This window comes from Rhea pennata, chromosome 3 (genome assembly GCF_028389875.1).
Source record: "Rhea pennata isolate bPtePen1 chromosome 3, bPtePen1.pri, whole genome shotgun sequence".
Lineage (NCBI taxonomy): Eukaryota > Metazoa > Chordata > Aves > Rheiformes > Rheidae > Rhea > Rhea pennata.
The window spans coordinates 39,841,955-39,986,133 of NC_084665.1; the positions used below are offsets into that span (position 1 = coordinate 39,841,955).

Here is a 144,179-nt window from a genome sequence, read left to right on the forward strand (position 1 = left end):
CTAAATGTATGGTTGAAAGAATATGTGACTCATGATTTTCCACTATGAGGAGATTCTGTTGGATCTGATTTTTTGTTTAGCTGCTGTCAACAGCTGCAGTCACTGTAAGCTACCGGATTTAGCCCTGCAATACCACCATCCCAAAGTAGTTCACAGGGCAGCTTTTTATCCTGAATGTGCTGAAGTGCTCTTGTGGAAAGTGCAAATTCTCCCTTTCTCCAGTGAATTCACCTCAATATCATGTTTAACTTTCTTCCCTGTTGCCCAGTTTTCTCATTTTTAACAGAACAGAATCTACAACACAGAAAGCTACAAATACATTAACCACCTCTCACACTTGCCAGTCTTGCACTTGGTGTTCTTTAATCCTCATCCTTAGCTTATAATTAATGAGCATGTGAATATGTAATGAATAGAGTGTACACACAAGACTGAAAGGATTCAAGAATGTCACCTCTAAATTAGTCCCTCAGTTATCTGAACAACCCTACCTAAATAGCCTTGAAGGCCAAAGGAGTAGATGTGTAAATATTTAAGAAGTCCACTTAGTATCTTGTGATAGTATCTTTTCTTGAACTATCCTGGAATTCTTCATTATAAACTTAAATTGAGAAAGAAGGTAGTTTAAGTGGATAGGCTGGCTGTTACAGATCTATCAATAATTCAGACAACTTACTTTACAGGCATTAGTGGTCCTGTTTCACCATTATCCTCAAACAGAGGCTTCTGAACTTCCTTTTATTAATTGTTTACCAATGACACTGGCCTACTGCTGTAGTAGGGCCTATTACATCTAAGGCAAATATCCAAGGAATAGAGCTGCTTTCTCCAGTGACTACACAGAGCTCATAGAGAACCCAAGTCTGAGATAGGTTCATCAACCTGAAATTTCGATTTGTTTGATACTAACCCACTTCATTCTGATTTAGTTTGTTTTTGTGTATTTTATTTTGAGCTGCTACTTAGCTGGTACCCTGCTTACAGGCTTACTCATCTAAAATAATTATCCCAGCTGTTAATTTTTGAAAACAATTTCACTTCTGCACTAATCTCACTAATTTTTGCTCTCAGAGTTGTATGCAGCTTTCATTGCTACAGCAAACATGTCTGAAACAGGAGGAAAAAATTATGTGGAAATTATGTGGAAAAAATTAAGTGGAATATGCTAGAAAGGAGACAAAATAAGATTTTATTGAGACTTGATCACAAAAAGACAAGACTTTCCTAACTATGCATTGAAGTTTACCTGTCTTAATCATTTCTGTCACTGGCAAACTGTTAGAAAGGGAGTCTCATTAGCTCTGAATGACTGGCAGATTGTTGTGATTTATTATGAGTTAAGAAAGTCCGCAGCAGAATATCTCACAGAGTCCATCTGTGTTAATATCTCAGGTGCTGATACCTTATCAAGGCTGAGAACTCAAGTATGTGCTTTACTAAACTTTGCTGTAACAAACATTCCTTTGGCCAAGTCATTTACCATGATTAAGACAGTTATTTCTCAGATGGAAGCTGCTAAACTATAAAGAAGAAGGGAACGAAGGAGGAAAAAGGAGCATGGGGTAAAGTCTGCCTCCAGAGCCTCCTCAGGTTTCTCCATCCTGCAGCAAGACCCTTTGCCTCTTGCTGTTGTGCACGTTGACTGTTCTCAGGTATTCTCTAGCAGATCAGACAGCTGTCTGCCAGCAGCCACTCCTCCAAACACACTGCCATGTGCTCAGAAAGGACTGCAGGATCCTTTTCTACAGGACTACAAGACAATGATATGTCAGTCACTCCAACTGAAAGCCCGTACTGAACTATCAAGTTGGGTTCTTCATGTTTCTCCTCCTTATTTTTCTCTTCTCCCACCACACTCCCTCCCCATTTTCCATCCTATCCTTCTCTACTAGTATCCTCAGTAATGCCACACAAACTTGCATTTTTTACTTCAGGTTTCAAAAGAAGTGACCACTGCAGAAGCATGTGACCAGTGAAGCCTTTTCTCATATATTCTTTTCTTCAAAATATCACCTACTTTTTGGCTGGCTGAAGAAAGAGAAAACCCTTACAGGCTTTCACCCCACTTATAAAGGTATGCTTTATGAGTGCCACTGAATGACCAGGAGGGCACTTCCACTATTTACTCCATTCATTTTTCTAAAACTCAAGATGATGCCAGTAAGACTTGTAACCTCCTCTATTGGCTAAATTAGCACTTACATGGGTATTACCCACGTATTCCTTCCCCAGGTACTTTTGTCTTCTTTTTGGAGATAAAGGAATGCCTCTGGTGACAAAGTAACAAACTGTCAAAGACTGATGTCCAAAAAACCACCCAAAGGAAAACTATAGGCTAAAAAGTAGCCCTTTATCAGGTCATTTGATTGTCTTGTGCACACCAGCCTTCCGGCAGCATCAGATTCTGCTCTGGACAGTAGTACTGCAAAGCCCACAGACAGACATCAGAAGAAAAACACATCTTGCTCTGAGATCATATATGCATGAAGTAATTCAGGCATACCCTGACAGCTGCTCCATTTCTAAAGTTATGCAAGCAGTATTCTTCCTTATCTCATGTCTAAAAAGTCCCTTCTTCCAAACAAGTGAACCAGATGGCTATCAAGCCACTTGTTTTGATACCACAAAGAAGTGACTTTCAACCATTCTTACCCAGCTGGGAACTCTTCCGCTTTCTCAACATCCAAAGCAGAGTGGATGCTCAGGAGTCCTCCTCACAATAAGACAGAAGAAACCCTGTCTCCTCAACATGCCTGTAAAATTTCTCCCATTTCTTCCTCAGTCATTGCTGAGGTTAAGCCACAAAAAAAACCTCACAGCCAAGAAGGGGACTCCAATCTCTATGAGAAAGTTCTGCTGCAACAGTTCCTTCCACGCTCAGGATGTGATCTCAAATTATCAAAGGAAAGAAAAATAATATCAGTGAAAAGGGAGACAATTTCTACCACTCAGTTCCCTTACATTTCCCTGCCATTTATCAACACAGACAAAGTGATGAAACATAATTACAATAAAACTTTTTGAAATTTAATTTTACTCTGGAATACTAAGAAGTTACAAATTAAAAACCAAAATGATACTTAATGATTGTTTAAAAAAACCTCTTGGAAAATTATTTCAACATACTGAATACATTTTCAGTGATTTCAGCAGGTTCAACTAATGCATACACATTCCAAACAAGATTGTACCAAGTAACATGGAATCATGGCTAAAAATCAATTTTAAAAAGCAAGATGAGGCGAAAGAATCACAACTCATTTAAGAGGATCCACTGAAGTCAACAGTCTAACTGACCGAACAAGAATCACTCGTGTTAAGTTAAGACCGCATGAACAGGCCTGCAAACTACAAGATTTTTCAAATATTTCAAATTGGATATTTGTCCTAATTCCTTTTTGATTTCATAAAAGTGAATGAAAAGCAGGCCAGACATGAGATTTTTTTGTGCAACTCTAGTTCAGACCTTGCAGTATACATCATATTTTAACATTGCTCCCAGCTTAGTTCCTCCTAAGCACACTTTGAATTTGGCATCCATTTCCTGGTTCTGAGTTTCAGTGAAAAGATTTTTCCAGTCCCCAACAACACCTGGAATATATAGAAAAGTAAAATATATCCCTTGACTATAAGGACTAAAGAGAATGATTTAAAACAAACAAACAAAAAAATCCTTTGTCCCCCTTATTACTGTATTTCAGGATAATCCACATTTTTTGACAGAAAAGAATCTCTGACCCAAGAATACACTCTGCTGTTTTATGTTTGGTGTCTTCAATAGAACGTGAGCATAGAGAACATATGAAGTTGTTGGTTTGCCTTGACTTTGGCAGATGCCTGCACACATGCAGAAAACTGTAAAAACTGACTGGCCATAATGAAACCTACCTATAAAGTTCAAAGGCATGGCTTTCAACTGCAAGAGCTTAGTGCACTGCAACTAGACACTGTCCTGAGCTGTAGTCTAGCCTTGATCCACATTTTGAAGAGCCCGCAATCTGAGGTTGTCTGGGTCTAGAGCTCCAGTTTGATCCATGGCTAAAAGAGTCTGGATTCAAAGTTTTAACTGAGGTTCACATGCAATCACAAGGCTAGTAGTCACAGAAACCAAAAGAAAACTTTTCCTCACTTTAATTGCTGCTACTGCATACCATGACTGAAGGACATGCTTATTGTATATATATTATGCACATTATACAGGGCTCTACTGAATGTTATTGACCCTTGTGATGAAACCAAGTGATAGTGCCCCGAATCACCATCAGTGTTTCTTAAACAACTTACAATCTTGAAAACTGTACAGGAAGACTAATCATTTACTGATCCAAATTCTAATCTGCTCAAAATACATTTGTTTGTTTGCTGTAAACAAATTTACCTTTTCGGAAGAGAATTGAGCCAACAGCACCATGCGTCTCCTGAGCCTTATCCTTCACCGCCTGGAAAGTGGCCCTGTCCGCAACAGACTGAATCTGCTCAGCTGTTGAGAAGAGTCCAAAGAATTCAGCTATCTGCTTTACACTGGAAGTCAGATTCTGAAAGCAGAACAGTGAAAGAGAGTAACATAATATGCTTCCCTTTAAAAAAGGGGTTACCCGCTTAGGATATGCATAGTCACTATCTATTAACACACATTCACAGTACATTTTCTGTATTACACTGGTGCTTTGTACAGCCAGACTCGTTGCTAAAGAGCCTTGATTTTACACTCTCTGAATTACCTATACCTTTTCACATTAATTTCAGCATTTTTCAGGAAACAGACTCAGATGTATTTTGCCTGTCAGCACATATCACACGTTTTACCTCTTTCAGGTCTTCATATATTACAACCATAATATTTTCATCCTCAATATGTTTATTCCAGGTGACTGCATGGTCAAAATAGGATCCCCAGCCGACTGTAAAGAAAAGAAAATGCATCAGTCAGATATTCTTTTATTATTGGGCATTAATTTCTCTCCATTTGCGGAATTCCATCTGTTGCCTATCAGTTATATCTCTGCAACCAGACCAGCTCCGCCTTTCAGTGGTACCGTTCTGTACAACAGAATGATGGAGACATCTCTTGGACTTCTGTAGAAAAGTTTCCACACAGAAATAAGAAATTCACTATATGCTTCCCCTCCATTGCTACAGTTACTAAAGAGAGCTCTTAAAAGCCAAAGCCAGACATCAGTCTAAACTTAAAATCTGTGTTGCTTATGAGGTGTTTGGCATTATATGTGGAAACAGTAATGGCAACAAAATGTTATTGCATTACCACTTCAGTTGTGTAGCATTTCCTCCATCGCTAAGTGACAGAATTTTGGTCTAAAGCCATTATCAAGCTGCTGTGCAAGCCCCCATATCCTTGTTTGGAATAACAAAATGCCCAGAACCAGAACATCTTTTGGACTTTCTCCCTATTCTGGCATTCAGCTGCCTCCCCTGTCATGAGGTGTGGCCATCAGTAAACTAATTATGACACAGCTGTTTTCCCATTGGCCTCATTTAGTTGTTTTTAAACTAAGCTGCTTTTTTCAGCTACATTCAGTAACTGTAACAATACCTTTCCCATTCATGAACTCGGAGAAGAACTCATCCCAGGAGCTGTAACTGGGGACGCTTGGTGCATTGTTGTGGAAATGGAAAAATGAAACAGCTGTATCTTTAGGGTTTCGAAACAACACTAGTATCTGGAGTGGGAGAAAGAGGTCAACAATTTTAGATCACTTATTTCCCCTGGCAACCAACACGAGAGCTTAACCAAACATTCTGCAATCAATAACTTACTGGAGTCTTTAAAATACTTTCTTTATTAGGTAAGGCATGCAGAACTTAAAACGTGGCAATTATAAAGGCCTTGTTACCACTTGCTTGTGTCATGAAGAAAAAAAAGAGCACCAGGAAAAGCTGTAATACTTGTCATTGAATCCTATCCCACAGCTGCCTAAGATCTGGAAAATTGCAAGGAATCATTTGCCAACCCCCTGCTAGGAAAAGTTCTGTTTGATTCTCACAGCTGTTTTAATCATCTCCCATTTTTCAATGCATGGCAACAATGTTCTTGAAAACCTGAGAGACTGCAATCCTCAGACAACTGTAAACACTTCTGAAAACATTACACACAATGCAGCAGAAAATACTTACAAAACACAGATAAAATCTCCACTCTTTAAACCAATCTCTGCTTGTCTGTTGCATTATCTCCTAAATACTAGGTATTTGTCACTGTTCAGTGACACAGTGTCAGAGCGCACAAAGTACTACAATTTTAGCAGTCTGACTCTGCATGGAGATAGTCAATGCCCCAGAGATATCACTGCCACATTCAATCCTGATGTGGTTACATAAAAAAAAGTGGCATAAAAGAGAAAAGCACAGCACTCCACTCATTTTTGACCACTGCAACAGCCTCCAGATCTGTTCTTGTTTGTCAACTACAGCACTCCCAGTGCTGCTATAAATGCTAGCAGGTACTAAGCCAGCCCAAGGATCATGAGACTCCCATTGTCTCCAAATTGCTTTCCCTCCATACCACCTGCATGGGTACAAGGAAAGGACGTGGCTTCAAAATTACTCTTGCATGCTGGTAATGTCAGAAAGATGAGGTGCCCACCTTGGCTTTGTTCTTGAAAATAGACTTGGGGAGGCAATCATAATTCAGATGTGTTGCCAAAATCCTTGGAGATGGAATCTGCTTTATCCTCTTTGGAAACAAACAGAACAATGAGTGAGAACAGTTTTATTACATAGGTACAGCAAGATCTGAGAGAGTCGCCTGTGTGAAACAACCTCTAATCAAAAGGCATTAGTCATCCAAGATTATCTTTTTTTCCCCTCTCTCAGGAGAAATAGCTCTCCTTGCTGCATGACTTCATCTTAATCACTGGTGTGTGGGGATGCAGGAGAGAAAACAACAGACTGTAAACAATTCAATAGTTTCTTTTCACTAACCTGGTATTTATCTGGATCTCCACATTCAATAAATGGCAGTTCTGCGCTTACATGTTTACTCTGGGTCGTTGTAAATATCAGATCATTTAAAATCTGGATAAGCCAGTTCACACCTGGACCAGGAAACCCAGAGAACAAAATAAAATGTATCAAAGGTTCATACAAGATCTCAGAGCCTTCTCTTAACACAGCTTAATTCACCATAATAGACATTTGTCAAATTACAAATACTATGAAAGCTCTCAAATGATTATAAACATAATAATGTTTTTAGTCAACAACATTTTCAACAGCTTAACTATGACCTTCTTGGCTTACTTATAATTGGTATGAGGAAAGCCCAGGGGGGTAAAACTGACTCAATGTTGTACTTAACATTCTTCTAATATATTCATAAAACAAGAGTGACAGATAAAGGCAGCAGTGAAAGACAATAAAGTCACTGGAAGGGAAGGTCTGGATAGGAGAGGGAAGAAATGATCAAGGAACACAACTCATTCTGTTGAGAAGTGTCTGCCTCCCTCTCACTGCATTACAACAAGGGTGAAATGGAGTCACCTATTCAGTGTCACTGCCAGTGCCTGACCCCTGCTGGGCTCATGACTATCTCCATGAAGTGCATGCCAAAAAAAATGCTACAGGAGATGTTACCTACCAAACAACTGTACCCTTCCCAGCACCTCAGAAGAGCTCTTGCAGGAAATTCCCTCCAGTCCCACCCCACCATGCTTCTGGGTGCATGCCAGGCCTGCTTGAGTGGCACAACTCCGTAACTAGCTCCATGACCTCCTGACGTTGCTTTGCGGTGCCTTCTTTTCTGAGCTTTCTGGGAATTACACTTGCTCCACTAACGTCCTGCCGATTGCTCCAGGACAGAGCTAAAGAACAGTGTATGATCACTTAGGCCCACAGCACTCTCCCCGCGTTCTTGTAGAGAGACGCTTGAAAGCGTTCCCATCAGGCCCAAGGAAATGGAGCGGTGAAGCTGCCTCAGCATCCTGCACACTGCGAACCCCCTGTGAATGCAGCTGCCAGAAGTGCTAACATGGAATGCACAACACAAATAGCTTCAACATCATGCTTTCAGTGGAAAATTATTCTCAAAAAAAATGTTTCCACTCTTGGCTATATAAAGTACTTTGGGACATTTGGATGGAAGCAGCTGAGATGTGTAATATTTATATAATACTGTGTATACAATATGCACACATCATAAAATGTTGTATAATACTTATAAATATATTTCTAAAATTTTCTCTTTACAGAGACTAGAGCCAAAATCATTATTTACTGTAAATCCATGTCCTCATTTGCCCAGTATTAACTGCCTGTGAAAAAACACAAATACAATTTTAACAAAAAGCTCTGATAAGTCTAAAAATCCTAATCTCTATATTCCCTGTTGACTTCTCAATCACATGATTTATCACTGATAAATACTGCATCATGAAACTGCACTGTCCTTCACCCACACCTGACAGTTTTCTGTGTCAGGTAAGAGTTTTCTTCTCCAATGTGCAACTTGTGTTGGGAGAAAAAATTTATAGCGTGAGACTCTACTATAACTTAAGCTTAATCCTTAATAAATAATAGAAGCTAGAAAAATATTAAAGCTGTGCAAGACAAAGCTTTTGAAGAGCCTCAATGTGAGTCCTTTGTTGGACATGGTCATGAATGTTTAAAACTGACAAGTGCCTGAGGAGCTTGAGGCCTGCATGAGAAATACCTGAGAAGCCAGCAGAGGAAACCAGGTATCAAGCCTCATTGGTTCATGAAGGAAAGGGGCCCACAAAGAGATTTGAGTCCTGCCTAGTGACAGTAAGGCTTACGGGGTCTGAGTGCTGCACCAAGGAGTAACAGGTAGCCCAGAAATCTCTTTTAAAATGCAGTATCTAATCTTCCCTTTTCCATCTTCATCCTCCCCATTTGCCTCTTTTTCTCCACTTTGCACACTATAGGATATAAGGACAATAAATCTATTTAGCATTGAGTAAGGGAATAAAATGTTCAAACAGGATAAAATTCCAAAAAAGCAAGATTTATCTACAAATGGTAACTACATTATCCTGCATAGATGTAGCATTTTCTCTCCCTCCTGCTTCTTCACCTCTTCTGTACAACCTCCTGTGCATGTTTTTCTACTGGTGCCCTCTGGGTAACACTTCCTCGTGACCACAGGGAGCTAAACAACTGGCAATGAACTTTTTACCCTTGTTAAAACTACTGAATTACCATGAAGTGCCTGGTGTTAAAAGTGGGAGATTTCTTTCTTAAGCTACTAATACCTCTCCATGAGCATGAAAAGTTTATTGAATTATTAAACCTCAGAGCAGTCAGGACTATGACACCACTTCTGAATTCTTCCAAACTCCATGAGAAATTAAAGCCAGAACCAAGATCTATCAGTGCCCATCCTCACCGGGTCCAGCAAAAACCTTGAATCCAAGACCATTGGAATTATGGGCTTCTTAAAATAAAGAAACACATTGTGCTTCAGCTCTCACCTTTTATATTTGTCCTCTCTGTCCACTGGGTCAGTGTTTTGTCTCACAGCTGCTTTATATTCACCCAGCACTACACGCATACTTTTTAAGAAACTACACTAAGCCTGAATTACACTATATATTCTTTGTGGATCACAGCCCAGCAGTCAGTAGGATTTCTATGTGCTCTGTACCTTGCTAAATTACACCCTGACTAAAGACTCTCTGATTAGACCCTAACAGGACTGCACTAGTTAGCACATTAGTGCAGGTGTTCTGTAGGCAAGAAAACCTCCCTTTCACCCACTTTCTCTCTGGCAACCCTAAGCTGGTACTGCTTAGTTCTCAAAGTAGGAATATATATTTGGAACAGATCCATTACTTAACTGAAAGCAATCACATCAAACAAAACTTCTATTAAACTGATTAAAATAAACTAGCTGGTTGTTTGGATATTTTTACCCCCCCCCCTGCTCCTATGGCACCTCTTTCTGCAGAACTCCAACTAAAAGATTTAAAGTATGTTACATTCAAAATCATTTTGCAGTTACTGTATAAGCTACATTAGGCAAAACAGAAAACAACCTTGATACTGAATAATGCCAATAAACAGCTTATAATTTTGCAAATAAAGATGCTGTGTCCTGTCACTTTCCATTCATTAAGAGCCTACTGCATAACCTTATTGCTCTTGCACAATGATTACTAAGATGCTTTCCAGAATGCAGTTTATCACACTGGCAGAGTTGTCTTGGCCCATTGATATATAAAAACTATGTATTTTATTCTCATGTATCTTCTTCAGACAAAAATAGTTCTGTATGCTAAAACATTTTCTCCTTTCAAAAAACACAGACCATACTAAAACAAAATGCAACAGACTACATAATTAAGATAAAGCAAGACAAACCCCTACTGCCCCTGGTTGTATTAGATATGCCTAATATCCTCATACAATGTAGAAACACAATTAGTTGGTTATTTTTCCTCTTATTGTGTCAGCTAATTAGTTACAGTATTTTAGAGCAGAGCAAGTAATTCGCAATGTATTCACCGCATTTGGGGTAAGACACCAACACCAGATCATCTCTTCTGGCTTCTAAATTCTCCAGGGCTTGGAACGTTTCTGCACTGCATGCTGTGACGGGATAAGGAGTCCCCTGGTAGGAGAACAGCAGGTCCTTCAGGGTAAACCCTTCAGACTTTGCCAACACTTTATTTATTTCATCAACAAAGTCCTTTTTCTCAGCCATGTTTACCAGCTTTGGCATGTGAAAATGCTGGTCTAATACAAAAAGTGCCTATAAACAGGCATTTTAAAGGGGTGGAGTATAAATCCTTGGCATTACTCCTGCCTTTTCCCCCTCCACATAAAACCCTTATAACCTGATACATTTTTTTCTCTCCTCCCTCTCCACCTTCTGGAAATGAAAAATGGGTTGATCCTGTCTGTTCTTAATCTAGAGAGGAGGGACTGCTTTAGTAAGAAATCCCATGGAGAGCAAGAAATAATAGCAAGTTCAAACAGCAGGAAAAACAAGTTGAATATGAATCCCCATGTGATAAAGAACAGCAAAATATTAAATCTAATCTTACATAACATTAATAGGAAACAGAATCCTCTCATGAAGAGAGAAAAGTCCCTAAGAAAAAAAATAAATAAATAAGCCCCAGTGGTTTTATTTTGGTAATAAACTCAGACCCATAATATGGGTTAAAAGAAACAGTGAATAACAGAGAGCAACAAAATCAAAACCATAAAACAGAAAGACCAAAACTCAGAGGGGAAGTGATGCTACCATCTTAGCCTCTAAATACCTACTGTGGGAGCTAGTGTGCATTAATGTCCTTTTTCATGTTAAAAAAAATAATTAAAAAGCTGAGATATTGCACTGCACAGCTTTTTTAATGCCCTCAGGACAGGACTTAAACCCCATTTCAGAGGACTGGGGTTTTTTTGCATCAAATTGTGTTTTGCTCTAGCAGGAACCACAACATGGGCAGTTGCCTCCTGAGAGCAGAGGAGCTCTTAGGTTACTCTGAGCAGCAGCAGAGCTGCACCTAAGCACAGGCCTGCTCGCACGCCCAATGCCAGGCACCTGCTGAAGAACTTGCCAAGGTGGAGGCAGCCCTAGCGTGGCCTCACCGGCAGCGCACATGGTGCCAAACTGCACTGAAACAGCAGTGGTGGATTCACTCTGAGCAAGAGAAAGCAGGAGACAGCAGGCAGCCTGCCACGCTCCCCCCAGGGATGCGGTTTATTCTTTTCTGCCACCCGGCTGCCACCAAAGGACGCTGAGCTGTGAGAGGGAGAAGGCAAAGGTGAGACATGAACTGAGAAACATCACTTGTAAGCAATGCCATCCCGCTGCAGTATTATACCGCGGTTTGCAGTTATTGCTGCCGCCGGCAAGAACAGTTATGCTTGGGGATGCCCGTCGCGCACGGAGCCTCGGGGAGAAGAGCTCTCGCCGAGACGCGCACCAGCGCCCAGGGCTGCGCAGACGGCGGCCGCGCCGGGGCCAGCGGGGCGGGGAAGCGGCTCCTCTCAGCGACCTTCCACAGCCCCGAGCCAGAGGCTACAGGGCCCGCGCCGAGCCGAGCCCAGCCGAGCCCAGCCGAGCCCAGCCCAGCCCAGCCGGGGAGGCGGACGAGGTGCTCCGTGACGGGGCTGTAGCTGCAGCGGTAGAACACGGCCACCACCGAGCGGGCCGTTGCGCAGCCGCGGGGAAGGGAGCGAAGCAGCGGGATGCGCATGCGCGTGCCCCCTGCGCGGCAGAGGCGCGCGCCCGGGAGCGGCCGTTAGCGGCGGTAACGGCCGAGCAGGGGCGGCGCGCGGCGATGGCGCGGCGCGCCGCGGCGGCGCTGCTGCTGCTGGAGGCGGCGGGGCTGGTGGGCGCCATGCTGCTCTACCGCCGCATGGACCGCAGTCAAGGTGCGGCGGGGCGGGCGCTTGTCGCCGGGGGCAGGGGGGAGAGCTGGCCGAGCGCGGCGGAGCTGCACAAACGGCTCTGGGCCGTGCTCGCCGCTTTGCGGAACCACCGGCGCTTTACCTGCCGGCTTGGAGTCGGCTCTCTGCCTTACGATGGTAGTTGCTTGTTACATGGAAACTCTAGGACAGCCGTTGAAGAACCAGCTGCTATTTCAGTTTTATAACGACAAGACTGGGGGGAAATTTTTGAAAGGTGGCACATGGCCACCAGGGACAAAGCTGAACCTTGTGCATTTTAATACTAACAGCATTGGCTCAAGTACAGGCGTAGAGAGGAGAGGCAGTCATCAGTTTAAGTAGGGACTGATTCATCCTGTTTCAGACTTGCGGTGTTCAGCCTTGATGGGGTCCCTGGCTCAGTTCCTGGTTTTGCAGGCTTTATGATTTGACATTTTCCAGAAGAGTAGACTCGGCTGGCAAGTACACATGGCAGCCAGGGGCCCATCTTCCAGATGACTTTGCTACATTCCCTTAAGTGTCCCAGAGCTTAGGTAACACACAGATAGGCTAGGCACCACGTTAGTTATTGCAGCTAGGTTTGATCAGCACAGCAGCAGCCTTTTTTTGCATTCAGAGCTGTACAGATGCAGTGCTAAGAGCCTGGCAGTCCTGCCACCCCTACAATCTGTGCTAGTCAATAGGCAGCCACTGCTGTGGCCAGGTAGGGCAGCAGAATAGCTTCATTTGCACGTGTCAGTAACTTGCTGCTGCATTTGCATGGTTTATCATCCTTATTTTCAGTTCTAGTCCATAGTTCTTTGCAGTTTATCCCTTTGCAGGGGCTTTCTTAAACCGTGGTTCTGTGAGGTGTGGTAAGGTCATCTGACAACTCACTGTGCTCAGAATGAAGCTCCTACACAGTCTGCAATCCCCATTTCCACCATTCACAGTGTGCTGGTACTAGCATTTACCAAATTCTTTTGTAACTTGTTAAAATGGCATAAAGCTATTGCTACATTTTTTTTCTTTTGAGTTGGTGAAGTTGCACACAGAAGGATTCAGTGAACACCTAAACCCACACAAGGAAAACAAGTCATTTTCCTTTGGGTTACACTACCATGAGATTTGCTCAGCTTTTAATGAATCTGTTATTTGTGTTTGGTTATCACTACAAGGAAGCTCAAGAAACATTGTAATGATAGTGTTGCCACCTGAATAGAGTTAGTGACACAATGCAATAAAGTCAATTCAGATCACGTTATTTAATGGTATCTGTAATTCAAAAAGCTAGAACAAACTTAGGAAAAAGTCATTTAATTAGAAAAATAATGCATTTAATAACTTGTTTTAAAATATGCTGGGTAAAGTAACTTTGATTTATCTTTCTTATCAGACTTCAGATACACAATGCAGAAGAGATTTCCCTCAATTCTGGAAGGTAGGTTACTAGTTGTTGATTTCAGAAAGACAGCTAAAGTGTCTGCATCTTATGTTCAGAATGGATTTTATTATTGTAGTCTTTCCTGTGGTAAGTTTTAAGCAGAAATGTGTATTGTTATGTATAGGTGCAGCTAGAGTGTCAGACAGTTGGACAGGTCCTCAGAACTAGAGGACTGCACATCCAACAAAACAAGCCTTGAAGTGGCTCACCTTCAGATGTAAGCTCAAGTTACAACTAACATGGATTTTCCTATTTTTCAGTTTATTACAAAAGCAATGAGTGGTCTGGAATTCATGGCATAAGGGAGAATGACCAAATGACATGGCTAAGCAGCAAGAATTAAAGTAAGAAAGACTGAGCACAATTATTGCCAAAACGTCCACGTTAAAATGACATTTTATCTTTTTGATTTCTTGCCTTTGTACTTCTTTTTCAGCCCTTTGTGCCTAAACTGTTTCTTCTTTTTTATAATACTTTTCACATCCCTATTGTGAAGCCACTTGTCACGCTCTACTTCCCACTGGAGCTGTTTGGCACCTGTAAGAGGAAAGAGGGAAGATGAGAAATAAGAAGCTGATGGATACTTCTGATTGCTCTGAAGTGTCTATCCTCCAACAATTATAATAGAATGTGGATAAATCATGTAAAAGTTAAAACTACTGTATTTATAAATGCCAATAAAGTGAAAACTGCTTTGTTTTGACACTAGAGGAAGCTTTTTCCATTTCATGAAACATACTCAGCCATCACAGAATATCACGGTTAAAGACTGCTCTTGAAATTGTTTGTATTTTCCTAATGGTATACATGCTCATATAGAAGTATTCAGTGTTTTGAGTGTTGCTGTTAACATTTTTCTGTTGATATCAGCAAGACCAATAGGGGGGTCTACAAATCACTTGATGAATTAATTAAATGTGAACTTTTTTTGACTGGTTTTATTTCTGGGAAACTGCTTTTGCTTCGCCAATACAGCAATGAAAAATTCCGATAGCTAAATATAAACAGCCGTACCTTATGCCTCACCTCACAAGGATCCAATGCTACTATACTCTTCAATAGAGCAAAATTCACATAAAGAAGCCTTGAAGAATAGCTTATTACCCATTTTTAATTTGCAGTCAAAAGAGGCATGTTACAGTCTCCTCTTCTTGAGGCCTTATTTATTCCAATAGTCACAGCTAAAATTAGCACTGAGCATCTCTTAATTGAAGAAAACTTAAGTCATGACTTACACACAAGGTCAAAGAGAACATAGTAGAGGCAGTAGCTCAGTGTCAGTATTTCAACTAAATAAGATACATGTCTGAGTACAGAATCTGAAGAGAAAGGAGCTTGTCAACAGCATAAATACATGCCCTTTGCATCATGTACTTACTTGCATTGTCTCTGTTAGCCATGGCATTCATTCCAATGTTGTCAAACTGGGACCCAGCATTTTCATCCAGCAGATAGCCAAACTTTAAAAAGAAGTTACAGTATTTTATTACTAATAAACAGGCAAAACGTATATGTATTTTTTTTAACTGGTCAAACTAACCTCCTCTGCAGCTGCGAGCATATTGGCATCTTTGAGCTTTCTCTTTTTTCTTGGGTTGGATCCTTCAAAAAAAAAGTATTAAGGACAGTGTTTCAAGTTCACAATGGCACTAAAACAAGAGTTTTAACATGTTCTAAAGGGTTATTTTTTATTTACTATCTAAAATAGCCATGTTAAAAAGCTGCTGTAGTCCCCTGTTCCCCTAAAAGGGGAAAAAAAAAAAAAAACAAAACATTTTCAACTCGGGACTAAATAGCAAAAATCTCTATTAGTAACAGATGTGCACATGACTGCTTTAGCTGCCAGTACAACTCCGTCCTTCTTTCAGACACACCTCCTTCAATCTCGAGTCATTTGAGAGCAGAAAGTCACCCTGAACTAGGCCATGCTGGTGATCAAGGGTAACACCAACTCCTTTTCATTTACAGTTTATCCAAATCTGAACCCAAATCCAAGACTGTAGATAATCCACTGTACTAAACCTCTCTGATTCCAAAGTTTTTCAGACTGTATTAGTAGTAAGCCTTCTCAAATTGAAATCATGACTGTTTTCTTACCTTCAAGTGATCCTACAAAATCAGTATCATTCTTTCTCTTGCCCTTTTTACTGACAGACTTGAATTCATTATCATTGCTCAGGTCTGCAAAAAAAAAAAAAAAAAAAAAAAAAAAAGTAATTCATACACCAGACATTTGTCATAATGTTCCAAGCTTTTACTTTAAAAGAAGTTTAAATGATAGTGGACACACTCTAATTTTGATTTATTAAACTCAAACAACTTAAAAAATGTTCAGTAGTTTGCCCTTCGTGATGCCTTTTTTTGCACAGTACAAGAAAGAAGTGAAATAGAAAACTAAGATAAATATGAAGACTAATAGAACAAAACCCTATGTTACATACACTTTGCAGGTCTGCTTGGTAAGATTGATGCAGTAATAATCTTATAAAGGATTAATATATTAACAGCTAAACAAATAGTTCACTTTTTTTACCCTCAGTTATCTATCTTCCTGTGACCTTAAGTTATTAGTAGAAATGCTCCATTAATTTGTGCTTCCGCAGCAACAAAGTGTTAATTAAGCAGGCTGTGCCTTTCAGTTGAACAGATAATAAAAACAATGAAGGTGCAGCAACTAGTTCTTAGGAAGGAGTGAATAAAAATTTGGGTGTGTAACTTTATTACGAGAACAAACTGTTATGTCTGAGCTACAATTTAAAAAGGTACTGCCTCTAAAAATCAACATTAACTAGGCCTAAAGAAAAAAAATGACCAAGTTCCAGAAATGATTTTTTTTCCTCATTAAAGTCTCTTAGGGTTTTAACATTGTATAAGTATTTGCCTTGTATAGCCAGTATTTATTTATAAACCTGCTTTTACTACTGATGTTTTCAGAACGAATAAGGCATGTCTTGTTTGCAAATTTTTAAATCGACATGCCTAATTCCTGCTCTCACCTAGGAGGCTGAATCAAGAACTGTTACTGATCTTAAGACTTTGTTGTCCAGAGAAGGACTTCAGTTAGCCACTTTTTAAAAGCCAAATCTGCCACCCAGGTAATTAAATATTAATTCAAATCTAAATTGTATTTTTAAATTTGTGTAACACATTTGTAAAAGCTGATGTTGCTTTCTTTTCATGTTTGGATAATAAATACTACTTTACCTAGGTCATTATCATCATCAGACACATCCATAAATACACCTCCTTCTTCATCAATGTCCTCTCCAAAGTCTTCCTCCATACTTCCTAAGGAGACTTCTTCATCATCCAGTTCACTGAATCCATCTTCATCATCAGAATCCTCCCAGTCAGCATTGGAGTCCTTGTTTCTTTGACTCTTCTTACTGCCTATGGTTTTCTTTTTTATGTTACTGAAAATATATAACAAGCTTAGCACTTTATCTGGCAAAATATTCTTTCCAGATAACATTTTTGTATGTACAAACACTCTGTTAGAACAGTTGAACATCATTTCAAAATATTGTAAATGGAGGCTGACACCTAATCATCTATTTGTAGAAAATGCACTCAGGTATGTTTTCAATATCAACATACAGATTGCATTAAAAATCCAGAACATTTAAAGTTCTTGAGAGAATTGTATTCTGAAATTAATGTCAGCTTCTGTGTTTATCTCGCAAGTGCTTTTGTGCCTTTTCTGTAAAACACTCACAAACTGATGGCATATCCCTAGTAACTTTACTAAATGAGTTTTATACACACACACACACACACACACACACACACACACATATAAAGAAGGGAAACGTAGTTCTTGATTTGTCTTCTCTTTGTTATTTTTTACTCACTCCAACCAATCTGGCTCACAAAACCTTCAGGCTTCACTGAAAGTTTAATTTTCCCTTCCCATCTAAAAGAAGTTTCTGTGTTGATTTTAAAGCTGTACTCCAGATACTCTAAACAAAAAGGAAGGTACTTAATCATTAATGGAACTGCTGACTTCCTGAGAATTGTGCTCTGTAACTCAGGATTCCACAAAGTATTCACTTAGTTATGTCCAGCTACAACCTACGAACTGTTTAAAGAAGCAGTGCCATTATGCCTCATCCTGTCTACTTCTGTGCTTGGTAACTCCCAGACAGAAACTCGAGACAGTAAAAAACAGGTAAGGTAAGGACTTTGCTTACTACATCATTGCATTGTACAAATAAAATACTACAGGTCTCACAATTCAAGACAGCAGATTGTAAACACCATGGGATGAGAATGTTCCCTTATGGGGGAGGTAGAAAAGAAGCACTACCCAGCATTAACTACTACTGCCCTTTTTGCAAAGTGGCATTCTTGGTATTTTTGAAAAAGGTCTATCCAATTTGGAGAGCAAAATTCTATAAGGGTATCAAAACAGGAGAATGAAAGAATAGATTCAAAGTCTTACCTGGCAAAATCAAGATCGTCCTGGCCAACATCAATGGCACTATCAGCAGCTTCAAATGTATCTAAAAAAAGAAAAAAGATTTTGTTTCTCAATTACTGTAAGTCAAAAAAAGAACTATGAAGCCATTGCAAATTTTATTATTTTTTAGATGTCAATTTCCTGAACAGTTTACGTGACCTGCCTGAGTAACAAAGGACCCTGGTACATACGTTCATAACTATGAACCGCGGTACAAAGGCTCATACCTGGCCAGAACAAAATGATGTGGGCAGCAGTTGGGGAAAAACACACAGACAGCGATGCCAACCTGCCTGGGATGTGTGATATCACAAGTCTACAGCGCTCGCTCCAAGTCAGATACAAAGGCTCAATTAAGACACTCCATGCAAGAGCCGTATCAGCTAATCTCTATGTCAATTCTTCACTATAGTCCCTGACAGAAGAGCAAGGAGATGTGAGGGTGAGAGCTCCTATGTTCTCTGATTCATTTAGCAATACATTTTATATAGAAAGAGCAGACAAAATAAAATTTGAAAAACTACAACTGTTCTGTTTCAAAGAGTTAAGCTAATATTAAAGAGTGTTTAATTTAGGCTTCTAAATTTATGCAGCGAATTCACAGAGATTGTAAATTTATTAGAAATACTAACAATAGACAAATGTGATGTAAAACAGTTGCAGATTCTTGTCATAACCAAGACTATATTAACTGTATCATTAATGAACAATGCTCCAACAGGAGTTAAAACTAACCTAAAACATTCTACAAAACAGTATTGAGATCCAACTGGATTTTTTTGGACAAATACTGCATAAGTAATATAGGAAATCATAAAATCATGCAAGTTTTAGGGTACAAAAATTCAGATTCTGGAAAAGATCATGCACTAATTCAAAAGCAAATAAAGTAAATGTCACAGGAAGAGCTAAGACTACTGCAGAAGTTTGCCAAGGATGTAACTAAATAAATAACATATTTCTTGAGGTTAGGAATGATGACAAAGATTATAAGGAAGATTTAAAAAGACAAAGTAGTAAATAAAGAATAAGCGTTACATACTGCTAGAAGTTATTTAACTCACAGATTACATTAGGGAAAGAACAATGAGGCATGAACCGTCACTCATGAATTTATGTTCAAAATTACACAATTTCTACCCATTAGAAAAGTTCTCAACTAACGTAGAAAGAGAGAAGTCTGGTTTCAAGGTGGTCTTCCAGTTAGCCTATGTGAGGGAAGAGCATGTTGGCTACAGTAACACAGGATGGGAATTAAAGAGCCAGTTCTCTGCATTTTCATGCTTCTGTATTTGGTTCTTTTATATTATTCATTTTATTAAAAAAGCTGTATTAATAATCTGCAAAAGCAGAAAATACTGAAATTGTTATTACAAGAAAAAACATGGCCTTACCCAGTGCTCTTTCAAATTCATCATCATCCACATCTTCCACACTTTCTTCATCTTCCTGACGCTTTTGCTTCTCTCTCCCTTTATCAAATTTCGTATAAAATCTGAAATAAGTAACATATGGCTCTCACACACAAGATTACATCTGATGTTTCTTACGACAAATTAAAAAAAAAAAAACAAAAATCTGTTTCACACATAATTTTGCCAGTTGAAAAGTGTAAGTTAATGGTTTCAGGTATATCCCAAATCAGAGATTATTTTCTTCATTTTACAAAGTGCAAGCTACCAATGTAAGATTTAAACCAAAGAAATTCCACAAAGGTGTTAAATATCATTTTCAACATAGTGAATTCATAAAACAAGACCAGCGAGATATGAAAATCTACCTTATACCAATTAAAAAAAGTCAAGTCCAGCCTGAATCTAATTAAAAGGGGAAAAAAAAAAAGAAAGTTCACCATTTTAAGTTTTTAAGTTAAACTCTCCCCCACAGCTCCACTCCTATGTATGTCTGGTTTAATCTATTAAGCCATTTTAAACTATTTTTCTCTCTTTTATTTCATGTTAAGGAATCACAAAGCACAGGAGGCAAATTTGATCAGAAATAGAGGCAGAAGAGTACTGTACTTTTTTAAGTAAGTCTTTAAAAGTGTAATCTCAGTTACCATCATTGTCAATGTAACATACTGTTAACCTTTCAAACTGAGGCATGTTTTAAACTATTTCTTCTTTTAGAGTTCTGCCCACAGATAATTTAAAATGTTAGCAGAAACTGCATACCTTTGCTCCAATATAGTTTTGAAAACCTATTTAATCAACAGGAAAGAGAGTATACTTCACAGTTTGGTTAATACAAATATCATCCTCTCATTAAGCTGTTACTTCAGATTTTTAAAAAGCTCCAACATTAATCCATATCTTGAAAAAACTAAGTGAATTTCAACACTGGTGTCTATAGGAGACACTCACAAAGAAACAATTCTTAATTTAATGCGAGCAAACTCTTGCAAACTGTGCCGATTCAAGTACCGCAACTGCATTTTTAAACCATAATCCAAAAAAGAAAACTAAATGAAGAGAACTATGAAAAATAAAAGATTTTTAAAATGACGTTCCATTTAATAAACTTTGATACTAGCCAGGTATATGCCAGTTGATTGAAATACACTTCTGATGCAAAAGAATTACAACGCACAAGACATTCACTATCATTCAGTGTTTAAGGTCCCTCTATTAAAATGTCACCTTATACAATGTATAGACCACAAACACTGATTGTCTTTCTTTGTAAGCACCATTCTTTCCTACAAATTTTGAAGCTATGTTCTGTGGAAAGTGCTATAATTACAAGTCACTCAAATTAATCAAAATTTTCAGAAATGTGGAACACCAGACAGTATCTATAAAATGTATTTTTTGATGGCATTGCATTCAAAAACAACACCCTACAATGAATGTTCACAAATATTTCATTACCTGTGGAAAAACACTTCATCCACTGGGATTGTGCTTTCATCTCTGGCACGGAATTCCTTACTGTTGACTGCAAAAAAACAAGCAGAATTGATTTTACCTCAAGTTGAACATCCGTATATTATTCTTTATCATTGTGCTACACATACAGAAGTACACTGATACCCAGTGTCACAATTTAAGTGAGCTCATCACTCAATGTATATACTGATAATAAGGTGTGACAGTAACTCAAGACAGCCCTAATCAGGTTCTAATATATGCCAGCAAGGGAAGTTTTGCAACCACTTTCACCAGGGATACAAGTTCTAAGAAGTTAGGGAATAAGGTAAGCTAGCTCTCATCCACTGAAATCCTGGAACCTCTTCTGCCTGTCACTCCTGGCAATAGGACACTTCCTAGCAGAAATGCTCTTCAGCAGCTGCAAGGCACAGCCATAGCGCCAGAGGCCAGTTAAGCATGCCAGAAAAGGAAATCAAGCCTCACAGTGCCTGCATTTCCAGGGAACTGAGACAAATTGGCACTCCACAGCAGCTGATTGAGCTGGTTACTGATCAACTCTTATTCTGATCAATACTGATCACACTCCCTGGGGAGAAACTTTTCACTCTGACACCTTCCCCTTCCTTCATCCACCTCAAAAGTGAATCAAATGAGAAAGAGAAAGATCTCAGGGGTGCAAATTATAGCAATTTGTAACTGATAAGCATCCAAGTTTCTCAAAACAGAGCAAAACACAGTGACAGAAGAGGACTGTTCGAAGGTATCCCAGGATTTGTAATTTCAGTTCTTGATCTCAGTGATAAACCTCAGCAAAGTCCAGCTATATGCAACAAGTACAGATTTTTTTAATCCATATTAAATATATCCAGAGAGGGGGCATTGATGTTTTACTTGTAATACACTTAACTTCATTAATTCTAGCTTTAAATGATCAGTGTGTTGCTTCAACTCAAAATAACCCAAGGAATTCAATAAAACTGTTCCTTCAAACGTATTCTGAGCAAAAATTCCTACTTTAAGCTCCGATAGCCATAAAACCATGTGTCATTAAAAGTGCATCAGCTATTTTGAAATTACTATCACATCAGTGTAACAGATCAGACCTAAAGTTACAGGATGCACCTCCCTGGGAATGTTAGAGATATTCCACCAAGGAAGACGAAAACTCTCCTGTCCTCACATGGCACAATCATAGATTTATTCTGAATGGAAAGGAGGATTTGAACTGTAATTGCCATGTATCAATTTCCATTAGCACATATTAATTTAAGCTAAAGAGATAAAGATTATTAAGTTTGATCTCTTACCCTGATTTTTTTAACTGTGGGTTTTTAACACCAAATCCTGCCCTTAATCTCTGGAGGGAGCTAGACTAGACACCTTATACTAATCCTAGCAATACTGCAGATGTGGAAGTGATCTATATCACTTAACGAAAGAGCTTAATGTGGTTTAAATCATTATATAAATCTATTTTTTGAGATTTTAAGTCACTTTTCAGTCACATTAACCAGAATAAATGTGGTTATATGATAGCTTGGGAACAGGAATAAGAACATTAACTGGAGATCGGCATACATGTTAAAGATTTCCATGTAATTTTAGATAATAAGAACTTTAAAAAGCAGTATTTGTAATATTAGGATGTTAAACATAAGAACGACATGTTTGTGAGTAGAAAATCTAGCTAGTATTTTGTAAATTAACCTCCCTCTAACACTGATACTCTACAAATTACTCTTCTACCTAGAAATAACACTAGCTGGAAGAAATTCTACAGGCTTTTTTGCCATTAAGTGGTGTTACTTTGCCAGCTACAAGCATATTTTCAACAAGATTCTAAACCTTTTATATAAGATTGCAAATATATTCTGATCAGGGAGTGTATTTCACTTTAGGGGAGATGCACAGAAAGATAACTGAACTTGGGAGAAGGTATAGGAGATATACATAGGTACAATAAGGCATGCTATTTTCAACAGCTCTGTCCTTTGCTGCTATACATTTCCTAATAGGATTCCTTAAACAGAAGAACAGACCTTGACAATGCACTGCCTAAAAAAAGGAATTATTATGGTAGAAAGAAACTGACAATTAGAGAAGAAGGGAGGAGGGAGAGAAAGGTGTTAAAATGATTTGTTGCACAAAGCCAAGTGCAAGAGTAGACACTGAAGTGCTTTCCTACTCAAGAATGTAGAAAATAATGATTGAGGTAACCGACTTTCTCTATATCCCTTGTTCTTACAGGGTTTAATGGACCCAAAGTTTCAGCTGTGGTGATTCTGTGGACCTTTTACACAAGAATTTTAGACCTGCTCCTGAATGTAAGACAAAACCAGTGCCCTTGGGATGAGCAGGACTTTCTATTTGTTCTTTTTTTATTGCTAACAGAAATAGCATACACAATGTAGAGGACGGATAACTACAACAAACAGCTACTATTCCTCAGACATCATAACTGCAACCAAAAAGGGCCTGACTTACCTGCAAGATTCTGCACATCTTTCATAAATTGTTTCTTCTTCGGCTGCATTACAACACTGCTGGTGTTCTCTGTAGCAGAACATAAATTAGAAATAAACTGTATTATTAGTCTTTACAATAAATTCTTCTATCGCTTTGCTTACACCTGGTAGGTTAGGAGTTTATGTACTGCGAGAGTGAGAGGCCCAGTAAGTGGATTATCAGGCAGTCCTAAGTTGCAGACATCTTTTCTGCAGCCCTGCAAACGGATTCCTCTCCTCCTCTGTTACACCACATCCACCCCCCAACACATGACAGGCACAAACAGTTACTTGGCAGCCTGAGAGGAGTGTGGTCACCACAATATCAATAATCAAGACTGAATGCTTATAAGCACAGAGAAGTTCACACCTTTGCCTTTGTGGAGTTTGGGATTTCTGTACACAAAGCGATCCAAAAATCTCATTAATGTGAAATCCTGTAAAGGGTCACCTGAGTACTGAATATGATTTCCCTGAAAGAATAAAAAAGCGAAAAATTTAAGGTCTTCATTTTCAATTAGATAGCAACTAAACAAAGAGTTAGGATGCCCAAACTTACACAGTACACGAATGATATTAAACTATGCTTAGAAGAGAGAGAGTTGGGATATTTCATCATAAGCCTCACAGGTTAATACACTCTTGTGTATTACAATATATTTTAAAAAATAACAAAATACAACTAATATAAAAATCAAAGCTCCAAACTACAGATTGGTAAGAGCACTTACTTCTAGAATTGTTTTTGCAAAGAGGGCCACAGATGGATGAAAATGTTCAGAAAGCTGGAAAACATACATCATTTTTTTACTCCTACTTAAAAACACAGGCAATCACGATTCATGTTGTCTTATCAGACTCCTGGCAGCAACACTATGCTTTCACTCTACGACTCACTACACAAAGTAAAGACACATGAAGTAACGCAAAGCTGATCTGCTCTTCCCTGAAACAACTGAAGAGCTTCAATAGTTCTAGTCTTTCATTTGTGTTAACTAAATACATCCTCACTTACAATTTTAACGCTAAAAAGATTTCTTGATAAAAAGCTAAGATCTAAAAGCCAAAAAAGATTATTATTGTTCAAATCGCCACTTAAAAATTTCTGTTCTTCTCCCTGAATATCACTGACATATGAATCCTTTATAAGCTGAACAACGTGTTCGCTGACCTTTCTGTTATTTCACCCAGGTAGCTACCTCAAGAATAATCAAGCTCTTTCAATCCAAGCAGTACACTAAGAAATACAGGAAGCAGCAATGTAAGAATACTTCACCTTCTTCAGCTCCCAAAGACTTGTATTTTCAGCACCACAATACAAAGGACTTCGATGCAAAGGATCATAAGAAACTCCAGTCTTTCTGCCTGGGTTGAGAAGGAGATGAAAAAAAATCTTTTACATTTTCCCAAGCTACTCTATGGGATTATTATTTTCATTTCATCATGACAGTAACCCTGTCCACCATTTTCAGCTGGACAGGCCAGAGATCCATACAGTAGCAAGTAAGGTTTATATCTGATAGCCCTTCTCTTGGGCATGATCAGGCACACGGGGGAATTCCTACATGTTTTGAAAGAAGCCCTTGAAAAGACGTGCTATCTTCTAAAAGGTCCTCACGAGAGAGAGAAGCTAGAAGTAGGCTCAAAGCTAGAAGAGTTGTTCTAGTAAGCTTCACAAGCAAATGAGTAATTAGACATCCTAGCCTTGGCTACATCACTCTGAAGATGTCTGAATTTGATAGAAAAAATTCCAAATCAGTTTATATAGCAGCTGGTATAGCTTAAAGGGTTTGTGATTACATAGTAAAGTAAGTTAACTAGAAGATTAATATAGCCTGTTCATCAATGCTCAGCTAACATATAGAGAATTGAAATTTGATGAATCTTAAAATACATTAAAATAATGTTTTAATCCTTTAATTTTTCAGCAAGTCTTGATCAGAACATTACTGTTACTGAATGCTGGCACTAGAATGCATTAGATTTTCCTGCTAATTTACCTCCCATATTCAGATGATGTACCCATGACGGTGCCGAATTTGGGTTATTTGTTTTGGTTGATTTTTTTGGTGTGCTGCTTCCTTCCTCTTCTTCTTCATCTGCATCCACAAACTTTTCCTCATTGTCTTCAGCTTCTTCTTGATCATTAAAGCACTCTTCTTCATCAGATTCCTAAATAACAAAATGTTAGTGAACCGCTTTTCTAATTTTATAATTTGTTAGAAGAAAGTATGTATTTCTGAAGAAACAGCATCCTAGAATATAAACAATGGCCAGTGTTTAAACCATACAGGTTTTTAGTCTTGATACAGGACTAAAAATTAAACTTTATGATTTATCTCACACGAGAGTAACAGTCCCTCCACACTTGAAAAGAGAAAAAAACAATCCAATATTACTTAATTATACTTCAAATTGCAGACAGAAGAAACAAGCAAGTTTTAATAAAGCTTCTGGGACAATAAGAATGTTTATCTGCTTATTTAAACAACATTTTACAAAATAATCCCCTCGCCAGGAATGGAGCCCACAGGACCCGCTAAGAATGCTTACCACCACCTCTTCTACACAGACTTTCAGTACAGTTTAAATTGCTCAAGTGCTCTTTCTCATAATGTACCCAGGTATTTGTAAACTCTCATAAAAATTCACTTTAAAAGCTGTCCTTTCTAGGCATAAGAATTGCTTGCAATGGGAAACAGGTCTGGACAGGTTTTTAGGAAATCAGAAGATATTAGTGAAAGCTCAATAAAATAAAGAAATAACGTTGTACCACATGATCCTGTAACTGGACCCTCAACCCCGGTTTTACTTTCAGAAGCTCAGACAGAAGGTACAGGGTTCCACAAATGAAGGGTGGCATTTGTCCACAAGTGATTTGAAGTAACCTCTTCACAAATGCCTTCACTCTCCGTAATACTACATCAGCCTTCAGAGACTTATAGACAAGGTTAAGAAACATGGATGGTTTTGCACAAGTTGTTAAACCAGGATCTAGCAGCTTCCTGTAGAAAACACAGGAGAAAATACTTTGATTTTCATATGGCACAAAGGAGAATAATTGCTATTAACAACAGTCACCTAAATATTTCAAAGTGGTATCTACAAGACTAGTTATAGCTTGTTCTTCAATAAACCCAAAATGTTATGATCAACCCCGAAATGTTAACAGCAGTATAGTATTGATACAAGTTAGATACAGAAAAGGAAAAAATACATTATATATATATATATATGACACACACATACACACATAAGCAGATAGAAAAATTGTAGGAAAATATAAAGAAACTCAGTTCAATTGAAAAAAGTTTCAAAACTGAAGACATTGAAAGTGAGAAACCAATTTGATCTATTCAGACTTCCTATATAAATAAAATCAATCAGCTGGGGCAAAAAGGAGACTCTTTTTGCAACACAAGGCTTTCTGACCTTACAAATTAAATTATTTAAACATTCTGCGGACGTTATTTTTTCCCCTTCATGAAAAAGTGTGTAGAAGGCTATTATATGTCTAAAATAAGCTGTAAAAGCAACTTCAGAAGTAGTAGTTATCAATTGATTTCAAAATACTTCTAAAATTAAAACATGCCACCAGAAAATAATGAAAAGAACAAGATCTAATCGTTGTGTTCTCAGGACCTATCAATACCATTTGTTTTATCCCTATGTTAAGTACAAGAAAACACATTTTCTTTAAATTCATACAAATCATCAGAAACTCTTATGCAAGGAAGACATGAAACTCCAAGACGTTAAAAGCAAAATAAGTGTTTCTACAACAATACTTTAAAAAATGACTACTTCATAAAACAAAATTTTTATCACAGTTCCAAACCTGTCACTTACTTGTAGAGTGCTGCGTAATACCTATCCGATACAGTCTGCTGAGAGTCCATTACTTGAAAAAGTAACATTAGGGCCTGAACACTGGTACTGAAGTTCACAAGATGTAGAACTTTAAATAAAGTGTTCATTTGTTCTTTCACTTTCTCATCACCAGTTTCTGCATATGGGTAAGCTCTGTTTACTCCACTTAGAAGAGCACTGAGCATTTTGGATTCAACATCTTTTTTTTTAATGCAGTTCCGAAAAAAGCAGAAATACAAAGTTATCAGTTTGTTAGCCAATGCACTTTCTTCATGACTGAGGACTATTTGATTTAAAAAACAGATGGCATAATATTGAGTTTTCACACTAATGTTTGATCGGTACAAAAGCCTCTCCACTTCATTGCATACTACTCCTTTCATGTTTGGATGTTTGTGAAGTAATGTCTCCAGAAGATAAGAGGCTTTGGTGGCTATTTTATTCTGAGGGTCTCCCAGTTTATTTACCAGCTGAACAAGAAGAACTTTCTCCTGCTCAGGCTTATTACAGAGAAGCTCATGAGCAACAGCCAGTGCTCGTGCTTTTGTTGCTGTCAGAGAATCATGGCTCAACGTTTCTAGCGCTTGCACAAACTCTGCCACCTGTAGTTTCAGCTGATGCTCAAAGTACCACAGTATTAGTCGTCTGTCTCTCGAATCCTTGTTGCCACTTGACATCTTTTCTATGTTGTTAAAAGGATGCTGTGAAAAAGACCATAGTTTACGATTGTCTGGTAACAAATCTGATACAAGAAGCTCCTTGAATGTATCCAAAGCCATAAGGCTCTGATGCCTGCTGCCTTTCTTCTTTATGAGGCTTACTAAGTTCTCAATAAACTGAAGACTGTGGACAGCACTGTCCTGAATCAGAAGGGTCATGGCTGCCATCCTGTCAGCTAAAGTACCTGATGACACAACAGTTTTCATCCACGCAGAAGAGGCCCCCTTCTGGTAACTTGTCTTATTTTTATACAAATCTGCCTCATGTTGGTACAGCTTTTGGGCCAAGGCCTTATACTTGGACAGAAGTGCCTGATTTTGTTGTTCAGAAGAGAATTCGCTGGTGTATTCTAGATCATACCATTTGCTCCCTGGTTTGATCAGTAACACTTGCCTAGCATGAAATTCAAAATCTTCTTCCTGATGCTCTTTCTTTACTGAAAGGTGTTGGTCCTGATCACAAACAGCTTGTTTTTTCTTGCTGTCTTTCCCACTGCTTGTTTGTTCTTTAACTTTATTCCCTTTTTTTCTTTCTAATGATGGAGCACTGATTTCTTTCTTGCTTTTCTCTTTTTTGGGGCGCTTCTCTTTCTCTTTGCTGCCACTGCCGTCGTCGTCATCCTCCACCACGAGGCAACTTTCCGCGTACTTGCCCAGCCCCAGAGAGCTCACGAAAGCCTCCAGCTCCCCGGCCTTCAGGTCGTCGATCGCACCTCTCTTCCCGCCATCCACCATCTCCTCCGCCTCGTCCACGGCGCACAGCATGAGGTAGTCTTGCTGCGGGCAACAACGCGCGGCCGTTACGCGCAGGCCCGGCGCGAGGCCGGCCGCTGCCAACGGCCGCTGCCAACGGCCGCTGCCGCGCGCCCCCTCCGAGGGGTCCTGGGCACCATGTGCTCCCGCTCCGCCCGTCCCCGCACCCCGCTTACCTTGGTGCCGCCGAGGCGCAGCACCTCGTCCAGCGTGAAGCCGTCGGCGTCGCCATCTCCATCCTCCTCCTCCTCCTCGTCGTCGCCGTCATCCTCGCTGTCGCCGCCACCCGCCTCCCGCGGGTCGCTCTCGCCGAAGTCCCAGAGCGCCGCCATCGCCGCCCGGCCGGATGCTGCTCCGCGCCTGCGCCGCGCTCGCTTCCGGCCCCGCAGGACGGCGAGGCCGCAGGTCCTGCAAGGGGCGCAGAGAGCGGGCGCGGGCGACGCCGGAGGGAAGCACGGCGAGAGGGCGGGGAGCTCCCTGAAGCAAGCGCCGGAAGCGCAGCTTGTTTCTGCGCTCCGGCGCTCCCGCCGCAGCTTCGCCTCGGCCCGCCCTCAGGCCGGCGGGGCAGCGCGGCGCGGCCAGGACCCGCGCCGGAGGCCGGCGCTCCCTGCGGCGCTGCCATGGCGCCGCCGCCTGCGCGCCGCGCGCTCCTGGCCGCGGCCTTGGCCGCCGCGCGCCGCGCGCTCCCGCGGCCCCCCGGTAACGGCCGCGCCCCGGGGGCCCCGCCCCTCCCCGCGGCGGCGGCGGCGGCGGCGGCGGCGCGGCTGCGCTCGGGCGCGGGGGGCGAGGCGGCGGCGGCGAGCGAGCGCGGCAGCGCCCTGCTGCGGCACCTGCTCTTCAAGCTGCGGGCGACCGGGCCGGTCACGGTGGCCGAGTACATGCGGGAGGCGCTCACCAACCCCGGCCAGGTGCGGGGCGGCGGCCGGGCGGCGCCGGGGCGGGCGGGCGGCGGCGGCTCGGGCCTGACTCTCCCCGTGCCTCCCGCAGGGCTACTACTCCCGCGGCGGCGGCATCGGCGAGAGCGGGGACTTCGTCACGGCGCCCGAGATCAGCCAGGTGTTGGGAGAGGTAACGCGCGGCCGCCGGGCCGCTCGGGGGCCGGCAAGAAACCTTCGGGCGGAGAGGAGACAGCGGGCGTTCTGGGCGGTGGGAAGGCTGCGAAGGGGGAGGCTTGTTCTGCGGCTGGGGACATCGTCTGTGCTGATGAGCGTTACTCACTTTCGTACAGAACACGTTTATAAGCAAAAAAAAAAAAAAAAAAAAAAAAAAAAAAAAAAAAAAAAAAGTATATTCCCCTCCTTGTTTTTCTATTCAAACTGTTTAACTTCTCTATCTAAAATCAAAAAATCAACGCGGTTTGTTCTGGGCTGTACATCACTTCCAGCAGTGAAGTTGGGCCTGGTTCTGCTCATGGTGACACGCTGGTAAATGTGTTGCCGTCAGGAACAGTTGTTACATAGGTAATTGTTAGTGACTTTTTCATTGTAGTCTTAGCTAAATTCCTTTTGATGCACTAGACAGATTCTGCTGGGTTGACCGCAAACAATCACAGGTTTTAATACTTAAACAGAATAGATATAATGTTATCTATTGTAATAATTTTTCATCATAGAATCTTGCATTAAAATTTTGAGAGAGACCATTGCATAATATCTTAGTATCAGGTGAAAAGCAGGTGTCACTTTCTGCAAATTGTAAAGTTTTATTTCTTATTTGCATTATTTTTCTTTGTCAGTTAATAGGAATATGGTACATTAGTGAATGGATAGCTACTGGCAAACCTAAGGCATTTCAGCTGGTGGAACTGGGCCCAGGAAGGGGCACCCTTACTGATGATATATTACGGGTAGGTTAAAAAAAATAATAATATTCTTTCTATTTCTGCTTTATTTCCCAGAAACATCAAAAGCTGAAATAAAGAATGCAATTGTGCTATATAATTTAAATCTTCCTAGTAACCAAATCATTTCACTTTACAGTAAACTTGCAGCTTAGATGCTAATTAAAATATATGCTTGCTTCTTCTACCATAATGAAGAGAGTGGATCTCTGAATTGAAAGTAGGACGCAGGCCAGTGTTTGCCTGCTTTATGCATGCACACAGCGCTCCAAATAAAACTTGACAGAAAGGGCGGGAATATTTCATTCCAAATTATTTATTTATAGGAAAGCCAATTTGTCTAGAAGAAGCTTAACAGCTTTTATTAAAATTGAGTTAGGAATTCCTGCTTTCTTCTGGAGGAGCATTGAGAGGATTTTCCTACGTGAAAGCCAATTAAATCTCTAATCTTGAATCTAAATAAGGAGACAACTTCCCTATTTTTCATTCTTAATTCTTTATTGTATACAACATGTGGCTGTGCCTAATGGAATTCATCTGTGTTTGTAGGTCTTCAACCAGCTTGCCTCTTTACTTAGTAAATGTGATGTTTCTATTCATCTGGTAGAAGTGAGTCCCAAACTCAGCGAGATCCAGGCACTGATGCTGACAGAAGAGAAGCTGCAGTCAAACCCTGAGGACAAATCTGCTTACATGAAAGGCATTAGTAAGACTGGAATTCCAATTTTCTGGTACAGAGACATTCAAGATGTACCACAAGGTAAGGAACTTGTAGTTGTTATTGCAGCAATCGTAATCTCTTCCTTTTGCAGTTTTTGACAATTGAGGACAGCTTTGCAAGCCCTCATAATAGCTAGAAATCAATTAACGTGCATATTAGCTCCTACTTCTTGTGTGAACCTGAGACAGGATTTTGACTTATAATGGCTACCAGTTCTGGTTGCCTTCATTTTGGAATAGTAACCCAGTTTCGTATACTTTTGACCATTCTTTGCATGGGTAACCATTTACTGGCTTTGATGCCTTAACATTGGTAAAGGAATTCAAAAATCCTAAAAAAACATGCATTGGCAGCTAGCTGTGGAAATGCTGTCTTTGAGGTTTTTGAGCTGGGAATAATGGTAATTATTTCATAGTGACATTAACTAGCTTAATTAAAATTAATTTTAAAAAATGCTTTTTTCAACTGGAAGCTGTTATGAAGCACTATGTTGAAACAAATACTTTATTTTTTTTTTCCCTTTCTACAGGTTACAGCTTTTATTTAGCGCATGAGTTTTTTGATGCCCTGCCCATACATAAGTTTCAGGTATAACAAGAAGATAATTGTGAATGTGATCACATAGTTAAAGGCCTTGCCTCTTTAAGGAAGAGGATTATGCTGACAAATCAGACCTGTCCATTGACTATGGCAGTAGAATGTTTCTAACCAAACCTGGACAAAGTAAGGTTTACTTCAGCTGATAATTGTAAAATTAGTAAGTGTTCATGAATGGCAAAGCTTGTAGTAAAGATTCTATTTTGCTTAGATAGGTCTCTTTAAGTTTTTTTCTTTTCTTTTTACTATTTATGCTACATTAATAAGCATTTAATTTCAGTGTTATTTTATGTATCACTAGTAACAGACGATCTGAGCTCTAAAAGTCTTTCATTTATATGGTGTAGCAAAACAATGGAAATAGCAAAATAAAGCCAGTTAGGTTTTAGAAGAAACACTTTCAACTTCAATTTTATAACAAAAGAAGTTATTCGTGGTTCTACCAATGACTTTGATAACTAGTTAAGTTAAACATTGCACTAGGCTGAGCTACTGTCAATAGATGAGGCAGCATTTCCTGTGTATCCTATCGTAGTATCACTTGTTCCTTTCAAGTATAATTAAATCTGTATTTGTTGACTCTACAGGCCAGGCTCTAGCACAAGCTTTTACCAAAAGACAGTTACTGGAATTAAATAGGAAAGGGTAATTGTTGTTAATAGCGTATTATGTTCTTAGAATTTCTGTGGAAAATATACTAATCTGTTTGACATATCAGTTGAATTGAATAAACAAGATACTGTGTCCTCATTAGAACAGAAAATCAGTACTCTGGGTTCATTAAACAGAGAACAGAAAAAGGCTGGCGTGAAGTGTTGGTTGATATAGATCCAGAAGTTCCTGACCAGCTTCGTTTTGTCCTGGCACCATCTAGCACCCCTGCAACGGAAAATTTTATTCAGGTAAGGTCATAACTACCAAAGCTAATACCTGAAAGGGTCAGTAATGTTCTAAGTATGTTTATTGCCTCTCAGTTACTTCAGCAGGAAGGGAAGGATTCTCAAAAGTTTTTAGTGAGCAAATACAGCTTAGGGTTTCTGTTGTATAGCAACTTTCATCAGCACTTAATCTTGTGAACATAACACAAAAATAAGTGGGTACATCAAAACTTACAAAATCAGGACTAAAACATACAAAATAGACAATAAACTGAGGCAGCAAGTGACAATGACTTATAGAAAGTGACAGGGACAGTTCAATATCTCATTGTCATGAGATCACCATCTCAACAGTGGTCCACAACCTTCCATGAATTTCTTCTGCTATATTCATCTTTGAAAAAAAATGTATATTAGATACTTGCCATTAGAGTTCACTTGATTTTTTTTTTTTTTTTAATTACAAAATGAAACAATTGGGATTAAAACCAGCTTTAGAGTTTCACACAGAAAGGCCTTCTGGGCAGGTAGAATGGGAACTTTTGAAGCACTTCTGAAGCACTATTTTCATTCTTGGTTTTAATACTGTAGTAAGTTAGTTCCTGGCTGAGGCAGGTATGCTCGCTGCTTAAAAAGAAACTCTCTTAGTTTCAGTCAACTCTCGATTGTACAAGAGATGAAGGGAATCAAGACTATTTGAAAACTTTAACTGAAAATGACCATTAGCAGAAGCTATCTCCATCTGTAGGTAGCTTAGAAGGCACTTGTGGGCCTCTGTGTCCAAATAAAGTGACAGTATGCCCAAGAAATAAAGTATAAAGAACTCCTGCCCAAACTTGTTTGCTCATACTTTTGAGCAAATGTTTTGATTTGTGGATTGTTACTGATCTTTGCATTGTGCACTAGCCTGAAGAAACAAGAGATCATGTGGAAGTATGTCCTGAGGCTGGTGTCCTCATTCAGACACTTGCCAGCCGTCTAGAAAAACATGGTGGGGCTGCTCTGATTGCTGATTATGGTCATGATGGAACCAAAACTGACACTTTCAGGGTAAGGTGTACACTTAAAGCATTCTTACCTTCTAATTTTTACTGTCACTATTAATAATTTAAAAAACCTTCCTGTAAGAGAAAGGTGTTAGGTAGATATAATAGTAAAAACTATTATGCTGCAACCAGAAGACTGAATAATTGAGTTCTCATTTAATCTTCCTGTCTGACAGAAACCCCTATTGTACTGCTTAATCTGAGCCCCTTCTGTATTTAGCAAATTACACTTTGAAGGTTTGAGATATTACACATGACTTTAGCCCTCCCCCCAACTTAGTCTTTGCTAGACCCAGCTGTGGTAGCCAGGAATACAGCAGAGTGCCATCTTCCAATGTAATTTTTCAGGGTTTCCAGAATCATAAACTTCATGATGTGCTGAAAGCTCCAGGTACAGCAGACCTGACTGCAGATGTTGACTTCAGCTATCTTCGGAAGATGACACAGGGAAGAACAGCCACATTAGGCCCCATAAAACAACGGGAATTTTTAAAAAACATGGGCATTGACCTCCGGTTGCAGGTAATGATCATGCTTGCAGGTACAAGAACACTTCTAATCTATGAGTGATACTCAGAAGCAGCAAGAGAGCTTTGTTTAAAAATCTAACTGTATACAAACTTGTTCAAAACAGCACATCAGTCTGAGATGGCCTGAAAGTATTTTGCTTCTCTCAGATGTTAGTTACTCTGGCTCTCTCAAAGTAAACACTATTACATTCAAGAGCATTCCATGCAAGTTTGCAACACACACTCATGTATGAGGTCCAGCAAGGAACTCACTAATTCTACTACTGGACATCATTCCCCTGAAACTGGGGTAAATAAAAAGAAGTGGTAAGAGACCGCAGGTGTGAGGGAGCTTGTCAAAGCAGGGAAGGCTACAACATGCATTATGTTTTCTTTTTAGGTGCTCCTGCAGAATTCACAGGACGCAGCAACACGGGAGCAGTTACTTCACAGCTATGATATGCTGATGAACCCCCAAAAAATGGGAGATTGTTTTAATTTTTTTGCCCTGCTGCCTCATCACAGACTTACGCATCCTGACAAGAAACATAATCCCCAGTCAAGAGCTCCCCTAGTCCCTGTTGCTGGATTTGGTGAACTTTTACTGAAGTAAGTTCAAATACTATACCAAAATGCCTTGTAGCAGAAGCTTTCAGTTATTAAAATAATCAAAAGAAACTGATTTGAATCCTGTGCATTTCATGGTTTCACACACCACATTTTGCAGTAATGTACTCAGAAAATAACTAGATACGCAGAAAGAATTAAATAATTTATGAACTGTCTTTGAACTGAAAGCACATGAAATGTCACACTTTATTTCTCCAGGCAATTTTCTCAAGACAGTCCATACTTTAGGGCTTAGGGACTCTTTTGGGGGAGCTAAACCAGAGTAAAGCTAGTGCAATACACCAGATCTATTCATGGACCTACTAAAACCAGTGTGTAGAAACCAAGAACTGCATCTACAGAAACAGAGGAGTGTAGAACAGAGAATGAAAACCAGTTTCAGAGGTTCTGCTATAGACCTAAGAAATATTCACCAGTAGAACACAGTTAAAACAGTTCTTCCTGCATCAAAGCCAAACACATGCTCTGATGCTTTAAATATACTCAGCCACAATACTTGTGCAAAACACTATAGTCATTGACACCCTTGAAGATATTTTTATGAAGAGGATAGTGGTAAATATGTGAAGAGTTACTAGTTACAGTGCAGCTACTAGTATGCCCACAGTTGAGTTCTTACTAATGACACACACAGAGGAAGTGCCAAGAAACAATTTTTAGGAACATCTGAAGTAGGAGAGAATCCATGCAGATAAAAAAGGACAAGTCTGATAGGGAAATAAATTTTATTTTCAAGCTTATCAGAGGATATTTACAAACACAGGGATGTATAAAAATATAAAAGTACTTGACAGTGTTCTTTCAAGCCTATAAATTTTACATGAGCTTTTTTTCTAGCATCATTGTAGCACTATTTCTTGAATGAATGCAACTTAATTCATCTAGGGGTAAGGATATTAAACAATGAATCTTACTGCTGTCAAAGTTTGCAGTAAAGGTAGAAAAAAAGGGAATAAAGTCAGCTATTTTTACTACTCAATGGAAGTAAGTTTATTTCTAATATATGTCTGATTTTTTGGCTCCTCAGCTACTAGCTAGTGGCTTCTATCATCTGGCCCTATAAGTCTGCATGTATTGTCAGGCAATCTACTACTCCAAAAAGCCTTTTTTTTTTTAAATACAACTTGAATAATAAATAGCTCATTGTTTAATTTTCTGGAGCAGAGCAGACTTCAGAGGGACAGACTCCAGACAGGCTTTTTACTTCACTGTTGTCCCATCTTTCCCCTCCCCTATCCCTGTTGTGCTTTTCAAACTGAGCTGTTTTTTTCCCTTAAAGAAAAGGGGGAAAACCCAAAATGACAGCTCCAGTAAAAAATCTGAAGTTTAAAAGCAGAATATATCTACATTATTACAGTTGGGATGGAAGATAGCAATGGCTTCACTGAAGTCTGGTCATTTGATTGGTGGAAGTTAGGAAAAAAAAAAAAAAAAAAGTGCTGCTTCCCTTACCAGACCTGGGCAAATACTAACTAGCCCACCAATTTCAGAGGTGATCATTCTGGTTCCAGAGTTACAAAAATAGTGCCTCTCTCAGAGAAGAATCAATCTTGAAACCTTGCCTTAACAGGATGGCAAGGTTAAGGGACAAATTTGGCCCCTTTTAAATTCCTTTATGCTGTTTTAACAGCATAAAAAGGAGAGAATGACCCTCAGTGCAGGAGTGGCATGGACTGCTGTCAGGCAAGTCCCCTGCACAAACCTGAGAAAAACAAGTGTGCTAGGAGAGAGGATGAAAGAGGATAGGAAGGGCTGAAATACTCTGCCCATTGGTGGCTGTAGAGAACTGTCACACAGATTGCACTGAATGTTTTGTGCAGATTCCAGCCCTGCATGTTCAACTTTTAACAACTTAGATACTTACGAAATGCAGCAGTTACATTAAAGGCAACAGGAAAGGAAAAGGTAGGTTAAAGGCCCAGACTTGGCCTTAGGGACATATCTCTGCAGTTCCCACTGACTATACTGCCAGTTTACTGTGCATCCGAAAGCAGTGCCAGCATTGAAACAACCTTGTAAGATTTTATGAACATGTAACAGCTTAGAAACAGTCTGCTCAATGACTTCCTTACCTCAAACAACAGTAAAAAAAATAGAAAAGAACACAACCAACTTGCAGGAGAGAGAAGCTACTCCCCAAAGTCTCCCACTGCCTTTGCAGCTCAAGCCTGTATCAGTACTGAAAAAGTTACTTTGAGCCAAGCTCCAGTTAAGCAGCCTGACACCATATCAGGGATATGTACAGCCATCCAGCAGCATGAAGCTGTTACCCACAAGAAAAAGAGACTTTTTTTTTTTTAAATAGGAAAAAAAAATACCTTCCTTTTACTTCTATCTGCATTTAGCATAGAAGGCCTCAAACTTCCTTGAAATATCACATACTTTTAACTGATAGGCTATCCTCTGAGAATCATTTCCAAAGGAAATTGCTGCTTCTACTCTATTGTGCCACAAGTCCAGTAAGCAGTTGGGAATATATCAACTGAGATGTCTGAAAAAAAAAAAAAAAAAAAAAAAGAGAAGAACTTGGAGGCTTTGGATGAATTTAAGAGTTGGACTCTTCATTCAGCTCATAAACAGCATTTCTAAGCACAGAAAAGAGGGCAGGAGGGGCTGCAGGTTAAAGTTGAAAGGCAAAGGCCTTTTCTCCTACAGTCCAGCTGCCCTGGTATAACTGGTGTTTTAATAGCCACTGTAACTGCTTAAAACTTAGGAGTGAAGATAGAAGCTAGCAGGATACAAACTGCTCCTGACAAATCTAGGGAAACTTTAAAAAATTTTTTTAAAGTTAATTAATCAAAACAACAAGAGAAAGAAGCATGTATTTTCCGCTATTTTTTTCCACATCCTTCTGCTAGAAATGGTTACTTCAGATTGGAAGGATATGCAACGTCAAGTCTTGTGTGCTCCACGTACATTACTCAGGCAAATGAGTAATGCAAATTAAGGCAAAATGCCTTTGGTGTATACATGTCCCAGCCTTGCACAGCAATACATTGTATCATGGGTTATTACTCTATTTTAAGAGATAAAATAAAGGACTTAGCACAGCCTTGATTATCATCTCTATCATCTTTTTATCATCAATCTTTAGATTGTCAGCCAGCATTTTAAGAGGAATGTAAGAAATTGTGGGGTCTTCTTTCTTCAGGAAACTGGAAAAAAGTTAAGCTAGGGCAAAGACAGACCTTTAACTGTCTCATCAACAGCAAATTATTCCTTCATCTGTGAAGCTGTATGCAATCCTAAACCACCGTGCTTTGCTATTAAGTCAAAGATATTCTGCATTGATTTCCTTTTACAATCTCTCCACAATGCACAGTCTAGTAAATGGGAAATGTATCTAAAAAAACAGAAAATAGTTCTCTATGGCCTAGTAAATAGGGATTAGGAAACCATTACAAAATTCTTATTGCGTAGACTTAAAAAAAAAAAACTTGAAAAATTCATACAAAGCATTCAGTCTGTACACATTACACCTCAGCGATGGCTTTGTAGCCATACAGCTCAGTGAAATGTTATCCAATAGGGTTTATCCCACTGTTCAATAACTTCATAGTTTAAGTCAGAGATGGAGAAGAGCTTGCCAGATGACAGTCTATGCCCACGCCAGTGCAGTATCCTCTGTAGTTCTGCATACTGAATTATACGAACAGCACTCAAAAAGAGTAACAGTTGTTCCAAAACTTATCTTCAGTTTGCAGTGCCCTTCTCTGCTGCAATTTAGCATAACAAATAAATCAAGGGTCTTCTTCCATGTCATCTGGATTAGGAGCCATAATAAAATGCTGGGGGTACTCAAGGTTGTGTTCATAAGCATGTTCTTTCCAGCGTGCATCATCACTCTCATGGGTAATATAACGCTCTCCAATGCGTGTTTCAAATTCTCTGAGGTCAAGCCAAGTCTGATAATCCTAAGGAGTAAACAAGATTCAAGATAGCTCAAGAAACAGTAGCACAACATTCTCAAAAAGAAATTCGGCAAAGTCTCTCTATTTTTAATATAAGTAACCAGAAAATACAATCAACAGGACATATTACAAAATCAGAGTATGTCCATGCAAAACAGTCCAAAATGAAACAGGCTAGGGTCTAAGCCAGGGATACTATAATTTATGAAAACTTTTCTGTAACTCAAGATAGATATCTAAGCTATACCACAAATTTAAAGTTATGTAAACATACACGGAATACTACTCTAATGTCTGTACTCAAATTGGATTTTTCCCTCAATTTCTTCTAATTTATTTGTGTGCATGAATATATATACACACATGTAGTATTATGAAACTACTGTGAAAAGAACGAGTCGAACAATCAGATAAATTCTATTTCAAACCACAATCTTCTAAAATGACTACAAGCTGTGGCACGCATTTATGGCCGTCCACTTGAGCACTGAAGAATATTCGTCTCTATACTGCATTTCAGTGGAGCTCCATGCACCATTGCCAGCATTCAGGAAAGGCAGGTGCCAGCAAGGAAAAACTTTATGATAGTGTCAGGCAAAAAGCAAGAAAAGTTATAGTAAGGGAGGGCCAAAATTTCACCCAAGAAAAGAAACAAGCCATTAACAGATGGGCAGAATCCCAGAATGCATAAAATATTAAGTTGAAAGTGTTAAACAAAAATAGTCAACCCCCCACAGATATTTGTTAACAAACAGTAAGTTTTTGTAAGCCTCTGAAGGATTTCATCCAAGAATCTTTATTCACCCAATACAGAACACAAAATTTATAAGCACAATAAAAAAGGCAGATGGTTTTACCTGTAACCATGGGTGACTAAGAGACTTGTCAACACTGAAACGTTTTCTCATCTTCACTTGAAGCAAATTATTTATTAAATCAATGGCTGACAAAGAAACAGGAAAATAAATTACTTCATTTAAATACCAATCTGTAGCTTCATTCACAAACAGCAGTGAAAGGCAGGAGCGGTTATCCTACTGAACTCTACTAAGTAGTAAGTTACTAAACTAAATCAAGCTCTAATTTTATATTTAGCTTTACTCTTGTTAAATAAGGCTAGGAAACAAGAATGAGGTACTTTTTTTTTTTTTTTCTTAAATGGAAACAGTGAGAGCTTTACCATGTTACTTGTTAACTTCTTTCCTACTGATTTCAATTATTTTCAAAAGTGCCTAAACAACCTGAGCATAATTCTGTGTTCCAAAGTGAGGCAGGTGCTTTCACTATATACTTTGCATATGTTCTTCCACATATATCTGTGTGTTAATCGGATATATATTACTAATAAAGAAGTTGGTATTAAAGAATTCTAAAGAATAACCTTGTAAACTTGTAGGACATTCAGATCTGACATCCAGGTTTAGCCTCACCTAAAGGTACAAAATAAAATTCTGGATCCAATTTTGAATCCACTTCTGTAATTATATCTCAGCTTAAGCCAAACACATTTTGAGATCAGTATTCAGGAAATATTCATGCAAGATTTAACTTTCCATTGGGATTTTTGGAGGAGCGAACTAAGCCAACTTTTTATCACAGCAGAAAAATAATTGCATGTGTAAGGGCTGGAGTAAATATTTATTACACCAGCTTTTCTTACTAAATCTCTTGACTCCTCCTCCCCTGAAAATGATCCAAAATACTAGAACTGCCACTTTATGTTTCACAAATACATAAATACATACCAGCTCATATTTATCCATGTTGGCAAAGTCTACTGTAATCAAATTATCAGTAATTTTCACATTCCTGTCTGAGTCAAACTTGTAGTTTAAGCATTTGAATGAGTTACTATGCAGATAAAGACATTGTAATACAGAATATTTGTTTCTTTACCTTCACTAGAAATTTCCTTCCAGGGATTTGGTGGGTACATAAATGCTGCATTTTGAATCTGATCATTTATATCCTCATCTTCATTAAATGGGAATGTACCACTAAGGCTCACATAGACAATAACTCCTACTGACCACATATCTAGAGAGCGGTTGTAACCTTTACTTCTGAGCACTTCAGGGGCAAGATAAGCAGGTGTCCCCACCACAGAGCGCCTGAAAGATTTTTCACCAATGATGCGTGCAAAGCCAAAATCACAGAGCTTCACCTGCAACAGAAGCATATTTAAAACTGAGAAATCTCTGGTTCATCTCCGAAGTACACTACTGCCCAAGACCAGGTGGTACTAGATACTGTTTCCACCATTAGTTAAATCTGGCGTGCACTAAATAAACAGGGACAAAATGTGACAAACTGCAACTTAAAACCCTAACCGACTGGCTTATGCAGACTGTGGATCAAACATGCTTCAGAAGGTGATCTGAACTGGCGTTGTGCAGACTCAGGTCTGAGGCAATTTGTACACACAGCCACAAGTGAGCAAATAAAGACTGCAAACTCTGCTGTAGATCCAGCTCATTTTCAGAGGCAGATTAGCACCTTCACACAGTGCAGAACCCAAGCGGAAAAGGTGCATGAATTCCAGCCAGCTCACATGCCTCTTAACCATATTTCTGAAACTAGAGGTACGAGGGAAACCTATGCAGAAATCACAGGCTGAATTTTTGCTAGAGCTCAGATTTAGCTAGCTCTGGGCAGAACAATCCTAGAATCATCCAGGCAGAATCATGAAGATTTTAGCATCAGTGCAGGCATAGCATCAGTGCAGGCATAGCATTAACAACTAAGATCTTCATGGTTCTGGGAAAGCTTCTATCTTGAACACAGTAGACACTTATGTGGATCACAAGGTCTACACCAAGTACAACACTAAGCCCAAGTTAACAAGCCCAGGATGTAAGAGAAAGCAGTGTGCTAAAGGCATCCTGGTGGTTCTCCTGAATCCGCTCCACATAACATTAATCTCATGTGACCTGAACTAATTCCCTGAAGTAGCATAGTAGCTGTTCATTTCTGCACATCCTCCCCAGTATCCATAGTATTTGAGGTATCTATGGTAGAGTTGACTGGGGTAAGTGTGGGCACCATGTAAATATTAATATTGCTAAATAGCATTGGTCGTAGAGAAATTAGCTATTTAGTTTATATTACAATGCAATATCACACATTGATAATGAAGAACCCCAAGACAGACAAATGAACCAGCCCTTTTCACAACAGCTTATAAGCAAGCTCTCGTGACAGACAACAGTCAGAAGGAAGCAGAGGTGCACAACAGGGAAGAAGTTATTTCCTAAGATCAGACAGCACTGGAACAGAAATGAGGATTTATTTTGAAGCTTCTAGTCCAGTGCCTTTTCCTCTGGGCTATGCTGTCTCTATTAGTGACCTATTTTTGGAGTTAACACAGAAGACCACTCAAGAAAATTACATTTGATGGCCTCACTAATACAGAACATCAATTTCCATGCACTATTCACGAGCAGGAAAAAAAAAAAAAAAAAAAAAAACAGGCAGTCTCTGCGCCTTGCTGAATGCTGGCAGAAGTTGTACTTCTCATTCTCCTTGGAAGAAAGACATGCTGTATAGCATTGTTGTGAGACATGATCCATGTCTGAAGGGAAAAACCTGACAGACTGTTGAAGATAAATCTAGTAGGCTAAGAGGTGGAATTAAAAGACAATTCAATACACATACTGGTACTAGTAATTCTAGACTAAATCAGTTGAACTATTCCACGATTTACCCCATTTTAAGCTGAAGTGCCTATATTTCCTTAACAAAGAACAACAAAAAGTGATGAAAGAAGTTTTTTTTCTTTTTTTTTTTTTTTTTTTTTTTAATCTTTACTCACTTGAGGGAATGGCTCTGCTGATGCTAGTAGTACATTTTCTGGTTTTAAATCACAGTGCACAATATTTTTGAAATGTAAATTTCTCAAAGCAACAAGTATCTACAAAAAAGAAGGAACATTTTCAAAACCAGTCATCTGACTGAAAACGTCTTAAGCATCAAAAGCCACACACACTAAGCAGTACAAAACTTGTATCTGCACAGTCTTCAAGAGTTAATCTATTTATATAGTACAAGTATTATTTTTGCCATTGTATCAAGACTTTGAACTGACAATTTTTATTTTTCTTTTTAACCTGAAGACCACACATTAGGTTCTTCTGAATGCTAAGCTTTCTGACAAGCATCTTTGGATGTCTGTAATTTTGTATCTTAGGAAAGAAGGGCAAAAAATTAATATACACAATTCTTTCCAGATTTATTCAACTTCCGTTACCTATGCAGCAGCTGTGCTGTCTCTCTAAAACAACAACACAGAAAACCCCTTCTCTGAACTCCATTCCCATGTAATTATGGAAGACAAATCTAACCTATCCTCTGAAAAAAAAAAGAGAGACTTGAATGTCAACCTGCGTGACCATGAACTTGGTTATACGTTCTGGCAGCCGACTTTTCTCACTGGAAAGAATCATCTCTAGCATATCGCCATGTAGCTTCTCCATTACAACAAAGACTCGTTCTGGGGTTTCAAACATACATTCCAGGTTTACAATCCCAGGGTGGTGCAAATTCTAAATAAAGTAGTATAGGTACAACAGTAAACAGCATGAAATATTCTGAATTATGCAGATATATTGAACTACAAATCAAAAAGCAATTAAGTGGAGAATTAGAGACAAAAAATAAAATGTCTGAGGCAAAAAGTTAGCTTGAAACATACATGCCTGAACTTGTGAAACATGCCAGCTATCATCATTAAGATGAGTTTGACACTAATTATGCAAACTGATTTTACAGTTAATACACTCAGTAGCTTGAGTACGGAATGCACAACAATAACATCCATAGATCGATGGACCAGTAGTGATAAGAGAGCCAAAAATCACACACATTTTTCTGCTATCAGAGGGAGACACCATGTAACCAAAGTACACGTGGAGCCCCTACAGGTAGTAGATACTACTGCCAGGTTATCTACTCTACCAAATATTCTAATCCCCACACTTGGTGGAGTCTGTAAGATTGTCTCTTACAGAAAGATTCAGAAGTCACACACACAGATTTAGAAATCAATTCAGAGCACTAACACACATCACAAATAAGATTATAAACAGCTTATTTCAGAAACTGCAATGTGATCTAAAATACATTTATACCTGGAGAATAGCCACTTCATTACGAAGCTGACTTTCCTGTTTAGTTGGAAACCTCATCTTGTCGATGACTTTGATAGCCACATCCCTTCCAGTCTTCCTATGTTTTCCTAAGAAGAAAATCGACATCAGACATCAAGATGCAGATACAACTCATAGCTATAAAACATTACAGCAGAAATTCCTTTTGAGAGAAACAAGTGTATTTTGTAGAGGCGTAGAATACATCAGCATTTATACTTAAATTTACAACTGTTATCTAAGTAACAAGAACTGATTAACCCAAACAGGAAGGCTGTAGATAAACATAAGTTATTAATACTCTGCTGTCAGGCAGCACATCAACCTTAAATTAAGTTCTCCCTTGCACTAGGGACTTGCAAATTAGCAAGTGCTACTGAAGCCTACAGAATCCTGTCTCTAATGTAAAAAAAAAAAAAAAAGTTCAGGACAAACATGAAGAAAAACCTACAAAGTCCTCTCCAGTTGTTTCAGCAAATGCTTTCAAGGGCTCCACGAATGTGGGTTAATTACATGCCACAAAGAATTTGAAAAGGTTAACTCCCAGAAGGCAGACTACTGTTATCAGGAAGCTCTAAAAGACTGTGGTAAGGTAAAAGTGCCGATAATACCAAATACTTCTTGCTGCAACCTGCAACAGCTGATTGAGAAACATTCTGCAATACATAGATATTTCAAGGACTAAGTGACTAGCTTTAACTACTTACCCACATTCCCCACAACTGCTCAACTGTTTTTTTTTCACATTCAGATCAGCAAGATTAACAGGATCTCATACTGAAAGGTCTTGACAAGCTAAGAAATTTAGTATTAATCTAATCTAAAACAAGTAAGCCTGTAGCAAAGAACAAAAAATAGTTATCTGTTCAATGACAGGCCCGGAAGCTATTTTAGGGAAAGGGATCACACACGCAGCTACAACGCAAGCGGCACAGGCAAGTCTACCGTCACAGCTAGGCAGAGCTATGGGGAGCCCAGCTACGCTTGCTACCGACCCAGCTAGGCCTCACCTGCTGCTCTGCGGTCAGCACTGGCGGCCGGGGGCTTAGGCAGGGCATGGGGATTGCTCCTGAAGGCTGCTCCACGGAGCAACTAACGTACCTGCCTTAAAGATCATCATGAATAAAGGGTCAAAAACAGGTTTATTTCCACTGGACAAAATATGGTAGATTTAGAGATATGATTCAAGTTCCAAAAGCGTATAACAAGGCTGCCAAATAGACTTGAAGAACAAAAAAAATAGTAAAAGAAAATTACATTAGTCCTAAAGAAGTCATTACACTACACAATGGACTGTTATATGAAACAGCATAAAGCCAGAAGTCTGGAAAGATAGTCTTATCTGAGGAGTTCTGTCATTTTGCCTCTGTAACAAATCAGCAATTTCTAGAAAATGTATTGGAAATCATAGCACCCAGCTATAGCCTATTTAAGCATGATTTTAAAAACCTAAAATGAAGGGAAAGCAATTCTAGCTCCACAAGACATCAAACTATGAAGTGCAGTAGAAAAATCATCAGTTATGAACAAGATGCAAAACCTAGAAGACAAATACTAGGTTTCAAAAACTGTAAAAGAAAAACAGAAAATAAACAGAATATTTACCTACAGAAGCTAGACTAGAGCTAAAATTCAACATGAAGTAAGATGACAGAAAGGCAGGTTGAAAAGTCCTTTTCCTATGAAAAATACTAGCATGGTTCGGGGCAAGTTTACTTCACTAAGAAATTTCCAAGAATTTCTTTTTATCCCTCCACATTTTTCAGACCCTTGAAAACTAATCAAAATAGAAAAAAAAATAGAGGAAAAACACTCTCATTGGAAGAAACAGAAGCTGGAAATCATTATCTTCTAATTACTGATTTTCAATTTGTAAAAGTTGAACTTTTGTCCAGAATATAGAATAAAAAGGGGGCTCAAATCTTGTAATAACTAAAATGCTTTCTGCAAAGTATGGGGACACAGCAGTGGAAGCTACTTAACCTATTTTATTTCTCCAAATAAAAGGATTTGTTATTATTATTTCAGTAAGCCTAAAGAGATGAGGAGAAGAGAATATTGTAAATTACCCAATCCAGTCTCCCAAACAACGGCAACAGTTAAGCAATGTGCAGAGCCAGCAAAAGAATTAAAATTCTCTTTTCTTGCTCTTTCAGCTTGTGATTTTATTCTAAGAAATTTGGTACATTTTATGTATTTTAACACATAATTAACATGAAAAGATTTAATATATAAAAAAGCTTCACAAGTATTTAATATGCAACCATGAAAAATACCAAAATGAAATTTATGTAAAAGGTAATTTAGGAGAGTATATAGAGAAGTAAAGACCAAAACATTAAATACTAAAATATTGTCTGAATTTACAAAACTGCCATTCATGAGAGGGGTATCATACTTGAATCTTTACTTTAATAAATCAGGGGGTGGGGGGCAGGAAGACCTCTCAAGAGCAATGTAAACCAGACCATCAAAAACTTCTGAAGTAATAAGCTATTTAACTGCACAACCAACACACAGAAGAATCAAAGCCACAATGTTTTCTGACTAGAAAAACAACATGACAGAAGTAGAAAGGTTCCCACTTTTAAATCATTAATTATCACTTTTTCTTCCTTTCCAACTTCTTTACACTTTGCATAAAACATGTGGAATAAAAAGGAGACCAGAGTTCAGATATTATGTTTCTAGAATTTCTTTTGTTCATGATTTACAAAGAACTTTTATATAAAGCTTATATTAAAACAAGTGATAAAGCTACATCTGAAACCCGAAATTGATATCTCTTCACAAATAATTTTCTCCTGCTTTATCTTGCTGCAAGAAATTTGTAGTGAAACCTCATTTCCATATAGCAAACTCTTGTTTGTGTCAAAGAACAAACTAGAAAAAAATGTATTCTCCTAATTGTTTTCAGACACATTATTTCAGATATCAGTTTAAATATATATATATATATATATATATATATATATATATATAATCAATAGTCTCTTTAAATAAATGACTTCTTATAGTGTATGATATAGACAACAGAATTAGAATTTGTAATATGAAAGCCCAAACCACTAACCAAGGCCTGATTTCAAATTAGAGATTGCTTTATATTCAACTATGGTCCAAATATGAGGTACACTCTAAACTGTTTCTGAGGCAATGCACAACACTGAACATACAAAATGAATTGTAAGAAATACTGTAAATAAAACTGCAAAGAGACTAAATCAAAGTAATTCTAACAAAATTGTTTACAAGTTAAAGTTTACCTACACACTCCAGATTCAGCTGAACAAATACGAAAAGGGTAATTGTATCAAGGAAACAGACCCTCCACTTTAACTAAATGTGTAATGGAATCTACTATAAATTTACCTCCATATACAATGCCAAACTGACCAGAACCCAGAACTTCATCAGCAAATATCTGGTACACAGAGCTGATATCCTAATGTATGTAAAACAAAAAACAAAACAAAACAAATTAAAAAACAAAAAAAAAAAATCACAAATTTCAGGAGTAGTCAAAATGCTCATGAGCTTACTGGTTAGTACAAGCTAAGCTGTATTTAAATTACTTGTTAATCAAACTAGGTGAAGGATGTCATCATTAATCCATATAGAGCTGGGGGGGAGGGGGAAGAACTTTTCTTGAAGAGGTTCCTCTTAGCTGCACTGTATGCAACATGCACTCATATTAACCAACAACTTGCTGAGTGACCAGATGACTTTCAGTTAATGACATTGCAAAGAATTCTTTAGCTACAGCATACCCTAGTGTTGCCTTCTCCTTGAGACTCTAAAAATTACTTTTGAGTACGCAGATAAATAAATAATATTGCTATTTGATGTATATGACTCACCACATTCTCCTGGACTTGGCAATTTGAAACAGAGATGCTTAGAGATAATTCCTCTGCAATAAAAAAGAAAGTTGAACAGAGTAAGAGAACAGGATATGAAGCCTTTGATTGTAAGACCAAAAAAAAAAAAAAAAAAAAAAAAAAAAAAAAAAAAGACAAGATCTTTACTGGCTTCTAACTTGGTCATGGTGAAAGGATTTTCATTGATATTCTGCAGAAATATCACACTCTTGAACTCAAAATTCATAGATTAGATAAATCTGTGTTTCACTAATTACAAAAAATAGTAAAGCGGCACAAGTGAGTACAGGGTAAAGGGCTGGAGACCAAAAGCAGTAATAATATGGTAGTTGTACCGCAGTTCCTTAAACTACCAAGAATTTCAGGTAGTAACAGAAAAATACAGGTAGGAGGATTAGGTAGATCATTTATATTCAAACAAGCATGGCTACTAATTTTCTGAGGCATCAAGATATACAGAAACAATGCATAAGTGTAAGCAAAGAGAAGGAAATAAGTAAGCAGCAGAAGACTCGAAAATCTTACAGAAGGATAGCAATCTCCAGAATTTAAAAAGGTATTTAAGAGGTGTAATCTATGGTACTCCACAAGTAGAAATATCAGACAAAGAGCTTCTTTTCAGCAGGCAGCAGATGTAGGCATGAAGTTTTCATCACAGGAGTAAGAGAGATACATCAGGGCAAAAACATCCCTTTTCTTTCCACTTCAAGACAGAGGTAAAGCTTCTCAGACAAATGGACACCTAACATTTGCTATGTTACCTCTCAGAAAACAGACAACAAATTCACATACAACGTAAATATAGAACATACTACAAATTTATTAGCACTCTGGAAAGAGCCTTTATTACCCTAAGATCAGACTTGTTACTCTAGAAACAGTGTTACAGAATGAAGAAAACGCCTGCATCTGATTTTTGCCACCTGTGCTTTAAGTCAAAGAAAGAATCTGCTTAAACACTGCACCTGATATATGAACTGGAATTACAGCTATGCATATGTTCACTGATTATTGTTCTCTCCTTCAGACTAGTCAAGTCTGCACCAGAGTAAGAGTACACACAGGACACAGATATATGAGAAAACAAGTGAAAAAGCACACAAAAATTACTAAGGACAACACATACATGACAAACTGCAGCAAGACTGAAACAAATTAAATAGGAAACGAAGACCTCATGGTTTTGAAACTGATTAAGAGAACACGTTGAAAACTTGTCCACAAATGTCTGGAGAGTAGAAAATACCTGTTATCTTGTTTTAGGTAGAAGTTGAATTACTCCCTCCAAATAAGCTGATTTTTTCTTAGTGTCTGAAATACGTAAGAATAATGACTGAAAAATTGTCATGTACTTGAAAAAATCAGCATATTTAATGCTAAAATTCATCTAAATTCAATGTCATCTATATCAGATAACAACTTACTGAATTGTTCCTCTGCCTTTAATCTTTCCCTTTGTCCTTTCAGATCAGAAATATGCTACCAAGAGTTCTGCTACCCCATATGCCAAGTACAGGGGCCAGGAAAGATTTTTTTCATCAGACTGGAAGAGCACCTTAACTTTTTGTTACTTCCTTGCTAGAACATGGCATTAACTAGCTAGCCTGCACGTTTTGGACATTTTCACATGACAAATTCACTACTGCTGCAAGTATTTCCAGTACTAGTAACGTCCTCCTCCTCTCCTGCTCTTTTTATTCTAGAAATAACATATTTGAGGCTTTGGATTGTTTCAAGTAAAAGTCTAAGTTTCTTAAAGACTATGGGAACACATTTTATAGCTCACAGAGTGCAAGAAGGAGGGGAAGAACAGACATTTAACGTTTCAGAGTTTAAAAAACAACTTGCCGACTTGTCTAAGAATATGAAAACACCATTCAATGATTCATAACAGTTTTTTATACTCCTACAATCCTGAACATGCTAAAATACTTGCCTGTATCTATCCCTGTACCTCTATTTCCTATCACTTTCAACTTTTATTATAAAAACGTGATTCCTTATACCTGCACAAACATCTTTTTTTGAAAAAGTAAACAAACTTTGCAAGTATCAGCAACAGTAAATCTTACATGTTAAAAAGCAAAAAGAGCTTTAGCATATTTATTTGGAACTAATATGGAAAGTGAAGTTCTACATATGTAAAATGCCAGTTATGATATATAGTCTCACTAAGTTACAGTTTATTCACTGTAATTAAATACAAACACTAGTACTGACACTTGTTTGTTTACTGTTTTCACACCCTGGTTGTATCTGCAGCAAGTGCTTATGATTAGCATTTACATGTTGTTAACTATTGCTGATGTTACCATTCCTCCAGAGTAACCTGGTAACAGAGATGGAGAAACTAATCCTCCAAGCAAGTATACAGGTAAAAGAGGATAAAGCAGTAGTTGGAAGACAAAAGGAAACTAAAGAATGGAAGCATAAGCCTCAGCCCAGGATGTGAATGAATGTTATTGCAAGAAATTCAAGAGCTGCCTGAGGAGAAAGATCACAGTACATAGCTCAGCAAAGCCTCGATAGTGAATTTGATCCTATGCTAAAGAAAAAAAGGGAAGCCACAAAAGGAAGAGTGTATTTCTTAGCACCTGCAGCTCAGCAGTTCTTTCTACCACTGGTAGCATTTGCATTTCATCACCAAATCCTTTCCTTCTCTAGCTACAAAGACATCTCACAGATTTGAAAGAATAATGGGAGGTAATACCAGAAAGCATCCAAATCTGAAAGATATAATCTGAAAGGACCTTAAGTATGTTAGAAATACCAAAACCATGGTCCCTTTTTACATCAAGTTCACTATGTATGCATTCTTACACTTTTACGATAAAGCTTTGTAATATGTATTCATATTGAAAATTTGATTCTTAACTACTACTTGATGGTACAACAGATGAAAAGGTTTCCCCAGATACCCTCCACAAAGGTGAGCGCCAGTTTCTAGAAACTTGTGGAAAATTACAGATCCAATTCAGCAGCAAGTTGATATAGCTACTTCATTCTACATAACCATTTTGCTGAAATGGAATCTGTATTATTAACATCTTCAGAATATGAATAATAGTGCCTTGTCTGCCTGCTTACTGTGATCTTTTCCTTGTCCTGCAGCAGTACAAACGCTAGCTTGAGGAGTGACTGGCATCAAAGCCTGACGAATGGCTTTCTCCCAGCCCTGAGCTACGTCAAGTCCAACTCCGGTGGCAGCAAGAACAGGACTGTGATGGCTGCTGCCATTGTTTTCTCCAACAAAATACACCATCGTGTCAGTGATGATCTCAAAACAGTATGGGTTGCTGCCCTGCACCATGTTTGAAAAATCTCGAGGCTGAGTCACCTGGAGAATTTCTGAAAGCGGAATCTCCTGAAGAAAAATATTAAAGATTAAAAAATGAAAACACAGATAATACTTTAATACACTGATGTTCAGAACTTAAAATGTTTGTAAAGAAATCAAAAGCAAATATATTAAAATATTAAAAATTAAATATCAAATTTCATAACTAATGTCAAACTGTACACAACCACTAATCCCCCTAACATTCTGAAATCCTCTAACATTTCTAGAAAGAATTCCAACCCCACTGCAGCTCTCTGTACATTTATTATTTTTTATTCATACTCTGTTTATACACAGTATGAAACCCTCACTATATACAAATGATGCACAAGTACAGAATGACCCTGTAGTTTATACAGCTTAACTAAAGATGACCATGACTGGGGGAAGAGGGGGTGTGGAGAAGAGGAAGGGCAGGGAGTGAAAGGACATTACAAAGAGGATGTGATTAGGTAAGCTAGTCAACAAGCACCACTTTATAAAACTACATCATTCTTGGTAAAGATTCTCTTTCATATAGATATTAACAATTCCTATCAACCCCTCTACCTTGTCACTGCAAGATCATGGTATAAGCAGCAATAGAGAACAGATCTGAAGGAAGAAATGGTTTTAAGTTTACACTAGCTGGAGAAGGACATTTCACACACATGTGGATGTGTACAAGTGCACATCACTTAAGAGCTGTGAACAAGCAGGTCAAAATCAGGCTGGTATTGGGGACTGGCGGGGGGCAAATAAGAGACAGTAGCTTAAGAAAGAGCAAATAAATGTAGATATAATCACTGAACAATTCTAACAGCAAAGACAAATAACCTGAGATTTAAGCAGGAGTGGGCAAGCTGGAAGAATAAAAGCAGTGGCAGGATAGAGTAACAAGCAAGGAAGGTATTTTATCAGTTGTATTTTGAATGCACAGGGCAATACAAATACCAGGGAGGTCTGAGAAGAAAAGACTGCATTAGTCAAGATAGGGATGAAAAGGATCTGGACAAGAGTTTAGCTGGGTGTACAGAGAAAAGGCTTGATCTTAGAGATGTTATAGAGGAAGAAGCTGCAAGATTTGGATCCCCACCTGAAGGTGCAAGACAAGAAAAGGAGAAATCCTGTTTATACATTTGAAGACATTTCCTGAATATTCCACCACTAAACACATCACTATATTAACACATGCTAAATTTACTGCTAAGCTTCACTTCCACAAATGCCAAGCTACATACTAAATTTTCTCTAGACCTTGCTTAAAACTTTCAGTTGTACAGTTGGGAATAATTTTGTTATGGGAACTTCAAAGTAAAATACATAAGCATGCAAACTTTTAGTCACAACTTACAGAAGGCGAAAATCCTAACTGTTAACTAGGCTAGTTACCAAGTAAACTAACTAGTAATTGTGAAGAAACCTTAATACACTAAGCAATTCAGAAGACCAGTACATATAGAACACAAGGAGACATATAAGCAAGGTGATTAACAGGGGAGCTGCATGCAACTTCTGAGATTGGTCCTTCTAATTACTGGTCAAAGCTTATATAAAAATTTCTTTCAATTTTGATTACAGTATGATAAGCATTATTTCCATTCCCTTTCTACTTACAGGCACGTTTCAGGTCTTTAAAGCATTTTGAGTAAATCAAGCGCAACATAATTATTACTTATTAATTACCTTGTAATATTTTGTTCCAGATTCATTTTGAAATAGTGTGAGGCATTTGCTGTCCAGTCTCCAGTAATGTCTTTTTCTCTACAAAATGCATAGTACAATAACATAAAGAATAAATCACTGCTAGAACTTTTTTTTGTTTATTTAAATGAGAAATGCTTTAAACTACCAAGACCATCAAATAATGTTAATCTACATTGCATCTTAGACTAGATAGATAAAAAGATACTTTGAAATTATAGTTTTTTTTTCCCCAACCTCAAGACGAGATTTAAGATTATTTTCATAAACCTGAAAAAAGTATCACTTACCTTACAGTAATTATGGTGACAACAGTTGTTAACTCCTAGAGGAAATAGTCTACACAGGTTTTACAGCAAGTGCACGTGCTCACAAAAATCATATCATTTTCACTTAACTGTGGGCCCCATGCTCGCTTCCTCTGTGCTAATGTCAAACCAGTGTCACAAGGGTTTAAAGACTAAGCAAGCCTAGCGAGTCCTTAATTCTTTTGTCAACACAGAGTTCTAGAAGGTCAAAAGCTCATAGTGGCAGGAAAGAAAGATGGGTTATAAGATTCAAATGGACAAAACATCGGGGGGGGGAGGGGGAATCACAACAGACAGCAAATAGCCATTTTATGGAAGCCTCCACCAATAAGTAATACCTTCTCAATCAAAAAAGATACATTTAGAAGTTGTTGCACATAACTATCTTATATTTTAAGCACAAAATCATTCCTGAAAATATTAAGGTTTTTAAAAGCTAATATGGTTGTATAGATCTAACTTACTTTGCTTGCCCTGTGCCCTTATAGTTTGACACTCATTTTAATTTTTCCATGAGAAAAAAAGAAAATGAAAAAACCCCCAAAAACTATTATGTCTGGCCTAGGATGACAAAGTTTAGAAATACCCTTATTATACTCAATGCAGAGCTTAATTCACTTCAGTCATGGAAATGCAAAGATTATCTGCATGAGTTAGTCAAAGAAAGCTAGCACATGAATAAATTTGACTAGACTGAATTCTAAACCAGGGCTAAATGGAAACTGGGTGAAGGCATATGGGTGAACCTGTCCTTTTGACATGTAAGCTGTTTATTAAATCATCAATCAGGGAAGACTGTTTTTGAGGGGATGGTTAAGGAACAGATTGGTAAGTACTCAGAGATTCAAACTGCTAATACACTAATAGAAGAAAGGAAAGTCTTGGAGTGTAGAAAAACAAGAACACAGACAGTAACAAAAAAAAATCTTTATAAAGAGTGAAATATCCTGTTATTCAGGGTCAGCAGAAAGTATACAGACATTGCTGTTAAAATGAATCTCTATGGAAGTGATGGAAAGCCTAAGTTGTTACAGGAATAGGAAATAGTACCATATTGCTGATAGTAGAATGGTCAAGGAAAATCACTGATATTATAACTAAGTAAGAGAAGTAAAATACATCTGTTTAGATAAATGATTTAAGGTAAAATATGAAGAAATCAAAGTCACTCACCAGATTGTCTCTGCTAGTATAGTGGACCATCCATCCTTCCTTAACCATTGTACTGCTCTTCCTCTTTGTATGCTTGATGGACTGCACAACCCGCATGAGTGGAATATTATTGCTTGTTGAAGGACTTAAAAAAACAAACACGTTAACATTTAACAAGTTAAAATACAACAGTATTGTATAGTTGTACTGTTGTACAATACATTTAGCCTGTAATTTTCAGAAACAGGGATCTTTCTTCCCATAAAAGTTATTACTTTGACAAACAAGGCCAATTTCTACACGAATGGGTCATCATCAGCATTTGCAATGAGATTCTAAAAAGCTACATGATATCTAGGGTCCCACTAACTCTCCTAATGCAAGCACTGCAGTACTTACGCTATAGAACACGAGGAAAAAAACACTAGAAAGACAACATCAACAGGAGTCATCCTCTCACAAAACAGCTAACTGTGTGCTTGCATCTTAATCCAGCATAAAACTATGATTAATATCTGTATTGTTATTACTTTCTTTTCTGTATGTTAGTCAATTATGCTATTTCATAATACTGTTGTTACACTAATAAAGCTACCTAACTGTACTTTCAATTTATGAAAATCTAGAAAGACATTTACGTGTTAATTCAACTCACATCTGCACTAGATAATTTATCAATGTTCAGTGATATTAACGGTCACACAGACAAGGCTTGACAATCTTTAATATTCTAATACACTCAGATATACACCTGAACTCCTACACATGTTGCTAGCACACAGGTTTGTAACCACATGAAATCACAAGGCAGAATCAAAGATCAGAATGTAAAGATACTTTAACATAAATTGCAGTTATACCATTGAATTTGCTGCCACAGGATCCTGTGCACATGAAGAACTATAATAGGTTCCAACACAATTAGATACAATGGAAAAATACTATCTAGAGATTGAACACAAAAACCCTCAGAAAGTCCTTAAGCTGTAAATCAAAGAAAGCTGGAAAAGTACTGCTATATGCTCTTTCTTTCTTACATATCACTTTACACATTTACTATTAGCCACTGGGCTAAAACGACTTTGGTTTGACCTAGTAGAGCTGTTCTTGTGATATTAAGATTAACTTAAGAGAATCAGAATGATACTATTCATAATAATACAGAAAGCAAAGAGACTAAACTTAATTAAAGAAACTACATAACAGTTATCTGATGCAAAACTTAAGAAAAGCACATTCAAGTTAAACAAACTGCTGCCCAAGGGGTATGGTATATAAGTTACCATGTTAATATCAGAGCATTTAAATTTCCAGTAATTCATTTTAAATCACATGTACAACAGGAAGCGAACGAGGCGTAAGTTACAAAGATCTTAGTCACAGCATTAAGCTAAGCCATTAATTTTACCATGTTTTGGTAACAGTTTTATTTCTTTGATAACAGTCATAGCACAGCAGTTTTTCCCATGAGAAGAGACTATATTTTTAATTTATTTACATTTCAGATTTGCTTGGGACAGAATACATTTACAAAGCATTTAAGTTTAAAAAAAAAAAATCAAAAAACATTTTAAGCAGAAAGACCGAGTAGAACATTCCTGGATAGCACAAAGTTTGATTTCTTAAGACTGAAAAAAGTATGTCCAGAGCACAGAAGTCCACACTGTGACTTACCTAATAGTTTTGACAGCTTCTTCATCTTTGTCTGCATCAAGGTCAGATGGGTCCATAAAAAACATTTTGTCTTCTGGAGGAGAGGGCTCTTCAACATCATCCAGACCCCGACTACCATCACTGTTCATTTCACTGCTATCAACTTCCATTGGCATATCCAAATCTTGGCCTGGGCTAGCAGGTTCTAGAAACAACATGGGAGTTGGACATTGTTTCAAGTGCACACACTCACACACCCCAATATAAAATTTCTTCTTTGATTCATACTTATGCAAGTAAACATAAAAGTAAAACAAGAATACACAAAATCTTCAACTTTTTGATTAACGATGCAGAGTACACTAATGAACATTATCCATTCAGATTTGCTAAATGCCAAGGCAAGGGAGACCTGACCAAAACAAGAATCATATTGAAAGAATCATAGTGAAACACTTAAGGTCTAAATCCACATCTCACAAAGAAATTCTATTCCTCAACTGAGTAATACAGAGTGACCTCTTTATGGCTAGAGACAATCCAAACCCAGAGGAAAATTACTCCTGTGTAAGTAGAACTCTCCATCAACAGAAACCTAACTCTGCTCTCTCTGCCCTTGTAACCCATAATAATAACAGAAGGTTTAAAAAAAAAAAAAAAAAAAAAAGCAGGAGGCTGGAGATATAGCAGGAGAAGAAAAGAGCAGAATAGATCTCACCTGATCTACATCTAAACTCTACTGCTACAAACTGAAAGTTGCCACAAGCTATACAACTTGCACTGTAGAAAATAAAGAATCAAAAGATACAAACAGTTCTCACTTGCTCCCCCCCCGCCTTTTTTTTTTTTTTTTTGATCTGAAAAGAGTTCAAGTTAAGCATTGGGTTATTTTTTGTTCTTCCTCTCATCCTCATGTCCACCAAAGGAAGAATAATTTAAACAGCAGTTTCCAAATTATATGCCTTAGCACTCTATCACCACAAGAAGTACAGTGGAAAAGCATGCTACAGCAGCAACAACTACCAGCACCAACCATTTTTTTGTGGCTACCAACCTCAAGATCCAGGAAAGAGTCTTGCAACTGGAGAAGGAAGGCATGAAAGGATAGGATATGCTGTGCATTAGATTTAGAGGCTAAAAGGGCTGCCGCCCTGGCCTCTGGTCCAAGCTGCTCAGTTTGGTGTGATCTGCTGGATGCCATCAAATTTACTCCCCAAAAAGCATACATGCCAAGGATCAAAATTTTGGGCAACACTGGTCTAAAATTTAGAAGAATGAGACCCAAAACTGTCTTTCACGCACTGTTCCCCACTTTCTTCTTTCATTCCTCACAGTCTATTCAGAAAACAGCCCTACTAATTTAAAGTTTCCAAAAAAAAAAAAAGAAAAAAGAAAAAAAAAAAAACTTTACAGACACTCTTTACAGACAGCTGTGCTCTCTGGCCACTAAAAATCACGAATATGAGAATGGAACAGTGCTTGACTTCAGACACTAAGATTTAAAAATATATATATTTCATATATTTCACGGTGAATAATGAGAAGATTGAGCACAACACACATCCATTTTTGTACATTAAAGTCTTCTCAACTTCTGTTTTCCCATGAGCAATCTCAAGCAAAGCATACTGTTCTTGCCAAGACTGATTAAATAAATTTCAAGTCAGAGTATGTAAGTTTTAGTCAATCTCAGTTATCTCAGAGGAAAAAAGGAAAAAGTAAAATAAAAGCTTTAAAGTACTCAAAGATGAAGGAATCAACAGTTGATGAATCTTGTTAACCTCCAAAGATTTGTCAGTAATTGAAAGCATGTTTCCCATCTTACCTCCATTGAAAATCACCTCTCCAAGACAGTCTTTAGGCACTTTAGATGCACAACGTTTGTGACAATTGAATCTGCAATCTAAAATAGAAGAGCATGATAACACAATTTGATTCCTACTAAAGTAGACATTAATATTATCATTCAGTACTTCCATCACATGCTCTTGCCCAGATTTATGAATTGATGTGTAACAGCATCAACAAGGTGACCTCCAGCAGGAAATCTACAATCTTGTCTGGATGTCACATGCCAATTTGCCCCACCACTATTTATTATGTCAGCACTTCCCTTTCCAGTACAAAACATTTTCTATTTTTCTAGCTTTGTCTATAAAGACTTTTTTCCATTATGTTGTCATTTTTTCCCATCCTCTGTCTGTTCCACACCCTTTTTTCTATCATTATATAATCTAAATTTCTCATTTCTATCATTTTTCACCACCTGTTGCCTTAGACTTGCAGCCATCAGAACCACAAGTGGAGCAATTATGTTCTGCAGTTAATCCCAAAGTTCAGCTCTCTGATCCTTCAGATTAGAGATCTGACTATCCGTTTCTGCCTGGCTAAATTTCCTTGGACACAAAGTGGACAGAATAACACATGACCAGATCTGGCTTGACATGATGATGGAATAAACTTGGATGTGCATGCACCATTTCTACATTCAAGGTATCAGATGAAGCCTATTAAGTCTAGCACACAACACTAGCATTATAGGTTTGCTTTTAATAGCACCACTACTGTATTCTTCAGCTCTATATAAACACCAGGAATTCAAAACTCCCTACTGTCTCCACAACTGTTTTGATAATTAGCCCCTTTCTGCTTTTTACCCTTCAAATAAAGTTCATTGCGCTTTTCAGTCCAATTAAAAGAAAAGTCACTATCTTCCCCATTTTCAGTAGTGGAGTAAGTAGCCAAGTCTTGGAGCCAGCTACAGTCCTGTTTAGCTTCTTAGTGCCAAAGAGCAAGCATCCAAGAAGATTGATAATCTGCCTTTTCTAGTGTTGTTTTCCATCCAAATTATGGAATATGGTTATTTCACTGCTGTTAAGGGGTGTGGAAGAAACAGAGGTAACAATTTTCATATTCAACCAGGCAGCTGGTAAGATTTAGAGTGAGTCAACACTAATAAATTAAACTGTATACAGAAGCATTTCTGGGCACCACAGTGCAATGTTACTCCAGCAAACTGTTAAAACCACCCCTGGCATGCTCTTGGCCCACAGTGGCATTAGCACAATCCAAAACTGTTCCCAGGCCTGGTTGATGAATTGGAGCATTCCATGGAAAAGTTCCAAACAGGTAGTTTACCTACAGCCACACAGGTTAGGAGGCTAAGAAAGTCTGTGCATAAGCACAGGCAATTTTATCTCAGTTGGCCTCAGTGTCCAGGAATGTTCCTGGGAACATTTAACTATGTTAATATATTAATATAAATGTATATGTTAATATAAATATAAATATAGCCTAAGCATCCCAAAGATCAACTCAGAATCCAAATGGAAGCTTGGCTGAATTCAAGAAATCCAAGGTTCTTACAGGAGCTCAGGAACATAGGACAGCTGAAAGACCCCAAGGTTTGGGAATACATACAAGAAAGCTGGAGGGAAGCATGAAGAACGTTCTCATACTAACACCTTCTACACATTTTGATTGTACCAGTTCCTGGAATACTAAAAAATACACAGGATCATACTGCATAAACAAAGACCTGTTAATATACTTATGTCTGTTCTTCTGTGTCTACAATTAACACTTCTCTAGACTCCTCTTCTATACAGGCACACCATTTTCACGCAGTGCCATTCACTTTCAGGGAAGTGAAGTGGGGAAATTCCATTTATCAGGTGGATATACAATCCAAATAACTGTAAGCAGGTAGTAGCATTTGTAAGTTAAAATTGCCAAATATCTCTTTTAGGCTTCATTATTTGATTATGTATCACATGTATCCAACCAATGGACTGACTGAAAAATCTAGAAGAGTTTAGGATGCAGACTTCAAGCAGACTACAAAAACTGCAAACTAATACAAACAAAATGAAAGGCAAAACTATTAGTTATCTTTCTTACACAAAACATAAATACTTCCTAGTCAATAAAAAGTTGATCTCTTTTATTGAAGAAAACTGTAAAAGTATTAGGCAACCTCTTTCAATACCTTTGGCAGTTTAGCTCACATTTGACTTCTCATATAGGAGAGAAATGAAAAGTCCTTTCCACATTAATATTTAGACTATTAATATTAAAAAATATTTTCTGCAGCAAGGCAGACAGATCTGTACTGTCACAGAATCACAGAATGGTTGAGGTCTCGGCAAATCATCTAGTCTAATCCCCCTGCTCAAGTAGGGTCATCTAGAGCATGTTTCCAAGTATTGTGTCCAGACAACTTTTGAATATCTCCAAGAAAAGAGACTCCACAACCTGTTTGGCCAGCCTGTGCCAGTGATCAGACACCCTCACCACAAAAAGAGTTTTTCTTAGCTTCCAACAGAATTGCCTGTGTTTCAGTTTGTGCCCTGTTGCCTTTTGTCTTGTCACTGGGCACCACTGAAAAGAGTCTGGCCCCATCTTCTTGACATCCTCCCTTCAGAGCGCTTGCTTCCACCTCAGGCTTCTCTTCCCCAGGATGAACAGCCCCAGCTCTCAGCCTTTCCTCACAGAAGACATACTGCAGAGCCTTCAGCATCTTCGTAGCCCTTTCCTGGACACGCTCCAGGAGCTCCACAGCTCTCTTGTGCAGGGGAGCCCAGCGCTGGATGCAACTCTCCCCAGGGCTGAGAAGGATATCCTCCCTCCACCTACTGGCAATGCTCCTGCCAAGACAGCCCAGGCTACTGCTGGCCTTGGCCACAAGGGTGCAGTGCAGGCTCCTGGTCAACTTGTTGCCCAGCAGGAGCCCCAGGGCTTTCCTGCAGAGCTGCTTTGCAGCACCTTGGCCCCCAGCCTGTACTGCTGCATGGCGTTACTGCTCCGTAGGGGTGTAGAACTTGGCCTTTCTCCTTGTTGAACTTCAGGAGGTTCCTCCCAGCCCATCTTTCCAACCCACCAAGGTCCCTCTCAGTGGCAGCACAGCCCTCTGGTGTGTCAGCCACTCCTCCCAGTTTTGTACGCTATCAGCCAATTTGCTGAAGCAGCACTCATTCATCAGTGAATTGGAGGCAGGGACAGAGTTGAACAAGACTGGACCCTGTCCTGTCCCCTGGGGGATAGTGCTAGCTACAGGCCTCCATCACTGATCACAACCCTCTGAGCTCTTCTGCCATTCAGCCAGTTCTCAGGCCACCTCACTGTCCACTCATCTCACCCATGCTTTCTCATCTTGCCTAGGAGGACGTTGCAGGAGACAGTGTCAAAGGCCTTGCTGAAGTCAAGGGAGGCATCATCCACACTGCTCTACCCAGCCAGTCATTTCATCAGAGAAGGCTGTGACATTGGTGAAGCATGATTTCCCCTTGGGGAATCCATGCTGGCTACTCCTGATCACCTTCTGTTCCTCTGCATGCTTAGAGATGCCACCTAGGATGAGCTGTTCCATTATCTTTCCAAGGATGGAGGCGAGACTGACTGGATGGTAGTTTCCTGAGTCCTCCTTCTCACCCTTTTTGAAGAGTGGAGTGACACTGGCTTTCTTCCAGTCCTCAGACACCTCTCCTGCTCTCCATGACCTTTCAAAGAAGGTGCAGAGTGGCCTAGCAAGAATATCACTAGCTCTCTCAGTATCCCATAAGGACCCACGGATTTGTGGCTGTCGAGTTTGCCTACATGATCTCCAGTCTAACCCTCCTCCACCAAGGCAAAGTCCTCCTTTCTCTAGACCTTCTCTCTTGTCTCCAGGGCTTGGGATATCTGAGGGCTGGCCTCAGCAGTACAGACTGAAGCAAAGAAGGCATTCAATACCACTGCCTTCTATGTATCCTTCATCATCAGAGCCCCCGCCCCTTTCAGTAGTGGGTCCATATTTTTCCTAGTCTTCCCTTTGATACTAATACTTCTTGCTGTATAAGGTCCACCAGCACACCTCTCCTCTTTAGCTGGCTTCTCTAACACCTGTGTCAAAAAGTCATCATCAATGCTCTGTAGGAACCTCCTGAACTACTTGTGCCCTGCTCTCTTGTTTCTCCAACAGACATATGGATGGTTAAAGTCTCCCATAAGAACCAGCACCTGTGATCATGAGGCTACTTCCAGCTGTCAGTAGAATACCTTGACTTCCTCTTCCTGAGCAGGTGGCCTGTAGCAAACACCCCAACTCCGTCATCCATGTTAGCCTGCCATTTAATCCTCACCCATAAGCTTTGGGCTCACTCTTCATCCACCCCTAGGAAGAGCTTGATACATTCCAGTTGCTCTTTCATGCAGAGGCAACTCCTCTACCTCGCCTTCCTGGCCTGTCCTTCCTGAAGAGTTTGTAGCCATCCATGGCAGTATTCCAGTCATGCAAGCTATCCCAGCATGTCTCTAACTGCAATGAGATCATGGCCCTGTGACTTCACACAGAGCTCTAATTCTTCCTGTTTATTCCCCACACCACATGCATTTGTGTACAGGCATTTCAGAGAGTTATTCAAACATGCTCATTTCTCACAAGGAGTACAAGAGGATTCCCCATAGTCTTGTCTTGTAAGTACTTCCTTAGCTGCATGCAGCTGCTTGACGTATCCCCACTTGAGCCCTGTTTTGCTTCCTGCATGGTTTCTATAACTTTCTCCTTCCCCTGTCTTTCCCATTTTAGGGTCCTTCTTACCAGGTTGGCTAACCTGTTGGTAGAAACACCAACAGACGTGTTTAGTGAAGTGGATCTCATCTCTCCCAATCAGTTGTCAATTTTCAAATATGGTCATAGAAACCAAAACTCTGGTGTTGCCAACACCAGCAGTGTAGCCAGATACCTGCAATATCCGTCTACTCTTCCATCCTTCCCCCTCACTGGCAGGATCAAGGAGAAAATAGTCTGGGCCCCCAGACCTCTGACCCTCCATCCCTAGAGCGCTGAAATCCTGTGTGGTACTTTCCAAGTTGTCTTGGTATCACTGGTACTCACATGGGAGAGCAGCAGGGGGGAACAGCTGGATGGATGGATAAGCCTCAGTCTTTTCATGACATATCAGATTCACCCCTGGCAGGCAACAAACCTCTCTTGACAAGAGGTCAGGTCAGTAGGTGGGTGCCTCTGTCCCCTGCAGCAAGGAGTCATCCACAACAATCACGTTCTACTTCTGAGTGTTCCTGTGTGGCACAGGATGTGTCAGCTCAGTTACTTCACTTGAAGCCATGCCCAGTTCCTCCTCAGTCTAGAGGGCACTGAACCTGTTCATCAACTGCAAGGTTTCAGGGGGAGCACTCTTCATATGAGAAATGACCAGTTTCCAGCCTTTATCTTCTATAGTTATGACTTACTGTTCCATACAGCACAGAGCCTACCTGCATCTCCACGGCATGGGGGCAGGACGAGAGAGACTCTTGAAGGTGTACAATCTCTGAGAACATCCTATCTCTCTCTCTCTGTCATCTTCTCAGCTGCTACACAGCCTGCTTACCTCCTCTCGTTACTCCTTTACCTGGTGACACAACTCATCAACAGCACCACACTTTCTGCAGAAAAGATGACTCAGCCCCAGCCTCACAGAGGGACCTCAGGCACTCCCTGCAGCCTGAGATCTGCAGAGCTACATCAAAAGGTCTGTCTGAGTGGAAGCCTCCAACATAGCTGAAGCAGCAACTCTAATAGCTACTGGGGAACATGCTCTGTGGCAGGTCGTAACTGTATCTGAGGAAGCGTATGCTACTATGACCAGAGACAAAGACCCCTTCTTTGTGCCTTTCTGTGTGAACTGCTGCATTTGTTCACTGCCTCTGTCAGCTGTGCTCTAGGCCTGGCTCTTATGTAGGCCTCTCCCTAGCACTGACTCACAGGGTGGCCCAACCAACCCGAATCAGGGATCAGCTGGAACAAAGGCCCCAACTCCCTCTGACCAGGCACAACAGAGCTCCTTAACAGCAACTACACCTAGCTAGAGCTTCCCAGAAGAAACTAAGGCATCCTGTAGCTGTCCTTACCTAGCGTTCCTTTCTTGTCCACAGCATGCACCCTCTAGTTCTTCAGAGTGCCCTCGCAACATCCAACAAGGTTCTCAGAAGTTCTAAGCAGAGTCCAGACACTGCTGTGCGAACTGCTACACCTACTCACTGCCTCTGTCAGTTGTGCTCTCAGCTACTTTGCCCAGTAATAGACAGCCAAAAGAAGATCACAATGTGATAATTACGTCCTGATGACTATGGAATAGCTCCAAGAACTGAAATCACTCATCTTAACATAACCTAGATATAAAACATGCACCTGATGGCATCCAAGCAAGTTCAGGAAAGGCACCAATATTTAAATTCTTTTAAAAGTAATAATTAGTATTTCTATAATAGCATAATATAACAAAACCTTATAAATTTGTTGGTAATGCAGTCTACAAGATCTATTTGCCATAGTAATAATTGTTAAATTCCTGCTGCCATTACAGTGTTCCCAAATCTGTGTGTAATTAGGTCTCATTCTGCATAAACAAAAATGCACAGTCTACAAAAATGAAAAAGATGAGCATTGTAATTATCTTAAAAATATGCAATTCTTTTTAAAATTACACTGCTCTATTTTGCAGTGCATTAGTCTTTAGGAATCAAAATGCAACTTTAAATCAGCTTTAAATATCAGACCGTTACAGAAATTCATCACTGTGGCAGAAAACTAAACGTGTACCTTTACACTGCATTCCTTGGCGGAAAAGGCCCTTGAGCAGCCTTTTACAATACTGGCATATAGTAGGACGAGTATAAGAATGAACAGCAAAGGTGTGTGGAACCTTCACTCTGCAAAGCACCATCTTCTCCATCCAGATGGGGCGGCCACTCCAGGAGGGAATTCGTTTACTAGGTTCTGGGCAGCAGCGCTGGAATAAAAAAAGGCATAAAGGACTTGCACCAAAACAGTTTCAATTTAGAAAAAAAAAATGTGTGTGGTGGTTTTTGGGGGGTGTTGGCTGAGAAAATGACCGGATATGGAAGGAACCTGGCCAAGAAGCTTTAAGAGAACATTCTGATAACATACAAAAAGACCCACTCTAAAATCAACAACAAAAAAAAGGCAGAAGAGCCTTGTGAAGTGCAGGAAAGTAGGTATGATTCTTTATTTCCATATGAACTAAAAATGCCAAAAAAACAAGGCTAAAATTCACTCTTATCTTTAGAAGCCTGGTGAAACATGCAGACAGCAAATATGGACCCATGTACAGGGGCAGAAACGGAAAACACTGTAGTAGGCAAAAAAAAACCAAACAATCATTACATCATGCTAGCAATTTTTAATGAACAGAGTGCTTTGGATAATTTACTAATCTAGGCAAAAAATTTCAGAAAACCAAAGACAAATTTTGGAAATTAAAAAAAATGTTTTAACTTAATCTGAAACAAAAATTTTGGAAATTAAGACCAAAACTAACACTGCATGTCTTACTGTACATTCAGCAGAATAAATTTACAGTTACTTAGATTATAGAAAATGGTAAAGAATTGCACATTGATCTAAAGCATTGCAAGACTACCGAAAGAAAGAGGAATTGCAAATCTGGTAAGGTATTATTGAAAATTTATGTCAAGTATTGCAAACAAGATAGCAAACAAAAGGCAAACAGGTATTAAATAGGCATGTAAAAATAAATAGGCAATTGTATGGAAGAAGTAGTATTTACTGTTCTACCCTTACTGAAGAAATCTTAGCAATAGTTACAAAGCATCAGAATGACTATTTTTCATGACTCAAGACAAGGCTTCTTAGACTTTGGCTAAAAAATATGATGTTCTTGAATTACATGATCTACGTAATTTATGATTTAAATTATGGTGAGTAGGAATAAAAGAATTTACTGGACTATAAAATAGAAATTTAAATAAGCAGGAAAGACCATCAGTAACATTGCTTTTACCCCATGGTAAAAGTGGCTATGAAACAAACTGATCTAATAACTATTTGTCCTTTGTTACGCTCTATATAGTTGTGGTATATCCGATAACCTCTCAGCAATCATAACAATCATTATAACAAAAAACTAACATGGATGATATTTCTACTGCAAACCCTTTGTCCCCTATACCCTCTTCAATACGGCTTTTAACTTTTCAAAAAGCTTAACGTACCATGAACTTCCTCTCCTCCCAGCATAAAAGCATACAACTTGTACCGTTTCAGCCAAGTATATATTGACACTGTATTCTATTTTGCTATTCTATATTGATACTGTAAATACAGAATAAATCTGTATCACAAAGTAGGCAAGATACTTTATCATTGCCTAAACCAATGTTCTCAGAGTTCACATTATCATGAGTGATAGATTAATGACAAAATTATACACAGAAGTCATAATTTACTTCCAGTTTTGTTTCTTATAGTAATAATGGTAATCAGGAAATATCACAGTCTAAGACCCACTGGAGTTTCAAAAATGAACAAAACCCAATCATAATGGTTAAGCTCAGCTCTTCATGCTCATTTTAAACCACTTAACAACACTAGCTAGTTCCCCAGACGTTAAAGGATTTAAACCCAGAAATACTTTTTCCCTCTTTCCTACTACATACCTCTTCAGAGGCAGAGGCTGTATATTCAGCTTGCACTGGTCTTGGAACTGAAAGCCCTGCTCCTGGTAAAGACACGTTAGACAAACGCCTCTTTCTCACTCCACTGCAGTTATTAGGGATTTTGAAGGCACATCTCTTATGGTAGTTTAATCCGCAACCTGAAAGAGAAGAATTTCACATATTTAAGGGGGGGGGAATCCAAGCACATTTAAAGCAACAAACATAGTATTTAAGTAGTACTTGTATTTTGATAAATAGTTAAAAATTTAACCCAGGAAAATAGTAAAGACAGAAAAAGTATTCTGTTTGAATTCTCCAAGTGTTCTTAATGTGATTCACAGCAAAAATTTTGTTTACATTGCTTGCCTAAATACTGGCTTTCAGTAAGTCCAGCTCCAGAAACAAGGTCTAAGACAGAAGCTGCTGATTTTTGTCCTCACTTCTCTTCCCGCTAGGAGGTTTTCATCACTGCCTCACTTTGGAGCATAAATGCCAAGAGGAAGCCAGTGAGCAGACAGTGTTAGTACCTGACCGTAGGATGCAATATGTTGCACAGTCCAGCTGGATGGAGGCCATAAGGAAAGGGATTCCCCTCTGGGATTCCCTCCAAAATATTGTTCTTTGTGCAAACAGCACACATTCATAGGGTAACTATTTTTTAGAAGTGGGAAACACGAGCACGTCTTAAATCATTTGCCCAACATCACACAGTTTGCATTAAGGCCAGGATAAGAACTCCGGTTTCCTGAAACACAGACCTTTCTCATACTACCAATGCTGTATTTATTACATGCTAACATATCAAATGAAATACAATTTCTTCTTCCACATCTGATATAAATACACACACACACAGAAAAATACACTAGAAATCATAAACAGACTTACCTTCACATTTTAATCCTTGTCGTACCAAACCCCAAAGCATCTCTCCACAGTAGTCACAAAAAGTAGGAGCCTTGTAGGAATGCACATAAAGTGCATGAGGACGAATCTGGAAATCCTCAACTGTAGCCAAAGCTTTTAAAAAATTACATAAGTTACATTGCTTGCCATAAGATCAACAAGGACTTATGGAAAGAATATGCTATTTTTAAAAAAGCAGATTCAAAGAACATTACTTGAGCTGTTTAAACATTAGTGTTACATTGTACACCATTTAAATACATACTTAGAAGATCGCACAATTTTTAGTAAGCTTTTTTTATTGAGGAACAAATAATTGGACTCTGTAGGCTAACAGCCACAACAACCAGTAAACAGTGCAACTCACAACAAAATAGCCAGCCCTAAGGGTTTTTTTCTTTCATGTTGAGAACCTCACCAAGCCACGAAAGAAAATCAGAAAGCTTTTGTTAAGATCAGCTTATAGGTAAACATTTGACGAAACAATCTAATTTTTAAGTTGTTTGTAGGCTGCAAAATTTTTAAACAAAAGACAGTGTGGCAAATTAGATTTTTATCTTTTAAAGGACTTCTTCAGTATGCTCACTAGATTGAATTTGACATATACTAACATAAACAAACCATATACTAACATTTCATTTTCAGGTTCCTATGTCTCATTTTAAAATTCCAGTGAAAGAGATTTATGAGTTATCAAATGCCTTTGTTTCTGGTGGTCTGCCTTTGTTGATAAGGAAAGTGTCAGACTGACAACAAGGGGTACCTGCCTTGGGGTTGATTCCAGTAGAAGCATTATACTAAAGAACTTACAGCTGTTCTAAAATGCTGAAAAGACAAAGTTGCCTCTTTTGAAATTGTTTTCAAACCTAAATGCACATGCACATATCAGATTTTCCAAATGTGCCATTAGCTGGAAGCAATAAAAAGCTCAAACCAAGACAATCTATTACTGAATACCCTAAACATCCTTAGGACAGTAGGTCATGCAATGCATTCCAGAACTTGGCCTATGACTCTGAAAATCATAATTTATTGATCCAAATTACAAATTTAATCCCATGACAGCCAAGAGATCTGTCTTTCTAGAAGCCAGGATCTATTTGGTAATTAGCTTCCAAAGACCTGCTCAGCATTAGTGCAGCTTTTATTTCTAGTTTCGCTAACTAGTTATCTACTGCTGGCTTTTGGTTGACGTCAACAAGGATTAGTGAAATCTATAGAATCCAAGACTATAATCAAGTTAGGGTGGCTTTTTTCTTCTCTTTTACTGAAGACATGTTGTTAAATCACCACCACTGCTAAGGACTTGATCACTTGAAAGAAACTGCTTACAAACACTGCAGTAATTTTTAAGATTGTCCTTACAGCAACGATTCAGCAAATACATTTATGTAAAGCTTTTTAATAGTATAAATCATAAACAGCAGAAGTTGCAGAACAAGAGAGACAGATTTAGTGGGAAAAAAAAGAGGTGGGCTTGGAAGAGCTAGTCCTAAATCCTATCTACAATCAGCTTCAATAATTAATAAATCTAAAGATTAAAATACAATAATGAAACAATACAAATCTCTTTACTGAAGCATCAGTGCCACTTGGATTTTCTTGCAAATCTCTCTCCTCACAAAACAGTGACCAGATACGACTGTTCAGTCAACGAGCTCAAAGCCTCATAACTTCTAAACAAATACCTACTTTTTTTTTAATTACTGAATACAGCATTATTACAACAATACTTACCAGAGAGAACAACTTCAACAAGATCTCCCTCATGTATTTCTTCTGCTGACGTGATCCGTTGCAAAATATTATCTGAGTTCAGGTCATGACGGAAGAGGAGAATTTTGTCGTACATGCCAAAAAAACCACACTCTGGAAACTGCAATAGAACATAAACTCTAAATTAATAGTTTGGTTTATAGGATTAGCAAAGACCATATTTCTCGATAACAAATATAAAATTGAGTGTTATAAGTGTGCCATGAAAACAAAACTGATCTGGCTAAGTTATTTTTCAAGAACTGAAGCATTTTCTGATTTGAAAAGCAGTGCAAGATATAAAGTTAAAAATTCAAACAAAACCCACCACTATCAGTTTCTTCCCTGCCTCCCTTCCTAAATGGTCATAGTTTTACACAAACTTGAAATGGAAGAATGCTTTGGTTTTTATTTTGTTGAATTTCTAAACTATCAGATATGTATAATCAGTCTGCCATCTGAAAGCCAACCCAGCTCTTTCCAATTCAGAAACCACTAACTGTAACTGTTTTACAGGCACTCTGATCAGCAGGTATTCTGATCTAGGCACTCCAATAGTGCTTGAAGCATTTTTATTGATGAGCAAGCCAAAAGAGGATCCACGTCACATTTTACAATTATTTAGACTAGCAAACGCAAGAAGAGTAAAATTCAATTCTTGGCAAGAATAGAAGATAAGCTTCCAAATCCATATAGGGAGAGATACGCTAAGTAACAGGCCATTTTTCCACGACACTTCACTGAAAATAGCTTTCTCATTCTGTATTTTCCTCACTCTTCAATATATGGTCAAATGTGAGCAAAACCTCTTAAAATGAAGAGTTTAACATACACAGATAATTCACAGAGGAAAAAGAGTAGGAAGAGATCCTGGATGGTAATGAGTACCACTCAACCAGTTTCTCTGACCTTTGTGTTTAAACAAGAATTCCCTCTCAGGGTGTGAATAAACATACAAAAGTGCCTCACAGAAGAAGGGAGGAAGAATGTGGGAAAAGATATGGAATAATGTACAACAAAATTTTAGTTGTCAGGTAAAGAATTTTAGTTATCAGAAATTTAGATTTTGCATAGTCAATAAGTAAAAGGGTGCAAACAGCAGAAAGCTTATAGTCTACTAATTTCCCCTAACTAAGGTAGCCAAAGACTTGTTTCTACCAAACTTAAGATATACAATGAAGGCACTCATCACGCCCACTGCTCTCACTCCCTACTCAGAGCAGAAACAATTTCCTCTTTCTGGTAGCAATTTCATCAAAATATTCTGTTGGCCTTCTCTGTTTTGCCGTGCACACCCTGCGTGCTTACATCATTACACATAATACTGAAGAATTGCCATGTTTAACAAAGCGTTATCTACTTGGACAGTCAAAAAGACAGACAAAATTTGTGCCGCTTAACACACATGAAGAAAAAGATGCACCTGACAACAGGATGTGGACATCAAGAGATAGTTAACCTGCAAAAGGTCCTCCAGTAACAAGAGCTGATTCACTGGGCAAATGCCAAACCAGCAGACTGCTTTCTCTGTCTCTTGACCCATGCCCTCAGGCTCCCAACATAAATTTGGTATTCTTTGTACTCTGTACAGCAGTCAAAACAGTGCAGATATGAAAGTAGCACTGTATTCCCCTAAAACATTTTTAAAGCTTTAGACAATAAAATGCTATTGTTTAGAGTATCTTCTGCCATCTGTAAACATCTAAATGAATTCCTCTCTTATCATACTGTCTCACTATATTCATCCACAGATTCATCTTGGTAAATGACAAACATCCACGAATATTCTGAAAATCACATTTTTCCACTCTCCCAAAGAGCATTTGTATTAGGAAAGCAAATAAAAAGCTGGGAATTGGTTGCACTGCCCAAATTTGTGTCTCAGTGTCTCTGCAAGTACGCACATGCACAAATACAGCATATTAGTAGTCCTTCTACAGGAAATGGCATTTCTTCATACCTCAAACAGTGCATTAAGCTGATTTAAGGTCCAATTGAAAATACCAGTAGAATTTAACCAGTGACATTTTCAACTGGGTTCCTAAATCCCTTGTTGCTGTGCATTTTTAGGGTTAGTTTGATTGGGGGGGGGCTTTTTTTGGGGGGGGGGGGGTCTAACAATGCAGTTTCTTGCAAGGTAATCTCATCTAAACTATCCTCAGCTTCAGAATGTAAGCATATTTTGGCTTTTTATATTACTTGGTGCATCTCCTGTTTACTTCATTGGATTACAAGGGAGGAAAAGGCTGGAGGGGGAAGGAAGGAGTTAGAGTAGATGAACCTTGTGATGAATCAGGAATGTTGAATTCAAAAGAACACAAAAATGCTTCAAATATAGTTTTATACAAAACCACTGATGATTTTAGAACATCTATCTCAAAATCCTCACTTCTTCAATGTGGCCATCTCAGGATATTCCCTTTCAGTCCTTCATCAAATCACATTAATAACAAGTTATTTTCTTCAAATGAAGCCACATAAATCCTGAATTATGGGGAGCTTTTTGTCTTTGTAGATGTGGTCTTACAATTAGTGCTATTCTCTTCATAAGCAAATACCTTCTTGAAGAGACATGTCTTCTGCTATTGTGCTCAGCAGAAAGATATGAAAAATAGTCTTAAGACTGTATCTACTCTAAGAAACAACCATCTAAGAAACAAAATGGAATATAATAGTAGGAGCACCGCATGTATGTATATACATGTATTATCTATCTTTGGTTAACCTACGCACTCACATTCTGAGCATCCTCAAAATCACCTCTAAAAAAAACAGTGCAAACATGACAAAATTAAGATTAAGAAAGTCTTTTTCTCTAAAACATAATTGTCTCAATACCTGAGAAGTTCAAAACTCAGTCATGAGCTGTTACTCATTTCAAGTCTGGTATATTGCAGGCCAGTAGGAACCAAACAACAGATTTACACTCTTTATTCCGAAGTATAAAATGTTCATAATTAGTAAGCTTTGCACAGAGTTATTCTAATAATAGCAGAGTTATCAAAAGGAAGATACTACAGTTCATCCTCATAGTGCCTAAAATGTATCTCCACTGTCTCTGATACATCTAGATTTTTCCACAATCCTCTCTCCCAATTAAATATAATTTACTTCTGGCAAACATTCTTTCAAAAATGTGCATTTACTGATGAAGAGTATGAGTTGTCCTCTATACTACAACTCTGAAATAACCGAACTGCCTCACTAAACAACTCTTTTGTGTAAAAATAAAGATCTTACATTTATAATTCATCATGCTTTGATTATACTTCATCCCATTTTATTTTAAATCACATATGTATGCATACACATGGACACTGCAAAACCTCTGATACAGATTTTATTCCTCCAAGAAATTCCTCTGCTTCTGGTTTGCTCAAAATTAGTGAACTTTCTCCAAATAGTCAGGTGTAGACAGTATATTTATTAAAAATACAACATTAATTATAGAAACTTGTTAAAATTGTATGCTGATCTAAAATATCACCCTCTCTATGCAAAAAAGGAGTTCATACAAGTTGAATATGAAATTACATACAATTATGAATCAAAATGAAAAGCTAAAGAATTCCAGCACCAAGTAAGATCAAAACTGGAAAGTAAGAGCTGGAGAGAGGAGGAAAGAAGAAAAAAGCCACACACTCAAAGTGTGTGGAAAAAGCCATTAAGAAGTATATTCACTCCATTGACACAAAACAAACTCTCATGATAACATTTCAGGAGATTTGGCAGCCAAAAGGACCTATTTCTCCATTTGTTGTGAGAAGGTGAACAGTCCAGCTACTGCATGTGCTCTAAAGACTCTTCATACTAATCACAATAAATTTTTCCTCACCTCCATTAGCAAAAAAAATGTGCATCTGTAAATCTGGATCTTCAGGAAAAAAAAAGTCGTAAAACCTTTGTGGCTTAAATAACAAGAAAATAACTTACATTCACATTTTTATAATATGTGCTGTGAAGTTAGTTTTATTTGTTCACTCTATATATACTGTTTAGTGAAGCATCACACTTAAAAGTGATATCAATAATAGAAAGAAACATTAATACTATAATCAACTTTATGACAACTTTTAATTATATCAATTACATCATGTTACTGAAAAAAAATCTAACAAAAGAGAGAGAGAGAATTAACAAGAAATTGGTATGCATCTGACTGCAGATAAACATCACTTTTTATTAATGCTGACAGTGAATTTCAGCTGCCAGAAGGGACAATTGGTGGTTCAGAGAATTAGTATCAACTATCACCTCTTTGTACTCATTTCACAGTCACCTGCAAACATGGATTTTAAAGGATCCTCTAACAACATATTTTACAGGCTTAAGTTCCCTTCTTGTAATACAAATCCATCTTTTTCTTTTTTTCAGCCTTTGAGTCCATAAACTTATCATGTAGTTGTCAGAACATCCCTAATCATAATCTTCTACCTAACTAGATACCATATAATCACAGATCGATACATTTTTAATGCTATAATCATATTTATTCAGTACTTGACAAAATTTATCCATTCTCATGTATAAATCTTATTTCTTAAAATGTCTTAAATACTTTCTAGTAACTAAAATGAATTGGTGTATGAGTTGATACAATAACCAAACATTACAGATAAATATGCAAATCCTTTTTGTAACAGCAAGTATAATCATTAAATATATCAAATTTTAATGTTACACTCCTTAGAAAGCAACTTCAACATCAATTCAGAAGTTTGTAACTATAACTCTACTGCCTATAATTAATATCTTGCTTTTCAGATAAATTCCACACTTAACAGCTAAATTAGTTTAGAAGTATTATAGGAAAAAGAAGCAAAGTCATCTATTGCAGACTGTTAGAACTACTGGCATCACGACCTCATGCAGTTCTCCACTAATAAAACTGACGTTCTAAGCTGTAACTATAGTAACTATCTTAAGCTCCCATGGTATAGATGTTTTACTGCTGCCCCCTCTCAAAAACGTAATTACATACACACACACAGATTAAATGTCCGTAAACCCAAAAGCTTACAACTGCGATATTTACCCTCATATAATACCTCTATACACATGCTTCAGCTTCCTCAGTAGCATCTAGATTAAGATGCAGAGTTGCAAGCCCAAGCTCAACATGACTAACAGTAATCTATGTTATTTATCATGGGAAGTCCATCACAAAACACAGTCACTGTACACCTAACCTCCATTTCCAAAATCATAATTCCAAAAACTAAAACAAAACCTTTGAATATAATCTGTTCGTCCATGCTAAATAGCTTGCATTACAAGGTTTCCTGCTAAATCCACAACAGACACACATGTAGCTGGAGTACCTTATCACAGCTCTGCTAAATATCACACCTTTTGAGTTTGATCAATGAATCCTACCCTTCCTTCGTGCTGCCCTCTCTCCACACACCCGATTCCCTTGTTATAAATGAACGCAGACCCTAACCCACAGATACCTCTGATCAGTCCTTTCCACACACTTCACCTCAGACTGCACCCCTGTGCCCCCACTTTGTTCCAGGGCACCCAAGCAAGGGAAGCTCTGGCTGGCTGCCATCTCGATGGCTGGCCCTGATGAGCTGCAGGCGGCCCGTCGGAGCCTGTGTCTCAGGCACTTCGCTGCGTTTCAGCGGGGAGAGCTGTACAAGCAGCTTTGTTCCCCACAGCCCCCTGCTTTCTCCCCTGCTCCCAAGTACATTTGGGACTTCAGCATTTCTTGCTAGCACCTCAGACAGAAGGCCATGTGCAGACCACTGGCCAAAAATAACCTCATCTATGTACAAGGTTTTTATTTCAAGTATCTTTTAGCAGAAATTCTATGCAAAGCTTAAACTATGTTCAAGTCGTACACTACTAGATTCTTCTCTCTGTACTGCAATAAAGTACAGCTTTTATAGCTTTCCTTATACTCAAGTACATGACACTGCTAGGAAGGAATACTACCCACTTCTTTTGAAGCGTTAAAAGCTCATATGTGAACTTGAAAATGAAACTCAAAACAGATTTTTTTTAAAGCCTATTTTATCTCACAGGATTATACAGCTATTACTTCCCTGCAGTAAAAGCCCAAAAAATCTGCACAGTGACTCCAACATAAAAATTGCTAATCCCAGTGTTACTAAGTTTCCTAAAAGCAAAATGGAGACTGTTCCCAGTGTAGCAGTTCCAAAAGAGCATCTAACTACAGGAAATCACTTGCACGAAGTCTGTTTACGCAGCAAACAGTGCCAAGTTCATCTGTGGTATAAGTACATCAATATCATTAACTTACACAAAGAATGTATGGGAGATTCGTTGCACACGCAGAGTTCTAGCACCAGTAACTACTACTGCATTACCAGATTTAAACTGAGAAAAAACAGTCAATGTATCTACAATTAGACATACTGTAATACTTACAGTATAACCGTTTTACTTGCATTACACCCTTCTTTTTCCCCAGAAGAACCTCAAAATACAGGAGGCCAGTGCTTCTGGAGCAAAACACACAACTGGGGTTTCTTTCTATCTTGGCAGTAACTGAAAAATCACTCTAGTTCAAGTTCCAGGACTTACTTTACAAAGTTCTGGACTAGTCGCCAAAAATTCACACTAGGGAAAAGTGTAGGCGGATATTGTTTCAAGGTCCAATATCTCATGACCCATCATAACTCAAAACAAATGCTTCATAACACTGAAAGTTAATCCCACTGTCTAATACCACAAAACACCCATTACCTTAGAAAGTCCTTTGCTCACTGAAATCACTCCAATTTATTATCCTGTATCCCTATCCAGCTATTCACTCCCACTCTTTAAAACCATGTCCCAAATCACTTTATCACGTGGAGAACTAGGCTTCAAACATCATCTTGTACAAGATCTTTCCCTCACCAGATGCCTCAGCACAGACATACTTAGACTACTGCTTGGCTACATTTTCCAGCATACAAACCTATTTGTAATGCTTGTAAATGCTCATCTCCCCCATGTATATCAGCTCCATGCCCCCAGAACCCATCTTCCCAAAGGCCTGTTTCTTCTCATGACAGAACTATTACTCTGCTGCCCTAATTACCTCATAGGGGAAAAAAAAAAAAAAAAAAAAAAAAAAAAAAAAAAAAAAGGAAGCAGCAGGTAATAAATTAAACCAATGGAGGAAAAAAATGCAAGAATAGCTGATGAATTCAAAATGTGATTTGGATTAATTTAAGTGCCATTCAAGAATAAGCATTATTCTTGCAACCTGCAATGCAACCTGAAGTAGAAAAGAGATAGCTAAGTACTGCTACCCATTTACAAATCTCTGGTAGTAATATGGATCAATCATAACACAGTTCTTTTTTTATTTCACACTATTTTAACAGTGAAACATTTGTTCCTAGTTAAGAAATCACACTAAGCTACAAGTCAACTCCTCTGCCACAAACAGGACAGAGAACTCCCTACTGCCATGACAATGTCCAAAACTTCAGAGGACAACTTACATTCATTCCACATTTTGGTTTTTTTGACATGATCATTTAAATTATTTTAAAACAAACACTTTTTTCTCTTCTGCAGCCATCACAGAATAATCAGTTGTTCAAGTTACTGTAATTCAGCCCCTTTAAAATCGGAGTTTGTGTGTGTATGAAATAATATGAATATACAGTTGTCATTTAAATAGAAAATTCTGCAAATAGCTGTATGTTTCTCAAGTCTTTCTTCCCCTATTTATATCAAAACATTTTGCTTTGGTATCTCCTCAAATTTCACCCGCAAAAGTCTACTTTTGCTGGTTAACTTTCCAGTATTCCAAGGACTTCAGTCACGTCCAGCTATCAAAAATGAAATCCCACCTGGTCTCATTAATACGATAGCCAAGGCTATCAAAACAAATACAAATGCACTGATGGGATCACATTCAGCTCAGATCACTATCATTACTGACCAGGGAATATAATGCACCAGGACTACAAAGCATAAAACTACAGAAACTGTAGAAACACTCACAAGCATGTGTGGTACATAAAGTTTAATTCATCTTGAAGAGGACTAAATTTCCAGCGATTGTGTTCTCAACAAATACGTAAGTATATGTTAAGTATTTGTTAAAGTGGTTATTAACAGATTAAGGCCTGAAGGCAAGTCAAAATAGCATAACATTTCAGGAAACTATGGAGGAAATTAATTAATAAGAAAACATAAAGGATTGCTGGGAGAGGAGATTTAAGGTAAGCAAACGAGGACAGGAAGGCTTTGCCTATAAAAAGAAAAACGATCAAAAAGACCCAGCATGGAAAGTATAGCCAAATACAAGAAAGAAAGAACTGAGAAGCAGAGAGAGATAATAATTTAAATAGACTTGAGGTTGTATATAATCACAGATTTCCAGTTGAGAGACAGAATTACCAGTGCAATTAAAAGAGCAGTGACCACTCTGAAATTGAGAAAAATGACAAAAATGTCTCTGCTTTTGCTAGCATCAAACACACAAAAGTTACAAGAATAAAGATGAAAAATAACAGGTATTAAGTTTCAACACTACATATAAGCGAGCAAGCAATTTTTGAGAATACAACAAAGAAAAAAGTGAAAAACCAATATCCTAGACATGGGAGAGTAAGATCAGAGATATCAGAATTACAAACCTTTTGGTGGAAACTGTTTGTGAACAGACCTGAAACAGGTAGTCAAAGGAAAAAAATAAATTATTTTTGGAACCTAAGGAAGGTGAGATCTAAAACAAAAAGATACAAGGCTGGATCAACTTAGATAAGAAAACAATAAATAGACAAGAAACAAGTGCAGCAGACACGACTGAAACCCTAGGAATAAATGAAGGCAGAGAAAGAAGAGGAAGATGTTTTTCTTTCTTTTTATTCTTTAAAGATTTGTTTAAGACTTATGAGAGTATAGTATTAGGAAAGTATAGAGGAACATTCTGAGAAGTGTATTAATCAATATGACTTAAGAAATGCCTCTTTGACTTTGCTAAACTGTGACTATTAGGATGGTTTCAGCAAAATGGAGAAAGAAAAAACAGTCTGGGAAAATAGTAAACAGGCTGTATAGGTAAGCAATATCTCAGCAGTTAAGTCAAATGGAAGGCAACACTTAGAAAGGACAATAAAAGTTTCACATGAAGATCCAAAGATGGACAAATGACCTGCTTCAGAGCAAAACTTAAAGCCATTTAAAGAAAAGCACATAAAGAATGATGAAGCTAAATGCAACTGAAAATGAAAAGGGATGAAGGACAGGTTTGCAGACAAAAAGTAGATAATGGACACTTCAGCATCATGAAAGTAAAGATGCAGCAAAAGTTTAAGTAAAAGGTCACTATGAATAATCTTCCAGATGCTAATGCTATAAAAGTAATAGCTTAAAACAATCAATAAATCTTTTTTTATTTATAGATAATACTTTAACTAGAATTTTAAAAAATAATCTAGACTAAATCAAGCATTTATAACATGCTATCCTGCATTACTCCCAGTTTACAAGCACTGGAACTATTATACTTAAGCTTATAGCTTTAAACTATTAAGCCCTGCATTCTACTTCATTCCTGACATAAGAGCACATGAAGCAGAGAGTTTTTGAATATGAAACACAATTAAGACTTTGCCTCTGTAAGAGCTGAAGGACACACATTGCCCACCTGCCACTTATGCTGCAAATACATTTGTTTGTTTCCAAACACATCCACTCTCTCTATTCTAGAAATCTTAATCTGCTCATGCTTTAGTTCCTCTTCAGACTGTGAGAATTTTATGTCTAGTACTTTAATACACAGTAGTCTAGATAAGCAATAAAAAAGACAAGATATATTTGAGATTAGAATTAAGACTCTTTTTAAGTATTACTATCAAGTTTAATTTCTGAGAACTTTCATTAACCATTTCAATACAAAATACCTCTAAAACACCATTCCCTGAATTTAACTTTAAACTTAAAAAACCACAATTTTGTTCCTTTCCTGATGTTTAAGGCTGTTTTGAGCAGAGCTGATAGACATGTCAAATATTTGTATTACTCATCTCCCTCTTCTTGCAGAGGCATGTCTACTACCTCTTAGTTTCAGTTCTGCTGATGCTACTTTTACATACCCTTCTGCAAAAACCTGACCAAATGAGGCAGAGAAGCATCTGAAACAGGAAGCACAGCTGACCATCAACAATACAAGTGTGACCATATAAGAAGTGCTATGAAAATGCATTAGGTAAAGACATTATTCCTAACTGAAACACCCTCAAGTACAGACTTTTAGGGAGCTTCTTCCCACAGTAAACTAATTTTCCCTGGAAAAAAGGGAAAATAAGGGAAAGGTATATAACTCATTTTTCTAAAGCTTCTAAGGATGCTACAGTTATTAAAAAATAAGGTTAAAATCCATCCTTCTCAGATCTACTGGAAATCATAATCAATACTTTTTTGATACCATAATTGTAGTCTTAAGTAGTTAGGCAGGCAATTCAAGCTCCCACATAACTGAGGATGGACAGATCTCTCTGAACATTTTCTGGTCCAGCTGTGCAGAGAAATACAATGAGATTGAAACGTGATTTAAAAGCACTATTAATTAATTAAATTTCCATTCAATTTTAGTAGAGTTAAGATACCATTAAAATAAGAACAAAAGTTATGAATAACCCCATGTAAAATAATACATGATTTCTCCTTTTTCATTAAGGAAAAAGTGCAAAATTAATTCCATACTATTAACTGCGCAATTATCACAAGAACAAAAAAGGTATTATTAAAGTTGAAAACTGTTAACTGGTCAAGAAAAGACAGCTTGATCCAGCTGTGGAATGCCAGAGGAAGGGGAAGCTGTAACACTGCTGAATTCCAGAGGCATACCCAATACCTTCAAAGCTTTCAACTGGAAAAACAAGCAGCCACACGCACAACAGTACAAAGCAGAACACAGTTTACAAGTGTACATAAATAAATACATCAAGATTATATTAATACAAGAATATTTCATATGCCTGCATCAGTCACCTGAGCTAAGAACAAAATCCAGAAAGGATGTACTGTCAGATACAGGGTTGAGGAAGGTATTGCTACTTTTGCATTGAAATATCAGTCTACCACGCAAGATTTTTTTCCCCACACACACATTTCCTGATCAGCTTGCTGCCCGCAAACATGCTCTCACTGAGCAGTCATCTACCAGTAGCATCAGCTGCAGAAGACCATAAGCTGAACTAAAGCCAGATGTAAAGAAGAAAACAGAGGTCCTGAATCCTAATAATTTTTACAGTAGATTAGACTAAGCATATAACAAGTTTCTGAACTCAAGCTAAACTTTAGCTTAGCCTGCCAAGAACAGAGAGGAAAAACAAAAACAAATGTGATTACATTTGTTTCATCTTTCTTCAAGACAGAAGACAGGAAATATGCAGAGACAGAGTTGATACAGAAAGAAAAAGCAGCCCCTAAAGGGCTGCAAAAAAGTCTAAAATGTGGTACAAAAAAAAAAAAAAAATTGACCCACATAACTTGTCTCTTAAGAAAGGAACTAACACGTTGAACCACATTCTGATAGCCCAAAAAGTCATTATGAAATCAGTCTGCTTGCTGATTAATTTGCAAAAATATGAAAGAAAGATGCAAGACATGAGATGGGGGTAGAAATACACAAAAGTATATGTAGACAAAAATTCATATGTTTGCCTTGATTTTCTCTCAAGCCATTAAGTGAAAAAGAATCATCTAATAAAACTAACCAACCATAAATACCATTCCAAAAATGAAAGATAAGGAGAAAGCAATTTAATTCCCTACAAAATAATGTACCTTCAACTCCCCCCATGGAAAAGAGCAATTAATTTCTTCTTAATTATTTACGTGAAATCATGTTAAATAACTTCCAGTTTGGTTAGTAGCATCTAACCTATGAAGTATGCATATGAACACAGCAAGATAAATGTTACTTCCTTTTTATGCAGTCAGAACTTTGCAACAGCTTAACCAAGTCACATTTGAAAAGTATGCCAGCACTTTTTCTCCCCTTGGTCAACTATCTCTGAATAGATATTACAGATATTATGCTGATAACATTCCTCTCATAAAAAAAGCATCTCATGTATTTCTTACACGGAAAAGCAATATTACGAAAATGTTAGCCATTTGGTGGGTTTTTTTCAATTAGTACCTAGAAAAATAAAAAGAAAAGAAAAGCCAGTATCATGCAACTCCTTAGGCTTGTAAAGCATTTCTGTAGCCACAACTGCTATTCTGATTACAGTTGGCTACACTGTACCAAGAACATTCCTTTACAGCAATAATGAGTATAAACCAGAAAAAAACAAGTATTGGTGACAATCATAGAAAGGAAAAAAAAAGGAGAGAGAGAAGAAAGAAACAACAAATCATACAATCCATATTGTGGAAACTAATTCTTGCAGAAAGTTTATTACTGTATTTTCTTTTATTAGGCTTCACAAGAGATTCTAACAGGAGGTTTTACTCCTTTAAAATTAAAAGCTTCCATTCTGGAAGTCAGCAAAATCTCTATGCAAGCTTTGAAACTTCTAACAGGCCTTGTCTTTGTATCGAACTTTTTGGCACATTCCAGTTACAGGTTGTATTGCTACCACACTTTACTACAAAATAACTACAATCAGAAAAATGTGCTACTGTTACACCATACCTTCTGGTAAACTATAGAGCACACGAGGTCTTTAACAGCAGAGAGGGACAAGTCCTGAGCTTCAATGGTGACAGTCTCTCGAGTGAGACCAATTTGCAGAAGGAATGAGACTCCATGCATAGAGCCCCTGGAGTTGGTGAGGCTCTGTGTACTGAAACTGCCATTGGAGAGTCGACTGGAGAGCCCCGATTGGGGACTTGAAGACAAAGTTGGGGTTTGTGGTGCAGCAGCATGACATGCAGGTGGGGAGAACTTCTGTAAGGATGGAGGAGAAGAGTCGTTTGCTGACATCTGACTTGTTTTAGAATGCTGAGATCTCCCTAGTAGTCAAATTCTAACAAAAATATTTTGTCAGTTCTTGGTTTGAAATTAAAAAAAAAAAAAAAAAGAAAAATCTAACTTTCCCTTTCTTAGTTCAGCAAAAAGGCCCTGACCAGTAAAACATGTTAATTTTCCCTTTCATTTTGTGCAAGCCAAAGAGTAAAATAATTTCAGCTGGAAGTTACTTTAAATTAAAGGTTCTCTTTCTACAGTTACAATCAGCTGATCAAAAGCAGATTGCTTTTTCTTTAGCACCACATCCAGACAGTAGAGGCTTACATAAAGGCCTCAGAAAAATACATCAGCTCTGCTTTTTCATATTAGTCCTTCATTTCTATATATATATAAAAAAAGATCTCAAATAGAAACAAATGTTGGTAACTCATTAGAAATACCCTCCTTCACCTAACTCCACAGACAGTATCTTATACATAGGCTTATCTTCATGTAGATATCCTTCTAGAATAAAAAAAAGTAAAAAAAAATAAAGAGTCCAGGTATATGATGAATCTATTCTTCCTCCAGAAATTCTTCTCTGAATTCACAGGACATGGTTAACAGATACCTCCACTGATCTCCAACTTTTCATTTTTGAAAAATATTTTATATTGTGAAATGCAAGAGCAGAATTTTTGAAGACCCAGTCACATTAACTGTAATCACTAGGTTCACCCAGAAAATCTCCAGCATTTTGAAATGTTGTACTCTGCCTGTAGAGGAAAAGATAAAATTATTATTTCACATGAAATGCGTAAAGTTGCATAGCAACATCATAACCTTCTATTTTGAAGCAGCAGGATCATTGAGTTCTTGCACTTAAATATGTTGTAAATTAGTAACTTTTTACACTCATTTTAATGGTTAATAACTTAACTGTTAATAATAATACTTAACTGTTCTCCCACTATACAATACACACAACAAATCACATCTAACACTTCCCAACACATTACCACATCTTTTAATTAATATTAATTTAGCAGAGCAAAGCACTTCAATTCTTAACAGAGAAAAATGGTATAGTCTATGTCTGCTCTTTAGATATATGTTGAGAAGGTAGGAGGTAGCAAAGGAAATGCATTAAACAAATTGATGTCTTGACAACATCATAATGCCAAAACTCAAAAAAACACTACAGAACAGGCACTCAGGAAAACATCTTAACTACAGCATAAACTCTAACTGCAGGAAGATATTTATGGTCTACAGCAAAGCATTGGTTCCTTTGGGGTGTGTGGGGGGAATCATTTAATGCTCACATGCCTGCTCAAGAAGCAAGTCTGCCACAACCTTTTAAAATAAATCATTTCATGACTGAATTCTGGATTTTTTTGCACTTCATGACCACGGACTCAATAACACTTGTTACAAGATGCTGTGCTATCTAAAGCAATATTCCAAGTATTTGGAAGCAAAACCAAACACTCATTCAAGCATACGCTATCTACTCCAACTACTTTGGGGTTCTAATGGTGCTGAGCAGCTTTACCTGGACTCAACTAAAATACTTGTATTAAGGAATAAAGCAAGGCAAATTTGCACTATGAAACTTTGGCAATGCATTGATTTTTAGTTATTTGGTCAATATTTTAAATATATTGAATATTTTCTAACATTTATCCTTTAGAAATAAATGATGTTATCTAATGCTGAGCACTCTCTATTCTCACTTCCAAGGAGCTAAGTGAAAAAAAGTTGATTAACATTTTGGATAGCACCAGAACTGTAAATCAAGCTTATGTGATGTTATTCTACATTCCTCATATAACTGCTTCCACAGAAAAAAAGCCTGTGAATGCAAAAGTGACTCGAATACAATGAGACTATGCACACCATTTTTTTAAGGAGCACAGATCAATACAGGATACCAAAATCAATAAGCTCATGCATTTTTTCCTTCCCTTATGTACAGAAAGTGTCAGAAAAGTATCACTAAGTCTAAATGGAATTAAAAATAAACAAATAATGTTTATCACAGGCAATGTAAGCTATCCTTACTAGGAATAAGGCTGATAATTAGTAAATCTGTTTAATAGATCATAGCCTGATATTTACCATACAATAACTCAAAAACCCACCTCCACTGCAATTTCAGAAGGTAAACGTAGAAACAGTTAAAAGAATAGCAATACCGGAAGGAAAACTTAGCTCTTAGTTCTCTGATAAAAATTCCTAATAAGTGCTCCAGAAGAACAAACAAACTGGAATCTACTTTTATAATTATCTATAATTATGCTGAAAATCTAGTATTCGTTGCAAAGACTCAAGAATCGCTAGACAGCCAGCAAAGACACCTGAAAAGACAGCTTCTACATCAAAGAATATACTGACCATGACAGAGATAAGTGCCATAAACAAAAAGAACACTCAAGCACCTTTCTCAATAAAGCAGCTTTACAATTCCTTTGACTTTGCATGGAGGTCAGTAATATTCATGTTTTCTACACACTGTTTTTCTCCTCCTCACTTCTCACAGGTATCAGAGACAGCAAACACTAAACTTTAGGGGGAATCTAAATAAAAAGCAAATAAGGCTTTACCAACATATTGGAAAATAAAAATTAAGATGTGACAGAGTTAATAAGTCTTCTCAGTAAAACTAAGCAAGTTAAATTTAGACACTGAAAGGACACTGAAAAAACTCACCTACATCCACTTAATTAAAGATGTTAACTACATTCACCAAAAGCGTGATTTGTTTGCATTTACGAAGCCTTTTCATACCAAGTTTATTTGCATATAAGCCTTTAATGATTTTTACTTTTGCTACTTCATAGGAAAGAGTGGATCTTTCTAAGAAAAGAAAATGACAGAAACTGCTTACTTCTAAATCATTTTATGCGTTGTGACTATGAATGCTAACATGTAAGAGAAGTGCATACCGAAATTAATACAAAAATGATGGGATTGGAGATAAGAAATAAGGTGACACCTCAGAGAAACTGCAAAGACAAACGACCTTCCAAGGGAATCATACCAATCCTCTTCCTGCCGTACAGTTCACCGTCTACTTTTCAGCCTACTCTCGTCTTGGAAGTGCTGACCCTCCCCTTCCTTTTGGGGCTGCTCCCAAACCAGGCAGCCTCTCCAATATCTGGCACTCGACTCGCCCTCGTCCCTCCCTGCTAGACACGATACGGACTTCCAGTCCCGCTCCAGGCAACTCCTCTCCTTTTTCTTATCCACAAAGCTGGTCGCTTTCCCGGATTTTATCGGGAGGCGCTAAGGCCCCCGCCAGGCAGCGGACGGGCTCCCGCCGCCGCTCCCCTCACCGGGGCCGCCCGCAGGTGCCAGGGCCGTGGCTGCGGGCGGGGAGCAGCCGCCACGGCGGGCCGGGCCGGGCCGAGCCGAGCCGAGCCGAGCCGGGTCGGGCCGGGCGAGGCGGGGCGGGCGGGACGGCGGAGGGAGCCGCCGGCGCCGCGGGTCACGCAGCCCCCGCCGCCGGCGCTGGCAGCCGCCCGTCCCGGTTTAAATCCCCGCTGGGCGGCCCGCCCTGCTGGCACGGCTGCCCGCGGAGATGATGTGGCCTCGGCCCGTCACCCCCATCCCGCGCGCCGGGGCGGAGCGGCGGCGGCGGCGCCGGTCCCGCAGGGGGAGGCCGGGGCCGGGCCGGGCCGGACCGGGTCTGGCGGCGGCGGCGCCGTCGCCGCTCCCGCCGCGGCAGGAACTTTCCGAGTCCGCCCCCACCCTTCCCCGGCGCGGCGCGGCGCTGCCCCCGCCCCCCGCGCGCCGGCTCCGGGCCCCAACGGCCGGACCGGGCCGGGGCCGGCCGTGCGGCCCCGGCCCCCGCCGCCCCGGCCCTCGCCGCGCTCACCTGCGGCCCCACCAGACGCCGGCTGCCCCAGGGCCAGAGCCGCCTCGCGCGCATCTCACCCGCCGCGCAGCCCTGCTGCTGCCCGCACACACCAGAGCCGCCCGGGACGGGCTGCGGCGCGGGGGCTGCCGGGAGCTGTAGTCCCGCGGCCCGACTCCGGCCCCGGGCGCCGCGCCACCGCGAACCACAAGCCCCGGCGTGCACCGCGCCAGCGGGGCGCCGCGAGGGAGGCGGCGCATGCGCAGCCCGCCGCCCAAAGCCTTTCCGTTACTTTTCTGGCCTGTGGCGGTTGGTGCCCTGAACCGCTAAGAGGGCGGTGGGGCGCGGCGCGGGGCGGCGCCTCTAGCGGTTGCTCGCGCTCCATTTTGCAGCTGGCGCGCCGCCGCCCTGCTCGCAGCTCGCCAGCCCGCTCGGGCTCCAGCCGTGTTAAAACTTGGGTCCCCGCCAGCTCGCACCCGCTCGCGGTTGTGCCAGCGCTGCCCTCGAGTTTCGACAGCTCCTCGGCTCTCCCGGGGCACCCTCGGTCCGGCCCCGGCCCCAGCCGGCCGCCAGCGCTTCTCGCCACCTGCGCCGCTTTCAGTTCACCTTTCCGGGGCGTAGGGGGCGCGGCGCAGCCCCCAGGAGCGGAGCGCAGCTCCCCCCACGGCCTTCGTCTCTGCACAGGAAATACTTGACCTGCTCTGTCACAGGATCCACTGGCTTTTTTCATGGGCACGCTGATGCGGTAGCGCAGAAGGGCTTTTTGCCACCAGCAGGCGTGGAGTTCCCCCTCCTCCGGTCAGTGGTCCTCACGAGCTTCTAGCTTATGCCAGAAGTTCTGGCCTTTTCGGTGTAGGTGTCCCTGTGCTTGGTGTTACTACATTTTACTCCCCCGTTCTAATACTTTGATTCACTCGCATCCTGTCTGCGTTATTGATGCCACTTTTGCATCACCAGCAGATCTCTGCACTCAAAGTAGCAAATGTATATTTAGCAAAAATACTAAATAGAACTGGTCACAAGGCAAAAGGGCATTAGTATCCTCCCTCTAGCCCAAAAGTTCACTGTTAAGGTGACCCATAATCTTCTTTCTGGAATTTATGTATAATTCTTAATATCCAGTAGCGTAGGGAGTTACTGAAGTCTGGTATATATTTCAATTATATATCAGACTGAAAACACTAGGAAAAGGAGAAACTATGAAGAAAAATACAAATTCTAATTCTCTGCACAGCAAGTCGAAGGTGGAGAAGCTGATTAGTGCTGTCATTTATAGCACTGTTTCTAACGTATATTTTTCATTTCCTTCATCTTGTACTCCTGAGGCCCAGCCTAAAACTCACTGCAGCTAAGTGGAGTCTTTCCGCTGACTTAACCCTATTTTGCATCAAATATTATACAGGGCAGCTGATACAGAGTGTAACAGAATTCATGTTCTGGCTGTAGCTGGCTTATTTGATAAGTAATTAGCTTGAAGCTTCTTGTTGAAATCTGGAATTACTTTAAACTAAAACTGTAGAAATTAATGGTTGATTCTGCTTTTAACTGGTTTTGAATGCTAAAAACACCCTGGGACTTTTTAATGAAGGCTATTCCATGAATAGAGGATGTTCTTGCCAAAGTTCTGCACAAGATAACTCTGAGCAATCTTAGTTTCCTTTTTCCTTTAAAGTGAGACTCCCACATACCAACACTATAAACTTAGAGCTTGCCTCCATACACGTGATTTCTGATGTTTAACACAGCAAGGAGTCATACTGTAGAGTTTTAAATGCAGCAAACTTTTCACATTCTGAGTAACAGCGCTAAAAATAGCTGTTTACGGACAATAACAGATGGGTATTAGGTATTACCACAGTCACTGGGCAACGATTCTGCTGTTTTGTAAAGAAGCTCAGCTTTATATCATCCGGTAGGGTTGATGCCACTTGATTTTTTGCTCTACACCATAATAGCTGCTTTTTCATAAATTAGAACAGAAGATGGATTAGTTAAAACCAATTTATTGTGGAACACAGAAAAGCATCAGACAAAACAAAGCAATAAGTATTTATGTGGTGGTACTTTATACTGAATGAATGCTGCTGAAGCACCCAAAATGTTCTGTTTGTAAAGATTTGTCTGAAACATCTGAAAGCAGCTTTGCATTTCAGCAGCATTCTCTATATATAGAGAAGCATATACATCTGTGTATACATGCACAACTGAGTTTATGTGCTATATAGCACAGCATTATTACAGCATTAGATATCGGAGCATTATTTGCATCAGCAGACAGTATAAACATTCGATTTTGTAATTTTAGTGATTATCATAATTTGTAATTTCTCGTGGATTTTATCTAAGTTCTTCATCATTTTCAGAACCTACATCATTCGTTCAGATGGCTGGTTGTTTTCACACCTCAGAGCGTTCCCTACCAAAGCCAGCTGCACTTTATAGCTGCAAAATACCAGGAAATAGTGGTAACTTTTCAATGGTAAGATGAAGGTGTAAAATACCAGGAAATAGTGGTAACTAATCAATGTCTATAGCATTTGAGCATTTTGTAGTTGTAAATGGAAACTTTATATATTCAGTTCCATTCACCAGTGTGATTTGCAAAATTTTCGTATTATCTAACTGGGTTACAAAGAAGGCAGTGTCCTAGGAGACAGGACTAGTGCATTTGTTCGAGAAATTCAATAAGCATGTACTGCCATGATTATTGTTCACTTCCTTTGACACTAATCTTGCATAGGCAATGCCCCCTTTCAGGATTTGCAAGATTTGCAAGAAATGCTGAAAGAGGAACTAATATCTAAGTGGACAAAATGTTAAAATTAATTTCTTTCTTTTTCTTGTTTTGGAAGTTCACAGTCTCTTTTTCTTTTTTTTTTTTCCCTGTTACAATTACAATAGAACTGAAAAAAAATTAGGAGTTCAGGTTTGGTTTGGATAAAATCCTGAAATGTAAATGTTTCTCTGAATTACCTCATCATATTGGTTTGCACCCTTAGCTGAACTTTGTTCTAAAATCTACCTCCAACACAACAGTGAAAATCAAATTTTCCCCAGTATAAACTCACTGAGAACAAAATACATATTATGTATTTTTTATATGTGATCTTTTAGAATTTGCTTATCCACAACTAGTTTAAAGAATGATCCCACAAACCCTTTAACCTATCAGATGGGCAGCCTCATTCAAATTATATAATCCTACTGTAACGAATATGAAATAAATATAAAGTTATTTCCCTAAATACATGTTTTAGGGCTCATTTCCACTTTTCATTTAGTAAAGCTGAGTCTGAAAATACACCAGCCTATGGAAACAGAATCTCTTAAATTTTAACCACCAAACACAGTACTGTCACAGCCTCATAAAGGGTCTGTTCCAAATCCATGGAAATCAAGAGCAGACAGGCTCAGTTAGAAGAACACTAGTGCAAGTCCACAGAGCGCCTGTGTGCACCGGGCACCTCCAGGCCCATGCGCTTCTTTATGAATGCAAACCCTTCCACCCTTCCACTCTGGGTTTTGACAGTAATCTACTGATTTTGAAATACTCAGCAGCCTGGGCTGCCAAACAGTGGAAATCCCAGAAAATACGCTCTACATTGGAGCTACAGCTTTACCAGTGTTGATCAGTCAGCCATAGCTTATCCTCAATTTTGTAGTGTATTCGGTAGAATCAAAAAACAACAGAATACAGTCACTCTCGTCTCCCTACCATAGGCCTGTTAGTTGAAATTGCTGAGCATCAAAAATACATTTGAAACAGTAAAAGGTGCAGGAGTACAAATTTTCTAGAAAGCAGACATGCATTGAAGTCAGCAACATTTGAGAAGTAATTTTTCCAGAGTTAATAGCTAAGGTGGTCATAACAAAGGTAACTGCAGAGTGCTCAGCCTAAGCTCCTGAGAGGTCTTATGGGCTAAAACGCTCACATGCTATAGCATTAGTGAGAGGAAGAGCCATGTGCAAACCTTTGACAGAGCTGTCTCTAGCTTCTCTCCTACTGGAATTCAGTAGATGGCACTGTCACATCAACTGGGTTAAAGAAAAGAAACAACACACTGATTATATTTTTACAAGTAGTTTATATTTTTCTTCAAATAATCTAACTTTTTTCTCCCTAGAAGACATCTGATTACATCTATTTCAGTTTCAAAATAATAAAGCAACTATTTAAAATGTATAAAATTCAGTAGCTATAAAACAATTTGTTGACAGCTTTGCAACTTGATAGTATGGAATTGAGGTAAACAAGGTGTTCTTCTTTTTAAAAGCACTGGAAATCACAATGTTCAAAACCTTTGATTATAACTTTTTTAATCTTATATTTTTAAAGTAGTTAAAGAGTTCTCTTTTCAGCTGTGAACTGCTCTGATTTCTGTTACATTTCAATTAGATACCCCCCTTTCCCACCGCCTGCGTACACACAGTATATATCATTAGACAAGGAACTTTCTGGGGAGGTTATGAGTGCTCTTCTCCCCCACCTCCAAATTTTGAAAGTAAAAAAAGAAAATCTATCCTGATAAATATGTTATATTGCTTTGCTAGATAAGACCTGTTTTAAGCACAGATATAATTGCTTTGCTGAATGGAATCTTAATATGGCAAATTCAATAAGAGAAGAAGACAGAGCGAGCCACAGAGAGCATGGAAGAATTGCAGATGTTACTAAAAACAGCTTTGACATTTTAGTTTTGATACAAAGCATTCACCTGCAATGAAAAACACATCTAACATTCTTATTAGCTCTAGATTGATTGTAGCCTGGATATACTTTTATCTTTTTAGCAAGATGAAGAACTTTTCATTTTTTCAAAACAGGAAGTCCCCACACCATCAGCTTTCACTTCTAATTTTCCATCTGCTGTCTTTTGTGTCCTTAAAAGTGCCTTCTATCTTCCAGCATTTCCCAAAAAACTCTCCATCACACCCTGAATTCAGATTCAATTTTACTGGTTGACATGCCAGGTTTTTCATTTTCCTATTTCCCTGGATAAGCATACAGAGCTTGCTTATACAAGCCAACCTGTGTTGGACATGTACTGAGTTTGGTTATTCTTAGAAATGCTAATGGCACAGATCTCAAGCAGTTAAGTGGGAAGCAGAATTACTGTTTATTATCCCAATTTCTTCTTTCCTTTTGTGCTTAAATATTAAAATCCTGGATTGGTTACACTAACAGTTTAAGAAAAAACAAATTCCCAGCTACTACTACCAACTTCTATGGCTAAATAGTTTGGTGCAGGTGATCTCCCTCATTTGACGTTTTGTAGACTTTACCTGAAATAGCTGATGATCCCTCCGCCTGAGGGAGGGGTATGAGAGCTGTGCTTCCCTCCCTCTCTCCACTATCACTGTCACTGAAGGTGTATGGTTGTTACTGCTGAAGAGCCAACAATCAGCACAATATTGTTTGACATGAAGAAAAAAAAAATTAAAACATCCTGTTCAATCCCTCTATGCATTCTGTGCAACACTTACCTATGTTTCCCATGGAGGCAAGATCAACACTATCTTAGCTGACTTGATACTATACTTGTCTGGCTCAAATACTATGAAGGACCTGTAACCTTTAGCGGGGCCTTTATCTGTCAATGGGTCTGCAGTCCCTACAGGAAAACTGTATGATCTAGTCCTGAATCAAGCTTCCATTTTTGGCAAATACTGTCCTCTTTTGTGCTAAATTGTGTGAGAACCCTGTGCATCAGCCGGAAACTTTGTCCAATGTCTGGATTATACAGTCAACCACAAGAAATCTGATTGAAGGGCAACAGACTTTTATTCTGTTGTATAGTCCTCTTAGAATCACGTCATTTTGGAAGGTGGATTTAAATTAATTTCCCATGACTTGATCTCTGCTGCCAGGCCATGACTTTTACCTAAGTCTTTGTTGATATCATTTGTAAACCACACTGATCTTTTTGGCAATCAAATGATTGTCCATTTCTCCCTATTTACCAGTGACTAGGTCTTGCATTTGGAATAACTTCCTACCAAAGCCAACATGTACACTTGTGTGAAGAGCTGACTTTATTTAAAATTAACTTTTTATTTCCCAAATATGAAACATCTGGATACTGCCACATTATTAGTATCATCTACAAGGATCCTGAATCTGCAGTAAAACTACCACCCCCAGAGAATTATGCTGGGCAGCAGATCTACTAGCTTTTCTCAGAAATCTGTAGAATCTGGGTTAAGAATCTGCAAATCAGCAATTTTCTTCATTCCTCTAATATTAGTATCACACACTGAATACTTGCAAAGTTGTAGTTTCTGAGATGGGACTTTTCAGTATGAGGCTGAAGAGCAACAGGATGATTACTTCTGCTCCCTCCTTTTTATTTTTGTTAATTTTGTCCTCTTTTATCTTTCACTTTGTTTTATATTAGGTAGTATTAAGTATGAACAGTAAGAATAATGTGAAAACTAGAGGCTTTAAACTGAGTATCAGTGATGCAAAACAGTCAATGTCAGATGTCCTAACAACAGGGCAGAACGTGGATGTTGGTACTGAACGTCCTGAAGAGGAGCTTGTGTGCTTGGAAACTTACCTGTTTGTTTTAATCACATTAATTGGTTTATTGTAAAATATGACCTCACCACAAATCTTGCTTCATCTGTAGTTATTAATGTAATTACAGAATTTAGAAAGCCTAACTTGCTCTAGGTGACCCTGCTGAGCAGGGAGGTCGGACTAGGTGATCTCCAGAGGTCCCTTCCAACCTTACTGGTTCTATGATTCTATGATTCTAAAGACAGAATTTGGACTTTTCAGTGAAATTATTGAGTATTGTCATTTTAGGTTTAAAAAGATTGTAAAAGAGCATTTAAAATATAAATTAAAACTCTTTGCAATTATATAAATCTTTGCATTTCAAGATGCTTCACAAATACTCTTTTCAAACTGATCATCATCATGAATGATGGTGGGGCACATTCTCAGCAGGAACCTGAAGTTGGTCTACAGAGGACTCATTCAAATGCCTGGAGCTATGCATCTATTTTCAATTTTTTTGAGATCAAGTAGAGCCACAGAGCCTCGATTCATCTGAAAGCTATCTGTAAAAATACAGAACGTGCAGTCTTGAAAATGACAAGCTACAGCTCTTCTCACAGTGAAAAAATCACAAACTCCTTTGAGTCTCCTTTCACAAGACTGTAATCCCTGGAGGAAGAGAGGAAAAGAGGGAGGAGAGAAGTGGGGAAAAGAGAGAGGCCATGGTGCAGTGACTGCTGCCTGAGGGCTTGGAGATTAGTCACATGCAGCTCTCCTGTTATTGCTGACGTGGTGCTGGGGACAAGGCTCATTTCACCGGGGGAATGGGCTGGGAAAGGCTCGTGTAGCCAGCATGGCTCTCACTGAATGAACACTGAGAGCTAGGCACCTCTCGCTGCAGAAGCCCTCCTCCCTCCCTCCAGCACTGCCCCCTTTCCTTCTCCTTCAGCACGGAGGACCTGGCTCTCCCCGCTCCCTCCCAGACCTCAGCAGAGGCGAAGGGGAGGGTGGCCTGCAGGCCAAGCGGCTCTGGCTTGAAGGCACGAAGAGCTGCAGGAGAGGGATGGCAGGGGCAAGAGGAGGTGAGGGGGCAGCTGCAGCTCCCGCCTGGATCGGGGCACTCTGCTTGTCTGCAGTCTCCTTGCTTCACCTGGTGAGCGGGAGGGAAACCGAGACAGACTGGACCCTGGAGAAGGTGGGTTGTATTTGTATTTCTCAGCCTGTTCCTTCCTCTCGACCTCACTTAGCTAGGCTGCCATTTACGGCACATTTACAGGAGAGAGAGAGCAGCAGCTGCTGCTAAATAACACACACAGAGAGAGAGAGAGAGAGAGAGAGAGAGAGAGAGAGAGAGAGAGAGAGAGAGAGAGAGAGAGTGACCTGCCAGCCTCTCTGGCCATCAGTCAGGAAACCTCAGGCATCTTCATGTGACCCTTCTCTGTCTTTCCTGAGCATGGATATAAATCTCTTCTTTGTTTCATCTCTGTAGTCCATCGTCAGGGTTCACGCTGTAACATGGGAGCAGCTGACCTGGTAACAGCACAGTGCTTGTAGGCGGCTGGGCTAAGTAAGCACTTTCTGCCGCTGGCAGTATGAAGCTGAGACTGCATCTAATTCCGTTATTTTAGGCAGTGCAGCTGCTCTGCAAAGTACAGACAGGTAAAAGATAACATGGCTTCCCCTCTCATTCTGATTTAATGGCTAGGGATAACAGCCTTCACACATTTGTCACAGTAATGATATGATTCATACCAACGGGGAATTGACAGCACAATAAATGTCAGAGAAAGCTATTGAATTTAAGGGGAAACTTGACAGGAGGGATCAAAACTAAAAGTATGCTCTATATAATTTTATAAATAATATATTCTAATTTTCAACATAACTATAGTGATTAAGAGAAGGGCAGTATTTTAGTCTGAGAAAACAAATGGTTATTCCAGAAGTGATTCATGTTCAGCTGAGAAAAACAAGTAGGGATTGTACTGGTAGCTCCTACATAATTATTTTAAAAGGACATAATATTATAATGTCTTGTAGAAATATACTGTATTCTTTTTAAATTAAAATGTTGCGCAAACTAGTGAAAAAAGCACACTCAGAATAACTAGTTTATATATATATATTAGTTATAATAACTAACAATTATTTAGTGAAATAATAATAAGCAAATACAATCCCCATTTCTCAGTATAGCAAATAACTCTTAATGGCTGATTATGAAACATTAACAATTTCTTCATGAGGAACAGGATCAACTACAAGTTTCACTTAATTAAAGGCTTCAGCCATTTCCAAATGGAAAATACACTTTTAAAACCCATTCTCAGGTGTTTGTAGAAGAGCTGAACTCAAAGTTCACCCAGAACTGACTGAACTCTGTTAATCCAATGCAGTATTTTCTTCAACAACAAATCAGGGTCTAGGGCAAACTGGCAAAATGAAGCTTTCCTCATATGTTTTTACTCACTTCCCCTTAGTTATTCCCTTTCTCCTTGATTTTATTTACTGCTCATGTGAAGACTTTTTTTTTGTAATAATTCAATAGAAACCTTGTCATTCCGTTTTACTCATTTTATCTTACTATATGTATGACATAGCTAAGAATAAATAAGGCTAAAATCTGTAGTCAGTACTCAGTGTAGAAGCGTGTAGCACCAGTGCTCCTTTCCCCCCCCCTTAAACCACACAAACACACATTTTACCTCATGCCATTCTAACTAGTCAGTCAACTTGCTAATGATTGCAGTAAGATGATCTAACCGCAGAACCAGAGCATCTGAACTCCTCTGCCCTTACGAATGCTAACCAAGAGCCACTTCCTCTTTCTCATCAAATTTTTGTCCCTTGTCAAATTTTACTCCTTCTCCCTAAAAGCAAGCAAGAGTCAAAAGCTGAAAGAGGAATCCTCTCCTTACAGCCTACGGATAGGTCCATCTTTCTTCTTGTGCCACTCACTGAGGAGGAGGAATCAGGACTAAAACTTAAAAGTTCTCCGTTGGCATCAAGCTCATATACATTGAAATCAGCAAGTTCTGGGTGGGCTACTTGGAGAGGTTTAGGTCCTGCAGTTGCAGACAGCTTAGTTGTACAGTACAGCAGTTTAGGTGGCTTAGCATTTAACAGCAGCCCTGCCGTGAATACATTGCTCTGCCTTCTTACTATGGCTTCATCTCCCACGCAGTAGCTGAGCGCATGGACAAAGCATATGGAGAAAATATGGATTGACCAACGCTGCAAAAAATGAGTCACTCACAGCTGTCGTTCTGCTGCTCTTTTATATTTCATGACCACCTTCGTAAATCTATGAGCTGAATTTGAATATATTTCCATTATTAAAAATGGAAATTTCTTCCTCTCTTCTGAAATGTTTTCATACATTTGTACTTTAATAATAATGTTTCTTTGCAAAGCAGTGACCACAATTACTAGGTATGCTCTACAGTTATAAGCTAGACATTAGTCAACATTTCAATTGAGCCTTTCTCTTGTTCAGATAAAGGTGTATTTTCTGAATTAAATTGTCCTCCCACACTATTTGTGAAGTGTGCAGTTTTGATTTTACCTTTTCTCTTACCAGCTGTTCCTCCTAAGTAAAAGTGTTCCCTGCCCACATTTTCTCATGCCCGTGCATTTTCTACACTGATATAAATTTCATTGTATCAAACTTTTAGTCTTTCAAAAGTTGAAACATTTTAGGCTGCTTCTATGATACAATTTGCAAACTTTAATATAGTTCAACTTTACAACATATCGGATGAAATGTGATTTTTCTTTAATAAATTTCTAAATTTGTTAGCATTAAAAATGGTAACTGTATCTCCTGAAATTTGGTGTGATTATAGATTTAAACCTAAAAGCTATAATATAATTGATATTGTAGGATACATTATTTTTCTGTCTCTCTCCTGCTCCTTATTTTCACTAGTAAACTGAGGTGGAGTTAGAGGAAAGATCTTCACATAGATAACAGCTAGAAAAAAGAAAATGAAGTGTAGAATTTAATGGTTCGTTTTTACAGTGGAGTCTAGAAAGTATCTGTGCTTGGGCTGCTCCATTCAGCACACACACAAATAAAGTAGAAAGAGGAGAAATAGTGAAGCAAAAAGAACTTTTTTGAAATATATATATATATATATATATATATAAACCTGTTCATGGTGGTTAAGATGAAAGCTGATTACATGGAACTGCAGAAGATCTTAAGGTCAGTACACTCACCGGCCAGGTAATAAATGAGTTTCAGTAGTTGTTTCAGACATATGTGAAATAAAGCACGTGACTGAGTGGGAAAGAAAGAGGATTTTTTTTGTTGTTGTTAATCTACACAGTGATGGAGTTATAGTAAATACATCTATGAAAACATCAGCTTAATGCAACAGCAGCCAAAAGCAAGTCAAACATTAAGAACTTGTAGGAAAGGAAAGGAAAATGAAATAGAGGATACCATTATGCTATGCTATAAGGCTATGGTAAACTTGTAAGTTCAGTTTCCCTTGCTCCCTTCATCACAAAAAAGGATATAGCACTTGCAGACAGGGTACACTGGCACAGCCAGTCTGACTGATTATAGGACTAGGGGAAACCTCCTGAGAGAAACAGGGAATGGCTATATAACCTATCCTGTGACACAAATCTATAAAAGCAGGAGCAGCTACAGAAGTTCATAATCAGCCTGTTGCCAGAGCTTGGGAAGGTTCAGACCAGGAGCCTGACGGGGCGACTGGATCGTCCTAGGGTATCCCACTCGGCATTCGGCTACCACGCCAGAAGGCCACGCAGCTTTCACTAGCCTGATGTATTTGCCAGTCCCATGAGGAGGTCTCAATGGTCTTGGTCATCTCAAATGGCTCTGAAGGTCTACACCCAGGCAACAGAAAAGGCCAAAGAGTATTTGGGAAGAACACTAGTGCTGGCAATACTAGCTGTTGTTACAGGAGATGAGCAGCCATCTCCGAGACTGAACCGCACATCACAAAGCTGACGTGTACCTAAGCTCGTGCCAGCTGAGCTAGGCTATGTTGTGTAGTCACACCAACGCCACCACGGTGGGCAGAGGCCACAACGATGCGACTTTGCTATTTCTGGAACAGAGCTCACGCAGTACTGCAGCTCATAATATAAGCATAGCTTACAGCTAAATATTCTTTTCATTAAAATAAAACTTCCAGTGTTTCAGCCTGAACAGAAACCTCATTTGAAAGCACACAGTGGCAGACATGACTGTAGGATGTATGTGGTGCAATATCATAAGGAAAAGAGAAAAAACGATCATAGTTTGAGTTTGCATGTCTAGGAGGAAAAGATTTCTCCCACATTTTTAATATTGGCACACTCTGCACAGAAAACACAAAAATGCAAAAACCACTGAAATTAAAAATGTCAATTACTTTTGAGAGAAAAGCTTTTAATAACTTTTGTTGTCAGTAAATCAGAACAGGACAATATACTAGTTAAAATATGTTTACAGTAATTTTGAAGAAAACTATGGTTAAAAAATCTAGTAATAGCTACAACAATCTTTCCTTTTCTTCCTTCTACAGTATTCTCATCAACCAAGAATTTTACATTCTAACGCTATTCAAGAAGTTGTAGAAAATACAGATGTTTCTCAAATGTGGGAGAATGATTTGCATCCTTTCCTGATAGAAAGATACTCAGGATCACCAGGAAATTATGCCGTACGACAGGTAAGACAACATTTCTGGAAGACACTATAACATCTATTATTTATGCTCTAGTAGTGCCTTTGTGGCCACTATTGTACGGGACAAATTCCTTTCTTTCAGTAGGATGAACTCTCTCATTGCTCTAGTCTAGACTGTACAGTGCCCACAAAATATAGCTTGCATTTTAGCCAACGTTACTTCCCAGGGCTGCATAGAAAGGTGAAAGAAAATCAGTTTTTAGGTTAATTTAAAAAAGCTCCCTCCGGGCTGGGTAACCAAGGCACAACACAACAGTTGTCCTTTCTCTCACCTGGGCAGGCTTTTGGTCACTGGTTCAAGCACCCTGGACCTCTACACAAGGGATAAGCTAAGTGACACACACACATGCATGCACACGCACACAGCATTTCTAGGCAGGTCCTGCGCTGCTGCCCTCTGGTCCAAAGGCAACGCTAGCTCCACCGGCCAGAGCACAGCAGCACACCAGCACTGGTAACGCAGCTGGATCACATCCAGCCCCGAGCTGTTAACACCTCCAGCACGCTGCGTTTGAGCCATGATGACTTACCGCACAACAGAGTTGCTGCCCTTTCGGCACCCCTGCTCTGCAGGCAGCACGGGCATCCTCAGGGCTGCGTCACGCCCTCTCTGGGTTACATTAGCCAGCCAGAAGACAAAACCAGTGGCATGGTGGAATTTACTGGAAGACTTTTGTAATGTCTCACTAGGAAGTAACCACTTTGTGCCATCATGTACCCTTTAGGTGGTGACTCAACAGCTCTAAGATAGCCCTAACTACAGTATATTTATTTGCCAGTCTCTAGTTGGTAGACTGGAAAAAATGCAGCTTTTTCATGTTCTGTGTGTGAGTGTGTGTGTGTGTGTAGACCGAGTTCTGTGGTTTCCTCAATGATACCCTGGCAGGCAGCCAAATGAAAGGGAAAAAAAGAAAAACAACAAAAAAACAGCAGAGCTTAAGATATAAACCACAAATCATGTTCAAATAAGGATCATCTTATTACAAGGTTACTACATGGTACAAAAACATACCCCCACCAAAGTGTGCGTGTGGGGGAACTCCATTGCAAAACACAGTGTGTGAAATGGTTGACATTTATTAAGATACAGAAAGAGCACGAGACTCATTTTAGGGAGAAGGCCAATTCAAGTCAAGGATAATGCTTATTGGGAACTACATCCAGGTTTATATATGCCTCTTAATCCATTCCAGAAACCCTATGCTCTGCCTACAGATAATGGTTAGGCTATACAATTCCATAAAAGCTTTCAGAAGGCGACCACAAACAAAATGGAAATTTGTTCTAGCACTAAAATTTATGGCAATATTCCCACTGACTTCACTAAGAGCAGGACAAGTCTTTAAAGCATGTTTTCTTTTTTTCCTCTTAGAGGCTTTTCCTAATGTTTATTTAAAGAGAGAGGAATCTGCCCTGAAGAAGCACTCAAGGGACCAGTAAAAATAAGTTGCTTAACAGAGATGGCCTTCTCATACAAGTGAGCCAGAACTGTGTACTAAGTATAATTGGGGTCGTCAGAGGTATTCTCGTTAGGTAGAAAGCTGCCTAAAATGAGTGACCACATATACAGATTTATTGTCCTAATTTTTATCTTAAAATGATTTACGCTTACAAGATTTCATTTTTAAAATCAGTAGTTCTCAAATGCTTCAATCTTTCTTTAATTTATAGCTTAGTAAACAACTTGTATCACTTGAAAGACAGATTTCTCAAAGAAATTAAAAAAAATGTCCAGCATATTATATTACTACTGTACGCATCTATGCATGGTAATTGTCAGAATAGCCACAGTATGTTCTCTGTAGCCATAGTTTTAACATTTAACATAAAGACACAACTGAGCTGAAAGCTTGTATTTGAAGGACTAAACATCAGAGCTGTCCTGGCCACCCCTGAAAAATCTTTGGCCAGGAAACTGAATTCAGAGATCAAGATTTTGACGTGTCATATTGATGGGTTAAAGAACCCTCGGACTCCAAAGACCATACAAACAAGAGGAGATGAAAAGCAAGTAGGCCAGTCAGAGGATAAGATAAGGTAGCAATGACATCACTTATTTTTCATGGTGGCAGTAAATTAAATCTTTTGTGACAAAATTTATCTATTAAAAATACCATAAATTTACAGAAAAACTTAAATACCAGTATTGTTAAGTAGCTACTGATAATTTGTTTGCAATACCTTTTTGAAGCAAGCAATATTCATCTGATTTTTTTTTTTTAATTGCAGCACATCAAGCACCGTCTCGAAAGATTACAGGCTGGCTGGGTAATTGAAGAAGATACATTTCAGAGATACACACCATATGGATATCAAACATTTTCAAATATTATCAGCACTCTCGACCCCTCTGCAAAACGCCACCTAGTTCTTGCTTGCCACTACGACTCAAAGTTCTTTGGCCCACAGTGGCAGGGGAGAGCATTTGTGGGAGCCACTGATTCAGCCGTGCCTTGTGCTATGATACTGGAGCTCGCACGTGCCCTGGATAACAAGTTGCAGTTACTCAAGGTAGGTTGCCTGTTTCGTTTTCATTTGTTTTTGCAAAAAAGCAATAGGCTTGAGAGCATTTCTGTGTTCTCTCTCTCAGCTATGCGTCTGATTCTGCAATCACTGTGCATATAGTAAAATTACCATTAACTTCAAGGGAATAGAATCTTTATCTAGTACTTTAGAGCACTTTATCACATTAAAATTTTTATATCAAAGACTGACTCCCTAAAAACTACTCAATAAATATATACTATATAAAAATAACAATTCTTGCGTAAATAATACATATGCTTCATAGACTCAGTAAGATATGATAGTACCTTGCTTGCATATGCAAGGCACAGAAAATTACCCCAGAAGTCCCCATCATACTCAGTAATGTCTCGAGCCACTCACAAGGATTTGTTGCTTCCTATATCTTGCATTTTCAAATATCTAAGTAGTATTCTGTTTTGGAGACATTAATAAATTGCTGTGCAGGACAGGTACATTGACAAGTCCCTCCATCCTGTAACAACTTTAACCTTTTCTTCTTTTCATCCATTTGAAAAGTTTATTTACAAAAAAAAAAAAAAAAAAATGGCTGAGTATACAGAAATAGTCCAGTAATAGTATTACACATCAGTTCACCTTACCTATGTTACAAAAATCTGTTTCAAAGAGCTGCCATTGCTGGGCATGCAATTTTTTGATCCCACAAACTCCGAAAGCTATTTTACAGATTCATGAGTGCCATCTACTGGTTCTACATTTACTCTTTACAGCAGGTAATTCACAAACACTAATAGAACTTTCACATGAAAAGTTCTCTCAATTGTTTTATCAAGTGTAGGGAATACAATTAGCTAGGATATTTAAGTTTACTTGTCTGTAGTTGTTTCCAGAAACTAATTTGGTGTCTTCTGACATAATATTTAGGAATTGGAAGACTAGGACTATGCCAATGTTTTTAATCACAAAACCAACCACTCTTGTAAATACATACGCAAGATTTCATTTAGAAGCTTAATTTTGAATAAATTTACCTGATGGTTTTCATGGGAAAAAATGTGCCATTTTAAAGACTGGAATTTTTGGCAAATAAAACTTTATTTTTATTTAAGTTAAAAGACTTACACTATTTATATTAGAAGAGAACACTTTATAAAAAGGCAATATAGTTACATTGCACAGGCTGTCATTTGTACAGACTGTTACCAAAAAGTACTTTGGGATCCATCTGCTTAATACATTAGCTATGACCTTTTCTGCTCCCCTCATAGTAGCATAATAGACTTTGTTATGTTTTCAGCCAAATCTATTTATACTTTGACGTGGAGATGTGATTTTTATCTCAATGTTTGTCCAGTTATAGAGACTTAGTTTAAAATCAAAGAGCAAAGATGTCTCTTTACGTTATTCAGAGCTGGGAATGTGTTAAGCAGTAATTATAAATACTTCTTCCTAAAATTCAAATGGCATGAATACAGTTTCTTCCAAAACGTAATGCAGAATGACTGTTATCAAAAAAAAAAAAGCTGTTTTGTGCAAAGGACAAGGGGCGACAAGGCATTGCTATTAGTGAAACTTGTATCTCACTGTGAGCATAATCAATATCACTTTGCCTACGTGAGGAATATTTTTGGAGAAGTTTCCACTATTGTTTACTTTGGTTCAGCTCCAGCTAGTTGGGAGTTGTAGTCCATACAGGACATGGCTCTTGCCAGTGACCCCACCTTTTTTAACCACGTCATGCAACTTCACTTGAAGTAAAATTAAAATATTTATGGTTCAAATATTTATGGCAGCTGTCTAGACTACAGTTCCCCAAACTGCACATATAGTGGAACCGAACTGGGTTTAGCAATGTTGGAGATTGTTAGGAAACATCCCCAACACAAATAAGGCCTCAGTTAGTAAAAAGAGGAAAAAAAGGTTCTTTCTACTCAGGCGAAAAAAAAAAAAAAAAATCACACACACAGCTCCTTTGTGACCTTAAATACAGCAATCACATATACTCTCAACATTTTTTACTGCTGTGATATTTGTGGCTGTTGAGGAGGGGCGTAACTACTCCCTGTGCTTTGGTTTTAGGGTGAAATTGCCTGGATGGTTGCAAGTGAAGGAAAAGAAAGGGTCATTCTTCTCATGACTGAATGCTTTTTGTCCCCCTCATAAGTTTCATGAGAAAGCGTGACCATAAGCTTTACACAGTCACAACTTGCTTCCACTGATGCAGAACAGCAGCAGAATTGCTCCTCTAGGGGGGCAACCAAGGACAGTAGCATTCCCATCCCCTGTTGTTGCTACGGTGTCACCCTCATTTTTGAAACAATGTTTCAGCTGTTTTTGCAGACCTGCCACAACATATTCAACTTTTAACCAGAACCAAAAATTATTCCAGGCCAGGAACATGATACTCTCATAGGTATTCAGTAATGGCTGATCACTACCGCTGTTATGCTATAGCATGTGTATGAGATTACAAAACATGAGAAGGTTTGCATAGAGTACCTTAAAAATATACGCATATTGTTGCTGCTTACATGGCTACAGGATCAATCCTTTATTTCATCATCTGTCCAAAATCAGTTATGTTACTTTTAAATTCCTCCAACAGACCAGCTCAACCTCAAGACCAGACCTTTCACTTCAGCTTATTTTTTTTGATGGTGAAGAAGCCTTTGTCCAGTGGTCACCTTCTGATTCCCTCTATGGATCTCAACACTTAGCTCAAAAAATGGTGTCTACTCCACATCCACCTGGTTCAACAACCACAAATCAGCTCCAGGGCATTGTAAGTGCCTCTCACCTCCCTAATAAGTGAGACTAAATCGTATTTCTTTAATAAGTAATTGCTCAAATTCCCGTGAAACCCTGAACCCACCAAAGTTAACAGAAGAAACAATCTTGTAGAAGTTTTAGATGTGATAAAATACAGAGTTGGCAAGAGCTTTTCAGGTGGATCTGCTTAGACCTTCTTTCTGCAAGTTTGAAAAGGAGCTATAGGAAGTCAAAACATCCAAATTTTATTAGAACATAAATTGGATACCCAACTTCCTAAAGAGAATTAATTCAAAGTGATGAGGAAAGCGCACAGAAATAAGAGCGGTCTAAGAACAAATCTCACCCAGTCCATGCTTGGTTTCAGCTAGCTCAGAGCTAAGTTTTGTGTGTTCCCTATCGGCCCTGCAAACATTCTGGTTGTCTGCTCCCCTTCTCTCTGCTGTCCTTTCATTACCCAGCTCAGGCTCCCCTCGTCACTATCTTGTGATGTATAGAACTTCTTTGCCTTTACCAGACTTGGTTGTTCTCCAGGGAAGAAGCAATTTCCTATGTTTTCTCCTCATCTCAGTTTTTCTTTTAAAAGGGTGCAACATACAAACCGCAAACAAGGAGATACTGTCCACTTCAGCTGGCTGTATTTTAGCTTGAGGAGCTGAGAAACAGCCTACTTTTTTCCCTCCTTGGAAAGACAGCAACACGCATGCACTTTGAATTATGTTCTGCTAATGAGATCTTCTCAGGCATTGCAACAGCAAAGCTAGGTCCTTGGCAAGAGCTATCAAAGACTTAGTCATGACCTACACCAGAAATGAAGGACTTCTATGCTGCTGCAGTAACGTAAAGATTTCTGTCTTAAGGTTAAAGATTCTTTCTTCTGCAGGACCTGCTTGTACTACTGGATTTAATTGGTGCACCAAACCCAGTCTTTCCCAATTATTTTCCAAACACTATCCGATGGTTTCAGAGGCTTCAAGCAATTGGTAAGGAGAAGGGTATGGACTTGTTAGGACTTTGAAAATTTAGAGTGTAGTTTCCTAAAGTAGGATTTTTCTGTAAAAATCTGATCTATAAATCAGATTTTTAGCTTTTTGTTTTACAGTTAAAACACTGAATAAGATAAATTTGGCAGTTCTTAAGCCTGTATGAATATTTTAATATTCATTAACTAATAAAATAACCCAGGAAGATTCCCAGACACTTGGGAACCACAAAATAAAAATTTAATAACTGATTGGCACCCTCACTGTGTGACTATTGGAAACTCCTTCACTTCTGTGTTTTAGTTTTCCCCTCTGTAAAATTATAGCACCAATCTTTAGGTCTTCCGTTATGCAGTACTAAAATTAAAAAGATAGTCTCCAACTCTTTTTTCTTCCTTGATGGAAACAGTATTCATATGAAAAGAAAAATAATTCAGATGTGTTAAAATGCCTCACATTGCCCAAAAGTTCTAATTGTAATTTTCATTTTGAATTATAGAGCAAAAGCTACACAGCATGAATCTGCTGAAGAATCACCTTGTTGAAAGACAGTATTTCCAGCCTTATTTACATCGAGGCTTGGTTGAAGATGACCATGTTCCATTTTTATTAAGAGGTACTGGAAGCTCTAATACTGTTTTTAAAAGGCAAGTTCAGGGAAAAAAACATTCCTTTTAGTGAAAGAGCAGGTGCATACAAACCTACTTTTCAAGTTTATTTACCCCAATTCAGTGTTTCTAAGTCCAATTTTAAGCAGGCCAAGAATCACAACTTTGAAAACTATAGCAGAGCAAAAGCAGAGGCAAATCATATCCATCATCATCTTGTGGGAGCACAATTCCAATAGTAGAGACAATGGAAATTTCTGTCAGTAGTATAGTGTCCTACACAGATGATTAACACCAATACAGTAAGGTATCACTACACTCCACACTAGACAGTTACAGTATTTCTAGAAGCAGTGAAACAGTCAAGGGTTATATCTACAAAGACTATAAAATTCTACAAAGATCTACTGTCAAATCTACAGTACAGTACAAATATAGTACAGTAGTATTAAGTGTTTAAATTTAAAGGCATTGACTCTTGCAAGAACTCACAAATTAGGTACCCATGTGCCATATAGAATAGATGGATTTCGCTGAGGAGTGGGAAAGCTGCATAAACAACACAATGTGTCTGAAATTCAACCGGCCTCCTGGAATTAGTCACATACTTGAAACTAGGACTCCTTATCTGAGTGTCTCTGTTGGCACAGATACCTGCACCATTGCCTTTTACTCTGGTTCAGTCTTTTCCTTTGGAATTCAAAGGAAGAGAAAACACTTATACTAGTGCTGCCCACCTTGTCAAGTTATAGCTCAGTGATTAAAGGACTTGGCCAACTGCAAGATGTGAATTTAACATCCTTCTCAGTTCAAAGCATACAGTAGAGCATCCTCAAAACTAAGGTGGGCCAAAGAAGAAGAGTGGATATAGCATATGCTTCTGGTTGTATTTTTCATGTACAACATGGATTACAAGGGTCATGAGCTGGGGAAGGAATAAGCAAAAGGGAGTATGACACCATGGCTCATTGAAGAAGTATCTACCTAGGAAATGAGGGAGGTATCTTCATGTCCAGCTCCAATTTCAACATTACTCTTTAAGTAATGCAAAATGCACATGCAGTTGTGGAAGCATGCACAATATCAACAAGCCTCTCCACTTCCAAGCAAGGGCTCTTCTAAATGAGCTACAGCTACTATCTCCTGCCTAATAGCAGCTCTCCAGCTCCATAAACCTCTTCGCTGTTTGCAGCAAGGCAGGTCCCCAGAGCCAACAAAGCTAACACAGCTCTCACATTCATGTCCAGGGATATCAAAAAACCTACCTTAGAGAAGCTGATAGGGGAAACACCACTACACTTGAAAACTTTTTCTAATACCATGATTAATACCTAGTTAAAAGAGGGGGTGCTCTTAGGAATATTCAGCTGAAACAAATGATAGAGGAAAACCTAGTAGAACAGGAAACAGGCTGCAAAGAAAAAATGTTCCACTGCTGCCTCCCAAAAAAGTGATCAGAAAGCAAAAGACTGATTTAACTCCTCTTTTACCTCTTTTAATAATTGCATTACATATCAGTGGCTTGATGCATGTGCATGAAGCAATACAGAGCCTTTCAAGTGGAAATCCTCTTCTCAGAGGACTATATTGTCTCTGTTTCACAGAGCAGTAATAACAGACACCCTAACTTACTTCTTATAGAGAGGATGAATAACTGCTTCAAGAAAGTGCTCAATCCTAACTCCGTTAGGAAAAGAACATGGTAATCAGTTTGAGATTTGGGGAACTGCACTGCTTTCTCTGCTCTTCTGTAGCTCCTTAGCATAACAGTAACAGTTACAATGCAAAAAATCTCAAACAAAACAACATAGAGCACGTATCACAGTAAAACTACTAGCTACAGATGTCTTAAAAAGAGAGAAAATGACTTGACAGAAGGAAATAAGAATTTTAGGAAATACACAGCGAAACTGATGGGCTGCAATCACAGGCTTCAAAAAAGAGAGAAGCTGAAAGGAAATTACAGTGACACACACTCCTCTATAAAGCAATTGTATTGAGCAGTTACCTGACTGTAGTGTCCAGCAGTAACATACTAACTTGCTTACCAAAAATCTCACTTTTTTTTCCTCCAAATTCACTTTCTCCTCATAGGGGTTCCAGTCCTACATCTGATTCCATCCCCTTTTCCTGAAGTATGGCATACTATGGAGGACACAGAAGAAAACCTTGACAAAACCACTATCGACAATCTCAGCAAAATTCTGCAAGTGTTTGTACTGGAATATCTCAATCTGTGATAAGTACACTGGCAAGAAATCATAAGCTATTTTAAATACTGTTTACCCACTTTCAAGTTGCTATTTAAGTTTCATTGGAGAGCACTAAAGCAAAGCAAAATACAGCAATAGCTGTTGCTAAACTGATTCAATTTTCTGATATAAAGATATCACTAAATAAGAATTAGTTTCAGCCTGTAAAGAATTTGATTTTTCCATGTCTTGCCTATGAACAAAGGAAAAACTGAATTTTTCCACATTGTTACCACTGCTTTATATGCCACATATCAAGATCCCAGGAGAAAATGCCTCCCAACTTCAGTGTAGCTACAGTTTTTACAAGGTGTAACCAACTTTTCTACTGGTCAGCAATAGAAATTTAGAGTATATTACCCTAAGAGGCAAAATTCACATTAAAACATACCTCTGCTTTGGGTTGAACTGAACCACCTCATCCTGAAAATAGCCGCTAGAATTTCTGACCCATAGAAAGAATTTCCAATCCTCTCTACTCTCCACCCTTATTTCTCTAAGTGGAGTACTGAGCTCCTTTCCGCAGACAATAGGCCACTATAAAACTGCCCTAAAACAGTTTTCTTTCTCTCCTTTGTTGGATACTGTTTGTTGGAAGAGGGTAGGGGGAAGTGATGCTAACAGGAAGGTATGTGGGGATTTCTACCATGTTTTGACTACACACAGGAGATATAAACAGAATAGCAGGTGCTGTGTAGGAGCACATGGCCCAGCACACATCAATTCATGTGAGAATCATTCACAATTTGACACATTCCCCCACAATAGAGACAAGAAAAACTGCTGTTTGCAATACAAATTACATCAGAAGTAATCATACTATGAATGTGATCATTTTAAAAACTAGTTTTACATAAATATGATTTTCAAGGTGCAGTGCTATCTATCAAAAATAACGTAAGCATGAGAGTAAAAAGCAAGGAGACGGTTTAAACATCTAACTGTTCGGATCAGCCACAGCCTGTATCAGAAAAAGATACTCATTACTTTAACAATCCTGTGATTGTAAATTCTCTGATGGAATTATTCAAGAAATTCAGCATGATACTGTGGCAAAAATCTAGCCTAGAGTGAAGTCAGCTTAGAAGTAGGCAGGAGAATACTCAAAAGCTGCCTATAAAATTATTGTTTCCCCCAAAGAGAAAAAGAGCATGTGATGAGAGAAAAAGAATCAGTATTTTCTGCTCGGATAGCTTCTTCCATTAGAAAGTTCTATCCTGTGCAAAAAGATTTAACAAAGAGATAACCCATAGAGTTGTAATCACGTCAAATTTGGCCTGTATTTCACTCTTTGCTAAAAGCAAACATTTCTGAACCTAAGATAAATATTTACATACGTATTTTAAAGTTGCAATAGAAGAATATACTTAGAGTAATGCAAATTTGCAAAACTGTGCTATTACGTTGCAGCCTGAAAATGAAACTCTATTTTTGTTGCTCAACACCAAACAGAAACACCACTTTTTCTCATCTTTTTGCACGTGTGATTTCTCTATGTGATTTCAACATTTTGCATGCAAATTCCAACATAAAACAATAAAAAAACTCTAAAAATTGGACAGACGTGTTTATTTTCAGATAAATATTGCTGTACATTTATGTAATTAAGTCAAAGCTATTTAAACTATTTGCTATCACATTTTCCTCTATTGCTGCCTGTAAGAATAACATTTTAAATTATTATTTTTCTGAAGTCTGATAACTCTGACCAATATAAGGCACCTTTCTCTACTGAGCCCTACTATGAGGTGAAAAAGAACAAAAAAAAAAGCTAAGAAAGGTGCAAAAATTAGAAAAATATATAAAAAGGATTAGAAAATGGCTATATACAGAAGTGTTAAACAAGTTCATGGCTGGTTGTTTTTACAGGTGAACTCTTTTTGTAGTACTTCATAATTTGCAGATCCTCTGAAAAAATGCATTAAGTATTTGCAGAGTGAACTGCAGAAGAATCTGCTAGATACTGTGGCTCTGCAAGAATTTAAAAACTACCTAAGATAGACTTCATCATGAAATGAGGGAGTCAGAGGGTTGTTATAATTGTGGAATCAGAGAATCAGTAAGGTTGGAAGGGACCTCTGGATACCATCTAGTCCAACCTCCCCGCTCAGCAGGGTCACTTAGAGCATGTTAGACAGGGATGCATCCAGGCAGGCCTTAAACATCTCCAGAGAAGGAGACTCCACAACCTCTCTGGGCAACCTGGTCCAGTGCTCCGTCACTCTCACAGGGAAGAAATTCCCCCTCACGGTCAGGTGGAACTTCCTGTGCTTCAATTTCTGCCCATTGCCTCTTGTCCTGTCACACGGGACAACTGAAAAGAGTTTGTCCCCATCCCCTGGACACCCTCCCTTCAGGTACTTGCACACATTGATAAGATCCCCCCTCAGTCCTCTCTTCCCCAGGCTGAAGAGGCCCAGCTCTCGCAGCCATTCCTCATAGGGCAGATGCTCCAGCCCTCTGATCATCCTCATAGCCCTACGCTGGACTCTCTCCAGTAGCTCATGTCTCTCTTGTACTGGGGAGCCCAGGACTGGACACAGTACTCGAGATGAGGCCTCACCAGGGCTGAGTAGAGGGGCAGGAGCACCTCCCTTGACCTGCTGGCAACAGTCTTCCCAACGCACCCCCCCCCCCCCCCGCTTTTTTTTTTTTTTTTTTTGATCTCTAGAAAAGTTAGGTGGAACCATAATTTAACCACACGGTTTTATACCAAGTGTCTGACATATCAATTTTGCCACAAACTTTTCACTGCCTGAGCACATAGCTCTCCTGAGTTGTGTCTACCCAATTCAAAGCAGTGAGATAGCTGCTGCTATAGTAATATTCAGTGGTTCTCAAAACGTGAAGGGGTATCCTTTACATACACAAAAGGATGACCTCTCTTAACTGCACTTGAGCCCTGGAAAGAGTTTACTTGAAGAGCAATGCAGCTGTAATTTTTGAAAGAGAGGAGGATCATTATCTTAGCAATTGAAATGATCTGTCATTCATTTAAAAATAACTGCTGGAAAGAAAATGTATCCTGTGCAAACTGAATCTAAGCCACAACAAACAGAGGAAACCTAAAGTAGCCAAAAGACCATGGTGCAAGCTGGGTCCTCACTGCAAAGAAGGAAAGGCAGGTATGATAAAGACTAGTCATCTGATAAATACCCAAAGACGACAAGCGAAAAGACATGGACTGGAATCGCTTACACTCTCAGTTTCAACACTGAACACCACTAAGTACATCTGTAGGATCTGGACATGCAGAGTACTGAAATCACTCAAGATTTCAGACAGGCAATCTTCATATTGAAGATCCTATCCCTGGATAGTTTCTCCTTCCGTGTTGGATAGTGGCAGCAGGGGACGCAAATCAATTGAAGGGGACGCAAATCAATTGAAGGATTTCATGGAATCTGGCAGGTAACACAAATCAGGATGATTGCTGTAGAAGTCTTTCCCTTTAATACGATTTGTCACATCTCAGTCAGTTACAGATCTATTTCCCATTCCTGGGAGCCTGTCACTGGCATGTTGGAGTCCTCCTAAAGTCCAAACTTGTAGGTGGTTATTATCTGGGGGAAAGGAATGCAGAACAAAATAAACTCAAGAGTCATTACTCAATAGATACAGCTGCCACAAAAACATATTATGTCATTATTTGTATTGCAGTAAGAGCTCTAGCTCTCACTCAGGACAACTCAGTTTACTAGACACTGAACAACACTGTCACTTTGTCACATGAAACCTTGTCTAAGTAATGGTACACATCCATTAGATTCTCTAAAACTTGATGCATTTACCTGCATTTCAAGTAGACACTTTCCTATGCAAAGGGTTTGAAAAGGTTAAGGAACTAACGATGCTGAATTCTCTGGCAGACATAAAAGACAGCAAGGACAAGCCCTCTTCTTCTTCTAGCTGGTGCAGCGTTTTGATCACCATAGATGAAGAGTCTAAATCAGTTCTTATTCACCACATTTCGAATAAATACTCTGATTGTGACTGCCTAACACTAGAAGTAAAATACAATTAGAAAAGACAAAATGCAGTAAATACACTTTTGATAGAATTATCACAAGAACCCAGTCTAGGCTGATAGCAGACCCAGCAAAACACTTAGTTCTAAAGTTTCACACACCTGCTTATTGAGATTGAGCTATCACCTGAGAGAATGATTTAAACATCAATATATAGAAAGATAACTATAAAACCCTGTACATAAATGACCACTTTTTTCCTTGTCATTTTAAGGATCATACTGATTTTATTTTCCTCATATAAAAGTAGATGTTTTATTCTATGCTGATTCAACAGATAGTCTGAATATATTCATAACAAAGCAGCTAAAAAGCTGTTCCAATCTCTGCCATCTGCAGATTTTATATATAAACAATCTCTCAAAAAAAATTTGTGATTATATTGCACTCTGAATTCTGGGATTGTTTTCCCTTCTTACTTTATATCAAAGATCAGCCTCATTTTTTAACAAAAAAATGAAGCTTTAATTTTCTACTAAAAACAAGTAGGCATACAAACAATATAATACAATATATTTAAAACATCACAAAAAGGGAAATGTTTGGTTATGAAACTGGAGAAAGGAACAGTTCTCAGGCCACGTAAGAGTTGTATACTGTAAACATTTGGCTGGCTCCAGCATGCTGAAGATATTGTAGAGAGTGCAGTCTAGCTCAGCACCCAAGAGATAAAGAGAATCTGTTCAAACACTCTGTGCTTCAGTGAATTTCCATGTAGCAAGGGCACATCCAATAGGAGACTGACTACACAAAGACAGAATGCAAGGAAGGTGACGATTGAGCTAATGCTGCCTTCAAATAAACGTCACCAGTACTTGCAAGATCACTATCATTTTTAATGCAAGTTTCCCAGGTCATTACATTTTCTTACACAGCACTCTCACTTTTGCTGCAAATGAAGTACAGAACTAGACTCCTTCATTGTAACTTATGTATACTGTATACCAGGGGTTCCCAGCACACTGCCCTCAGCCTACAAAATATCAGTAAGATACTGTCATGCAGCATGCCTCTTCCTTATGTCAGAGCGAGTAACACAGGTAGTGGAGAAACAAAGAAAAGCAACGTCCCCATGAAAATGAAGTGCTCCACAGCCCATGTGAAGAGGCCACAGATCTTGAAAATTCACCTGAACACTGTTTTGTTTTTTTTTTTCCAACTCAGTTCTATAAGAGAAAGATTTTTCTATCAAATCCACTACCTTCAGGTAATATGTTAATATACCTGTGGAGTCCCTGAGATACTGCAGCTCCCTAACTACATTGGACAGATGGGAAAACTTACTTTGTATACAAATTAACAAGGTGGGAAGTCAACATATAGCACCCTGAGCTGCAAGTGAAACAGTAAGAATGAGCAATCCATTCCTGAACTGCCAAGATGCAAAGGACTGTGCAGTGGAGGTATCAGCAACAGAATTAAAAGATTCATACTGCAAGGGAAAAGAGAAAAAATTAAAGTAAAGAAAAAGAGAGCAGTCAAAGGACAGAGCTCTCTCAGAAAAGCCCTGAAGAAATAAAGCCTCGTAGGTGTACAACAGATCAGTAATGCAAAGGCAGAGACAAGTTAGGCAGTCTTGTTCCAGTGTACCCCAACAGTTAACCACTCTGGCACTAATGCTAACAATCATCAGCAATCACCAACCTGTACTCTAGATATAAATAGGGCATATAAGCATTTTTTCCCCTGAAAATACAGGAAAAAATACAAACAGGAAAAATACAAAGTCACAATCAAATCAAAGAATACTTTCAACAGTCAATTAAATACCAGCTTCACAAATAATATAGCCATCTGCTTTGTATTTTTGATAGGGTTTATCATAAGCAAGAGGTGCTTGTAAAATCTTACATTTTAAATATTTTATTTCTCAGTATATTGCTAAGTAACTTTGCAATTAAATCTTTAAAAAAAATAAAGTCAGACTAATACGGAACAGTTACAACTAGAAAATAGTTGCTGAACCAGCTGAACTCCTATAAAAGCATCAACAAAAAAAATGTAAAAACATGCTCTCTTAGGATGAATTAGAATCTGAAATGCCAGTTTGTTTTCACAATGGCAATAATACAAATATTGATGAATTTTTGCAATCTGGGAAAAATTCATTGTGACTTTGCCAAAATATAGATTTATACAATAATCAAAATATTTTTAAGAACTGGGAAGTATACTTCTGCAACTCCCTATTCTTAGCTCATCATCATTCAGTAAACAGTTCTCTCCCCAGGCCCTCCCTCCCCTCCCTCGCAAGAGTTATCAGTTTAGTCCTCGGAGCTATACTGTATTTCAATACATTCTTGGGGTGCAGGGAGCTGAATGGGAACAGAAACACTATAAAAATTACCTGTAAAGTATCATAAGCCTCAAGTTTGTGCCATTACACAGGCTACTACTGATGCAAAGTGGGGGGGGGGGGGGGGGGGGGGGGAGAAAGGCAATTTAACCATTTCATGAATATGAACAATGCACTTGTTCCCAGCCATTCAGAATGCTCTAGCATTCCAAATGTTTATAAAAATTGGGTAATAAAAGAATTAAGTCAATACCCTCAGTACAATAAATAATGGTATTTATTATGGTCGGGGTTGACCATAAGTGTTTGTTCCATATCTGCCTGGGACATTTGTAAAACCAGTTCTAAATCCTTGAGTTGCTCCCATTCCCGGTATTCCAAATCCTTGATTGAATACACTGCTGTAAGGTGCAGATCCATGATTAAAGCCCAATCCATAGGGCCTTGTCTGAGTGTTTAAAAGGATAACTGGGTTCACGTTTTTTCCGGGTGTATTAAAAGAAAATTCTGGTGGTGGACTGCTAGGCTTGGCTGGAGTGGATGTGACAGGGTTCAAGTTATCGGCAGCTTTCAAAGATGGCATTGGAATAATATGATGATCTGAAAGGTTCAGCATATTGTTTGCAATAGGCACAGATGATAATGTAGGTCTGATCCAATCATCTTTGAAAATCTGAACAGTCAAGGTAGAGACCAATGTGTATAATCTATTAGTGACATGAGCAAGTACCATCTGTTCATTTGCATCTCTCCGAATTCGGACATGTACTGATCCAGCCTAGAAAATGATAAAAATAAGTTGGCTGTTAACTGTCCCTTCAGTAAAGACTCTCCACACACGTTCAAGAGCAGCAAAGCTATCCTGCACAGAATTATGTAAACAAAGACCTTTCTCAGTGGAGACTATTGACTAAATTAAGAAACATATTAAATAGTTCTATAATTAGGTTACATTTTCACCTTTCCTAATGGATAGGCCTCTCATGAACACATCAAGATTGTCAATCAGGAAAAGTCTGAGAGCCTTAAAACCAAAAACAAATATAAAATACAACACGTGAAAACAAGAAAGGAAAGGGCAACAACTACAGGGAAAAGAAAAAGTCCTGGCAGAGGAACAAAGCACACATAAGCTCCATGTTCCAAATTTAGGAAAAAGTATCATCACAGTGCTGTTGGTGCAGACAGGAAACAAAACACATTGTAGATAAGCTCGAATCAGGACCCTTTAGCAAGAACAGAGGTGCTGCCGCTCATGGAACATGGACTTAGAGTTTCTCTTGCACGTGCTCACAGCTGCTGGCTGTACCTGCCTACTTCTCAATAACATTATCTCTTTTGCTTGGAACTACTGTTGCAGACAGGAAACAAAATTGTACCCCTCAGATGCTTTTTCATTTCACATTTAATGAAGAATTTGGTTCACAGCTTGTGACATGTAGGGAATTTTAATATCAGATGGTGCACCACTAAGCATATCCAGGTCTCAGGAACTTTTCACTAGAGTCTGAAAGATGTCAATAGGAAAATTTGCATGCAGAAGTCTTTTAACTATCTGTGATCAATCCAACAATGCTGCAATCTGGTATTGTGAGTGACAAAATGGTAGAATAAAGGCCATTTTCACATCAGCAAGTCAACGGGGCCTATAACTTTTCTTTAACAGGGTAGCACACTGGAAGAATCCAGGAGTGGAGAAAAGTTCCAACAGTTCTAATCTTTTAGCTGTCACGATGTACCTGCACCAACTCAGGAATAACTCAGTTCTGCATGATCACTCCACATCACAAAGCTTTCATTTTTCCACCTTCTAGAATACCAGTATACAACGGTAGCTGTTTTTTTTATTTTTGTAACTGCTAAAAGTATATGATTCTACTCTTTTACCTTTGGTACCTGAAGGTTTACAGTTTTTTTTCCTTCTTTCCCCCTCAGAAGCAATTTATGCTAATATACTTTTCGAAGAACTTCCTTGCTATTGTTCAGGGATTTCATCACTACCAAAATAGCAAAAGAAATTCTAAGGTTCCAAAATGTATTCTTTAATCAAAAGCTCAACAGAAATGAACATTATTAACCAATAAGAAAGCTTTAAAAAACATGAAGTTTTTTAAAGTAAGAAAACCATGGAATAAGAGGAAAGTTTTTCAACAAATCACAAGAAAGGACTCAGTATTAATTTTATCCAAATTTTTACATTTCTTTAATGCAGAAGAAATATTTTATTTAAATCAAAAAAATTAAAAGTAGTAACTGATGCTTCTTTTTGAAAGCTAAAAGCACAAAGACATAACTTACCAAACTGCCAAAACCTAATGTCCAGAAATGCTCATTTCGAACTTCTAAGACACCATCCAAAGTTGAAACCTAATTTTACACAAAGATCCAGCAATATAAAAATAAATACAAAGACTGTTTTATATCTTTCGAGATTTTATATCTTTCTAGAAATGTACATTTTCATTTAGTTGAATAATAGCATTTTGAGTCAAGGAAAAGCTACTAGAATGCAGAATGGATCATGTCTGTTACCTCTAATCTGTATCTACTGTATTTTTGCTACCTGTAAACATGCAATTCCTCCAAAAAAAGGATTCTTTTTTTAATAACTCAGGATTTCTGCTGTCAATTCACAATATTTTTTCAACTTGACATAGTATAAATGAGCAACCTTATTTATTCCTGCTTTTCCCCCCTTGCTCACTTTTGTAAATCTCTTCAAAAGTTCTTCAAAAGCAGCTCAACTTTACTTAAAATAAATAAATAAATAAACTGCACCACATTAAGTCTTTTCCAGATATCTGAAAGACATTGTTCATCTTGGATAATAAGTTCCATATTTTCTATATGCAAAGAAAAAAATAAAATAGAATTCTTTAGCAACCTTTTTGAACTTAAGAAAACTCTTCAAGTTCCTCTATGCTTACATAGCTGCATGCATTGTCATGTCTTATACTCTGACTCACCTCTCTAAGAAGCTTATCTAATTGGCCAATCACATGAGGTGGAGTTGTCTTAAAAACAAACAAACAAAAAATCATGTTAAAATACAGAATAACTGGCCTTGTTTTTGAATAGAAAAGCATCGAAGTCTGGTCTACCTACACGAGATCAATGGCATGGCACAATAAAATTCTTATGACTCCATGATATATACCTGTATTGTGCTTAAAATTCCTTTAGTGCCGTATCATAAAATGCTCTTGTACCCTTCCCATTCAAATATGTTCAATAATGGATCTTTAAAAATAAGGATTTAACAAGATGTAACAAAACTGAAGCCACAAAACACCTGTTTTGTGACACTGCCTTACCTGAAGTAGTACTTTACCACTGTAGACACTCATGGGATACATAGTACCAAATGTCATCAAAGCAATTGCTATAGCAGAGGCTGTGTCTACAGCAAAGTAATTGCTAGAGAGAAAGAGTAATTTTAAAGAAAAACAGATATTTAAGTATTTGAAAGGCATAAGAATATTCTTTTGATTTTTTTCATTCTTTTAAATGATATCCACATACACAATAACACACACTAATCAGAACTTGATACATCTCTGTAAAAAGCCAAATATATTCACAGTTACAGTCCCTTACATGAAATCCAGCTTTTGATGAGATCACTGCTTATAGTTAAAAAAAAAAAAAAAAAGCAATTCCCCATAAATTAGATATAGAAAGGAATATTATTTTTGAACAACTATACATACTTAATTTCAATTAGCATATATGTAATGCAGAGGGCTAGAGCTCCAGCAATATCAATCAAGATAAAAGGGTTCATTCGTGGCAGAAAGATACTACTCAATCCTGGGATGATTCCACAAATGCTGCAACAAAACAAAACAGTTATTTGTCAGCTGGCTGTTGAGCGCTACTATGAAACCTGAAAGAGTTACACCCATTATTTTAACACTTGACTCCAAATATACCTTGCAGTCTCTGAGGTGCAATATTTTTAAGTCTGTTAAAGCTCTTATAATTCTGCTCAAAGCTTTCCAATAGTCCGATGTCAGCAAAAATTAATCAAGTTTAGAACCACATCACATTCTCTCTCATATCTGAAAACAATATTTGGCTCTTGCATCTTATTTGCATCTATTTCTTTTAAATCTCTCCATTTACAAAGGTACACTAGAATAATATCAATACACTTTTTCTACACATTCAAATACATATCTTTTGGTACAACTTTTTTTTTTTTTTTTTTTTTTTTTTTTTTTTTTTTTTTACTGACAGACCTAGCTGTGTCAGCTGTATACAACATACACATTTAATAATTTCAAACATTGCTGTTACTTATATATGATTCTAAGGAGGTTGTGTACTACTTGTCTTTAATCCATCTGCCTTACTGGTGTTCAAAAATGTGCTAAACTCAGAGTTAATTCATGGAGAAACATGCAAGTCTGAAAAGTGGAGGGAAACCAGCTACCGGAATATGACAAGACCAAAAAAAAAAAAAAAAAAAAAATCATGATAGAAAACAGACAGTAGTTCTTTAATTTTCTATAGCATGAAGAGAGAAAAAGATTTCTGCACTTCCCAGTGAACATAAGCATGTCATTCTGGAGGAAAAGACAATATGAAATTCTTTGTTGCTCTGTTTGTAGCCAACTAGTGTGAGACATGGTGTGTCAATTCACTCCTGTAAGAATTTTACTTAAATCATTATATATATGCGTGCAGTTATTTTGTAAAGTGTATTTATTCACAGAGCACGTTTGAAATAGTTGTATAAATATGTTAACCAGATTTAATAAAATATTTTTTAACTGTTAGTTTAAGTGTACACAGGTTATTTCAAAACCTAGTAATTCTAGACACTTGATCTTGAAAGTTGTCAAGCTATCCTTCTGTGGTTTTGCCCATAACACTGTATTACTAAACCATTAAAGAAAAACTCTGCTATTCTTTGTGATTACTATCCATGTTTTTCTAAAGTGAAACTCCAGGTACTCAGGCAGTCTTATTGCTACAGTTCCAAAGCTGTTTTGCTGAATGTGGGTCTGATGATTTAAATGCCAGTCTTACAAAATCAATTATTTTATGTTTAACACATCAGTGTTTTCAGCTTTCCGCAACTAGACACACAATTACAACTTGGAAACAGACTGTCTTTGCAGCACACTTAGCATGTTATACACCACAGGTTAACATTCTTATTTTTATAGCAAGAGTGTAATTACTCAGAAGGACCTAAATGGGCCAAAATAAACATGGCCAGTATCTGACAAAAATATTTGTAAATGATGTTATCTGGCATTCAGATTTTCAGTACAAGCAAGAGAGGTAACAGGCAAGATGAGTGACAAACAATGCTTCAGTCCCTGGAAGACACAGGCTTTCCACTTCCCTGCTGGACTGGTGAAGAGTTACCGTAATAATATTTAAGTGAGCACTGCATTTCACATACTGCATTTAAACGGAAACCATTCTAGTTGCTTGTAAGTGATGAAACACAAATTACTAGAAAATATATTGGTCAGGTATACAACAGTTGTTGGGAAATGCAGTTTATCTCAGCCTTTTCCAAGGAGAATTACATACAACGTACTGAATGCATTCAAAAGGCACGTTATGTAGAAAGATGTATTTCTATTAGACTGATACATATGAGAAATAAGAGACATACTGCTTTGGCTAGAATCTGTATATTGGATCTAAAATAAATAAAGCTATTTTAAAAGAGCTAAAATACTTAGCTGTTTGTGTCTCTGTACCTGTTCTAAAAGACTATTATGCACAAAACCTCCACTGCCTTCTAAATAGCAATTTTGAAAAATATTGTGAAGCTTTACCTTCTGCTAAGATCTGCAACATGCTCCTGAAGCCAACTTGTGCTAGCAGCTGCAAAAAAAGGTGATAAAACCACTGAATAAAGTTTTAATATACCCTTCAAGTTTTGCTTTAAGGTAAGAGCCCAGTACACTGTGAATGAATAAATGTATCTGAACAGTTTCACTGTCACTTGAAAAAACAGCAAGTCTGACTTTTCCAGGCAATTGGTAAATAAAATACTTTTGCCCGATATAATATCTGAAGAGAATAAATACAAATAAAATTGCAGATTATAAACATATGTTTATATTTATATTGTATATACAGTATTATACAGAAATTATTAATTATAATTAGAATGCATAAAGTTATATATAATTAATAAATTATTTCAATAAAATTATATTCACCAAGTATACGTATGGCAAAATACATGAAAAAACATGAAAAAAGAGTAAGTATTCACACTGCTCAATGCTTCCCCAGCAGTTAGCAAGAATGACTGCAAATATACTTCACAGTAAAAAAGTCCCAGTTAAAAGTGCTATAAAGAAGGATCATTACATTTGCTTGTTTCTTTTAATTAATAATAAAACTAAGACATCTTAATCACATGTAAGATGATCTTCACTGGCTGAAGACAAAATATAGAAAATAAAGGATATTCTATCATTAAAATAATAACTCTATCGTTTAAATAGTAACTCACTTTACCATATTAATGACTTACTTTGAGAGTTATGCATTATGCATATATGCAGAGAATGCATTACTTTGAGAGTCTCCTATAAAAAAACTAGAGAAAAATTTTGGAAGATAATTCTAAGCTGCTTTAAGTTATATCCATGAAGATAAGAGTAGTATATACTTGCTAGTTAAGAAAGTTACTAGACAAGTTTTACCTTGATAAGAATAGGCAACGTTAAAACTTTTTCTCTGTTCTTTTCACAGATTAATTTTTCACATACCTTCAGAGACATAAGCAAAAGGCTTATTCCTAATGGAAAGCATTGTGAATAAGTTGAAAAAGAGAGCCACAAAAGTACCAACCAGCAGCCGCCCCCTAAGGAAGAAAAGAAAGATGCATCTTCCTCATTAGCATCACAATACATGAAATAAAGCTGGAGTTATTATTAACAACAACAAAATACTTTACTGGGTATCTTCCACTAAGACTGAAAACAACACTAAGATAAAATAGCGTAACACTTAATAACTAGCAGCATATTATCATTTTAGGGGAATACATGAGCTCGATGAACATTGTAGGTTAATGTTATCACAGTAGGCTGAACTTAATGTTCATAATGCTAAGTTGAGGAACAGTTCTCAATTGGATGTATGTACACAAAGTTTGTCCTTTGAAGATATAAATACACTGTTCCCTCAGCAGTATAAGTAATGAAGCCTAGTTTCCTATGGAAGTAACCGGTGAACTCACACTGGAGCCTCTCCTACAGCATGAGCACTAAGTTAGCTTTCTCTTCTCTACTCTGGCTCCAACTGTCAAAAAAAACTTAACTTACTATGTTTAAAATGTCCCAACTGTTGCCAGATTATAGGAGGACAGAAACTTACAGAGAGTAAATGCCTCATGTCCTCCAGAAACCACATTAAAACATAAGAAGTAGGAGCAAATAAATTACCAAAATTACCAGTAAATAAATGATCAAAAAGAGCAATATATAATTAAATCATTATTATTTACAGGAATATGTGGATTACCTTATCATACCTTAAAATGTGATGTTTACCATATAGCTTGCATACAGTTTGAAACAAATATCAAGGTATCAAAAACAACTTGGCATTGAATGAACTTGCCATAAATAATAAATGCTAAATTAAGAATTGGAAACACAGAGACATTGAAAAATCAGTAATTTTTCATGTCAAAATAATTTCTTACGTGTGTATTTCAGGTTGTTCCAGAAACCGCTCTGCACTACAAAAAATAATTGAAAATTAGCTCGCATTCATAACGAAAAGCTGTGAGATACAGTGATGCAAAAAACATGCAAGTGCTAAAATAAATAGTTTAAATAAGCATAGCAGTTTTTATATATGATGAAAACAATTAACACTGAAACAAAGCAAGGTGTAATCTAGATTTTCCAACTGCTTCCACACTGTGCCACATAGGTATTAGGTATCATGAATGCTGCCTAGACAATCAAAAGACATTTGTAAACAGACATGCCAGAAAATACTGCTACCGCCACCAGCGGTGTCATTAACTGCAACAAACTAAGTCTGAAATCTCTGCATTACAGTCTCTTACAAAGCAAGGTCAGCAAAAGTAGATGCTGGATATTACAATAGAGATGCACATTTTTTACACAGTAAAATAAGAATTAAGCTTCAGTTGTAACAGAGAAAAATCTAGGATAAGTTTCCAGATCAGTTACAAGTTATCTATCATTAGTTTCATGAAAGTTGCATCTAATTTTGATAATGCCTCATTATTAAAAATTAATCCAGTGTATTGTCAGTGTTCTGCAATAGATCAGTCTCCAGTATAACATTCTTCAGTTGTTAACATAGCCCTTTACAGAGAAAATAGAGCCTGTGAAGAGAAAATTTAAGGGAGGTTGCCCCAGTTTTAAATTCTAGATGTCAACAAAAGCCTTTTTATTTTTTAAATATCCTTAATATAATGCTATGAAACTGATTTACTTCATGAAGTAAAAGACCAAAGAATGGGAAAAAAGTATTTTCTCTATTGATTAACCTATTAAGTCAAGATGCATAGTGAAATACAATAAATCAAATTCTCAGTATAGTGTCTGGAAAATCTGATTTTTTTTTTTTTTAGAACACTGAGTCTTTCCTTCATAGTTGTTATATTTACCAATTTCCTATTCTTTTTACCTCAAATTTATTTGTAGTTTAATCACTATAAAATAGCAAGAGGTGTTAACAGTATTAAAAAAAAAAAAACAACTACCAAAGTTATTTCTAAAAAATATCTCACTCGAATAGCATTTGTAGAGTGCATACGATTTTCCTCAACCAGGAATATCTTCTTATATAACAAAAATCAAAGAAAGCAGTATATATCCCTACCTTTCTTTTAGTATAAAAAGAGCACCAAGCTGTGCCAGAACCGTAGAAGCGAAAACAGCTAGAACTTCAAATCTCTCAAATCTGAAATTTAAGAATTAAGTTTAGAAACACTGAACATCAAACAATAAATCAAATGCATTTTGGTCCATTCAGGAACAAGCAGGATAGACCTAGTATTTCTAATTCTTTCAAGTGAGGATAAATGGGAAGAAACCAAAAGCTTAAGGAAAAAGTCCTAACTTCCACCTTCCTTCAAGCCGACAGTCCTTTTATTATGAACAAGTCAGTTCTGAAAGAAGAAAGACTACAATTTCCAGCTTAAAATTAAGTATTTCTTAATTCTTTTTTCTCTCCTTCCCTTTTTTTTTTTATACCTTTTCTTTACAGCATTATCAGTCTTGGGTCTCCTTAATTTTTAAACACACTTTTATATATAAATTGTTAGTCATGGCAATTATGTGATACAGATAACGACATTCAACAATGCATCAAACCTTGTATTACCAAGCAACACTGAATCTGCTTACCCAAATGAATAGACTGGACTAGGTTTCTTCATCATCACCCAGTAGCTTATTAGACATGTTACCAAACTGAAATAAAAGGGGAGAACTGTGTTATGATGAACCACTGCAGCCTTTACAAACTAGATAATCTACAAACATAAATTTCAGTTATCAGAACTGAATATCTGAACATAACATCCTACCATGAACTCAACCCTTACATCATCATCATAGGGAAGGTTCTGACAAATCCAGAAACGAATGTTTGGCAACAAAGTTGAGAATACACGATGAGGTCTCTGCTGTCCTCATAAAATGGGCAGCTAGGAAGTGGAATGGTAGTCAGCCTAATTCCTCATATTAGGAGACGCTTTTCTGTCGTACTTATAGTGCATTAAACTTACAAGGATTACCATCCACCTTCTTCAATATGGAAGATCACTCAGACTAAATTAAGATTATGATAACCCTGAAGGCAATGCATTTTTCTGTTCAAGTTTGGATATGAAACAGCAGTTAGTGTTTCCTCTGTACGTATTTAAGAATTTCCCTGAAAGAGAACTGGAGAATGTGAGATGAGGTACTCCAAAACCTGACTAAAGGGGGAAAGGTAGTTTGAGAAAACCCTTTAAATACTGTCTGATACCACACATATTAATGAAGAGCACAAAGTAAACAAAAGCCTATGAAATTAACAATATACACCTAGTAAATGCTCTTCATGTACTTTATGAACTGTATAACAAGTCTAGAAATACCATAACTTAAGAAAGGCCATTAAATGGGAAGGAACATGGTAAGCAAGACAATAGGACTCCCCCTTGTGCCACTTCCTTTGCATCTTAGTGAAAAAGCAAAGAATGCCTGCTATTAAACCCTTCTTTTAGGGATATATCATGAATTAAATTTATCAGTCTTGAATAAGTCTCAGACAACGCTAAGTAGTACCTCTTTTTACCACAGTGTCGTATATCTACATACATGGTCAAAAATTATTTTCTTTTTTGGCTGTATTCACCCACACAAAGTTACAACCTAACTGGCCATCAACTGACAGCCATGGGTCTCTCTTGCTATTTTCTTTCCAAGCTTCTCCCTCATACCAAATGTCTGAGATTCAAATTATTATCCCTGATATTATCCCTGAGGTAATAGTCTAATTTTTTCAAGGATGATCTTATTTCCTGTGACTATTTATCCCCTGCTGTCCCCTTTCTTTTACTGGTACCCACCCCAAATCAGTGTCATCTCTGACTTTATACAGCCCTTTCTTAACTAGAGAGTTAAATCAGACTGGATCAAGAACTCATCTCCACAGTAGTCTAACAATCACATCCTCACAACTTGACCAACAGCTGCTTGAAGTACAAGCAAAAACAGAGGAAATATTGCTCACATTCAAAACAGTAAATTCACATACTTATTAAGAGTGCTATAGGTGACCAGGAAAAATGACAAAAATAAAAGAACAAGAGAGCTATTTTTGCAGCAGAATCACTGAGCATTGTTTACCCTCAGAGCAAGCTCTTTAAAGAGCCTGCTGTGAGTCAGAATAATCTTCTAGTCAATCATGTATTAAACAAGTACATCAATATTCAGGGTTTTTCATCCTGTCCTAAAATTAAAAACCAATATTCTATACAATATGAGGTAAAACGTTAAAACTGTTCCCGAGATGAAAAAGATATTTTGAATTAAGATGACAAAACTTAACAGTTACAGAAATTCTAAAATAACAGATTAATTTATTAAAGTTGTACCATAATTCTAATTCAGTCTTAAATCAAGTTAGGCATACTTTTGTCCCTACATCAACCACTCATTTTCCCTTCTTCATGTGTGCTGCTGTAATCTATAAATGCTCTACTATCAGTCACATAAACTGCATAAAACACATGTATTTCTTAGTGATTAAACTCCATTATCTTCATTGCTAGCTGGCTAACTTACAATATTTACAAGAAGTATGGATCAGCTGTCTGCAACTTCTATTTGGTCCATTACATACTACAGTTTGATTCTCAACCACTGCTACCAACCTACATTTTACAGGAGACATAGATACATTCTATCTCTGTATTACCAATCTTATCAAAATCCTCTAGTATTTTCATACTTTAAAATAATGTTTGGTATTTTCTTAGGAAATGGGAAAAAAATACTAAAAATATATTTCAATACTGGAGAGGAAAATTACAGTTTTAGTCTTCAAAAATTGCTCAAAACAGAAAAAAGCTGACAATGCTTATACACAGATTCTGCTCTTGTGAATGCACTGGAAGAGTGTGTGGCATCTAGCTCTTGAAATGTTTCAAAATAGAAGTAGGATTACCCATTCTTTGTTTCATAGAGTTAAAATTAAGGAGACTGCAGAAGCAGTAACTGCAGCATTCCCTAACGCTGCTTTGGCTGAACCATCAGATAACCTTTTGATGCTAGATTCAGATTTATGTTGTTAGGCACTTGCATATAGAAACCTATGACTGAATCAATTTGTTATTAATTATTCTCACTACAGCTAAGGTGTTTGTCATCATCTCTTTATTTTTTACTCATACACAATATACTCATATACAATTTGTACTCATTTAAACTGTATCTGAACCAGTTAGTGTTTCATCACTGATGACTCTAAATAGCACATGTTTACACACGTATCTATATTTTAAATATGAAATCCACAAAGATAGGCATAAATTACCTCTAAGATTAAATAGGAAAAAAACCTCACCTGAAAAGATCAAAGATTGTCAAATATGTGTAAGCAGTTAAAGCTGTAAAAAAACAAATATTAAAACTTAACATAACAGAATATGAGCAGCTTCTCCACTAAAAAAAAATGTATTAAGCTCCCCTTGTGCAGCTCTCTACCATTTTCTACCTGCACAAATCCTCCATGCTGATGAAGCAGATCCTTGTCTTTTATATTGATATATTTGGGACATTCATACTATACACCCATATAAATGTCCTAAATACACTAATATTTCATTTCATAAACAGGCTGATTATCATAATCCTAATGCTATTAACAGTGCCCAGCTACATGAAGTACTAAACTACCAAGAATAAATAGTTCTTGGTAGAATTTTAAACACAGAAGAGTCAGGAGATCTTGTAACACATCCTTCACTAAAGCAAAAGATTTCCCTTATGTGCATTATTGTAGTGAAAAACAGACTCTATAGAATTTTTACTTATTCTGCTTCTCCCTCCCAGATTGAAACTGGGAGAAAACCTGTACCACAATGTAAAAACATAGGACATTCTATCTCAAGTAGAGATGGTGCAAAGCATCGTGGGACTTCTACACAAAGATAGAACATATACAAAATATTTAAAAAGAGGCATCATTGGAACTTCAGAAGTCTTTTGCCACACTACAAATGCCTCCACTCAAATGCAAGTGAGGCTCTCTATATGCCACTGTCACTATTTTGTAATAGCAAAAGACTGAAGGACTAGCCTACATCTTCGTTTGTGCAGTCTTAAAGATAAAGAGGGTACAGCAGGGAGAAAAATCAGTCAGAAGCTTTGGTAAACATTGCAAACTTTGAAGGACTTTCACCCACACATGCACTCTTCCACCTTTCCCAAGAGAAATTCTCTTAAATTAATCATGGGGCACCTCAAAGAAAGGCATGCCTGAAACCTGGCAGCACAGCCACCTAACTCCATTATGTGAAAAATGTCGCTGGAACTTCACAAGCTAAGAAACACACGGCAGTCAGTCAGTCATAGTTTTAGCGTAAGAAAGCCACCTACCTATGCTGTTTGTAGAGCTGCACCACATTAGGAGGAAGCCAATACATATTAAATTTATAGCACCAAACAGCAGGATCTTCCAGGACTATTAATGAGAATAAATATGCATTTTTCTTCTTGCAAAAAAAGTTAAAAGACAACAATAAACTTATTTGATTTTTAAAAACAATACTGTAATATTTCAACGTGCAAATAGAAGTTTTCTCCTTCCCCCAAAATGTACAACTCGCTTCAAAACAAGCCCATATCCTATTTTAACCGTACAGATTGTCCCAGAACTGATTGTGTTGTACTCAAAATACCTTTTTGCTCTAAAAATCACCCTATATAATATTTCCATTTTATTATAGCATACATCATGTACACTTGAAGATAAAACTATATATACACAACTGTGCATTTTCTTTGTCCTAAAGAAGCAGTACAGCCAAGAGACTGAAGTGGGTTCTATTTTTCACATCTTATGTCCCCAAAACATGTGCACATCTTCACTTTACATTCAGTACGGTACTGTAACTGTAAGTACAATTCTGAAAAACATTAATTGACTAGTACAATGCACAGGAACTCAGCTTCACAAAAACCACAGGATGAATTAAAGACTAGCAATAATTAAAAACACCTGTCACTTGTAAAACTTACTATCAGGAATGCAATGCCAGAAAAAGCACACATGAAAACCCTGTTAAGTTAATTTTAAGGTAATTTTTCAAGCAGAATATTACTTTATTTTCAATGCCTTGCTCTAAAAAAAGCAAGCCTCTATGCTATATACAGAACTTGAGGTTAATTATCTAAAAACACTAGCAGGACTTAAATGACTACTGAAAAATTATCAGACATTTTCTTAAGCATTCAACTAAAAAAATATGTAGAAACTTAATAAGGTAATCAGGGTCTAACCCATCACAAGATGGCAAGACAGAAATCCCATGTTTCAGCTGAACATGCAATTTAGCCCTCATCCCAATACTCCAAAAATTCTTTCTGAATTATTTTCATCTAATCACCAACAAGTAACCTGTTATACTAAATGAAATACATGACTTTTCATCATACTTATCCAAAACAGAATGACAGCTTTTCAAAAACACCCAAACTTCTAATTCAATAAATGAAATCTACAAACTATTGTAACATCCATCATTAGTCTCAGATTCATTTGTCTCAGAAACACAGAAGAATAAAGTCCAGACCTGTCTCCAAACGGTACAAGTGAGACTTGTATAAAGCTTTATCTGCCAAGGATGTTATGATATAATCAATAAATAGCATGGAACAGATATTTGAAATTGAGTGCTAAGCACCAAGAATCAAGTAGTAAAGAACTGCATGTTGGTTAAGAAGTATTTCTTTTTCCACAATCTAAAAAACAAGGCAGCTAAAGTTGAAAATACAGTAAAACAGTACCATTACAATTCAGAGCACTAATAGTAATACAGATTCTATCCATTCTGGCCCAGACTACTTACCCTTCTATCTGCTGCAACCAACCTAAATTCATGTGTTAACTTTCCAACCAATGATCTCTGTGATTTGCGGAACAGGTGTATTGTCCCCTTAAAAAAAAAATAAAAATAAAGCATAATTAAATATTTTCCTTAAACTATAATTTATATCAACAAAAAGGAAACCTTAATTTATATTTTAATCAATTTTCACAAAGAAATAATCAGCCTATAATATAATTAGCCAGTGATAACATGGTTATCAAAAAATATTGCTGAATTTAATATGTACATGGTATATGTTTATTATATTGGAAAACAAGGAATGATATTAATAGCCTTTTTACTTAGGGTTGGCATCAAACTGCATTTAGATATAAACTGGATTTCAAGCTTACTGAGAAGCACACCAAACTCCATTTAAAGAGTTTTTCTGCTTTTATTTAAATAAAACTACTCTAGATGTTCTGAAAACAGAAATATTTTTTCCTTATCAAAACACACTTCTCACCTAAAGCCAGCTTGCTTGTTAAACAGGAAAATACTAAGCTGTAGCTATCAAATTGATTAAAAAAAAAAGTTTGTAAACCTAGCTATTTAAAGATGCAGTTAAATATATAGTAAAATTTTCAAAATCCAATGGTAATCATTATGAACCAAGGTTAAAAAAAAAATCTATATTTATCTACTTTTGAGCAACAGTACCCAACATCTCAGCCAGGGCAGGCATATATTATGGCCATATTAAAGGACCATGTTTCCTGACAGTTTCTGCATCAGATGGCTGATGAGAACCCATTAGAAAAATAAAATCAATGCATCTGTGATGTGATGGACACAAGGCCAGTCACATGACGAGGCATGCAATGATCTTGGTCACGGCCTAACCCAAATGTGCACATTAGATGTCATTATCATAGATGTCCTCCTCACAATTTTCACTGACATGCAGATGAGCACTCTCCTGGGAAATCATGGGAGAGGATGCATGTAGGTGATTGGCATGAGGGGGCCAATCTCTCTGAAAGAGAGTAAGAGGAAGCAGACTACCAGAAAAATGAGTGAACCCTACCTACCACTTGCTCCCACTCCTTTGAGTGCCTAAATTGCTCGTTGGCTGTCCTCCATCCTCTCCTAATCAAAAAGAAATGAGCTTTCCACCTGAAAAGCCCTTCTAATTTGCAACAGAAATCATGGTCTATCATATGCATTGATTTCAGGGCTGAAAGAAATAAGGTTCGATTCCAAGCTATCACATCTGTAACTGCAATAGGAAGATGAAAACACATACTGATAATCTGGATACCAAAACAGAATCACCCAATTTACAGGTAACACAGGTCAGCATAGCTGTATTCCATACCACTCAAAATATGTAGAAATGCAGTTTGCCTCACTGCCCTGAATGAATAAAGTAGTACTATAAATCACAAGTCTAGCTTCCTCTCAGGCAATAGATTTGTATTTGCTGTTTTATTTGCTGGCAAAGCATTGCATAGTGATGTCTTTCTCAATAACAACAGACAGGATGACAGAACGCTTAGGAAAGACTTTCTAACAGCCAGCAGACTGCCTGCTTACAACAAAGCTTGCCATACCACCTTAGCACTCAGCACTTTTCCATGTTGTTAGCCCTACGTCCACTGCCTAACTGAGTTGTGGCACACATCCTTGTTTATATATTAAGGATGCCATGTGTAAAAGCTGTGAAAATCTACACAATGGAATCCTGTACCACTGATGAAAATCCGCCACAAAGACACAGAAGTACTAATTCAGTAGATGTTGGACTTCGACATTAAAGCTCCCCAAAATTTTAATATTCTGGCTACGTAATACAGAGGGAAAACCCTGGTGTTAAGTAGGAGGGCCGCTCTCCTCTTTTTCAGCTGAGCCCCACTGAAGGGCCCCATGTAGTGCTAGGATAACTGCAGAGTAAATACAATGAGTATGAGCATCTGCTTCATCAGCATCAACAAGTGACAGTGGCTGTTACTGACACCAATGTCAATTTATCCACACTCAGCACAGAAGAGGAAAGTTGACACATCCAACTGAACAAGCATACATGGTGCCCATTCCCAGGAGAATGAGTTTTTTGTCTTAGGAAGACAGCCATATGTACCAGAACTGAGTACCACTTCTATGTTTTGATTGACATCTCAGAGCAGGCGCAGTAAGAGATGCTTATTCTAATATGAATTTCAGTTCTCTAACTGATTTGGTGTTGAATGAAAAATTTTTGAGACTCAAACTAATCACTGTTAATCACAAGGCAGGAGTATAGCATTTGTTCAAGATATAACTTCAGCAAAACAATCATCGCTTTTCTCATCATATTGAAAAGGCAGCAACTTACTCAGCAATAAATGTGACAAGTCTCATAGAGGAAAAATAAGAGCTTACAGTCACCTATTAATAAAATAATTACCTTCAAAAACATTTAAGTTTGAACCCTTAAGGTTTTGCCATTGTCAGATTAGTTGGTGGAACAAAGTATGTTCCCTCCTGAAAGCTTCTGCACTTACTATTCTCTGGTGAAAGTGCAGAACATACCTGCCATCATGAAAACCACGAGCCTTCAAAAACAAGATGCTGAACTGCCTCAGGAGATGACCTATGCTCTTGTGTCAAAAGGAGTAGCAGCACCGTACAACTGCCCTGGCTGCACACCTGCTACTGAGAACATACAGCCTCGTGCTGCGACTCCAGCAGCGGTTCGCCTCCCCAACGCCGGGAGGCAGGTGAAGGACGACTCCCCAGCAAGAAACCGCCACCAAGAGCCTCCCGCCTCACAGCGAAGCCCCCCGCCGGACACCCACCGCCCACGTCCCCGCTGTCAGCTCAGCGCCTGCCTTCAGAGCCGCTAAGCGCACGCCCGGCCCGGGGGCCTGGGCACCCACGGGTGGCCGGGAAGCCCCGAGGAGAGGAGGGGAGCCCCGGCAGGAGGACGCGCAGCGCCGCGCGCCCCCGCCGGTAACGGCTCCGCGGGCCAACGGCTCCCCCTGCGCGCGCACGCGGCGTCGCCGCGGGGTGGGCGCCCCTTCCCCCCTGCCCACACGTCACCGCGGGCCGGAGGGACACTCCGGCCGCGCCGGCTCGGCCCCGGCCCCCTGTCCCGCGCCTGGCCTCCCACCCGCCACCCAAGACAGCGGCAACGCACCATATTACTCCCCGCACCGGAAGAGACGGCGCCATGCGAAGCAGGAAGAGGCGAGGCGGGCCTTCCGTTGCCACGGTAACAGGCAGGGCCCTAGAGCACACATGCGCGGACCGTTACACTGAAGGGGGAAGGGTCGTGACGTGGTGAGGGGGCGGTGTCCGCGCGCCGCGGCCGTTGTGGCGGGGCGGCTCGGCTAACGGCTGGGGGTGCCGCCGTGCGCCGCGGCCGTCGGTGACAGCAGGGAAGACCGCGGCTGCAGCCCCGCTCCCCATTCGGCAGGCGCAGGGCTCGGCGGGGCGGCTGAACCCCGTTTTCCAGTAGAGAAACACAGGAAAAAAAAAAAAAACGCGACCATTCAGTACCGTTAAGAAGTTTTAAGTCGGCTGAGGGAAAGGACCTGCAAGCACCAGGGCTGGGAGAAAGCCGGGGGTGCTCAGCTGCCTCTTGTGTTTCTGGGTTTCAGCCAAGCTCTCTCCTTTTTATCCCTTCCAGTCCGTCACTCCTCTTCCCTCACACCAGGTCACCATGACAGGTAGCCAAAAGCCGTAGCTGCTTCAGCGAGTTCCGTTCCCTGAATGCTGTCTGCCTTGACCCAGAGGAAGGCAAAAGGGAGGAAATCGGCTGTAGAGGGCCTGTCTGCCCTAGCTACTGCAGCATCACAGTCCTCTGTAGTGATGACAACCACCATATTTAAGGAGCACATATGAAGTTGCATAAAATTCCACTGCACTTCTACATTTCAACTATCCACATCTGTAAGAATTCAAAGGAAGGACTGCCATCCTGGGAGTCAGGATATTCTACTGTAAGAAAGCCTTTGTTTCACCACTTCCTGATACAGCTAAATCGTCCATACAAAACCTAGAGTATAGTGGTAGCACTGCCATAGCCATTTCCCTCTCTAGTTCACATGTATTTGCAGAGCATGTTATTACATTATTTACCAAAAAGAAGTTTGTTTCCCAGATTCTGAATGCATCTGATCCTTGTAGGCCACAGAATTTCACAAAATCATTAGTAAGAATAACTACTAGATTGGACAGTTAATTGTATTCCAGTTGTATTCCATGAGATGAGTTATTGTAATATCTCAGACTTGCTCATTTTAAGCTTCTGACTATAATGGAGAAATTTCTTCAGTGTACAAAAATAGTTTGGGCCATAAATTGAAAAATCCATTTACACTCTGTGAAAAAGTCTACATGGCAAGCAAGAAAATTCAAACCACAATTTTGCAGCATTTAAACTCTCCAAATGCTGCAGTTGTCAGGGAAAGGGACACCCTCTGCACAGAGCAGCCTATGGGCAAAGTGTCCGGAGGTACTTCATCTTGGGACAGCAAGCAAACACCAGCACTGTGGAGCTGGCACCCACCAGCCAACAAAACCGCAAGAGACTGTGGCCTGTCGTGTTGGGTCAAAGTGGCAGCTGCCACCCCGGAGACCAGGGAGAAAGTCTGGAGAAAGGAAGACTTTCTCTTGGTCAAGGAAGATGGGTTTAGAAATCATGTAGGCAAACCTCACACCCACAAATCTATAGGCCCCTATGGGATGCACCCATGAGCGCTGAGGGAGCTGGCAGATGTTATCGTTAGACCAGTCTCTCTCCAATAATCTTTGAAAGGTCCTGGAGAGCAGAAGAGGTGCCTGAAGCCTGGAAGCAAGCCAATGTCACTCCACTCTTCAAAAAGGACGAAAAGGAGGACCCAGGAAACTGCAGGCCAGACAGCCTTACCTGGAAAGGTGATGGAGCAGCTTATCCTGGGTGGCATCTCTAAACATACAGAGGAACAGAAGGTGATCAGGAGTAGTTAGCATGGATTTCCCAAGGGGAAGTCATGCTTCACCAATGTCATAGCCTTCTCTGATGGAATGACTGGCTGGGTAAATGAGGGGAGAGCAGTGGATGTTGTCTCCCTTGACTTCAGCAAGGCCTCTGACACTGTCTTGTATAACATCCTCCTAGGTATACTCAGGAATTGTGGGCAAGATGAGTGGACAGTGAGGTGGTTTGAGATCTGGCTGAATAGTACAAGAACTCAGAGGGTTGTGATCAGTGATAGAGATTGCATTTGGAGGCCTATAGCTAGCACTATCCCCCAGGGGACAGGACTGGGTCCAGTCTTGTTCAGCTTATCCATCAGTGATGTGGATGAAGGGACAGAGTGCCTCCTCAGCAAGTTGGCTAATTACAGGTTGGGGACCGATACGCTGGAAAGCAGCTCTGTGGAGAAGGACTTGAGAGTCCTGATGATCAAGTTAACCATGAGCCAGCCAAGTGCCCCTGTGGCCAAAGATGGCCAACGGTATCTTGGGAAGCATGTTTCCAGCAGGTGGAAGGAGGTGCTCCTGCCCCTCTACTCAGCCTTGGTGAGGCCACATCAGGAGTACTGTGTCCAATTCTGGGCTCCCCAGTACAAAAAGAGACTGGAACTACAGGAGAGAGTCCAAAATAGGGCTACAAAGATGATTAGGGGTCTGGAGCATCTGCCCTCTGAGGAAAGGCTGCAAGAGCTGGTCTGTTTAGACTGGAGAAGACTGAGAGGGGATCTTATCAATGTCTGCAAATATCTTGAGGGATATCTTTCCTGAAAGGGTGTCAGAACACTGGAGAGGTTGGCCAGAGAGGTTGTGGAGTCTCCTTCTCTGGAGATATTCAAAACCCACCTAGATGCAATCCTGTCTAACATGCTCTAGAGGACCCTGCTTGAGCTGGGAAGTTGGACTAGATGTTCTTCAGAGGTCCCTTCCATCTTCTGTCCTGCTGGGTTCTGGCATTCTGTGGTGGGCCGCATGCATTCTTCAGCCATTTATGGGCCCTTTGTCACTAGAGACCCTGCGCCGTTCAGCAGCAGGCCCGCATTACCCCTAGACGTTCTCCTACTACTCATGTCTTTAGAGAAGCTCTTGTTGTCCTTGACATCACTTGCCACATTCAATTCCAGACAGGCTTTGGCCTTCCTAGTCCTAGTCCTGCTTGCTCCAACAATGTCCCTATGTTCTTCACATGTGACCTCTCCCTGTTTCCACCTTCTGGACACTTCCTCCTTCTCCTTGACTACTGCCAGCACTTCCTTGTTCCTCTACACAGTTCTCCTGCCCCCTTTTGCTCAACTGACAGCTCATTGGAAGGGACTGTTGTGGAGCTTGGAGGAGGGCATCCTTGACTCTGAACCAGCTTTCTTAGAGCCCTCTTCCCTCCCGAGCCCTATCCCAAGGCACACTTCCTCCTGGACCAAGACACCCTTGTGCAATCTCTAGGTCTGCCACACATATCTCAGCCACTTCCGGAGAAGAGAGCAACTTGCAGCAAAAGAGGGGAGAGAAATGAGGGAGAAAAAAGCAAGAAGGAGGATAAAGGTGCAAAAGAAAGAGGGGAGGACAAGAGGAGAGGCAAATGGGGATAAAGCTGGAGAAAAAGGGGTAAAGGAATAGGGAAGAGAAATGGGGAAGAGAAGAGGGGGAGCCAGAAGCATATCAGAAAGGGGAGAAGATAGGGGAGAGAAAAGGTGTGTAGAAGAGTGGGGATGAAAAATGAGGGTGAGATAAGCAAAGGGGACAAAAGGGGTAAAAGGTGGGATAAAAAAGAGGTGTATAAGAAAGGGGGAGAAAAGTAGGGGGAATGGGGAGGAAAAAAGAAAAAAGGGTGGAAAAGAAGGGGAAGAAAAGGTATAAAATGGAGAAGTAAAGGAGAAGAAAGAAGAGGGAGAGAAATGGGGATGAGAAGAGGGTGAGAAAGAAAGGGGGAGGGAAAAGGGGGTGGAGCTGCTCTTTGTGTGAGAGAGCCACCGGAACCTAGCGAGCTCTGCCAAGGGGTGGCTGAAGTGCACCACCACTCCAGGAGGTTCCTGCAGAGCATTGGTGATACCTTTTAGATAAAGGCGGTGGAGGAGCCAATGGGGAGAGGTGTGCTGCTGGGCCTTGTGCTAATAACGAAAGAAGGACTGTTTGGAGATGTGAAGGTTGGGGGCAGCCTTGGCTGCAGTGACCATGAGGTGATGGAGTTCAGGATGGTGCGTGGAGGAAGCAGGGCAATAAGCAGATCGCAACGCCGAACTTCGGGAGAGGAAACTTTGGCCTCTCCAGCGACCTGCTTGGAGGAATACCATGGGTTAGGGCCCTAGCAGGAAGGCAATGAGGAGTAATCAGCATGGATTTCCCAAGGGGAAATCAGGCTTCAGCAATCTCATAGTCTTCTCTGATGGAATGACTGTCTGGGTGGAGGAGGGGAGAGCAGTGGCTGCTGTCTGCTTTGACTTCAGCACGGCTTTGGACATTGTCTCCGGTAACATCCTCCAAGGTGAGCTCAGAGGGCTGTGAGTAGCAGGGGAGGATGCAGCTGGAGGTCTGTAGCTAGCAGTGACCTGCAGGGGTCAGGCCTGGGTCCAGTCTTGTTCAGCTTCTTCATCAGTGCCCTGGATGAAGGGACAGAGTGCCTCCTCGGCAAGCTGGCTGATGACAGCAAACTGGGAGGAGTGGCTGACCCACCAGAGGGCTGTGCTGCCGTTCAGAGAGACCTGGGCAGGCTGAGAGTTGCACGGAGAGGAACCTCGTGAAGTGCAACACGGGCAAATGCAGGGTCCTGCACCTAGGCAGGAATAACCCCATGCAGCAGCAGAGGCTGGGGGCTGAGCTGCTGGAAAGCAGCACTGCAGAGAAGGAGCAATGGTGTGCTGGGAAGGGTGTTGCCAGCGGGTGGAGGGAGATGCTCCTGCCGCTCTACTCAGCCCTGGTGAGGCCACATCTGGAGTCCTGTGTGCAGTTCTGGGCTCCCCAGTACGAGAGAGACATGGAGCTACTGCAGGGCTACGAAGATGATTAGGGGACCAGAGCATCTGCCCTCTGAGGAAAGGCTGCGAGTGCTGGGCCTGTGCAACCTGGATAAGAGAAGACTGAGAGGGGATCTTATCAATGTCTGCAGCTACCTGAAGGGAGGGTGTCCAGGGGATGGGGCCAGACTCTTCTCTCAGTGGTACCCAGCGAGAGGACAAGAGGCAACAGGCACAAACCGAAAGCCGGGAAGGTCCGCCTGAATATGAGGAAGAAGCTCTCTCCTGTGAGGGTGACAGACCCTGGCAGAGGTTGCCTAGAGAGGCTGTGGCGTCTCCTTGTCTGGAGAGATTCCGAGGGCGCCTGGAGGCGATTGTGTGCAAGGTGCTCTAGGGGCCCTTGCTTGAGCAGGGGCCTTGGACTGGATGATCTCCAGAGGTGCCTTCCAACCTCAGCCGCTCTGGGATTCTGGCATTCTGTGACAGGCCTCATGCACGCCTCAGCCTTGCCTGGGTCCCTTGTCACCAGGGCCCCAGCGCCCCTCAGCAGCGGGCTGACAGGGGCCCCCCAGATTCCTCCTCCTACTCTTGTCTTTAGAGAAGCTCTTGTTGTCCTTGCTCAACTGCCAGCTCATTGGCAAGGACTGTTGTGGAGCTTGGAGGAGGGCATCCTTGACTCTCAACCAGCCTTCCTGGAGTCCTCTTCCCTCCTGGGCCCCATCCCAGGGCACACTTCCTCCTGGAGCAAGACACCCTCGCGCACCAGCGAGGTGCCGTCTCCACATCTGTCACACACATCTCAGCCACTTGCTGAGAGGAGAGCAACTTGCAGCAAAAGCCCTTTAGCACTTTTGTCTCCCCTCCAGAGGCAAGCATGGGTGAAGGCTGAGAGAAGGAGCGTGCCTGCAGGTTTCACAGACATTGGGACTGCAGGCAAGCATTTCCGTGTGCCTGCCTCATCTGCTGCAGACGGTGCCTTTGGGTGTCCCTGCAGGCTCCCGGGAGGCGCCTGAGTGGAGGTGGGACTCAGGTGCCAGAAAGCCCGTGTCTCCAGGCAGTCGGGCATCGCAGGGCACCGCCAGGGATTTCCAAAGGCATCTCGAATGGATGCTGGTGCTGGTGCTTAGGCAACTGAGTCCTGCCCTAAAGTCTGCCCTGAGTGTGCGTGGAGCTGAGGTCCCACTGCACCTGGGGAGGCCACATGTTGGCAGCTGCAGTGGCGGTTGCTCTCGTGTCGGGCTGAGCACTGCTGCGACTGAGTGCAGAGGAAGCGTGAAACCTGGGCCTGGGGGAACCATTCACCTCCCGCGGGAGCCACCACTGCCCGCGCACAGGCAGCTCCGCGTCTCTGAGCACGTCCCTTAGACCCTGTCCACGGGAGGAGGCGATGCTGGCCGTGTGGGGCCCAGACCCAGAGAGCAATGGGGACATGGCGGGAGCCAGCCGTGGTGCCCGGAGCCACCAGCTGCGCTCCCACACCGCAGTGAGACCATCCCAAGGCGGAACGGGAGGTGCCGGGCAGCGAGGAGCCCGCAGCCCCCGTCCCCACCCGGGCGCTGCCCCACGACCCGGGCGGCGTGTCACAGCGTGCCACAGTGACACCCGGGCGGGCAGGGCCACCGGCGCCCGCCCGTGCGGCAGTGCGGCACTGTGCCGGTGCGTGGCGGCAGGGAGACGCAGGCTCCCAGCGCAGCAGCACTTCCCGGCACACGGACACCTCTCGGAGCGTCGCACAGGCCCGCCCGGCGCTGCCCGGCGCTGCCCGGCGCCATGGGGCAGTCCCAGTGCTGCGGTGCGCGGGGCGCTCGCAGCCCTGCTCCCGGCGCGCAGGGACGGCCTCCGGCCCCCGGGCGCGCGGCTCCCGCCGTCGGCCTCGGGCTCGTGCCCGGGGGAGCCTCCCGGCCCCCGGCGCCGCTCGGCGCCTTGGTGTCGCGCAGGAGCCCCCAGCTCCTGCTCAGCGACCGCGTGCAGGTCACGCGGCACCGGCGGACGAGGGAACGGCACCTCCTCCTCTCGCCCAGCGCCGTCGCCTTCGCCAGGTTCAGGTTAGCGGAGCACCCACAGCCGTCCTGCCCCCGCCATCGCCTCTGCCGCCTGCTGCCAGGCACCGCTGCTGCCCGGAGGGGCTCCCGCCGGGGCAGAGCGGGGCGCGCCTCCTGGGGCTGCTCCTCCCATTGCTTCCTCACCCCACAGCCCCTCTCCACCAGCCAGCGCAGCGCTGACCAGTACCAGACAGGTCCAAGGCTCTGGCGTCCCGGCGCCCGCGGGGAGGCCTTCCTCCTCTCCTGCCTGCCGGGCCCCGGGCCGGGTGCCCTTGGCTCCCGACGGCGACTTGGGGTCCCTACGACCTGCAGCCCCCTGCCCGGGGGTCCCTACGCCGCGCGCAGGGACACCCTTTCCCGTTACCGCGGGGAGGTGTGAGAGGAGAGGAGCAGGCCGCGCGTGCGGCCACCCCGGGCAGGGCTCTCCCCGGGGGGGCTGCGGGGGCTGCCCCCGCCACACAGCCTCCAGGGCGGTCGCTGCTCTTCCTCCTGGCAGGTGCGGCTCCACCTTCCTGCTCCAGCACCAGGTGCCCCTCCGGGAGCTCTGGGTGCTGTGTGGCAGGGACCAGGCGGCGACCGGCGGAGAAGAGGAGGAGGAGGACGTCCTTGGCCTCCAGTGCGCCAGATCTGTTGTCCTGGTCTGGCCCACCAAGCAGTGGGTGGTCACCTTCCGGTGAGCCTTGGGGGCCCGGTCAGAGCCGCGGGGCTGCAGGGCACGTGCTCGCCTTCGGTGCTCTCCGGCCTTGCTGGGGCTCAGCTCAGGCTGTGGGAGGAGAAGGCAGAGGCCCCGCTGGGGTTTCCCGTGCCCCAGAGGCAGCTCCAGGCGGGCACAAGCCACCCGCCGCCAGCACCTCCCTGCAGCTCTGCTCACCCGGCGGCACCGCGGTGGCACCGAGCGTGGCTCTGCTGTACGGCGCTGGGGAGCGGTGCCAAGCGGGCGAGATGTGCGTGGGGCCGGGGGCCTCGCTGGGCGGAGCAGGAGCGGGCTCTGAGGCTGTTTCTCCTTGTCCTTGCAGGTCAGCGGAGGTGAAGGAGCGCTGGCTGAGCACCATGCTCAGGTGAGCCCTGCCGGGGACCTGGGCCTGCGCGCGGCGCGGCCGGGCTGGGGGCGGTGGGGAGGTGCCGGGGGAGCTGCGCGGGTGCAGCGGGGCCGGGCGCTGCAGAGCGCTGCTGCCAGCCAGCGCCGTGGGATGGTCTGCCGTGCCGGGGTGGTGTGGGGGGCGTGGGGCTGGTGTGGGGCAGCGAGCAGAGGGGCTGGCTGTGAGCGAGCTCTGCCGCGGTCCCTGCCCTGTGCACAGGCAGTGCCCAGCAGCCCAGGAGACCCGGGTCAGCCGCCTCGCCTCCCTGCGGCTCCTGGTGCAGGCCGTGGGCTTCGACGGAGCCGTAAGTGTCGCCGGGAGGCGCTGCCCCAGGCCGGGGAGCGCAGGAGGGCAGCCGGTGCCCCCGGCCGTGGTGGGGTGGGCGCGTCGCGCGGGGCTGCGCCCGCTCGGCCCCTGCCAGCCCCAAAGCCGGGCAGCTCCATAAGCTCAACCTGGTTCTTGCAGGCTGCCAGCGAGCAGTGCCTCATCTCCGTCCCCGTGGCTGCTGGAGAGGGCCATGGCCGCTGCACCGGTGAGTCTGGGAGAGAAGCTGAGCAGCTGCCTTCTGCCCCGGCGCTGGAGCGCGGCTCCGAAGCAGCAGCCCCTCTGGCCGCCCTGGGGCAGGGGCACGCTCGGAGCGCGCAGCCCAAAGGGCTGCCCCGGCAAGCTGCCCGAGCGACACGTGGGCCTTGCAGGGACCCCTGAAACCTCGGCCGTGCCCCAGACCTCTGCTTTCCTCTTGCTTGCAGCAGCTGGCACTAAGAAGAGGAAGAGCCTGGCAGCGTGGCCCTTTGCTCGGAGGCGCACCTTGGCCAGCGGGGACAGCCCAGGGCAGCTGTCCTCGGGCCGCGAGCAGCCTCTCCTTGGGCAGCCTCTGGCTGCTCTTGGCGGCAAAGGGGAGACCCTGCCGCAGCCAGCCCAGGTAAGCCAGCCCGGGTACGCAGCTCCTGCCGAGCCAGGAGTTTCTCTATTTGCCTGGAAAAAGTGCTCGAGAGGGTGGCTTGGGGGACAGCCACGTTCCTCTCCGTGCCGTCCCCCTGCGCTGAGCAGTAGATCCGAAGCAAGGCACAGCAGAGTGCGCCTGCCAGGCAGAACCGGGTGTGCGTCCCCAAACAAGAGCTCCCCTGCTGAGCGGCCTGGCTGCACCCAGGGGACTCTTCTGCCAGCGCCGCCTGCTTTTCCCTGCAGGACCTTGTGAGCTGCCAGAGGCCAGAGCCGGAGGCTGCCTGCAGCCCCCTGGCCTCTGCGATTCAGCAAGGCAGAAGGAGAAGCCCCAGTGGGAAACAGAGATACCCCACATGCACCTCTGCCTCTCCACTGCCTTGCTTGAAGAAGTCCATCAGCGCCGTGTGCAGGAGCCGCTCCTCCGAGGCAGCCCTGTCCTTCCAGGAGCGCTCCGGAGGCACCAGGCGGCTCCACAAAGGCCCCAGCAGCGCAGACAACGTTGCAGTTGAGCTGCAACAGCTGGTGTTGGCGCAGGAGCCCCTGGGAAACCCACGTGCCGTGCTGGCTCCAGCACTCTCCGCTGGCTCTGCAGCGGCGTCGTGCTGCAGGTTCTCCCTGGAGAGGTCCCGTGCTGCTTGCCAGGGCCCCTCCGTAACCCCCCTGGAAGCTGCTGCCATTCCCGCTTGCTGCTTGCGCGCCGCGAGAATGGCAAGAAAGAGGAGGAGACGGAGAAGGAGAAGGAGACGGGGCTGGAGAAAGAGCAAGAGCAAGAGTAGGCACAAGAGGAAGAGGAAGGGCAAGAAGAAGAGCAAGAAGAAGAGGAAGATGAAGAGAAGGCTGAAGAAAAAGAGAGAGCGAGCAAGAGCAAGGGAAAGAGAAGAAATGTAGATTTTGGAAATGTAGGGAAAATAAAAGGGGGAGGAAAGGACGAAAGAAAATGAAATCGAGAGCAAATGTCGAGAGAAAAGAAGGGAGAGAAAAGAAAGAAAGAGGGTTGAGAACAGAAAGGGGGAAAGACAGAAAGGGTCAAGGAAAGAAAGTGTAAAGAGAAAGGGGTGATAAATGGCAGAGGATGAAGTGAGGAGAAAGAAGTGGGAAGAAAGAAAAAAAGAACAAATGGGGAGACAAAGGTGGAGGAAAAGAAGAGGAAAAAAGGTAGAAAAGAGGGCTAAAAGAAGGGGAGAAAAGAGAAGGAGAAAAGAGGGGAGAGAAATGAGGGAGAAAAAAGCAAGAAGAAAAGAAGGATAAAGGAGCAAAAAAAAGAGGGGAGGACAAGGGGAGAGGCAAATGGGGATAAAGCTGGAGAAAAAGGGGTAAAGGAATAGGGAAGAGAAATGGGGAAGAGAAGAGGGGGAGCCAGAAGCATATCAGAAAGGGGAGAAGATAGGGGAGAGAAAAGGTGTGTAGAAGAGTGGGGATGAAAAATGAGGGTGAGATAAGCAAAGGGGACAAAAGGGGTAAAAGGTGGGATAAAAAAGAGGTGTATAAGAAAGGGGGAGAAAAGTAGGGGGAATGGGGAGGAAAAAAGAAAAAAGGGTGGAAAAGAAGGGGAAGAAAAGGTATAAAATGGAGAAGTAAGGGAGAAGAAAGAAGAGGGAGAGAAATGGGGATGAGAAGAGGGTGAGAAAGAAAGGGGGAGGGAAAAGGGGATAAAAGTCAGACTAAAGAAGAGGAGAAAGGGGGGAGTAAAAGGGGGAAGGAGAAAGTGGAGAAAAAGGTTGAAGGAAAGGGTAGAAAATGGGAGAGGAAAGAAGTGTGAAAGAAAGGGGGGGAAGAAGATAGGGGGAGGAAATGGGAAAGAAAAAGAGAGAAAAAAAGAGAGGATGCTAAAAGGAGAAAAAGGATCAAAGAGAGAGGTGGAAGAAAAATGGGGTAAAAAAATAGGAGGACGAGAGGAGAGGAAATGGGGGAGAGAAAAGGGAGGAAAAGAGGCAGAAAATGGGAGAAAAGGGAGAGAAAGGGGAGAAAAGCAAGGGAGGTAAAATGAGGGTGAAAATGTGGGGAGCAAGAAGTGGGAGATTAATGGGAGAAAAGAAGGGGGAGAAAGGAGGGGAGATAATGAGGGGTGAATAAAGAGGGGCAGGTGGGAAAGAAGGAGATAAGCAAGTGGGAGATAGGAAAGGGAGCGATAAGAAAGGGGGAAGGAAAAAGGAGGACAAAAAAAGAGGGGAGAAAACATGGAGGGCAACTCCCCCGTCCCGTGGCCCATCCTGCGAGGTGGGGGGCAAAGGGGAGATGTTAAGTGGGGATGGGAAAAGGTGGGGAAAATGAGGGGAAGAAATGAAGGAGCAGAAAAGGGTGGGAAGAAAGGGAGGGGAAGAAATGAAAAGTCAGAAAAGCAAAGAGGAGAAAAAAAGGGGGAAGAAGGACGGCAGGAAAGGAAAGAGGGGAAATGAAAGCAAGGGAAGAAAAAGGAATGAAGATAGGAAGGGAAAAGGGTAAAAGGAAGAAAAAAAGAAGGAAAAGGGGGGATGTAAAAAGAGGGAGAAAATAGGTGAGAGAAAGCAAGCAAGAAGAATAAGGAGGGAGCTGGAGAAGAAGCTGGAGGAAAAAGGCAGAGAAAAGGGGGAGAAAAAAGCTAAAAGGGCAGCAGAACAAAAGTGCGGAAAGGAGGAGCAGCGATACGGGCGCAAGGGAAGGGGGAGCACAAAAAGGAAGGGAAACCCTCGTGGGCAGCAGCGTCAGCCCCGTGCAGCAAGGGGAGCCCTGCGGGGACGGGCAGCGCGCGTGGAGCCGCGGGAGCTTGTCTGGGCTCAGCACTGCCCTCCGCGCTGGAGGCCCCGGGGAGCCTTGCGGCGGGAGCAGGGGGCTCTGGGTTTTCGCCCGTGCCCCTTCCCTGCCGGGAAGCTCTTCTCCGCGGCGCTGTTGGACGGCTCCTGGTGTCTCTCTCAAGTGCTGGGGTGCTGTGTGTCTTCCCCGACTCGCAGGCAGTCCCGCCGGTGAGGCAGGGCTGTTTGGCTGCGCTGGCTGTCATGCTGTCGTGCATGGCCATGTGCTTTTTAGGAGAGACAGGCCAGGAAGGCGATGTGGTGGAGCTGCTCTTTGTGTGAGAGAGCCACCGGAACGTAGCGAGCTCTGCCAAGGGGTGGCTGAAGTGCACCACCACTCCAGGAGGTTCCTGCAGAGCATTGGTGATACCTTTTAGATAAAGGCGGTGGAGGAGCCAATGGGGAGAGGTGTGCTGCTGGGCCTTGTGCTAATAACGAAAGAAGGACTGTTTGGAGATGTGAAGGTTGGGGGCAGCCTTGGCTGCAGTGACCATGAGGTGATGGAGTTCAGGATGGTGCGTGGAGGAAGCAGGGCAATAAGCAGATCGCAACGCCGAACTTCGGGAGAGGAAACTTTGGCCTCTCCAGCGACCTGCTTGGAGGAATACCATGGGTTAGGGCCCTAGCAGGAAGGCAATGAGGAGTAATCAGCATGGATTCCCCAAGGGGAAATCAGGCTTCAGCAATCTCATAGTCTTCTCTGATGGAATGACTGTCTGGGTGGAGGAGGGGAGAGCAGTGGCTGCTGTCTGCTTTGACTTCAGCACGGCTTTGGACATTGTCTCCGGTAACATCCTCCAAGGTGAGCTCAGAGGGCTGTGAGTAGCAGGGGAGGATGCAGCTGGAGGTCTGTAGCTAGCAGTGACCTGCAGGGGTCAGGCCTGGGTCCAGTCTTGTTCAGCTTCTTCATCAGTGCCCTGGATGAAGGGACAGAGTGCCTCCTCGGCAAGCTGGCTGATGACAGCAAACTGGGAGGAGTGGCTGACCCACCAGAGGGCTGTGCTGCCGTTCAGAGAGACCTGGGCAGGCTGAGAGTTGCACGGAGAGGAACCTCGTGAAGTGCAACACGGGCAAATGCAGGGTCCTGCACCTAGGCAG

The 144,179-nt window shown here is 40.0% G+C and overlaps 6 protein-coding genes and 1 long non-coding RNA gene across 11 annotated transcripts; 3 read left to right on the plus strand and 4 right to left on the minus strand.

Moving 5' to 3' along the window:
* Positions 1–3,460: 3,460 nt before the first annotated feature.
* Positions 3,461–10,681, minus strand: SULT6B1 (sulfotransferase family 6B member 1). The gene is made up of 7 exons (XM_062571358.1): positions 10,477–10,681; positions 6,940–7,052; positions 6,602–6,691; positions 5,552–5,678; positions 4,807–4,901; positions 4,379–4,535; positions 3,461–3,591 (listed from the first exon to the last, which is right to left on the minus strand). Exons 1-7 carry the CDS (start codon positions 10,673–10,675, stop codon positions 3,461–3,463), a joined length of 912 nt encoding a protein of 303 aa, XP_062427342.1. The 5' UTR covers positions 10,676–10,681.
* Positions 10,682–12,056: 1,375 nt separating this feature from the next.
* On the plus strand, positions 12,057–14,503 carry LOC134138443 (uncharacterized). Of its 2 annotated transcripts, none has more exons than XR_009957901.1 (4): positions 12,057–12,077; positions 13,748–13,792; positions 14,056–14,139; positions 14,232–14,503. It is a non-coding gene; the product is annotated as an uncharacterized LOC134138443 (long non-coding RNA). The 2 variants fall into 2 exon arrangements; XR_009957900.1 differs by lacking the exon at positions 12,057–12,077 and adding an exon at positions 12,207–12,357.
* Positions 13,667–29,415, minus strand: CEBPZ (CCAAT enhancer binding protein zeta). Its single transcript, XM_062572091.1, has 16 exons — positions 29,147–29,415; positions 27,478–28,994; positions 26,402–26,633; positions 25,629–25,800; positions 24,905–24,993; positions 24,360–24,413; positions 23,999–24,101; positions 23,609–23,677; positions 21,125–21,191; positions 19,649–19,749; positions 18,237–18,297; positions 17,000–17,208; positions 15,893–15,976; positions 15,336–15,397; positions 15,174–15,255; positions 13,667–14,332 (listed from the first exon to the last, which is right to left on the minus strand). Exons 1-16 carry the CDS (start codon positions 29,300–29,302, stop codon positions 14,193–14,195), a joined length of 3,198 nt encoding a protein of 1,065 aa, XP_062428075.1. The 5' UTR covers positions 29,303–29,415; the 3' UTR covers positions 13,667–14,192.
* A 316-nt stretch (positions 29,416–29,731) lies between these two features.
* On the plus strand, positions 29,732–35,239 carry NDUFAF7 (NADH:ubiquinone oxidoreductase complex assembly factor 7; the record flags this gene model as incomplete). Its single annotated transcript, XM_062572094.1, has 9 exons — positions 29,732–29,878; positions 29,958–30,038; positions 30,706–30,816; positions 31,360–31,570; positions 32,061–32,119; positions 32,917–33,030; positions 33,913–34,056; positions 34,401–34,574; positions 34,962–35,239. Coding segments are annotated over 9 exons (1,254 nt in total), but the record flags the coding sequence as incomplete, so codon positions are not given.
* Positions 35,240–36,604: 1,365 nt separating this feature from the next.
* Positions 36,605–86,221, minus strand: PRKD3 (protein kinase D3). Of its 2 annotated transcripts, XM_062572092.1 has the most exons (19): positions 86,140–86,221; positions 82,005–83,035; positions 69,365–69,503; positions 67,610–67,741; positions 66,722–66,879; positions 64,845–65,034; positions 58,089–58,166; positions 56,285–56,468; positions 54,632–54,755; positions 53,133–53,210; positions 51,215–51,491; positions 48,107–48,159; positions 47,619–47,691; positions 44,229–44,335; positions 43,482–43,643; positions 42,914–43,012; positions 40,999–41,266; positions 39,960–40,045; positions 36,605–39,105 (listed from the first exon to the last, which is right to left on the minus strand). In XM_062572092.1, exons 2-19 carry the CDS (start codon positions 82,293–82,295, stop codon positions 38,932–38,934), a joined length of 2,673 nt encoding a protein of 890 aa, XP_062428076.1. In that variant the 5' UTR covers positions 82,296–83,035; positions 86,140–86,221; the 3' UTR covers positions 36,605–38,931. The 2 variants fall into 2 exon arrangements, with proteins under 2 accessions (XP_062428076.1, XP_062428077.1); XM_062572093.1 differs by lacking the exons at positions 42,914–43,012; positions 43,482–43,643.
* Positions 86,222–93,391: 7,170 nt separating this feature from the next.
* Positions 93,392–108,955, plus strand: QPCT (glutaminyl-peptide cyclotransferase). Of its 2 annotated transcripts, XM_062572095.1 has the most exons (7): positions 93,394–93,815; positions 98,164–98,310; positions 100,557–100,838; positions 103,420–103,596; positions 104,467–104,566; positions 105,066–105,182; positions 107,269–108,955. In XM_062572095.1, the coding sequence occupies exons 1-7, from the start codon at positions 93,684–93,686 to the stop codon at positions 107,412–107,414; spliced, it is 1,101 nt and encodes a 366-aa protein (XP_062428079.1). In that variant the 5' UTR covers positions 93,394–93,683; the 3' UTR covers positions 107,415–108,955. The 2 variants fall into 2 exon arrangements, with proteins under 2 accessions (XP_062428080.1, XP_062428079.1); XM_062572096.1 differs by lacking the exon at positions 103,420–103,596 and having other exon boundaries at positions 93,392–93,815.
* A 5,054-nt stretch (positions 108,956–114,009) lies between these two features.
* On the minus strand, positions 114,010–131,547 carry SLC30A6 (solute carrier family 30 member 6). 2 transcript variants are annotated; one of them, XM_062572097.1, is made up of 14 exons: positions 131,480–131,547; positions 128,341–128,427; positions 126,869–126,953; positions 125,835–125,877; positions 123,125–123,190; positions 122,598–122,678; positions 121,441–121,476; positions 120,500–120,594; positions 119,552–119,600; positions 117,461–117,580; positions 117,065–117,167; positions 116,717–116,764; positions 116,049–116,117; positions 114,010–114,528 (listed from the first exon to the last, which is right to left on the minus strand). In XM_062572097.1, exons 1-14 carry the CDS (start codon positions 131,480–131,482, stop codon positions 114,031–114,033), a joined length of 1,383 nt encoding a protein of 460 aa, XP_062428081.1. In that variant the 5' UTR covers positions 131,483–131,547; the 3' UTR covers positions 114,010–114,030. The 2 variants fall into 2 exon arrangements, with proteins under 2 accessions (XP_062428081.1, XP_062428084.1); XM_062572100.1 differs by lacking the exon at positions 131,480–131,547 and adding an exon at positions 130,873–131,035.
* Between the last annotated feature and the right edge of the window lie 12,632 nt (positions 131,548–144,179).

Coding starts and splice junctions, on each gene's coding strand:
- SLC30A6 (XM_062572097.1), bottom strand. Junction 119,601..120,499: donor TTTTGCTTATGTCTCTGAAG/GTATGTGAAAAA, acceptor CTTTTTTTGCAG/CTGCTAGCACAAGTTGGCTT. Junction 116,765..117,064: donor GTGGTAAAGTACTACTTCAG/GTAAGGCAGTGT, acceptor TTTGTTTTTAAG/ACAACTCCACCTCATGTGAT.
- CEBPZ (XM_062572091.1), bottom strand. CDS start 29,302: ATGGCGGCGCTCTGGGACTTCGGCGAGAGCGACCCGCGGGAGGCGGGT. Junction 23,678..23,998: donor CAAACTCCACAAAGGCAAAG/GTGTGAACTTCT, acceptor GTTCTGCTACAG/AGAACACCAGCAGTGTTGTA. Junction 15,977..16,999: donor TGATGATGATAATGACCTAG/GTAAAGTAGTAT, acceptor TTTTTTTTGCAG/ACCTGAGCAATGATAATGAA.
- PRKD3 (XM_062572092.1), bottom strand. CDS start 82,295: ATGTCAGCAAACGACTCTTCTCCTCCATCCTTACAGAAGTTCTCCCCA. Junction 66,880..67,609: donor ACAAGGATTAAAATGTGAAG/GTAAGTCTGTTT, acceptor CTTCTCTTTCAG/GTTGCGGATTAAACTACCAT. Junction 54,756..56,284: donor GAAGCTGTCAAAACTATTAG/GTAAGTCACAGT, acceptor TGTTTTTTTAAG/TCCTTCAACAAGCAATAATA.
- SULT6B1 (XM_062571358.1), bottom strand. CDS start 10,675: ATGGCTGAGAAAAAGGACTTTGTTGATGAAATAAATAAAGTGTTGGCA. Junction 4,536..4,806: donor TATATGAAGACCTGAAAGAG/GTAAAACGTGTG, acceptor TTCTGCTTTCAG/AATCTGACTTCCAGTGTAAA. Junction 3,592..4,378: donor CTCAATTCTCTTCCGAAAAG/GTAAATTTGTTT, acceptor TATATATTCCAG/GTGTTGTTGGGGACTGGAAA.
- QPCT (XM_062572095.1), top strand. CDS start 93,684: ATGGCAGGGGCAAGAGGAGGTGAGGGGGCAGCTGCAGCTCCCGCCTGG. Junction 103,597..104,466: donor CAAATCAGCTCCAGGGCATT/GTAAGTGCCTCT, acceptor TTTCTTCTGCAG/GACCTGCTTGTACTACTGGA. Junction 104,567..105,065: donor TCAGAGGCTTCAAGCAATTG/GTAAGGAGAAGG, acceptor TTTGAATTATAG/AGCAAAAGCTACACAGCATG.